The sequence below is a fragment of the Xenia sp. Carnegie-2017 genome, unplaced genomic scaffold (assembly GCF_021976095.1).
Source record: "Xenia sp. Carnegie-2017 unplaced genomic scaffold, XeniaSp_v1 HiC_scaffold_6, whole genome shotgun sequence".
Classification (NCBI taxonomy): domain Eukaryota; kingdom Metazoa; phylum Cnidaria; class Anthozoa; order Malacalcyonacea; family Xeniidae; genus Xenia; species Xenia sp. Carnegie-2017.
This window is the reverse complement of record NW_025813526.1, coordinates 15130559-15250484: the sequence shown is the minus strand read 5'-3', so window position 1 is coordinate 15250484 and position 119926 is coordinate 15130559. Positions and strand designations below refer to the sequence as shown.

General features: G+C 33.8%; 8 protein-coding genes across 32 annotated transcripts in view; 3 read left to right on the top strand and 5 right to left on the bottom strand.

Annotated features, from left to right (window-relative positions):
• Positions 1–3977: 3977 nt before the first annotated feature.
• Positions 3978–18588, bottom strand: LOC124457792 (branched-chain-amino-acid aminotransferase, cytosolic-like). Its single transcript, XM_047007981.1, is given in 14 exon segments — positions 3978–4173; positions 4349–4423; positions 5386–5457; positions 5940–6008; positions 6247–6332; positions 7052–7075; positions 7078–7105; positions 7378–7465; positions 9247–9410; positions 12606–12725; positions 13979–14092; positions 16235–16438; positions 17464–17508; positions 18425–18588. Coding segments are annotated over 14 exon segments (1260 nt in total). The 5' UTR covers positions 18509–18588; the 3' UTR covers positions 3978–4086.
• A 3793-nt stretch (positions 18589–22381) lies between these two features.
• On the top strand, positions 22382–35896 carry LOC124457162 (kinesin-like protein KIF18A). Its single transcript, XM_047007446.1, has 11 exons — positions 22382–22999; positions 24383–24487; positions 26434–26742; positions 27034–27143; positions 29106–29256; positions 31387–31487; positions 32180–32288; positions 33432–33488; positions 34139–34434; positions 35013–35218; positions 35685–35896. The coding sequence occupies exons 1-11, from the start codon at positions 22457–22459 to the stop codon at positions 35894–35896; spliced, it is 2199 nt and encodes a 732-aa protein (XP_046863402.1). The 5' UTR covers positions 22382–22456.
• A 364-nt stretch (positions 35897–36260) lies between these two features.
• Positions 36261–46923, bottom strand: LOC124457161. Its single transcript, XM_047007445.1, has 4 exons — positions 46527–46923; positions 43466–44614; positions 38735–39043; positions 36261–37248 (listed from the first exon to the last, which is right to left on the bottom strand). Exons 1-4 carry the CDS (start codon positions 46783–46785, stop codon positions 36512–36514), a joined length of 2454 nt encoding a protein of 817 aa, XP_046863401.1. The 5' UTR covers positions 46786–46923; the 3' UTR covers positions 36261–36511.
• Positions 46924–49317: 2394 nt separating this feature from the next.
• Positions 49318–65093, bottom strand: LOC124457791 (uncharacterized protein PB18E9.04c-like). 3 transcript variants are annotated; one of them, XM_047007980.1, is made up of 2 exons: positions 64981–65093; positions 49318–50866 (listed from the first exon to the last, which is right to left on the bottom strand). In XM_047007980.1, the coding sequence occupies exon 2, from the start codon at positions 50838–50840 to the stop codon at positions 49476–49478; it is 1365 nt and encodes a 454-aa protein (XP_046863936.1). In that variant the 5' UTR covers positions 50841–50866; positions 64981–65093; the 3' UTR covers positions 49318–49475. The 3 variants fall into 3 exon arrangements, with proteins under 3 accessions (XP_046863936.1, XP_046863934.1, XP_046863935.1); XM_047007978.1 differs by lacking the exon at positions 64981–65093 and adding an exon at positions 59720–60423; XM_047007979.1 differs by lacking the exon at positions 64981–65093 and adding an exon at positions 54378–54787.
• A 212-nt stretch (positions 65094–65305) lies between these two features.
• On the top strand, positions 65306–66967 carry LOC124457794 (uncharacterized protein DDB_G0290685-like). 2 transcript variants are annotated; one of them, XM_047007983.1, is made up of 5 exons: positions 65306–65472; positions 65810–66304; positions 66406–66503; positions 66571–66675; positions 66755–66967. In XM_047007983.1, the coding sequence occupies exons 1-5, from the start codon at positions 65394–65396 to the stop codon at positions 66767–66769; spliced, it is 792 nt and encodes a 263-aa protein (XP_046863939.1). In that variant the 5' UTR covers positions 65306–65393; the 3' UTR covers positions 66770–66967. The 2 variants fall into 2 exon arrangements, with proteins under 2 accessions (XP_046863939.1, XP_046863940.1); XM_047007984.1 differs by having other exon boundaries at positions 65308–65472; positions 65810–66238.
• A 1247-nt stretch (positions 66968–68214) lies between these two features.
• Positions 68215–92401, bottom strand: LOC124457788 (neurogenic locus notch homolog protein 1-like). Of its 22 annotated transcripts, XM_047007955.1 has the most exons (45): positions 92078–92401; positions 86804–86860; positions 86372–86488; positions 86185–86301; positions 85751–85867; positions 85565–85681; positions 85376–85492; positions 85114–85230; positions 84928–85044; positions 84739–84855; positions 84477–84593; positions 84291–84407; positions 84102–84218; positions 83840–83956; positions 83654–83770; positions 83465–83581; positions 83203–83319; positions 83017–83133; positions 82828–82944; positions 82566–82682; positions 82380–82496; positions 82191–82307; positions 81929–82045; positions 81742–81858; positions 81553–81669; positions 81291–81407; positions 81104–81220; positions 80915–81031; positions 80653–80769; positions 80467–80583; positions 80065–80395; positions 79768–79862; positions 78837–79073; positions 78214–78315; positions 72931–73034; positions 72623–72850; positions 71642–72058; positions 71383–71559; positions 70683–70892; positions 70212–70368; positions 70000–70136; positions 69515–69769; positions 69351–69432; positions 69147–69269; positions 68215–68707 (listed from the first exon to the last, which is right to left on the bottom strand). In XM_047007955.1, the coding sequence occupies exons 1-45, from the start codon at positions 92310–92312 to the stop codon at positions 68550–68552; spliced, it is 6381 nt and encodes a 2126-aa protein (XP_046863911.1). In that variant the 5' UTR covers positions 92313–92401; the 3' UTR covers positions 68215–68549. The 22 variants fall into 22 exon arrangements, with proteins under 22 accessions (XP_046863911.1, XP_046863912.1, XP_046863914.1 ...); XM_047007956.1 differs by lacking the exon at positions 78214–78315 and having other exon boundaries at positions 85565–85867; XM_047007958.1 differs by lacking the exon at positions 81291–81407 and having other exon boundaries at positions 85565–85867.
• A 12271-nt stretch (positions 92402–104672) lies between these two features.
• Positions 104673–114941, top strand: LOC124457835. The gene is given in 11 exon segments (XM_047008019.1): positions 104673–104873; positions 105577–105598; positions 106931–106957; positions 106959–106995; positions 108545–108654; positions 110029–110151; positions 110764–110886; positions 111183–111399; positions 112545–112626; positions 113752–113801; positions 114759–114941. Coding segments are annotated over 11 exon segments (990 nt in total). The 5' UTR covers positions 104673–104791; the 3' UTR covers positions 114876–114941.
• A 3324-nt stretch (positions 114942–118265) lies between these two features.
• LOC124457646 (methyltransferase-like protein 27) overlaps positions 118266–119926 on the bottom strand; it is a 4673-nt gene continuing 3012 nt past the window's right edge. Inside the window, exon 3 of the mRNA XM_047007865.1 lies at positions 118266–118671. Coding sequence (XP_046863821.1) covers positions 118563–118671 — 109 coding nt within the window. The 3' untranslated portion in view covers positions 118266–118562. The remainder of the gene's footprint in view (positions 118672–119926) is intronic.

The following is a 119926-nucleotide window of genomic DNA, read 5'->3' as shown; positions in this document are numbered from 1 at the left end:
TAAATAAGTAAGGTCTTTCGTAATAACGGTGTAATTGTGTTTGGTTGTCCTGAAATATGTTATTCCCAGTTAGTTTTACTAACGCAACTCAAGCAGATTTTGGATCCACTAAGAAAAAGTAAATTAAATGAAGATATGATCTGCACTTTTGCTGGACAATTTAAACAATTGTCTCATGAACCTGAAAAATTCAGGTGATCAACGGGATTCGAAACCATGACCTCTGGGGTGCCGGTGCAGTGCTCTGCAGAGGTCATGGGTTCGAATCCCGCTGAGTCACCTGAATGTTTCAGGTTCATGAGACAATTGCTTAAATTGTCCAGCAAAAGTGCGAAGATCATATCTTCGTTTAATTTCAAACACCGCACTGCATATAACATTCTTTCAAAAAAGTAAATTGTTACAACTCTCCCTTACAAAATATCCTTGGACTGCATTCTGATAATAAGCCAATTTTTTTCAAAGCCAACAAAAAATTCATCAGGACTATCTTCTATAGCGTAAGAAAACAGGGCCATTCGTTGACTCGAGTTCATTTTTATCCAAAACATCAACGTTATCTCTGACATATTAGGCATCATATTATCCATTAGAATCATGTTCTCAGCATGTGCGTTGGGAAAGAGCAAATCATAAATTTTGTTAAAAGCTAAGAATGAATTGAAATTTTTTATATTTATATAAATATGAAAAAAACCATTGAGTAGCTATAAAAAAACCATCTAAACTTACACGATTGGAGTTCGCATGTTTTGTTGTACTCCTAAACAAACGAAATTAACAATTGAAATGAAGAGAAGGGAATTTGTGTTTAAATAACAAACATCGTTTAATACTTTACAACTAAATATAAAAATACGTATTTGATATAACTAGAAAAATCAGTTTTATCAAAACAATTATTCTTGTATTAACTTAAAACTTATTTTTACCTTGAAAGGGGAATTGAGAAAAATGTAATCATAAAATCGATTATGTTTTAAATCTTTTTCATTGCTGTTGTTGAGAACACTATGTAACATTTCACAAAGACTCCAACGTCCCTGACTTAACCTTCTCCTGTGGTTTATAGATCGACAACATGGTTCCTTAACGCAGGAAACGATGCATTCTATCTCATTTTTCACATCAATTTTTTTGTATATATTGCTCCCCAGTCTCTGATCTACAAATGTACAATAATATTTCAAAGATAGTTTTGATAAAAAAAAAACAATTGATTCTAGCTAAATGCAAACTTTTAATATTTTACGACAAACCCTATTTATAGATAGTATTTTCTACATAACGTGTCTTACCTTTGTGTGAAGAATCGAAGCAAAAATTGAAGCACATGATTTGACGAAAATATTCAAAAGAAATAAAAATCGTCAAGAGCATCTTTATACAGTTTTTGAAAAACATGTTGCCTCACATAAACATTGCAGTCAAAAACACAGCTTAGCTAAGTGAATGCTCTGAAATTTGAGTGTGTAGGTGGCGGGTGGTAAGACCCAAGTACGATGCGGAGCATCATCGACACTTGAAAGAATAGCCAACATTTGATTTTAGAGTTTTGGGCACCTTGTTCTTGAACGGAAACAGGCTGAAGAGGCGTTTGGTTGATCGAAAGAAGGATCGTATTTCACAGTGTGGGAAAAGGGCACTACCAAGGGGTGGATTTTGTGAGGATTTGGGATGAGTGTAAGCCAGTAAATGGAAGGCCAAAATACTTTATTTGCTTGAGTACATTAAGAACAGGTGATTTGGGTTGAAAGACTTTGTCAAGAAACATGTTTACACAGTGATCAAATATGTGACAGAGAATTGAACGGCAAAAACATTTTATTTGTGATGTTGAATTTAGAAAATATTTTTAACCTATCAGTGGAATTTTTTTATGTTGATTCATTTGTTCCATATTTTTCGCCGTTCAAAGTTGGCAAAATTGCTTCTGATAATGGACGTTGCCTGTCGTTTCGAAAAGTCTTGATTAACTTACTTTTGTGACGTCATGCATGTCACTTGTCAATAGAAGATATAGGTACCAAATATCTTCGATGATATTATAATTCTGCTAGAATCGGAATCTAGCAGTTCCATTTAAAGGCAACTTACAACCGACATAGCAAAAAGATGATTTGAACAAATTAAAACGTTTTCTTCACGGATACATTAAACATTACACCTTGTTCTAATATTTTAGAAATAAGTTTTTGCTGATAAGTGGATTTTAACAAATGAATCAAAGGGAGGAAACAATTTTTGCATTTGCATTTAACGTTGCGAAATAAAAAACATTTCTTATCCAATGGACATCATAAACTACTAAATATAAATTGTCATAACAACACGTTGTTTATGTAAAGAAGGCGTCGAATTATATTACATATTTAAGTGAAATAACTCTCATTACTAAATTGACGCCAATATCTAATGAGATAACAAAGTTATAGTAAATTTAATAAATTATGTCTAAATCTAACACCTCTGTTTCTCTTAAGTAGCTAACTTATTGCGTATGTCACTTTTTAATACATAAATTAAGCTAGAAAGGCACTTAGGTTCATTTTATTTGAGCCACTTAAAGACAAAATAGAAGCATTCGATCTGACAAAAATTCAAACCACCAAAAATTGTTACGAAAATTTTTAAGCATTTCTTTATACACATCATCTTGCGGAACGTTGACTCGTCTTCAAAATCATTATTTATTTATTACGCTTGTTCCTTAAAGTGCTTTCTTAGAATAACTTAAGTTAAAATTATAATTTTCTTACGTTAAATACATTGTTTATTCTAGCATGATAGGTTCCACATTAAAAATTAAAAGATATGCTCTTAAAAACTTTATTTAACGCAGGACTGTTAAACTTAACTTGTGATTAACCGTTCGAAATTATACTGAACAATATTCACTGAGACATAGCCTAAGATAAGATTGCTTGTTTAAAACAAGCAATTAAGTACTTTGATAACAACTGGCTGTTTACGAATTGGCGGAGTCAAGTGATATCGATTATTAAAAGCATCAAAAAAACTTAATTGCGAAAATATCGTCAAAAGCTAATGAAACTCCGAAATTATCACAAATTTATTTAATTTTGTATAAGTCTAGCGCATGTTGCTTTTTAAAACTTTAGTCAGCTACAAAGATATTTGGCTATTCCTTGTTAAACCTGTTACAGGTAAAAAAAATTTATGAATAATTTTAGCTGCGACCTATATCAACTTTGGGAAGTAATACTGAGGTAAAATTTACTTAAAATAAATGCATAGTTCTATACAAGTTTGTATAGTTTGTAACAGTTCGTATAATTTTAAAGTTTTCATCAGAATAAGCATTGGCACAGCGAGTGTTGCTTAAAAGATGTTTTCTATATGATTCAGCGATTGGAAAACATCTTTTAAGCAACACTCGCTGTGCCAATGCTTATTCTGATGAAAACTTTAAAATTATTAAAAAATGTCGCTCGTTATTCCAGCTACTTGTCATGGAGTCGGTATTAATTAAATTGACTAATCCTGTCCTTTGCCGACAAAAGGATTACGTGTTTAATCTGTCTCTGTTTTAAGTGTCATCTCTAAAAGTAGGGATGACATTGACCTTTTGTAACATTATAAATATAGCATGATTTGGAGGTTCTCATTTAGCAAACGTTGACACCTGACGAGTAGTCTGCCGAAATGCATAGTGTCTCTTCCTAGCTGTAAATAACGGTTCCTTTGAATTTTGGGTTAGTGTTCTGGTTAAAACAGTTCTTTTAAGAACAATTATATTGTTATTATCACCATTCACCATGATATTTGCTATTTTGAAATCCATCTTTAAGTTTGTCACCACGACAAAGTCTTTGTTTCATATACAAAAATATTTGTACATGAAGAAAGCAATAGTTGCATTGTATAGGAAAATAAAACACGAGCCGACTTTGCTACAACTAGCATAATTATTTTAGGAAAAATTTATTTCAGCAAATAAAGGTAACGAGCATAAATTCTTTCTGTCAATCAAATATTTATTATTGAGGTTTTCTACAAATGGGTTATATTTAGCTTCTTAGTGTCCATATGACGAAAAAGGTTTCTATGAACTAGAAACAACAACTAATTTAGACTCATAGCTTGTAAATTTTCGTTCTCATCAGATGAATCATTTACAACATTTGCCCATGGACTGGAAACTTTTCCATACTGAAAGAAATAAAAAACAACTTATAAACAGTAAACTCATTTTAGTCTTCAAGTCATGATTGAAAAAAATGTAAAAATTGATTCATTAATGGACAGTATGGAGTATGCATTTTACAGCATAGAAATTAGGATCGAAATATGGGTTGAATGAATACATTATTCATGCAGCACCTACCTGAATATCAGTAAGTTCCTTGTAAAACCGTCTGGCGATCTTTGGACCATTTTCCATTGTTGGTATATGAAGCATCTAAGAAACACATATGTCAAAGAGATGTGTAAAAATATCAGAAAAAAATTAGGTAGAGGGTAGCGTTTAGCCCAAATGAACGTCGAATAAATTGTTTAATGTTTAATCGATTAAGTATTTGAAAATGGCGCAGTTTTGAACAACTGCTGCCTTGCTGTTTTAATTTGAATCATAAACACTGAATGGGACAGACAATATAGCCGTTTACTGTTTGTGGACTATTAGCACCACTTCTACCGTTTATATTAAAATATCATAAGTCGTATATATTCGAGAAAGTAGATTCAATGCAGATATCAGTTTATGAAATATAATATATAATGTTTACGTAAATGAAGACAAGATGGCTGTGATGATGTTGTCGTTTTATTTTTTACGTTTAGTTGTCGTTTAAGCAAAACAATGGCGAATATGGGGTACATCAAAAGAAAGAACCGCAGCACATTTTGCACATAGAGCATTTCCAGCCTATAGTACCAAAGTGCTTTGGTGCTTTCAACAAATTGACGCTCTTTTAATACTTCGAGTGACTGATTTGAAAGTGCAATTTTTCGAAATTAAACATGTTATATGGCGTGTGTGGGCATCGCGCCTGGGTACGAAGCTGTTACATTTCCAAGTACATCAGAGGCAAGCGCATTGGTTGCATTTTTCTCTTAAAAAACTTACAGCCCATAGAGTGGTTGGTACTTTGAATTAAAAATTGAACAACTTCAACTTATTTTTATTAATCCGGGATTTAAGGGCGGCGGAATATTGATAGTTTGGGTACTATTCATATATGCATGTTTTACTTTACTAGTTTCTATTGAAATCATATGTGTTTACGGATTATAACATATGAATATATGAATATAGCCCCCTCCTAATTATCAATATTCCGCCGCCACTGACAGGATTCACAACTGAAAGACACAGATTCAGTTTTGAAGGTATGTAAACAGTTCCAACAGTAACTATACCTCATCTTTATAAAGTATATCTTTGACAGGACATACGACGCAAGCCGTACCAGCGCCAAATATTTCTTTCACCTAAAAATAAAGTGTGCCATTGGATAAATTTAACAAACAAAAATTTCATTCCGTCATACAATCAACGCATCAACATATTTAAATACTTAAATTTTACATTTTTCTATGCAACATTCTAAATTCAAGGAAAGCACTTGGAGCAGAAAATATTTTTAAAAAGTCATCATACACAAATCATAAAGTGGAAAAACTAAGTTACAGCAATGCAGGAATGTTATGACCCATGGCGTAGCAGGAGAAGATGAGACCCTTATGCGTATTCAAATTGGGGCCAGTATTTGCTAGAGTTATCAAGAATCTCTGCAAAGTTATCTCGATTTGCAAGAAACATAAAAAGATGTTAAGAACTAAAGAGAGAAAATGCAAATGAAAAACAAATACATTAGTGGGAAATTAAGACCAATTTCTCAAAGAACAATTTTAAAACTTAAGTGAAAACAGTAAAAACCATAAAAAGAAAAAAATTTGCAATAATTTCCTACTCTATTCTCCTTGAGACATTTCTTCAATTCTTTCATCGTAAATAGCCTTTCCGATACTTTAAATTCACCCTAAAATTTAACATTTGCATTGCATTCCTTCACTACAAACTCACGAACACAAGAAAATGTTGTCTATCACGTGATTTAAATTTGACATTTTTTGGTAAAGCAAAAAAATCGTTCCCCTTTAGTTATAAATTTTTTCCTCCTTCAACAGAAAAGAAGGGTAATGCGAAAATGGAAACAGTGATAAAAATATTCTCGCATAACATTGCCCAAGTTTCAAAGATTTAAATCCTTGTCGTACCCACTTGTGCGCCAGTTCAATCATCGACTTTCGTGTCACTCCAGGTAATATTAGACCGTCCAAAGGAGGAGAGATCAGTTCATCTTCTAAATAGGTGTTATGGTACATCTTGCATATTTTAAAAAATGACAAAAACTGCTTTAAGATGGCCACTATCAGAGAAACAACACATTAATATGAATCCTGACACAGACTCTATACGCACATGAAAAACATGTGATTTAAACGTGATTTGATCTCCTGAAACTACTATTGTGGCATAAGTATATCGTCCACATAAACTTTAAAAGACATTTTACTCCTCTTCAATCCCTGTGGGCATGTAGCTCAACAGGAAGAGCGTTGGACTAGTACCCGAAGGTGCGAGTTCAAATCTTGTTCAAGTCACATTTTTCTATTGTGCATATAAACACCGTAAAACTTGTTCATTAAAAGATATTTCACCCCAACTTTTACTTTTTTTAATTCTGATATGAAGAAGGGATAGAATAATTAATAAAAATAAAGATGTACGTTTTTGACTCATAAAGCCTGTTTAAATTAGACTCATGATCCTTGTTCAACTTCTGCTGCCCTAATACTCAACATGCTTTTAAAAAAAAGCACTAAAAAGCAATGTTATGTTGCACCAAGGCAATTTCTACTGCTTCTTTGACTTTATTCATGGTAGTGTATGTTAGTCTTGAATAGTAATGAAATGATCGATTTTTGTTTAACAACAAAACTTACTGTGTTAAGTTTTTATCACTTTATTGCGTCTTATCATAAGTTTATAAGTTTCATTGTCAGGAGCAAGAAAGCTTACCGCCATTTTCATTTTCAATAAAAGAAATATATTCATGGTGCCAACTTCAGTTATCTATAGAAAAAAAAGTAAAAAAAAAATTCATCGTGTTTAAGGAAAATAGTATTAATCAGACAACTGCATCAATCAAAAGGCAATCACACGTCAAAACAACGAACAGTGCATAGCAATCATTACGAACGAGATAAAAGGTCGGTTAAATGAAAGATGAGATCAGTGAAAGATGAGGTAAGTGGATGACGAAAGAGAAGATAAAACGAGTTTAACGTTTCGAAACATAACACAAGTATAATTTAAGAATGTGAATTAAGGTCAAGAAAACATACTTGTTCATCTTCACCATAAAGCCAGAGAACCTGCTCACATTTTTTCTTATGTGCTTTGTCTTGGACGTATAACGACGGAGCATAATTTCTAAGACGAATAAAAAGCAAATATTTGATACCTTTTTATTTAATTGATTATGATATAGTTTCGAGCAACAACAGCCCAACAAACCAAGGAATGACAAAGCAACATTGATTAACATTCGTTCATACAAACATTGCTCCTTACTCGGCTTTTATACGCTTAAATTCATAAACTCACCAACCCACCAGACTTGTCACAAGTTCACACACTTCATGTTTGTAAATGCAGATCGTCCAGGTTTGACTCTGAAGATGACTACCGCTAAGGTTGTCGAAACGTCAGTCAGCAACAACAAACCAGTCCTTCTCAGGACTATACCAACCTGGACGATCTACATTTACAAACATGTAACGATACTCCCGGTTCAAACCATTTACTTTTCACACACTTCATCATCGAACTGACAAGACTTGCGAAACATACTTCTGCAATCTTCCTAAAACTTTCTTACGCCTTGTTTAGACACAAATTTATATGCATGTACATCCCCCAACGCCACAACATTTTGAAATGGTAACGATAAATGAGGCAAAAAACGAAAAATTTGTGAGGCAATTGAGTTAAAAAAAACGTAAATCGACGTACAACTCAAAAAAATTGTAGAGTGAACATATGTGCTTAGAATAAGTAGTTAGTGATTTTAGCTAAGTGTACAACTCCTTCATGAAAATTCGAAAACGACTTTGTTTTAAGAGGACACACAAATTACTAATCATTAGCAACTCTATTGACAAGTTTATTATGCATAAATATACTTGAAATTAATAAGATGTATACACAGTGACTGAGGTATATTTTAAGAATTTCGTCCTTTGTCCGGTTACATTGTGTCAATGTATGTCACGAAACCTTAAGAGTCAAAAAAGGCAGTCGAAAATTTTTATTTAATTTAAAAGTACAACAATTGAACGAACGCTATTATTGTAGCACTTTTCCTTATAGCATTTCATCCCGAAGCTTACATGAAATTATGCGTGAACTGGTTCTTTTGAGGACCTTAACTATCAATTACAACTTGATTCAATAACAAAATACGCAATACAACTCAAGTTTATTACAATTCATATTGAATTACAGCGTTAAAAAGCAGCGTGTTCTCCATTGTACGTCACGTCAGGTAAACAAGACCCAGTCACAGCACCTCACCGGCAAACACGAAAAAAGCCAATTTTGAGGACAAACAGTCAAGAAAGATTAAACTTTCCTCATATAAAATATATTGCAAATGTTCTCCAAATAGTCAACTCAATCTAAATACATTATTTCCCAATGGGTGATGTAGGCACTTTAAAGTGACGACATTGAAGATACATTTTTGACACGTGCCAAAAAATTGAAAAACACGTGCCAATATGTTGCAATGAAAACAGTCCATATGACTAACTAATACTAATGAACTAGATCTACTTGCACCGAATTCGAAGTAGCTAGCTGGGTTACTCAAAAAATAGCGAAATCATCAGTGCATGCGCAGTCGACTCAGCTATTTGCCCGAGCTCATAGTCATGGCAATGACAAGATCTACCAGCAGCAATTAAAGTAAATACTTCAATAAGTAACATATTATCGGCGAAACGTTTGAGCATGAGCAGTGGACTAGACCAAAAGTGGAGCGTACTTTAAAACATTGTGCTTGTGTAGCTGTGACTCTTTCATTATGATTTGAGGATTTATATCCTACTAGCAGTCATAACAACCCTTCTTTTCACCCACTCATCCAGTTGACTTAAAACACCATATTACTGTCTCTATTTCACAAACCCATCTTGTTGTCTGAATCTTACCCTCCCATCTTGCAGTCTCCACAGCCACCATGCCAAGAACGAACGTATTTCGCATCGGCCATTAAAGTGACTGGATTAAACGAGCCTGTTTTGAAATATGGACCAACAGGAGATAAAATGCAGTATAGCAACGCTTCTTTTGGTTTGTTAACACCAAGTGTTGGCTAAAATTAAAAGTATTCAAGCTTTCAAAAATAGGTAGCAAATAAAAATTTAGGAAAAAAAGTTTGATTTAAAGAAAATTGAGCATAACTATTTTATGTTAAATATATAGGGCGTATGAAAAAAAGTAGACTGTTGGAAAAAGTTATCTTTAACTTTCTCTAGTAAAGCTGGTAATGAAAATTTTAAAAATGCGAGATGTTTTACGATTGAAAAAACTGTTGTTAAAAGTCCTTCAAAACAGGCCTTCCGCTCAAAATAATCATTGACAAAACAATTTACAGTACCGCTCTCGTATTTGTTAACAAAATTTTGCGTATGATACGCGTATCGTTCTCATATCATACGCGTATCGTTCTAGTATCATACGCGTATCGTTCTCGTATCATACGCGTATCGCTCTCGTATCATACGCGTATCGTTCTCGTATCAAACGCGTATCTTCTCGTATCAAACGCGTATCATTCTCGTATCATACGCGTATCGTTCTCGTATCATACGCGTATCGTTCTCGTATCAAACGCGTATCTTCTCGTATCAAACGCGTATCATTCTCGTATCAAACGCGTATCGTTCTCGTATCATACGCGTATCGTTCTCGTATCATACGCGTATCTTCTCATATCAAACGCGTATCGTTCTCGTATCATACGCGTATCTTCTCGTATCATACGCGTATCGTTCTCGAATCATACGCGTATCTTCTCGTATCAAACGCGTATCGTTTTCGTATCATACGCGTATCGTTCTCGTATCATACGCGTATCTTCTCGTATCAAACGCGTATCGTTCTCGTATCATACGCGTATCGTTCTCGTATCATACGCGTATCGTTCTCGTATCATACGCGTATCGCTCGTATCATACGCGTATCGTTCCGTATCAAACGCGTATCTTCTCGTATCAAACGCGTATCATTCTCGTATCATACGCGTATCGTTCTCGTATCATACGCGTATCGTTCTCGTATCATACGCGTATCGTTCTCGAATCATACGCGTATCTTCTCGTATCAAACGCGTATCGTTTTCGTATCATACGCGTATCGTTCTCGTATCATACGCGTATCTTCTCGTATCAAACGCGTATCGTTCTCGTATCATACGCGTATCGTTCTCGTATCATACGCGTATCGTTCTCGTATCATACGCGTATCGCTCTCGTATCATACGCGTATCGTTCTCGTATCAAACGCGTATCTTCTCGTATCAAACGCGTATCATTCTCGTATCATACGCGTATCGTTCTCGTATCATACGCGTATCGTTCTCGTATCAAACGCGTATCTTCGTATCAAACGCGTATCATTCTCGTATCAAACGCGTATCGTTCTCGTATCATACGCGTATCGTTCTCGTATCATACGCGTATCTTCTCATATCAAACGCGTATCGTTCTCGTATCATACGCGTATCTTCTCGTATCATACGCGTATCGTTCTCGAATCATACGCGTATCTTCTCGTATCAAACGCGTATCGTTTTCGTATCATACGCGTATCGTTCTCGTATCATACGCGTATCTTCTCGTATCAAACGCGTATCGTTCTCGTATCATACGCGTATCGTTCTCGTATCATACGCGTATCGTTCTCGTATCATACGCGTATCGCTCTCGTATCATACGCGTATTGTTCTCGTATCATACGCGTATCTTCTCGTATCAAACGCGTATCGTTCTCGTATCATACGCGTATCGTTCTCGTATCATACGCGTATCGCTCTAGTATCATACGCGTATCGTTCTCGTATCAAACGCGTATCTTCTCGTATCAAACGCGTATCGTCCTCGTATCATACGCGTATCGTTCTCGTATCATACGCGTATCTTCTCATATCAAACGCGTATCGTTCTCGTATCAAACGCATATCGTTCTCGTATCATACGCGTATCTTCTCGTATCAAAGGCGTATCGTTCTCGTATCATACGCGTATCTTCTCGTATCAAACGCATATCGTTCTCGTATCATACGCGTATCTTCTCGTATCAAACGCGTATCGTTCTCGTATCATACGCGTATCGTTCTCGTATCATACGCGTATCGTTCTCGTATCATACGCGTATCGCTCTCGTATCATACGCGTATCGTTCTCGTATCATACGCGTATCGTTCTCGTATCATACGCGTATCGTTCTCGTATCATACGCGTATCGCTCTCGTATCATACGCGTATCTTCTCGTATCAAACGCGTATCGTTCTCGTATCATACGCGTATCGTTCTCGTATCATACGCGTATCTTCTCGTATCAAACGCGTATCGTTCTCGTATCATACGCGTATCGTTCTCGTATCATACGCGTATCGCTCTCGTATCATACGCGTATCGTTCTCGTATCATACGCGTATCTTCTCGTATCAAACGCGTATCGTTCTCGTATCATACGCGTATCGTTCTCGTATCGTACGCGTATCGTTCTCGTATCATACGCGTATCGTTCTCGTATCATACGCGAATGTGATCTAGTAACAATGTTGTGGAACTAGTAACAATGTTAAGTATCAGCAAACAACGATATTGCCAATCAAAGTTTAATTTTTCCACCATTTGGAAATAAATACAATCATTGAAGATCTAAGCGCACGATAAACATGACGACAAAACACAGAAGTAGAAAATCCAGAACATAGAAAAACTAGCTGCTTTTTTTCTGTTTACTTAGACAATGCAATGAGTTCTAATTTCCTGACTGCACCCAGTTCCCAATAGTGGAAACTCCGATTTTGATTTGAAATTATAATTTCAAAAGTAATTAATCGTTTCTCGTTGTTAAAAAAATAATAAGGAAGTTATTGGAAAGATACAGAGCTCCTCGTTTGCGCTAAATAAATGTGCAAAACATGCAGAGAATAAAAACACAACAGTAAAACAAAATAAAACAAATTCCGAAAACGCACATCAACACAAACACAACAGCAAGGGCAATTTTGCGGTGAGTGTTAATAAAAGTAAGCACGCGCAACCTTCCGACATTATCGAGTTACAAAGCAAGTAGACGGCGTTTTACAAAATGTCTCGAGACAAATTATATTAGCAAGAAATAGTAGTGTCTTGTGCAACAATAAATGGTGGTTTCTCGTGCAACTAGGGCAAAACAAGCGCTCGTGAGTTACTTTAAAGATTGTACATATTTTGTTAGACCATTTGTTTACTATAAATTTTGACGGCAAAATATAACAAGAAAAACATAACTTACCCCAGTTCCAATAAATGTTGGTCTTATGTACATGGAACAGTTTTCTTCTTTTGGAACCCAGTCTTTATCGAGTTTTACCAACTCGACGATGCATTTTAGAAATTCCTCGCCATCAAAGCTCTTAACATGAATTATCAATCAAACATTTATAGTACAGTAAACAGTGGAGGTTCCCTAAAATGCAAATCAATCAAACAATGACATCACGGTAGGTTGGAGCTTTCTTATGCATAACACGTGCGTGGTGTATATAAAAACTGTTAGTGTAGACAACACTTTATAGCACAAAGTTCTGAAGTCTTCACAACAACACTATGCCCATAACTTAAGGTTTAATTAATGGGAGCGCTAACTGACATTTCGAAATACATACTTGCATAAAACAGCCACCATGCAGTGCAAGGTACGTACAGCAAACATTCAGAGGCGGTTGCACAAAGCCTGGATGGCCCTTTACAAGTGGATAGCAAAAATTTTCAAACATGTAAAAAAGGTGTTTATATTTTTCTAACGACAAAGAAATTTCGCAATCTTCAAAACAATGTTTTATTCAGTGATTGTTCAGTTGGAATCTTATACTTTTTGCTTTTTAAAAGGTTTTATAAAAGTTTAAATTGCAATCCAAGAGATAACGCTATCCAGCCTTCGTGCAAAAGGCCCCAGTACTGTATATTTACTTTCAAAAACATTGAAAACTTTCTATAAGACAATAGCGATATTCAGCAAGAGTTTGACTACAAGTACGAAGTCTGACCGTGTAAGGGAATGGCACGAGAAGATTTGTTGTCGTAGTCGCTTCGTCAAAATGTTGTTTTAGTTGTAACCAACAGAACAAACTTTTTTACTGAGAAAAACATAGCATTTTGAGAAGCAGCAATAGCTCTATTTCTCAAAATATCGATTAATCTTGACTGTTTTACATTTTATGGATTATATATTTGAAGTATTTGTGCTTACAATTCACTTTGCGTACGAGATACACATAGTAGTTTTGAATGTCATATTTTCGTTTTAAATGTGCATCTGCGTTCAAAAAAGGTTCTGACCTAAAGCCTGGAAGGTCGAAAATAGTATTGTCAAATAATTTCTTACACAATGAAAAAATATATCTACTTTCTTTGCTTTAAAAAACACCGTAGTCGCGACTATAAATTTTTTACAAAACATCGACTCAAATTGATGACGAGTTGTTGCTGTCACAACAATGTTTTCGCGCCAAAATGACGTCATTCGCACACGCAGTCTTCGCGAAAGCTCCCTATTGACAACTTTACGCGGTATATTTTTCATCAGTAAGTTAAACTCAAACAATGGCATGTTTTCAAAAGTGGTGAAATTTGTATTTTACATTTCATGATACATTTCATACTTACAGGTAGACACAGTCTTTCTGCTGTTCTTTGTAACCTCTTCACATTCTCCATGGGTCGAAATAATCTTATCTGGCCATCATATGAGCCAAAATATGCTTTCATGCCCTCAAAACCCTACATAGAAAAATATAATATACTTTCACGTGTGGCTGGGGAAATGATTTAGTATAACTGAATACTTTTCATATTTATGAAGTGGGAAGCTTGTGTTATGATGAGTCATCCCTTTTCAATACAATAAAAATAGGTGCACATTGCGTACATGTATCTGCGCTTGCGTATGATGCGTAGATGTTCCTTGATGTAAAATTAATTATATAGCATTTTATAGTTAAAGAAAACTCGTTGAGTCGCGAATTTCATCTTTGAAATTACTTCAATCGTAATTTTGCGTTAAAATGTGTGTCAGATTTTTAGCTCTAATAGCAACTTACAAGATGTTTTAAGTTGTATTATGTCGGTTATTAGCTGCTAAATGAATCTTAAATAAAGAACAATTTCCTCTAACTGTCATTATAATGAATAATAACTAATATTTGTAAAACACTTAATAAACGTCTACACAATTATGATTAAAACACTGCAATAAGACTAAAATACTTTCGATATTGTTTTCTTTAATACATTTGACAACCGATAACAACATTTTAAAGATACAGAAAATTTAAGTAAGAAAAAAAGTAAGCATTGAAGTTCTTTAAAAAATGCTATTAGAGTTTGTCTATAATTTTTGCGTCCGTTCCGCTTGTAATGCTGTCAAACAAATGGCACTGGAGTTTGACAAATCATCTAACTATAAAACTTAGGCATTTGAGAAATATGTCTTTTAAACAAACACGAATATGGTACTTAAATTACTAAACTGTCAACGACGGTACCCTCGGTAAAATGAATTGATGTGGATGGATGGCTGCTGTTATCGATTCTTTTTACACGTGCAGGAAAGATCCTCGCTATTGAGCCAGTTTAAGTTTTAAATTGATTAAAAATCAAATGTACCATTGCGTTTGTAATTAATTCGTAGGCGGCGCTAGCTACAGCGTGATTTTCCAAATACTTTCCTCAGAGAAGAAACCAGCTTGTTTTGAAAATAATCAAGCCAGCGAACTGGCGGGGAAAGACGATAGCAATGTCACGCGTGACTCACGCACGGAGAAGTTTAAGCGCCTTTCTCGGAATCCAGAAAAGTTATTTAGCGCCATTTCCGGTCACTCACCGCATCTGAGTAACTTTAGAGCGGCGCTCGGAAGAAATATAAGTTATTAACCTTTACAGTTCAGGACATCCTTGTTCTGCGCGTATGTAACACTATTTTCATCAAGTTACATAATATTTTATCATGAAAACAGATTTTGTATTTTGTCAACTCGCTATTTTCTTGGAGCAATAATAATATTATATAAGTACCGCTACCACAAAAGTACCGCTTTCGCATACGCGCCGCGATGCTAAAGCGAGCGTTTACGGTAACAGACGTGATACAATACGTATATCTGCGCATGTGCAGACACAAAAAAAGGTAAATATAATTTTTATACAAAATTACAAATATTATTAAACAATAACAAATTACGCATAAATTTTACAAGCACAAACAAAAAAACTATAAGCTACATTGACATACAACATTCTTATATTTATGTCACACATGTGTGAAAAATTCATGGTAATGTCACAGAAGTATCCATATCTAGCAGATTAATTAGAGGTTGGTCATTCATATATTCAGTTGTGCCAAACTGATTTCTTTAGAAAGGAATTCTCTTGAGGATTTACATTAAAAAACACACTTTAATAAGAAATCAAGCAGGAGCAACCGAATGTATGAATATCACCACCCCACTCCAAATTAACATTCTAGGGCATGGTTAAGGATGTACCGTCAATAATACATCAACTGTTCAATGGCATGGTTAAGGATGTACTGTCAATAATACATCAACTGTTCAATGGCATGGTTAAGGATGTACTGTCAATAATACATCAACTGTTCAATGGCATGGTTAAGGATGTACTGTCAATAATACATCAACTGTTCAATGGCATGGTTAAGGATGTACTGTCAATAATACATCAACTGTTCAATGGCATGGTTAAGGATGTACCATCAATAATACATCAACTGTTCAATGGCATGGTTAAGGATGTACCGTCAATAATACATTAACTGTTCAATGCAAACTGCCAACCATGTATGACAAAGTGATAAAGGGTCATATGCATTCTGTCTAATGACATGTACAAACAAATAATTACCTCTAGAGCATAATGTAAAACTTTTGCAGCTGGATTTAATGATAAATTACCATAAGGTTTGATTTCAGGTACGCCCCAACCATAAGTTTCCGTCCACGGTATAGTCAACATATGATCAGTAAACACAGACCCAAACTCTATATTGCCAATGTTGGATGGTTTCTTACTTGGCGTTGTACATCTAGTCACTTTTAAATTGCTATGCTTTAAAAAAAATAATTACAATTTTCTTAAGTTGTAATTTCGATAAATACTTAAATATTTTGTAAAATCGCATATAAATAGTTACTTATTATTAAGAAGTTTGAAGCTTTACTTATGTACTGCATTTAGCAGTCAATTCCATTCTAATCGAAGGGTTTGTGACCTTGGTGATTAATGCTGGAACATGACGTAATAAAAAGTGATATTGATGGTTTTCACCACTTTATGTATCATTGCATACATCAATATTTGCTTTAAAAAATATCAGGGAGAACAAAAGATTGATAATTGGGAGGCTTGATAAATTAATATGTTATAATTCATAATCACAATTGATTTTTAATAGAAACTGACAAAGTCTTTGGGCTATGAATATAGCCCAAACTTAATTACTGATCTTCAACGTGCCTAACGAATTTGTTTATACAGAAAGAGGGAACATTTTATCAACATTTCCCAGAAGGGTAACACTATCTATCACAAAAAGACGCTCATTGGTACAATTTGCTGTCATTGCTATCAATGAATACAAATGTGCATTTCCTTTTTAGGGATTTGTATATTTAAACTTCTATTGCAGCCAAAGACAAAACTAGAACGTTAAGTCTGTGGGTTTCATACTGATATATTCCGCACTGCTTGACTTATTTTATTTTTGAGCAATTATAATTTGAAAAGAAATCAGCAGGGCGAAGCTGAATATATGAAATATCCCCCCCCCCCAGCACCCAGCATTCTAGTTTCGCCCCTGATTGCAGCAACTGATAATTTTTTGATATGTACATTTAATTCATACACACAGACTTCTCAACTTGACATTATAAAATCACATGTAAATTAGTGTTAAAGCCAGGCCATATTTTTAAGTAGTTCAACAATGCAACATTATAACCAAAATAATGATTTATTTCCTCGGAAACTTTGTTTCATTCATTGTTTTTTTCAGTGAACAAGTAGAAAAACATTTACCATGTACAATTAAAAACACAGGTTGCTTGACTATTGAAGTAAAAATAAGTGTTTACCTTTATGTCTTCAGTTGTGGTCAGATATCTGGAAAATCCATTTTTCTGTAAATAGGGAATGACATAAAAATTAAACTTTACAAGAGTAACTGGATATACTTTTGAAATATATATGTTATTTACAAAGTAATAAAAAATTACAATTACATGTAATACATCTTATAGTTAAAGCTGATGTCATCATTCATCATCATTGTAATTGTTTACATTTATGTACAAAGCCTTTGAAAAAAAATTTCGGTGTACGAATTCAGCTAACGAATTTTGGTGGATTTCGACGCGAGCTTGATGTGAAAAATTGACGATAGAATTTCATACGTAATAAAACCTATTTTCCATAATATAATTTAAGCATAACAAAGCGGCCAACGTAAAATTAGTATATTATGAACATGCATGAAAGCGACTTTTGTCGAATTTCTCTAAACATTGCCTTTTTCTAGACAAATATTACTGTTAAAGGTGATACTATAGTTTAGGATAGTATAAATAAACGTGAAATTAAATAACAATTGATAACTTTTCAATAATAGCGTGAAATGATTTAATTATGACATTTCATATCCATTCAGCCGTTTAGCGAATATATAACAGAAGAAAAAATTATTTATTTAATACTTCATAAAATTTTTTCACGCATATAAATACGTGAAACATTTGGTATAAGTAAATTGTTCCCAAGAAAAACAAAGCTAACCATAAATATGAGAGGCGTGAAATATTTCATATTTTGACCAAACAGTTAACTCCCTCGTGTAATTCACTCGTTCATTGTTAAATGCTGAATCAAAATCTCCAACATGAATAAAGTTTTACTAAAAGGGACACGTGCAAACAAAACTGTATGTAAGTTCAAACAAGATGAGAATATCATATTATCAATCTTTACCATTATATCAACTATTATGTTTCTCATACTACATGTCGTTACCTATACAATGTTGGACGTTTATTGACTTACCAAAACGGGATAAAAGCACGTTTTGCAATCTATAACAGATCTATATCCAAGTCGTTGAAATGATTTCGTGAGTGTAAAAGCCATATCGTCAGAAGGCAGTTTATATTTCTTTGTAACTTCGCTGATGAAATGACGTTTTCGTTCTATTTATATAAGCTAATCATTATTCCATCAACAGTCGTAAAGACATTGTCATTGGATAAAAAGAAAGGCTTGATGTAGGCATGACGTTACGTTGATCAACCGAAAGTCCAGTTCGTTTACTTCATATAATGATATTTCTCTGTTTAGATTTTTAGATTTATGCAAGTTTTGACTCTAGCTACTGAAGTCGTCTTTATTTCATTTCAGTAACGGCCACTGTATAAGAAATAAACAGCTTTGTATCAATATGAGACACGAAATTCATCTGTGGAGTTATGGCGTTTAATCAGGGACGTCGCAAAGACCTTCAGTTTGTGGGGGTGTAGCAAATATTTACCTGAAGAATTTTCCAAATTTACCTGAAATTTTACTGTTTTCCTGATATGCATTTGTGAATTTGGGAAACATGTAATGACTTCAAACATTCAATTTTAAAAAATTAATGATCAGTTTTAAAATATTTCATTCCATCATAATTTTTAGTTTACATAATCAAGGAATATGCAGCCCCATATGCCACTCGACAATTTAACAAGTGAAATTTCTGTCTTAAATTGGTAATAATGATTACGGCCTTAACAACCATGAGCCTACGGAAGCTTTACGTTTTGAGAGGGTAGTGGTTTACTTGCCCAAATTTCAAATCGATCTAAAAGCCATTGTAGGAATTTTTAATCCCATACAGATTTTAAATTATCAATTGGTCGTGTAAACTAATATCCACCGATTTGTAAGTGAAATTGAAAGACAAATTGCCATACCAACTTCGTACTTTACAAAAACATGCAGATTTATACGTCTTTACGCAATATTTAGTTTTATGAAGAAATACATGACTTTATAAACAATTTCCCAGCTTCCTTATTTCTTCGACTATTTTGCCCAAGTTTTGCAAAGTTTTTAAATTTTAGGGGACAGTTGCACACCCTTACTCCCCATCTCGTACGTTCTAACGTGCTACAGATAATCTATTACCTCATGTACACCATGTTGATAAATTTTATTGATGTAAAGTATTATTTCCCGACCAACTATGCTTTACTGATATCCTTTAATCAAGGATTGATAATTTCAAAGCAACAACTTTGCGCGTGGTCAAATGAGCCATGCAAGTCAGTTCCCTTGTGGCAGAACTTAGCTAGCCCCTACATCGGGAAATTCTTGGTGCTACCTCTGCATTCACTACAAGCATGACGTATAACAGCATACAAGCATGACGTATAACAGTTATAGATACTCCCATAGAAAACAGTCTGGAAAAGAAATATTTACTTTTAACACTGAGATGACTTAGGTGTAGTCATCGAAAGTCGAAACGTAGAAATGATTGAATGTTTTGTTTACTCTGTGTCTACATTCTACAAAGTATTAATTTTTTATGTATTTTATACTGCACGAGTAAACATAGAGCAAAGTATAACATATCACTGTCAGTGTTGTAATGTAACTCTTCTTTCTTTGCGTATTTTTTTATTAAAGGTAATTTTGCATAATGATTTTTAACTAGCATCAAAAATGTGCTTTGTCATACCTGTTACAACAAGAATAGCAACAAACGCATGCGCAGCAGTTTAAAGTTACGTAAATTTCCTATAAAGTCACCTTTGGAATCACTGATCACTCTACAAACTTGCATCTGTAAGATAAACTGATTTTGAGGAAAGCAAAAAAAAGTCGTACTCGTTATCGTACCGCACGTTTTTTATCGAATTATCTAAGTTGATGATAAATATTATGTTTATATCAGTATTGCAATAGTCAATCACTTTATTTTCACCTGATTTTTACGTGATCTTTACCTGTTTTTTGTTTCGATTTGCAATTGAGGGGTGTAGTTCCTATTGCACTATTGGAGTTTACACTCATCCTGCACAGCCATGTCTACTGACACTCGATTTAAATTACACTAATAATCACAACAGATTTAATAAAAACGAAATAAAGTCTCAAGATTTATTAAAAATCTTGTTTGATGTATAATAACAATTAAAACTCCCGCAATGATAAGTATGGGTAGAAGGTGTTACACTACGGTACATATGGTTGGAAGGTGTTACACTACTGTACAAATGGGTAGAAGGTGTTACTTTACTGTACAAATCCCACAATAATAAGAATGAGTAGCAGGCGTTACACTACGGTACATATGGTTCGAAGGTGTTACACTACTGTACAAATGGGTAGAAGGTGTTGTACTACTGTGATGATAAACTCCGCCTCTCTTACATACGTCTCACAAGTAACTTGTTTCTCTTGTAATGTTGTAGTGCGAGGTATCATCCTCTTTTTTTATTGTTGTAGTGTGAGGTACCTTCCTCTTTTCTTAATGTTGTAGTGCGAGGTAGTTTTCTCTTTTCTTAATGTTGCAGTGCGAGGTACTTTCCTCTTTTCCTAATGTTGTAGTGTGAGGTACCTTCCTATTTTCTTAATGTTGTAGTGGGAGGTACTTTTCTCTTTTCTTAATGTTGTGGTGCGAGGTACTTTCCTCTTTTCCTAATATTGTAGTGCGAGGTACCTTCCTCTTTTTTTAATGTTGTGGTGCGAGGTAGTTTTCTTTTCTTAATGTTGTAGTGAGGTACTTTTCTCTTTTCCTAATGTTGTAGTGGAGGTACTTTTTCTTTTCTTAATGTTGTAGTGTGAGGTACCTTCCTCTTTTTTTAATGTTGTAGTGCGAGGTACTTTTCTCTTTTCTTAATGTTGTAGTGCGAGGTACTTTCCTCTTTTCCTAATGTTGTAGTGCGAGGTATTTTACTCTTTTCTTGATGTTGTAGTGCGAGGTACTCTTTTCCTAATGTTGTGGTGCGAGGTACTTTCCTCTTTTCCTAATATTGAAGTGCGAGGTACTTTCCTCTTTTCTTAATGTTGTAGTGCGAGGTACTTTCCTCTTTTCTTAATGTTTTAGTAAGAGGTACCTTCCTCTTTTCTTAATGTTGTAGTGCGAGGTACCCTCCTCGTTTCTTAATGTTGTAGTGCGAATTAGCATGCAAGGACGGGGGGACATTGATAATTGGGGGGATGGGGCTGTATTCAAATATTCATATGAAATAATCCGTAAACACAATTGATTTCGATAGAAAGCAATAAATTACAACATGCATATTTAAATACTACCCCCCTCCCAATTATCGATGTTCCACCGCCCTTGCGATTTAGTTACTCTTCTCTTTTTCTAATGTTCATTTGCTAATTCTTATGTCAATATTGCAAAATGCTATCGGCAAGAAATCTATATTTCACTAATTATCTCATAAGTTTAAAAATTCTTTTGACCACCACACATTGTTTGCAGTTTATTTCAGGAAGTTTCAGGCAGAAGTGAGTGCACCGACTCGTAAAAAATAGCGCCCTAACAATTTTATTTTGATTATTTGCTCAGAGTCAGATGATGTCATCAAATTACACACATATGTACCAATTGAATTTTTATTGCTGTTTTTTAAGAAGATTTGCAATACTTTTTTTGTTATAGCTTGTGTAATAAAAGCTTTATCTTGCAAATATGATTTCCATTTACGTCATATCCATTGTGGAGTCCCTAACAGACCAAATAAAGATAAAATTTTCGTCATATGAAATACATGGCGTGAAAATGTTCTTAAACTATCTAAAGGAGTTGTGATAAAGGAATGAACTCAGGATAAAATCGCCAAGTTGTCAAGATGTCCCCTTTTTCGCCAAAAGACTAAATCCTTTTCGTTCGTACTTATATCAAGTATTCAAAAAATACATCATTTTGCGACTTTAATTTTGGCCAATCAAAGCGCTCTTCGCCAAGAGCCGTTTCTTTCAAAATTTTAATTGTGTCGTGCCATCAGTTCGATTAACGTGAAAACGAAATTCCTGAAATATTTATACAACCTGTCGCGAAAAAATAAAGAATCGATAAAGATGGTTAGTAAAGGTTCAAATATGTGTCCCAGTAGAAAGCGTAAACTGTCTAATGCTACGAATGAAATTGGTAAAAGCAGTAATGTCAAAGTTGTTGTGCGAGTGCGACCATTGAACTCGATGGAGTTAGTTGGGAATCATACAAATGTTGTTCGTCCTATGGACGACCGTGTTGTGGTTTTCGATCCTCACGAAGACTACGATGCGAGCAGTTTTATACCAAATGCGAGAACACGTCGGCGAAGTAATATTCTTGAAAAGAGGGTGAAAGACTTGCGGTTTATATTTGATCGTGTCTTCGATGAGAGATCGAACAATGAAGAAATATTCAATCATACGACAAAGACGATAATCGACGGAGTTCTTAATGGATACAATTGTACTGTGTTTGCATATGGTGCTACGGGAGCTGGCAAAACTCACACAATGCTTGGTAATGATAAAACTCCTGGAGTCATGTTTTTAACTATGATGGATTTGTACAAAAGAATTGATGAAATGAAAAATGAGAAAACATGTGAAGTAGCTGTGTCCTACCTTGAGGTAAAATTTGGTAAATAAGATTTACTAATCAATTTAATGACAGCTTGACGATTTATAAACAACCATTTGTTACTTGTGGTCAACTTACGTGAGCTATAAATACAACACCTTTAGACAACATTTCTCTTGTTATAAAAGATAAATTGATCTTGCTCGTAACCTACTTTTAACAGCACACATGATAACTCATAAACTGGGATGAAAACTGCTTCGTGTGTTGCATAAAGTCATCGTTTTTTAATAGTAAATAGTTATTATTGTAATTATATTCAGAAAAACAAAATACACAGTAAAATATTTCAGATAAGTTTTGTACAAACCCTGATGTTATTAAGAAAAGCACACCAGGCCTTAAGACTGTTTTTGCTTATAGGTACCCTAATCATCACACCAAATAGTCACTATATAATTACGGATGAACACCAGCTACATACTTAACTCAATAACAATATACTAAGTACAATAACAATACAACTACAATCAAAATTATTGCTGCTTTTATGAAAGGTTTCGCTATACTTTTGAGATAAGGGATACTACTAACTCATGTATAGTTGCCTCTCATACATTTAAAAATCTACAAAATCTAGCTATATGCAGAATATGAATGATAAACGAACAATGGTAATACATTAGCTGGTCATTAGTCTTCATAAATGGATGCCACTACTATGTATGCCTATACATATGAAATAATGAAAGTCATGTGATACGACATTAAGATTTATTTGCCTCACCACCTTTGATTCTTATCGAGTCTTTTAGTAGCTGTTTTGAACATAATAAACTCTTCTCTTGGGAAGTAATCTGATTTTACTGAGGCCAAAGTTTCATTCAGTGTATCATAAAAAGTTGATTGTTCTACTATACCAAGAAGTTCCCGACGCCATGTGGGAATTCGCTAATTAAATGTATTTGACATAAAAATGATAATAGAAAGACTGAAGACCCTGGTAGAAATCTTAACTAAGATCCTGTACAGGATCCTATTAGGATCTTTCATATGATCTTGCCATTGTATCCTACAAGATCCTATAAGATCATCTAAGTTGCTTATTTCAGGAATGTTACAATTACATGTCTTACATTTCTCATACTTTTTAAATTAAAACAATATACAATTGAACAATATAAGAAATATCTTCCAGTGCTTTAAATTGAAGGGAAATGGTGCATGAAAACTGTGGGATTATATTAATTTGCTTTCGCAGTTCTTAAGTACTGCTTTTAAATACTTCTGCAAGTTTGTCTCTGCTATGTTAATTTTAGATCATCAGCATTATTTGCTTATTAATATTTGTCGATAAAGTTTGAATTGAATAACCTAGTTATTATTCGTGTGAATGTTTGCTTTATATTCATTTTTATCTTGCCTGTTTGCAGGTCTACAATGAAACAATCAGAGATTTGTTAATGCCTGGTAAAGATCTTGCAATAAGAGAAGATCCACAAAAAGGGGTTTGCGTGAATAATCTCACACTCCATCAGGTAGTTTATATAAAAATTGTTTTAAAAAGAGCAAATATTACGGTGAATGGTCAAAATACGTAATAATGCGATAGTTCTTAACAGAACTGTTTAAAACTAGAACTATTACATTATTAATTTGACCATTCACCGTGGTATTTGCTCTTTTTAAAACGACTTTTAAATATATAATCACAAGAAAGTCTATTTCAGTTTATATTGAATAATTTATACATACATAATTTATACATACATTACAATAATTTATACATACATTATGAAACATTTCAAATATCCTCACTCTCCTTTATTTGCACAATTCAGGCTATTTAATGGCAACTGGCCCATCCAACTTACGATATATTTGTTTTTCATGCAATTAACTTCATGATTTTGTCTTTAACTGTCATGTAATCCTCCATACGTGATTTTTTTGACTCCACAAGAAACTTTTTGAGGGATGAAATGATTATTGCGAATGCATAAACATAGCTACAAAGAAATTAATTTATTGCATTCGTCAAATGCAATTATTATGAACGGCATAAATTTACAGAAAAGTACTGTGTGAAGTAGCAAATAGCGATTAAGTACTGTGTACTTCATGATTGACATCATTTCCCCGTTTAGGGATGATGTCATTCTTATTCTTTCTTGTCTACGTACGTAAATAATTATTAAAATCAGAAGCGGCTCTTGATGAGAAGTCTGCTCAAATTACGTATGCCACCAAGTCTCGTGTTTTAATATAGCAATACAGCTACAGCAATTGTGGCAGCATGATTTTAAGTTTAAAGCACATTTTAAAGCATGCTGTGGACAAGAGCCCGCGATCTGTGTGGCTTAAATTTACTCAATGCTCGCTCTAAATGAATTGCCTGCTGCTAGAAATCAAAATGCTTGCGTGTTTGTTAACATACGGTACGCGTATGAAACGCATATGATACGAAAAACATACGTGTATGATACGAGAACGATACGCATGTGATGCGAGAACGATACGCATGTGATGCGAGAACGATACGTATGTGATGCGAGAACGATACGCGTATGATACGAGAACGATACGCGTGTGATACAAAGATGAAACGCTGTGATACTTACGAGAACTTTGTTCATCATAATGAGCAGCAATTTTGCTTTCACATGGTTAACAAATTCATTTTTCTGGTATTGCCTACTAATATTGCATACAGGTATTACCTGGTATGGAATTCTATGTTATTCCACTATTATTCAACAGAAGGTCTTTTCCAGGATAAATTTTGATCAACATTTAAAGCAAATGTTTTACTTTCTAAAACCTGTTTTTATCGACTTTAATGTTAATTTTATAAACTTTTCTTCTATTTAGTATTTGTTTTGAGTCGATTACCATGAATTCAGTTTTACCAACATCGAGAGTCAAGCATGGCTACTAACTAACTCTGAATTCATGTAACTGTTTAATCACTTGCAGTTAAGTAGGTTTGTCTCGTCCCCAAACAACCATTCGAGAATGTTACGTGTATGGGAAGGGAATGATAGGCCTTTTTTCTTTTCGCGACGAAACGTGGCTTCTATTAAAATACGATTCGATTCATACGAACAGAATATACGTTTATTAACGCGAATTAGCATCGGGCAATTGTCCTGTAAGCAGACAGACTATATCAGCCGTTGTCAGAGATTCAAAAAACGATACGCGTATAAAATAGAACGATACGCGTATGGTACGAGAACGATACGCGTATCATACACAAAATTATGTTAACAAATACGCGAGCGGTACCGTATGTTATGAATTTATGAAATATACGTTTCTTTAATTTGTGACTTATGTTTTCCAAACTACTGAACGTCTTCTTAGTGGTTCCTTTATTGACAATGAACCTGTGTAGAATTTTTTTATAACAACTTTTAAATTTCGTCGCACCTCACCTCACAAATTTTCACTATCGACAAAAACCCGTTTTTTGTAACTATAGCCAAGAAGCGCCGAAGAATTATTTGGTATGTTGGAGTTTGGAAACAGAAATCGAAGTCAACATCCGACGGACGCCAACGCCACCTCCTCTAGGTCTCACGCGGTTTTTCAAGTGTTTGTGAGGCAGAAAAGGACTGGGTCTGGTTTGAAAGCCGATTTTCAGGTTGCAAAGATGTCTCTTATTGATTTGGCTGGTTCAGAAAGGGCGACTGTTACCAAGAATAAAGGACCACGCATGCGCGAAGGAGCAAACATCAATAAGTCATTGTTGGCTCTTGGAAACTGCATCAATGCTTTAGCTGAGAACAAGGTTTTGTATAAAACGCTTTTGTAAAAATAAAGTAGACCAAATGCCTTTTTATATTGCAGTGACCAGGAACTCTTGTGTTAAAACTTTAGGCCAAGTGTCTAGCACCTTCCTATTCAGATTTACAGGATCTTAAATTACGTAGTACAAATCTTAAATTTGAATTAAGATTTTATCAAAGCACTTCGTACGCATAAGATTTTGAAATCTCACGTTAAGATTTTAACAGGATCTTATAGTTTTTCTTTTAAATTCAAAATATGGCACCTTCAATTTTTCCACGTTTTATGTGAGATATACTTTTTAGAAAACGCCCACATTCCTTATCGCGATAGTAAGTTGACAAGAATTTTGAAAGATTCACTTGGAGGCAATTGTAAAACTGTGATGATTGCCGCTGTCAGGTAAGTATTGCATGCAATTATTGTCAGCAGTCTTTGACTTTTACGTTCTAGTAGAATTTATTTTTCTGTGCATACGTATACCGTATTTTGTCTAACATACGTACGCCGCAAAGTTTATTAACTTTTCAACGGGCTTGGTGCGGCGTGTATTGGAGGGAGGCGTCTATTATGGAATGAAATTCTTAAGTTCTCATGCAAGGCTTGACATGTAAAAACAAAGCAACTTCGAAACAGCTGTATCTTGTATGAAGAAGTCAATTACTATATTGTCTTATTTTCCTGTAATTTTTCATATAAAATGCCCTATTGGCATGCTCGTTTGCAAAAAGGGAGGCGTTTATTGTCAGTTCTATGTAATAGACAAGGCCCTTATTAGAGGATGGCATGTAATTGAGGCTAGGCGTGTATTAGAGGAAATACGGTATAGCTATACAAGTGCATCTTTTGTTTGCACCTGCGCATATATATTGTTCTCGTGTTTTTTGTGTGTGTGTCAAAGGCCTAGTTTAGACGTTGAACTTTACATGAACCAAATGCATTTAAAACAAAAGATAATGAGGGAGTTCATCTCATTTTTATTTTGTCTTTAATGCATTTAGTTCATATAAAGTTCGACGTCTAAACTAGGCCAAAAATTCATTTAATCATTCTTCTTGGCACCTGAGATTTACCGTATTTGCCGGTGTATAAGTCGACCTTTTTCGATCAAAAATCGACCTAAAAAAATCGACCTCCACTTATACACCGAGTCATGAAATTCAACTTCGTATTCATCGCTTCAAACGTGATGGTAATTACTTTAACTTTCTATATTGTGTCGGAAATCAGTCTGTAAATGCCCTGGTAAGGTTTGATATGCCTACCTGTACATCGAAAACTGTATCTGCCAAAGGTGAAAAAACTGTTCTCGTGAGAACAACAGGCCATGAAAAGTCTAGATTCACCGTTGTACTTTCCTGCTTAGCTAATGGTACAAAGCTGAAGCCGTTGGTCGTTTTTAAGAGAAAAACTCTATCGAAAGGACAGTTCCCTTCTGGCGTAGTATTTATACATCTTATTATTAATTATTACGTGTAATAAGTTTAAGATAATGAAACAATTGAGCTCGACTTATACAAAGGATATATCATAAAATCGTAAATTTTTGTCGAATTTTAGAGGGTCGACTTATACAACGAGTCGACTTATACACCGGCAAATTTGGTAATTTGCATTATCCTCATAAATCTTACATGAAGTCTGTTACTCTCAGAAAAAGAAATCAGAATAATGCGGAAGATGTTAGAAGCAATAAGATTATGTATGGCAGTCAGTTCATTAGCGTTGGGCATAGTTTGATCGAAATAAATTATTCAATTATTTTTTCAATAAAAGATGTTTGTACTGTTTTCACAGGCTAATGCAAGGAGACTTTTGGAAGAACTCGAGCAGTTTAGTGCAAGCCCGAGATCGAAGGTCGACAGTTTTATGCACCTGCTCGCGGGTTCTCACAAACGTCTCCGAGTTATTCAAAAGCAAGAGCAAACATTGTTAAAAAGTAAAAACAATGTGAAACAGATAAATTTAAAACAAATTTTTGAATTTTTTCTCTAATATGGATTCACAATTGATTTGCAAATTCTTTTGATTTGTTTAATTGGCTGAGGTCAGATCGGTTTGCACTGGTCAATGCAAACTCAGCTATAGACCAATCAGTGCACGCGTTTCAGTTCTGTTATTAAAGAAATGTTTTGTGATGGTGTTGTGAAAATGAGTTACGGTAAATGTAGCTACAAGGGTGGTTTTTCCAATTTTTCTTTTTGCATTTTCTCCTTGGGAGGAATAGATATCACTTAAAGGCCAACAATTTTGTCTCAGCTTACAGGGAAAGCGTGAATCGTCTTTCCTTTTACACTAGTTAATGAAGTAACAAACGATGACACTCGTCAAACAGCATCATTTTTACATTCCCGTTTTATGTAGTCCTTCGTCGTTATCGTATGAAGACACTTACAACACCTTAAAGTATGCTGATAGAGCAAAGAACATCAAATCAAGTCTTGTGAAAAATGTAGTCAGTGTTGACCTTCACTTGAGCCAGTATCCAAAACTCGTAAAAGAACTACAGGCAGAGGTATGCAATCAAAAATCTTCATTTGTACCTAGCGCTTGTACCGAGTTATTTAGATTGCGTATAACAGCTTTCGTGTAAAGCTTATTGTTATATTTCAAACTTTACATTTTGTCTATAACTCCATTATTTGTTCACGTGATACATGACGTGGTTACACTCGCACTCTCTTAAAAACCTGATTACCCCTCCCCTCCCCCTTTTTTTGCGATAAACAAAAATGATCTACTTCATTTATTCTTCTACACGCCTGGTGTATTTATTGACTTTGATGATATTTGACCTTGTAGTTTATCGGGTGGAGGCTTCTCTTGCTATTGAGTTCATGAAAACTTAGTTACGGAAAACATTACGACAAAAACATAAAAAATCAAAGAGGCAGAAAAAAAATCGATGCTCTTTGACTTTGAATGCGAAGAAAAGAATGCAACATGTAATGGAAGAGGGGCATTTTCAAGTAGAATGCGTGTATTGATGATGAAGACGTTTATCATCATTTCAATGTTTGTCAATGCGGCGCTTATTAGAGGGTGGTGCGTAAAGGGGAACACGGTCGATAGGAATAAATTAAGAAAAAAATATTTCAATTTTAAAATACCTTAGAACGAGTCCTATTTGGAGTATTTCAGCTTTAAAATGCCTATATAGTGTTTTTGCATTTCTGCCATTTAGATAGTTCAGGCTACTCTAAAAAATATATTGTATTGTTCGAAAGTAATATTTTGCTGTATAGTTTTGCACTCCAAGTTGAAAAATTGACCCTTTTCATTGTTTGACTACCAGTATAAAAAAGCTGGTAACTAATGTCATTTTTGACGTCACATCGGGAATTCGTCTGTCGTATTTTTGTTTAAAATTAAATGTTTTTGAACATCCGTAACACAAGATGCCATACAAGTAGGTAATGCAACAATATAGCTATGCTTTTGAGGAAATTATATGTAAAATACACTGTTTTCTTAAAACGAATTCCCGGTATGACGTCAGATCTAAACTCTCGCCCTAGTTTTTTTAATGTCACGGCCAGACAAATAATCCCCGACTTTAAGCTTTCAAAAATGCACGAAGATCAAATTTTCGAATTATAAATTATATTGACAATATGTTTAAAATCCTCTGAACTATCTACACTAATGATGCTAACAGCACACGATATTTTTAAACTTCCCTATATAGGATATTTCTTTAAAATCACTCAAAAGCGATTAACTGTACTGATCAAACGATACTGCTTACCCATTGAAATTAAATTAATCTTTATGCCCTACAAAATTAATTATCTTTACAGTTTTAAAGATTCGATTCCCTTTGATCTTAAATCCGGGTAGTATATCAATTTACTTGTTCGGCTTGTAATAGTCGCTATATTGGCGAAACAATACGTCATATTTCTACCAGGATGAAGGAGCACATTTCCACTGATAAAAACTCGCACATCTTCAAACACCTTCTCTCCTCACATAACTGCAAATCACAATACACAAACAACTGCTTTACAGTTATCGACACTGACAACTATTCTTCCACCCTTAGAATTAAAGAAGCCTTACACATTAACAAACTTAAACCCGATCTCAATAAGCAAGTTCACCACGTTAATACCATTTTTAGTTTATATCTAATTTTATGTTAATATTTTTTTTCTTCCATTTAATGTATCGTCCAACTTCCATATGTTAATTAATTGTTAATATTTATAATACTATCCTCATCTCAATTACTATTTATATATTTAAGTATCACATTCTGTAACACATTCACTCGCACTGATGATGGCATAAGTTTGCCGAAACATGTCTGTAATAAAGAAGTTTGTTTTATACATTCAGTTTATTATTTCAATTGTGCTTTTCCGTAAATATGGAAATATTATACATAGCCCAATTACTAAAATATACATAGCCCAATTACTAAAACATGATACAGGCACTTTATGTATTCTTTCGTAATTTCTTACAACAGCGTGTTTATAAAAGCATTTTCAATTTAGAATCAATTTGTATAATTTATTTTCACCACTTTAGACCACTAGTTGATACTGCAACTGTTACGTAGCATCTCAGATCACTGTTTCTATGTTTTATTAGCCATCTTGCAAATTGAATATTTTAATCAAAGATTATTTTATCGCAGGTTTGTCAATTAAAGGAAAGACTAAATAAATTTGAAATGGGTGAAGCTACGCCAATGAAGAAAAGACGTTTGGACGAGAGTAGGAAAGACGAATTTGAAAAGTACGTATGTTGACGAACATTTTATCTCCCGTTATAAACAACAGCGATTATTAAAGTATTCAATGTTGCTTTTAAAATTATTTGTTTGAAGTGGGTCTTTTTATGTATTTACGCTAAATTATGTACTATCTACATAGAAGAACCCAATTTTATCGGTTTTGTTAGGTAAAAGAAATTAATATTCTGATCAAGTAAATGCATAATTTTTCATGCTATCCAACGTGGTTTTCGTGCGCATGGTCAATTAGCATGCTCACTTATCATTTACTTTTATTACTGTACGAAGCACTTTTTTGAATTTCTTTGCAATGTTTTTTATTAATTTTAAAGAAAAATGGCTCGCATTTTGTCTTAGTCTCTTTGCTGCAGCATTTTCTATTTGTCAACATCGTTTATGTCTCATAAAATCGTCAAAGCATGCTCCGTGTTTTGTTTCAAATGCAATTGTTGATATTTAAAAAAACTTTTACATTTCACACAGCATTTGTTTTATAAATTGAGAGAGTCGGACCTCTTCTTACGGACATCTCTCGGAAGCGTACACTGCTTTCGTGTTCATGCCAACATTTTACTTTTTATGACCTATCATTGGCGGACATCTCTCGTGGCGGCAAACGTGTCCGCTCTTCGGAGTTTCTATTTTATAAATTTTGCTCCAGTATACAGGTTTTGACATTCTTTTTTGTTTTTAGGTTGAAGAGTGAGATTAAATCTGTGTACAATCAGAAAGGTGACATTCGTAAAAATATTCTTGATACGGAATGTCTTGAGAAAGAAATGATGGAGAAACTACATCGAAAGGTTTGTTTTTAAAACTTGCAACAAGACAGGCTACTAGAGAAAATTATTTTGTTGTACTTGCGTATTATAATAGTTTCCAAATTGCACAAAAAGATTGACGGCAGTGTAATCTCACTTGTAACAATATATTATAAGCTTGGCAAATTATAGTTCTTTGAAATCTCCTGTTTTTCGGCTTAGCCTTCTTCAGTTCTGAACTCCGACTTCGGGAATCATTCAAATATCTGCTTTTGGCTGCTTAATTTTTCGAGTCACTTTTGAGGTCGTTTCTTTCAGATAATTAAGAATGTTATTTGGCTCTTTCGGTGAACAAAAAAAAAAACAGTCACGAAGCAAAACAATGAAAAAAACATCAAAAAATAAAATTTCTATATATGAAATAAAAGCTCCACACTCCTATTTCGATCTTTTTTCAACGCTTTGTTGTGTCATGCATAAAATGTTTTATTTCATGCAAGTTTTTTAATTTTAGCCGATAGTTATCGTTCGTTAATACGAAAAGGTTTCGCTCTGATACGTTTACTAAAGTCTGACAGCACAAATAACTGCTACGGGAGGTTCCTGGACATGAACAAACTATGGCTGCGGAAGGCAAAAAACGCCTGAGCTCTGGCTTAACTCCGGTGCACAACATTAATAAATAAATCGATGATTTACTTGCATGTTTCATTACAGGTCTCATTAGTGACTCTTGCGCGTGAAACAATCCAAGAAAGATTTGATTGGTTCTAGGACTTTCGTGTCTGTCACGCGTGAATTACGTAATCTTGCGACAACACAAAAACTCCTGATTTCAAGCTCGGGCTTACCTTCGGTATCCCAAGTAATTATGGAGAGAAGAAAACAATTGAAAATGTTTTTAATTTATATTATTTGACATCCTGTTCCATCTATGACCCGTTGTAAAAAGCAAACATTGTAGCTACGACTTTCAATAAATAATACTGAATAGTTACGTAGCCTTATCTTTTCATCCTTTTGTTTGTCAACCTTTTGTTTGTCAACCTTTTGTTTTGGTTATATTTGTGGTTATAACTCGTTTTAAAGATTCTAATTTTTATGAATATTTTGTGATTGTTTTTCTGAATGTTTTTTTATTGTCGTGGATTACGTCATGATAATTACGTATGTGTTGTTGTTTAGAAAAGAAACATGGAATGGATGAATATTCTTTCTTATGACGACTTGAAAATGAACAAGGTTTGAATTTATTGTACATATTCTATAGCTACGGTTACATAATGTATTGAGAATCGCCGAGCAGCCTAGATGTCATAAAATATTCCCAAAAAAAAAAACAAATATATTTCGCGACAAGTTGCACGAAGTATGTTACAGCCGTAAATGGTCAGATCAATCTTTGGCAAAACATTTTACTTATTCTTAGTTCGTACTGTCCTTAAAGCCTATTTTTCATCTTGGGGATTTTTTGTGCGCAAAGTCAAGTTTCGGGTTGGTGGTCAAGAAATTATGACACATTGTCTACCAATCAGGCGCGTTATCTGCTTTTACGCACTAAAAATTGCACCTGGTGGAAAATAGTCATGATGATACTTGTCTCACAAGGATTTTGGCTTTCGATAAACATGTCACATACAGCAATGCCTTGTACAACTTCAGACAAGCGAGAAAACTTATACAGTGCTACAGTGCCCTTGTTTCATGTATAATGTAAATTGTAACCTTATAAAGTAATGGGTTGCTATAAGACTTATTTTTAGTAGATCGTAACTCAGTTTAATAACTTAACTAGAATAATTTTTTCACGCAACTTTACATTTCTGACAGGTATTGTGTTGAAGTGACTGAAAAGCATCAAAAACATAATCAAACCGGCTAATTTTTCATAGGTCGAAACAAAAGTACGAAAGTGTTTATCAGCTACAAAATCGCGGATAAGACACTTAAGAGAACGACGAGAAAAGTTGAATGAGCAGGCTCGTGAGAACAGTGAATGGCTTCGTCGTACTCAGAATGATTTCAAAATTATTGAATCGCTTCAATGTTCTATGGATATGCTATCATTTTTAACTGTGTACGAGACATCGTGTCGCAACAAAATACAGGCAGATGAATTGATGCAAGAAGCAAAGTACTACAAGAAATGTATAAAAAATTACGAATTGCACAGGAAAAGAGAAAAGCGGTATGGTAGCTGTCAGTTTCCTATCGATTTGATGAGTTTTAGTTAATGCGAGATCAAGTATAGCATCTTTAAAAAAATTTTCACGGGAAAATAATTTATGTCATTGACGTACATTTCTAAATAAATGTGGAGGCAAATATTCAAATAAAAATTTTTATATTAATAAGGCATAGATTTATATGTTTTCTCTCCATAACTCAATGCACTGCCTTCATAGATTATCTTTAAATAAAAAGCCCTATGTTAAACAATAACTTAGGTGATATGTCTGTGCATGCTTCTGAAGAACTGTTAAGTCATGGCTGTGATGTTTACCTTCGTTTTTAAATTATCGTTAACCTGTCATCACTGGTATTTGATTGCTCTTGCTTTAAAAAGTTTTGACTTTACAAGCAAAACAGGCATCAGCTAAACGCAAACAAAAAAGTCATTTCGCTTACGTTCATTTAACTAACATAAAGTATTCGGAATATATGTACCTATACTTCATTTTAATGTGTTGAGTTAACAATCAAGGTTTTCTCTTTGTAAGTATTATTTATTGATAATGTCAGTTGTTTTTACTTATAATTATTTAGTTTGATTGAGTCGTTACTAAAATGCGTTCGTAAGCAGCACGTCGTTTTGATGTCCTCTGAAATGAACACTGAAGAAATGGATAAAGAATATGAAAATATTGTTAATATGGTTGAGGATAACAGAGAGGTAGCATGGGCCGATCAAACGACGACCTTAGATAACAGGGAAGTATCTGACGGGATATCTTGTGCAATAAAAAACTTAAGTGAGTATGCCGCTGACACTTAGGTACATTTAGGTACATTTAAATAACATATGAATTTATCTTCCTATGAAGTTTGTTTTTTTATGCTAAAATAACAAAAAGTGGCAGCAAGTTAGATTTGTGTAGTTTGTGTCAATCGTAGTCTTTCCCTTATGTTACTAACTTTTCTGCTTTAGTCGTATTTTTTCAATTTTGGAATTTTTTCCTAAAACTACTCTTTTGCTGTCTGGTGTGTTCTGCATTTATTGCCAAAGTTAATTAACCAATCAAAAATGACTCAATAAATGTTTAATTTTTGATGTTGACTGTAAAGTTTTTTACTGTTTTTAAAACTATCGCAAGTCTTTTGCAAAAATAGATTTAGACATAGTAGTTAGTAACTTAACAATACTTCCTTCATACTGTCTGCTGTATTTATCCAAACGTTCATATAAATGAGTATTCGCTTACTTAATTATTCCATTAGTTTCAGGAACTCCCTGCCGTTCACCTCGATCGCAAAGAAGGGTTTGCAGTATTGATCTTACACCACGTAGAATGAACATTGAACGAACGCCATCGTTAACGCTTAGCTCTACTGTTCCACTACGCGTAGAAAGTGACGTCATTCCTCAAAGAAAACAAGATAGCTACCGAAAATTAAGCATCGGATCATTTTTGTTGTCATTACTGAATTAAACTACTTAAGGAAAAGAGATAACAGTTTAAAAATATCCTCATTTTTGGTAAACTTAATGTAATAAAGTCAGATAAAGTTGAAGTTAAAGGAATGAAAGAATGATGAACTAAAACGGGCTCGTTTTACTAAAGTTTTCATGTTATTCCTTTATGTAAAAAACAAATAAAGATGAGGTAAGTGTAGGTTACTCAATGTAGGGGTTTGTTCCTGTATTGTGCACATGTAGTCCATCTATGTTTTAGAACCACTTATCACCAAATTTAATGTCGAAAATAAAACTCAGAGATTTTTTGAGAAATTAACAAATATTGTCTACGCTTTATTGCAAATTGTAACAAATAAAGATGCAACATTATTTTAATATTGGCTATTTACAGCTACTGCTTGTGAATATGATAATCTGAACTGGGTGCATAAAGTTCCATTTGTCGACGTACAGTGTCCACAATAATAATATTGAGTTGTTAGCAATTGAAAAGCAATCAGCAAGGTGAAATGTTCTGTATTTTTGTTTCTTGCACAACACAAACAAGAGAATGTAGCGCGAGATCTAGAATTTTAAATTTTGAGATAACGAGTTATTTTACATTGCTAATTTATTCAAGTAAAAGTGATCATGAATCTATAGTCATAAAAATAATGGCCATTTGAAAGAAAAGTAAAAGTTTTGTGCCAATTGCATGACATGCATTACTTTCCTCTGTTGTGCTGATTCGTAGCGATACGCTGTTTTCTGTCATGTATGCGGTAGATGTTGAATGGATGGTTACATTAATTTCAGAGGGAAAAATTGACGTCGAAGTGCCAATTGTTTGATTTGGATGACTTCCCTCGGTTTTACTGCTATGTAGCAATATGCTGTTATCGGTCGTTTGTGCTGTAGATGAAAAAGTTGAAATTGATGTCGATGTTATTGGTACGTTAACCTCCGATGTCTTCACAAAGGTAAAAGTCCCAAAGCTTTTCACTGGTTGGTTGCTTTTAAGAGATCCCTCAGAATCATTTGTAAGAAGATGGATATTCTCAGGTGGATTTGTAGGAGAGTCGGGACTTGTAAAAAATTGTCCACTATCAGTGCCAGCGTCATAAGGAAACAAATCTCTTGAAATTTCATTCTTCCATTTCCCCGTGGTGGTATTACATAAGCTGTAATCGTGAACACCTATGAACCAATCAGGTGAGGGTGCTATCATGGTTATGAAGGATACAAGAGGATACTCTGAAGTAACTTCAATATTGGTAATCCTGTCTGACGCTCTTCCTCCAAATATTACTCGACCTTGATATCTTTTATGAGCATTTTTTGCTGATATCTGACCGTCCATTTCGCTGTTTATGGCAAATGTACTTCCTATAAAAACAAGTTTAAATTAGACACTCTTCACCAATATTCGTCTTTTGCAGATATACAAATGCATAAGGATTTTGACAATAAGTCAAGAACTATTGTTGTATCGCGGAGTTCAAAAGCAAAAATGCTTCTCGTGCAAAATGAATTACTCTAAGTCATTTTCCAGTATTTTGTATTATTAATCACGAGGACGAGGATTCGTAAAAACTCTCATTGAAAATATAAACGAAAAACTGGACGACTTGTGGAAACATTACACTTTATTATTAAATATGGCAAACGTCCTTCCGGCAAAATGGTGTGCTTTGATTGGCCCAGAAAAATTTTTACCGGTGCACACGTAGTGTACAAATGAATGTAAAAAATATTATAAAAACTTAGTTAAAAACTTCTGTTCAATATTCCTCCCTAAAGTGTACTTTGCATATAGTTGCGGTTGTTATAATTCTATCCTTGTGAAGGATTGACGGCATTGAAAATTCATCTTTTCTAACCCAAGCGCATAAGTATCGGTATCTTACACTACAACTACAGCATAATTTTTGATTTTATTTACTAAATTACTGTTTTCAATGTACATATCAGTAGGGCTTGGTACAACAACTACTTTACATACACCACGCGGCATTTTATTCCAACTATGTGCATTTCATCTCCCACGCCGGTATTCTATCCTAATCGGGGTCAACAGAGGTTAACAACAAAACTCTTTGTTTTCTTTGTGACCTGTTTTGACAAGGAAATGTTTGTCCACCTACGTATTAACAAAAATTGTCACCTTATCAAATTTCATTCTAGTGTGTTTGATATGTTTATCAAACATTTTTGCCTAAAACCAAGCCATTAAATGGCATAATTGGTTTTGTTCCGTTGCTTTATTTGCCTACATTATTTATAATGGCTACCATCATGTATTAGTCTATTAGATATTGTATTGCGTATGTACGAATGTAGGTCACTGTATATTTCCAGCTTTGCTTCGAATCTTTACAACTTCTCTTTGTTCAACTCTTACTTTTGCGTAGCCGATACAAGATAGAAAATTGCAGTATTGTTATGAGCAAACATGTATATAATACTTGGTTTGAAAGAATAAATATTTTAACAGTAAAATTGTCTCGGCTTTTGTATGCTTTTCATCCATGATTAGCAATAAATTCGTACTCTTGCTTTTTTATATAGTTGATGAAATCGGCGAATCACTTATATAAACCGACAACATCCCTAACATGTAAAAATATAAATTATGGCTATACGAACATGAAAGTCAACGTTCCATATCTTCTATTACTAAAAGTATAAAGTAAGTAAAATCTTGTAATTTAGGGAAAATATAAAGTAAAGCGATAAAGACAACGAACCAAAAACAAAATTCTGTAATTAGCAAAAACATCTTAATACAAAACATTGACAAAGTGTTGACGACTGACGTATCCCAACATACCTCACACTCTTACTGATTTAAAATACTTAAAATAAAACATACCGAGTTCAGCAACGTTCTTAACTCCTGTTGTGGCTTTAATCCCAGCTTTCCACATAACATATGAAGCATTATGGCTACAGCCAACGACAGCAGAGAAATGAGGATTTGGAGGAAAGTCAGGATGCCTTGCGCTTGTCCATTCTCCTTGAAACGTCAACGTGTATCTTGCCAGACCATTACAAGAGATGGCTTTTGCAAAGTATGGAGTGTTTAAAGTCAGCAACAAACTTGCTAAAATATTTTTGATGTCCACCGTCATTGTCACCTGTTGTATTTCAATTATTTCTGTCGTTGAAAATTCAGATAAACATCAATTTATTTGTTCTGTTAATATGAAAGACTCACCAAATGTGCTCCCTGTTTGTCCGAAAAGAATGATTCAATGCCTTAGATTCTCGGGTTTACATTTTTAAAAGTATAATTTCCGCAATCAAATATTCTGCTTTAATTAGTTTAATGTTATTATATACAGAAATCGAAAGCGAGCATAATATAGACTGGTTTATCACCCATAGCAACCAGAGCCCTCTATAAATAAGAGTTGGGACAAACGGTCTGGGTCGAGCGCGGAGCCGCCATTTTGGTTCCTACTTGCAAAGTGAAACTTTAATAATACCATTGGAAATAGGGTTTATATGCAAAAGAAGAAAGCAATTTAAGCTTATTCCATGGTAGTATCAAATATATTAGGAATAATAGCAAGCTCTTTGCGTTTTTTTAACGATTTTCTGCAGACCTGATTTAATTTCATTGGTTTGAGCTTCGTTTGCGGTTTACTATTTCGTGCTTCAAGTTGATCGTGACCCATTGTAAGAAGTATTTTTCGTACGTGAACGTGTTTTCTCGGCTTATGTTTTGACTCTGTAACACGTTTTCAAGATCTTTAAGCTTGGTGGCAAGCGGCAATGTTATCCTGGCATCAGTGTTATCAAATACTTGGACAAGACTTTGTTCGAAACTTCGAATAATAGTAATCATGCAGTTTTGGTCCGGAGAGATTTGTGTTCAAGATTTGTAACAATTTAATGCTAGTGAGTGGTTTATGCCCCCCAATTTGATCCAAACATGACATTTTTTATTCTGAAAGATCACAAAATTTTCTTGCTCAGCAGAAAATGACAGTCTTTTTTACTTTTTAGTTATTGAAATAAGCAATGATTTGACCATGATGCATTTGACCTTAAACGTTTTATTCCTGTATATGAAGTTATTTCGCCTTTATCACTTGATAAAGTATTAAAGTTTATTTCTAATAAAGTTTGTTAGGGATTCTGCTGAAAATTTTGGTGAAGCATTTCTTTAAAATGAATATATTATTTCTATAATATGAAACATTTCTGTTGTTGAAGAACAGTTTGTTTGCTATAAATGCTACTGTTTGTAGTCTTTTATACAGTATATGAGTCTGATCCAATCTTTTATTTAGCAAAGAGTTAAATTTATTGGTTGAGGAATGACAAAACTTCTATATGTGTTTAATGATCAAACAGGGGTGTGTTGGAGGGAGCTCAGACCCGTTTGTTCAAATTCTATGCCTTGTATTGCCAGTGAAATATATATATCAAAAAGCTAGCAGCACCTAAATATATATCAGAAAGCCGGCAATATTTTAATATATATGAGAAAGGCAGCAACAGTTGTAATATACATTAAAAAGCCCAAATAGCTGAAATTATGGAGATATGCCTCTGTGATCTTATAAACCAAAACCTACAATTAAAATATCATCAACAAGTCTAGAAGAGAAGTAATGTTATACTTTGAGCTACAGAAGTAGGGTACATTTGTACAATTCAATACCAAAAATATATTGTACTCAGCTGTTTCATTGAATATCCTAATTATAATTACTTCATTTTTAAATGATGAACTAAAAATACGAAATACAACATGGAAAATCATAAGAGTTTCTATGATTTGGTGTAGTTGTTTTAGTATGGAAGTGGCTGAGAATTGAGAGGCTTGTAGATTGACCAATTTCAGAACATAATGAGAAATCATCTTCGATTAAAAAACAAACTTTGGAGTAAGAAAACTATTGAAACTGCATCAGCTCGAACTTTTCAATGTTATTTGGCCCAAAAATGTTTCTCTACTTGAGTCTGTTAATTGAACCTTATATCAAAAGCAGTTCAGCACAACAATCACCATACGCAATCAAATTTTGTAAGTTCAACGATATTATCTCAAAATGCTGTATTACTAGCAGCAATTGCTATATAAACACTAGCTGAAATTTCAAAACTAGGAACCAAAATTGCGGAAATTAATCAGGTGATCAATATTGCCCAATCAACGTAAGCTAAACGGATAACAATAGATGTCCCAACTCTTACTAATAGAGAGCAAACATCAAACGCGTTTGATATTTGACTCATCTGTCACGAATGACAAATGTTGTTCAAAACTTCCGCGCACACTAGGAAATTCTGTCGATCGTACTTGTCACGAATAACAAGTACGCGCGGCAAGTTCACCAGTGTACGGCGGGCTTTACAAACGACTTATTCACAATACAAACAAACGATCAACTACAAACATTACACTTCACACTAATTCACAATGACAATACACAATTGACACCCACACATTGCAACTAAAAACATCACACCTAAATCACACATCACAACTAAAAATAAAATATTTCACTTCACACTAATCCACAATGACAATACACATTTCCTGTACACACAATACAATGACGTAAGAACCAGATAACAAATACGGCTAACCTGACGTTTACTCCTCATTTGACTCTGAAGATGACTGCCGCCAAGGTTGTCGAAACGTCAGTCAACAACAACAAAAACAGTCCTTCTCAGGACTTTATTAAGCTGGACGATCATCATTTACAAACATGAAACCTTACATTATACTCTCTCGTCAACTGTTCAAATTCTAAAGGGACAGGGAGCAAAGATGCCTCAGATTTTGCTGGATTTCCATCAAAACTTGAATCAGAATCCTCGGTGTCATAGGCTTGATGAGAAAGCTTTGATGTCGTCCATGTTTCTCTTCCTTTACGTTTAAGCGGAGTCCTCGATTGCTCGTAGTCTGATAGCGTAATAAAAACCAAAGGATAATCCGTTCCGCAGTTATTTGGGGTTCTTCTTCCCAAGGGAAAATAATTTGAGCAAATGAAAGTACCTTGTGCACCAGGCTTTGGGTTAAAGTCATCGGCTCTGCTGTTTGCAATTTGTTTTCGCAAAATTTCAGCAAGTCCTTGATCTTTGGGCCACTAATGAAAAACTAACTTTTCTACGTGAGACCTCATAACTTGATAATCAGTATAGCGTTTATCATTATCGCAATATCCAACTGCACAACGCGCATTTTTTACCATTTCGGCTATGACTGCTCACAGGTACTCGGCTAGTTTAGGGTTTAGCTCGTTTGACTTGGCTTATGAGTTCCGCACATTTGCGAACTCAAGAACATCGCTCAAACGACGGTCAAGTTGTTCAAAGAAAACAAATGTTTTCTTTAACTTTCCGCTTTTTGATTACAACAAAATTGGACTCACGTATTTAAACACAGATGATATTATGCCCAAATTGACTTTGCGTACATTTCGGACAAATTAAACGCGAACTTTAATCAAGAATGGTGATATTCACAAACTTTTAAAGTCATTACCCTCGCTGTAACTCTTTGTTTTTGTGGTTTTGACTTCCTTGTTTTCGGCGGTGGGTGTTCACGAAACTTGTTTAGTTTGTTGCCGCCATCGTGGTGCTAAGACATGAAGTGTCGCTGTCCTTTAGCATTACATATAAACATAAAACAAATTTCGAATTTTGACAAGTTGACAATATTCTAATATGGCACTAATCCCTTGTTTCATTAATTTTTTCAACGATTGAGCCCCATCGTTTTCGATGATTTTCCTCTGAAGCAAAGCCATGCAGGCAAAGGTTATTACAATGAAAGTCACCCGCTCTTTTCTCCCTGCGTACGTAGCCCATCCTGATTAAGAAATTATAGAATCCGGCAAAAAGAAGGATTTAGATCGTTGAAACAATACGACCTTTGACATATCCTTGAAAGCAAAACAGTTATGGGCAGTTTCACCACAGAAAACAAGATAGCTACCGAAAATTAAGCATCGGATCGTTTTTGTTGTCATTACTGAATTAAACTACTTAAGGAAAGGAGATAACAGTTTAAAAATATCCTCATTTCTCGTAAACTTAAAGTAATAAAGTCAGATAGAGTTAAAGTTAAAGGAATGAAAGAATGATGAACTAAAACGGGCTCGTTTTTCTAATGTTTTCATTTTATTCCTTTATGTGAAAAACAAATAAAGAGGTAAATGTAGGTTACTCAATGTAGGGGTTTGTGCTTGTATTGTGCACATGTAGTCCATCTATATTTTAGAACCACTTATCCCCAAATTTAATGTCGAAAATAAAACTCAGAGATTTTTTGAGAAATTAAGAAGTATTTGTCTACGCTTTATTGCAAATAGTAACAAATAAAGATGCAAGATCATTTTAATATTGGCTATTTACAGCTACTGCTTGTGAATATGATAACCTGAACTGGGTACATAAAGTTTCATTTGTCGACGTACTGTGTGGACAATAATAATATTGAGTTGTTAGCACTTTAAAAGCAATCAGCAAAGTGAAAGGTTCTATATTTTTGTTTCTTGCGCAACACAAACAAGAGAATGTATCGCGAGATCTAGAATTTTAAATATTGCGATATCGAGTTATTTTACATTGCTAATTTATTCAAGTAAAAGTGATCTTGAATCTATAGTCATAAATATAATGGCCAGTTGAAAGAAAAGTAAAAGTTTTGTGCCAATTGCATGACATGCATGACTTTCCTCTGTTGTGCTGATTCGTAGCGATACGCTGTTTTCTGTCATGTATACTTTAGATGTTGAATGGATGGTCACATTAGTTTCAGTGGTCAAAATTGATGTCAATGTGTCAATTGCTTGAACTTCACGAGCTCTTTCTGTTGTGTTGTTTCGTAAAGATATGCTGTTTTCTGTCATGTATACTTTAGATGTTGAATGGATGGTCATATGAATTTCAGAGGGAAAAATTGATGTCGATGTATCAATTGCTTGAACTTCACGAGTTCTTTCTGTTGTGTTGTTTCGTAAAGATATACTGTTTTCTGTCATGTATACTTTAGATGTTGAATGGATGGTCACATGAATTTCAGAGGGAAAAATTGATGTCGATGTATCAATTGCTTGAACTTCTCGAGTTCTTTCTGTTGTGTTGTTTCGTAGCGATACGCTGTTTTCTGTCATGTATGCGGCAGATGTAGAATGGATGGTCACACTAATTTCAGAGGGAAAAATTGATGTCGAAATGCCAATTGCTTGATTTGCATGACTTCCCTCTGTTGTGCTGCTATGTAACGATATGCTGTTCTTGGTCGTTTGTGCTGTAGATGAAGAGGTTGAAACTGATGTCGATGTTATTGGTACATTAACCTCCGATGTCTTCACAAAGGTAAACGTCCCAAAGCTTTTCACTGGTTGGTTACTTTTAAGAGATCCCTCAATATCATTTGTAAGAAGATGAATGTCCCCAGGTGGATTTGTTGGAGAGTTGGAACTTGTAAAAAATAGTCCACTATCAGTTCCAGCGTCATAAGGAAACAAATCTCTTGAAATTTCATTCTTCCATTTCCCCGTGGTGGTATTACATAAGCTGTAATCGTGAACACCTATGAACCAATCAGGTGAGGGTGCTATCATGGTTATGAAGGATACAAGAGGATACTCTGAAGTAACTTCAATATTGGTAATCCTGTCTGACGCTCTTCCTCCAAATATTACTCGACCTTGATATCTTTTATGAGCATTTTTTGCTGATATCTGACCGTCCATTTCTCTGTTTATGGCAAACGTACTTCCTAAAAAAACAAGTTTTACTTAGACACTCTTGACCAATATTTGTCTATTGCAGAAATACAATTGAGTGCAATGGGAAGAAAGTAAAAATTTTTTAGTGGTATAAAAGAGAAAGAAATGCAACAGGAAAAACGATTTTGACTGTGGGTCAAAAACTCTTATTTGTGGCGGAATTTTACTGGAAAAATACTATTCTTACAAAATCAACAATCCTAAGAAACTCTCATTGGCAAAAGCAATGAAAAACTGGACTACTTGTGTGTTATTATAGGGCAACTTCCCTTCCGGCAAAATGATGGGCTTTGACTGGCTCTGATATATTTTTGTCAGTGTACACGTAGTTCTACAAAAAAATGTAAACAACTTTCATAAAAACTATCTCGAAAAAACTATTGTCCAATTTTTTCATTTATTTGTGTTACTGACGATGATGATGATAAATGCCGTATAATATCTAGCTTTATTATTTTAAAACATTTCTATTACTCTTTGACAGTGTTTGTTTTACTGATATATATCAACTGGGCTTGGTACTAAACCACACCACGCGGCATTTTAATCACCATATCTGCATGATGTCTTAATCGGTTTAAACTGAGGTCAACGACAAAAAGCTTTGTTTTCTTTGTATGAGGAGATGATGTCGACATGAAAACGTTTGTCTACCCCACGTAGAACAAAAAAATTGTTAGCATAACTTAAATTCCATTTGAATGTGTCTAATCTGCTTATCAAGGCTTTTTTCCTCAAACGAAAAGTCACCACAAACGTGTGTGTTAAGAGTCACAGAATTACAGACTTAAGAGTCTGTCAATTGGCAAAATTGGCTTTGTTTCTGCGCATGTGTTTTATTTCCTAGGCTTAATATAATTGTTTTATAATATGGACCACGTTGCATTAGATAATGCGTGTACGTTTAGCGTTATATAAGTCTTTCGTATGAGCTCCGAGCGTGAGCTCAATGTACTAGAACGCTATTAAGTTTTTGTGATTATTTTATTCCCTAGCGAAGAAGTTATTTGCAACAGTTGAGAGTATTCTATCTTTTACAATTTATTTACAGGCTTTTTACACATTTAGCTAAAGAAGGTGCAGTTATTACAGGGCAGATATTATACTTGAAATTTGAGTAATTTTACGTAATTATAAAGTTAAGTGCGTAAGTTTAAGTAGCGCGTTTGAGTAAGTGTAAGATTGGCTATTACATCTATTGCTAATACATAAATTTAGATGAATAAATACGTACGTTATGTACGTCACTACATACGCATATGTGATTTGGTATGTATTGTATAGTTCAGTAAGTTGACTGTATATTTCCATCTAAACTTTGCTTTGAATCTATAGCACTTTTCTTCCTTACAAACTGAACACAAGATAAAAAACTGAAGTATATTGTCAAAGTTTATAGAACATACATGTAATCCATGGTTTGTAACAATAAATATATTTAAAAACAAAAATTGCCTGCTTTAAAAGGCTGTTATATACATTTTGATCCGTGATTAGCAACAGACTCGTTCTCTTGCTTTTTTATACAGTTGATGAAATCGGCAAACAGCCTAAGTATAAATATTGCCTCAAGTCTTTCGTTAAATCGTAGTCTGCATACCGACAACATCATTAACATTCTCAAATAGCAACATTGCATAAATTTAAGGAAACAAGGAAATGAAAGTCAAAATTCTCCTCATATTTATTTTTACTGAAAGTAATAATAAAAACATTTAAAGTAACTGCAATTTTTAAATTTACAAAAAATGTTGTATAGCAATAGAATTATCCAGTCATAAAACAAAATTCTGTATTAAAAAAAACATCTTAATACAACACATTGACAAAGTGTTGTCTGGTTGACGTATCCCAACATACCCTACACTTTTACTGATTTAAAATACTTAAAATAAAACATACCGAGTTCAGCAACATCCTTAACTCCTGTTGTGGCTTTAATCCCAGCTTTCCACATAACATATGAAGCTTTATGGCTACAACCAACGACAGCAGAGAAATGAGGACCTGGAGGAAAGTTAGGATGCCTTGCGCTTGTCCATTCTCCTTGAAACGTCAACGTGTATCTTGCCACACCATTACAAGAATTGGCTTTTGCAAAATTTAGAGAGTTTAAAGTCAGCAGCAAACTTGCTAGTATATTTTTGATGTACACCGTCATTGTCACCTGTTGTATTTCAATTATTTCTGTCGTAGAAAACTCAGTTAAACATCAATTTATTCACGCTACAAATATGAAAGGTTCATCAAATGACTATCTTTGGGTAATGTATGAAAACTGCAGTAGATTCGTTCAGTACTGAACTTCCTCTAAAGAATGATTAAACGTTTTACATTGTAGTGTTTATATATTTTTAAAGTATTACTTCCGCAGGAAATATCAAGAAAACATTGCCGTCAATCTTGTGTTAATTGGGGGCATTATTCATATATTCTGCTATGCCTGTCTAATTTCTTTTCAAAACAATTTCACTTTCAAAAGAAATCAGCCTGGCATCACAGAATATACGAATATGTTCCCCCGCAAATATCGCAGGATTGACGCCAATGCATAAAAACGAAAAAATAAAACCTTAGCAATTTATATAATAATATACAATATTGACACACTGCAGTATCAATTTGATACAGTCAGTGGCTTTGATACAATCTTGTACCCTTTATATTTTACAGTTCCAAGATATGAAAGGCTTATTGAATATTCTGTTTTAATAGTATTATACACAGTGAAGCGAAAGTTAGCATAATCACTGCTGGAAGGCAGGTTTAAACTTAAGTAAGCGGTCATAGTAATGTTACCATTCTCAAGAATTATGATCAAACACACATTTCAACATAATTTATATAAAATGATCTACATTTGATATTTATTGTGAAGTGAGATCATGCATAGATGATCCATAACTATTTAACACTTTCATTTAGTTTGCACGATGTTCGTATGCGGCTTGACGAGTAACAATAGCAACAAATTATACTTGTGAATAACTGATAACTCTGCCACATTTGGTATCTCGATTGCTCATTTATAATGCTTTGTGAGTAAGGGTAAGGACAATATACAGAAATGGAATGGCGAAAAGTGGAATAGAGGGTAAAACGCGTACAGAGAAGGTAAAACCGTAAAAGGCGGGAAAAAGGGATAAAATTTTGAATAGATTTAAAATAGTTCATTTACCACATCAGTTTTAGTTAATGAGCCCATAATACTTATTACCGTTAGTCACAGCTGCAAAAAAGGAAAATGGAAAGCGTTTCAATAAGCAAATTTGCAGTTGAATGTTTCTGAGTGAAAAAAATTTTGTCTGTATCCTCGTAAATAGTTGAATATATGAACAATAGTCACTCCAAGCTCGAAGATCGAACTTTAAATGCATGTTTTGCAGGCGATCACAAATATCAATTACGCCTCGTTCGTGCAGACGGTAGGAAACACTTGAACTTAGTACGATGAGCAATGTTCTTGATACGTATCCCCGTACTGTTTTCATCGATTGGTTCATTTTGCTCACAGCAAGTTTTGGTGAGTTGAATGATGAAAGGCATAAAGCAAACGAGCATATTTCGCTTCCGAGTCTTTTGCAAATTACAAATATTATTTGTGTGAATTTACATACTAACCGCATTTACTGACTAACCGCATTCACCTCACACAATATGCACATCAAATATATGAGCAGGAAATACAAATTTGAGGTTACTGCGCAAAACATTTGCGTTTAAAGTGCTTAAAGAAAAATGTAATGGTTTCAATGATCCGAAAAGTGATATCCGACAGGTGGAATGGATGTGTTTTATTTATAATAAACACTGTATCGTCAACAACTCAACTATGAACGCACTTATATTATCCTGTTGGTTTACATGCTTTATGATACTGGCGATACTTGTTTTACTCTTTTTGAGCAAGCCGGCCGAAAAAAATGAAGCAAAATTTGAAAATTATCCTGATCCTGTGAGCTCTATCAACGAGGAAGAAGGTTTATTAGTAAGAAGAACCTGACGATTGCTCCTCACTTGACTCTGAAGATGAATACAGCTAAGGTTGTCAAAATGTCGGTCTATTTCAATACAGGGACTCTACATTAGCCTCGACAATCTTCATCCAAACATGTTAATAAGAAGAACAATGACAAAAATAATAAGTTACTCATTGGCTTAAAAACCGATTTCTTATTGGGCATATTTTACAACAAGTTACATCTTGTTTTAAAAACTGAACGTTTTTAATTGAGCAGTACCGTGCCTGAGCACCGTACTGCATTGGGCACTTAGTCGTCTGAAGGCGTTGTAGAAACGAGTTGCTTCACAAAACAATGATGTTTGACTGTAAAATGACCTTAACTATTATTATCTTGAACAGTCTCATCACCAAAACGGCCTATAGGCTTAGTTGAAAATTGAAAAGAAGCTCAGTCATCCACGTCGATAAATTAATTCGAGGAATGTAGATGTAATGGAAATAACTTCAAGTGCCCAATGATTTTGTTGTATCAAAATGAGAAAAAAGTACACTAGTTTAGTTTTTCATTATCAAGTCCGTCATTGCTGATAATTTGAGCAATTTCGAAATCCATTCACTAAAAAATTTCACATTATAAACGGTTACACCTCAACTTGAGAAAAGTAAATACATTTAGAAATCAACAAACGTATTTGTCGCGTTGAATTCTTAAATGTTTGTTAACAATTGCACAGTTTTTCAGACATTTATTAAGATTTTTTTCACTATTTCTATATTGATTGTATACATGCAAATGGGGATTATCTTGAAAGTTTCAGTTATGCCTCTACCCTCGTTTTAAATTTAAACACATCTCCAATTTGTCTATTCTATTTCCTTTTGTTTTCTCATCCACTATAAACACTTCTACGTCCTTGTTTTCTGTATCCCTTATTTACCCTCCAAAACATTTTACCTCTTCTTCCTTTCCATCCCTTGTATTTAAATTTTCTAAATCTTCGCCCTCCCCAGGCCCTGTTTTTCGTTTTTATTTTCCAAAATCTGGTTTTTCCATTTGAAGCAGGCGCAAATCTGCTCGTGACCTGCAGGCTTATTGTTGGCTCAACTGATGTTGGTGATACTTCATGTATATTGACTTTGGTTGTCTTTGGAGTTGCAGACGTGATAAAAAATTGGACTTTAGATGTCTTCTTCAATGCTGAAGCGACCGTTGCATTTACTTCAGATAATTTAACTGATGTTTTTGTAATGGGAACATTGACTTTAAATGTCTCAGTTAATGCCGGCGTGATGGAGGAACTGACTTCTGATATTGATGTATTAACTGATGTTGCTGTAATGGGAACATTGACTTTAAATGTCTCAGTTAATGCCGGCGTGATGGAAGAACTGACTTCTGATATTGATGTATTAACTGATGTTGTTGTAATGGAAACATTGACTTTAAATGTCTCAGTTAATGCCGGCGTGATGGAGGAACTGACTTCTGATATTGATGTATTAACTGATGTTGTTGTAATGGGAACATTGACTTTAAATGTCTCAGTTAAAGCTGGCGTTATGGAAAAACTGACATCTGATATTATATTCGATGTGAATGTGACAGGGAATTCGATTTTAGATATCTTAGTTGACGTTAAAGTGACAGAAGCATCGACTTTAGGTGTTCTCCTTAATTTTGATGTGATAAAGACATTTGAATTAGTTGTGGTCATTGATATTAAAGTCATAGGCACGTTAATTTCCGATATGTTACTTCTTATTGATGCGATGGGCACACTGATTTCTGACATTCTATTTAATGTTGAATGGACGGGACTATCAATTGCAATATATGAGAACGGTGCATTTACTTCAAAAGTCTTTACAAATGTAAACTTTCCAAAGCTTTTTACCGGCTCATTGCTCTTAAGAGATCCATCAATATCATTTGTAAGAAGATGAATATTCTCAGGTGGATTTGTAAGAGAGTTTAGACTTCTAAAAAATTGTCCACTATCAGTGCCAGCGTCATAAGGAAGCAAATCTCTTGAAATTTCATTCTTCCATTTCCCCGTGATGGTATTACATAAGCTGTAATCGTGGACACCTATGAACCAATCAGGTGAGGGTGCTATCGTGGTTATGAAGGATACAAGAGGATACTCCGAAGTAACTTCAATATTGGTAATCCTGTCTGACGCTCTTCCTCCAAATATTACTCGACCTTCGTATCTTTTATGAGCATTTTTTGCTGATATCTGACCGTCCATTTCCCTGTTTATGGCAAATGTACTTCCTATAAAAACAAGTTTTAAATGAGACACTCTTCAACAATAATTGTCTATTGCAGTAAGAATTTGGTTTATACGATTTTTTAGATACTACAAAAGTTTCTTTTTTCATATAGAGGCGAATATTCCTCGTTGCAAAGTATTTGAATGTTTCTTGAGAAAGTAATCACTATATTTAGGAAAAATATGCCAGATATAGCATTTCCCACAATATAGTGTAACAGCTCACTATTCGTTGTACTTCGCAGTGGCGGTCCAGTGTACGTCAAATAAATTATAGCTCCTCAGTTTCAAATTCAAATTACATTCAGAAAAACACTATTTTTAATTTCTAAAGAATAAAATTACATTCAGAAAAACACTGTTTTTAATTTCTAAAGAATAAAATTTTACCAATGGATTTGCCTCTAAGGTACTTAGAAATGTAAATATACGCCTAAATGTGCTGCAGTAATTTATTTGACTTAGTCTCGATCCAACAGTGGTACTTCGAGATGCTGATTTCAAATATTTTCAAGGCTAAGCTTTATTTTTGTAAAATACAGACTATATTTGGTTGGTTTTGAATATTTTTCAAACAGAAATTAAGTTGTTACAAGTTATTTTTTGATATCACTGCATTCACTATTTTGATTTACTTTTGCTGTGATATTCATGCACTTGCTCAATCAATAAGCATTTCATTGTTTTGTATGAAATAAAACAAAATTTCGCATCTTGACATATCGTTGCTTTGACAATCAAAACAACAAGAAGAATTTAAAAATATAGTTAATTGGTGATATTAGTCTTTATTTGAAACACATTGCGGCAGAATTTGCTCAATCCAGAAAACAATCATTGAGTAGCTTATGTAGTGAATAGAGCTTCTGCATTATGTATTCGTCGTCTTTGGCAGCCTCTTACGCAAGAATATAAATCTTTGAACTTTAATAAAAAATTCATAATTAAGACAAAGACATCGGTGACATTAATTATTTTCAGTCATTTATTATGCTTTCCATTTAGCAAACCAAAACTTTCAGACAGCTACAACAAGTTTTCCTGTGTGAAGTTTTAAGTCAAGAGTGCTTTCATGAACGTAACACGATAAAATCAAAGGTGTTGTCTCTGATATGCAATGTAGTTTTGATTACAAAACGGCATAATATCACGTACATATGGATAATTATTTTAAAAATATGTGCGCAGTGCACACAGGTGGGCAGCCTGGTAAATACTTTGCCATATGGAGTGAAGTACATTGATTAGAAAAGTTGAAATAATAAATTTTTAAAATAATCTACGTCAAATATTAAAAATGCTCAAGATTTCAAAAAATGTGCTTTGTGCATACAGTTCACTTGGTAAAGTTAAACAACCCAGTAAAGATCATTAACCAACATCTTCATTTCCTAAATCTCATCGCTTAAATTGCATGTCACGTGACAGCTGACGTGTTTCTTAAATCATTGAAAGTTTAGTCCTTAAATCTTCTCGCCAATCAAAACGAAATATATCTTGTTGTCATTGTGATTAATAACCACTTTTTTCTCTAAATAGAACATCGTCAATAATTCGCCTTTCAAACTTATAGCGGGTATTTTTGTATAAGACGTCGTTCACCCTACTATGTCAACAAATCAAAAGGTACATTACTTGTTATGAGCTGTCAATGGGTTTTTTTAAACAAGATTTTGAAAATACTATGTTTCTGAACATTTTTTTTACTAATGTAACAAATCATGTAACTATCGTGGTCACGTATTATTAATGCACAATGAATCTTTGACCCACTGATACGTATATTACACTGGATAACGCATGCATGTATAAAATATAGTAAGATAATTGAAGCCGGAGGTTAGCTCATCTGATTATGACCTTCGTGGGGGTTATCGGTCCCACTTTTCTATACTTTTGTATTACAAAATCACAGTTTTTGCGTTTTTATTCGTTATACAAACTTTTGATTCGAGCAAAATTTTTGTGAAAGGGACTGAACAACCGGTAAAGATATTTAATCCTAAAAAGTTTGCCTTCTTACCTTTATAATGGCAGAAAATTGAGATGATACAAGGTCGACCCGCATTGTTTTGAAACAAACTGGAGATTATATGATGCTGCTGCTTCTTATAAAATGTAGAAATATTACAGAATCCTAATACTGCTACCAAAATTTCATCTGCAATGACGTTTATGGAAGATTGCTACAAAATTACTTATTTAACAACACTTTGTTATTCACATCGCTAATATCATAATAATTTCAAATTACGTCTTTATTATATCAGTGAAGAAACAAAACAAATCGATATAGAAAAATAATCAGAAAGACATTTTGATGAGCAATAGTAAGTTAATAACGGTATCATTAAACTCTACGAGATGTACATCATCAAAATATGCCAATTAACTTACCTCTGTTGTCATTAAGCGAAGCAAAGTGTTCAACGTGTTACTATGTGAACAACTTCAATATCAATGAATATGTTGAAGATATGAATACCTTTGTTCTTACTTTGTTGTAAATTTGTAATTTCGTATTCATCTTCTAAAAATGCCTCGCACGGCAAAAATTGTCCTTGTCACCTTCAATTTTCAAATTTCAATAGAAGTTGCCATCTTATTTTTCAGTCGTTACAAAGCCAAAAAAACAGACCTTTGGGGTTGAAACTCTCTACCGGTTTTTCTCTACACGTCATAAATATTTCGCCTTAATCAGAAGTTTGTAAAAGGAATAAAAACGCAAAAACTGTGATTTTGTAATACAAAAGTACAGTAAAGTGGGACCGATACCCCCCATGAAGCCAGAAGCAAATGATCGATCTTCCGGCTTCAATTTTCGCAAGAGATGCGTTATCCAGTCAAATATACATATCAGTGCTTATACCGTTCGCAAAAATGCTTAAAACTGCTTAAGTCACTTATGTTACTTTGGCACTGTTCCCTCATTCTCAGTCATTAGCTAGATGATAATATTATATGATACTCCCCTATCGCTACCCGATAGAAAACAAGCTAATGTTTTAATTTCTACGGAAACGTTCTAACAGTATATAAATTAGATGCATTCGAGTTAAAGTTATAAGCTATTTTGGGGTTACTTTAATGTTTTTGTTATATCATTTATACCATGATGAAATTGCAAAGTTGATAAGCCGGCTTAATAGCAAAACACCTGTAATTAAAGAAATAAAAGCAACGCGAGCTTAAGCTCTATACCAAGCCAAACGTCAGAACGAAAATTTTCTCTAAAATTAACGATGAGAGTGAGAGTTATCGGCCACTTGTCTAATCAGTGGTGCCAGTAACGACATGCGTCATTTTCCAATTGTACTAATAGCTAAGTTGTTATTGAAAAAATGACGACCAAACCGACCGAAGCTTGGCAAACGTTTTCTTCTTTTTCTTTCTCCGGCCAGATCTTTTTATGTCATGGACAATTTATTTTTACTAATACTGGGTATGCATCCTCTTACAGACATATTTTTACAGACACAAATATTTATTAATGTAAACTTATCGAAAACATACCAAGTTCAGCAACATTCTTAACTCCTCTTGTGGCTTTAATCCCAGCTTTCCACATAACATATGATGTCTTATGGCTACAGCCAACGACAGCAGAGAAATGAGGAAATGGAGGAAAGTCAGGATGCCTTGCGCTTGTCCATTCTCCTTGAAATGTCAAAGTGTATCTTGCCTCACCATTACAAGAAATGGCTTTCGCACAATTTAGGTTGATGATGGCCAAGAGTAATACAAATGGCATACTCTTCAAATTTCTCATAACTACGAGTATGTATGCATATACTTTTGTCGTTTTTACTTTGATTAATTGTAATTTGTCTTTCTCTTATCTACCAACAAATTGACTAAAACGTTTGTTTAAAGAAGCTGTTGAGAAACTCGAGTTGAGCGTCTATGACCGTCACAAGATTTACTCTACGCATCTGTTTTGTGCACAATTTTCTTATAATGTATGATGACGTGGATGTTCTGCTTTATAAATTTTAATAATGCTTTAAAAGAAAGGACACATCCGACAGAGCACTTAAATTTTTGTCGTTTCAGCAGCATTATCGATTCTTTGTTACAATGTAAGCCTCTTTCATTTCTTTCAACTATGTTGAAAATAACATTTTTGAAGTAAAAAATACAACTTCCGTCCCAATGATAGAATATAACGGCTAGTAGGAACTTGTGAACAAAAGGATAGTGTAATATTATTGAATCAAGTTTTGCAAATCCAGATAAAAGTATGCACTAATTGCAGGTATCTAACAACAAATAACCCAGATAAGAACTTACAAGTACTAAATGAGCTTAGTTTGAAAATACCTTAAAAATATTAAAATTAGTGAAGCAATTGAAGACAAGAAGCTTTCTCTTGTAATTTAGTTTGCTGAAAGTTTCATCAAGATTTTTGCATTGTCGAATCCTTATTGGACAGATGTCATTTGAAACTACTACAAATACCAAATCAGAGATATTTCCTTTTTTACGCTATTGTTTGTACTTAAAGACAAAATTGATTTATAAATCGACCCAATTTTATAATGTCTTTTGTTTTGTTAGCTATATAACAATTGTGGCTTCTATGTTACAAGAATTGTCACCAAAAGCGCTGGAACTTAGTCTTAACATTTTAATCTAATGCAATAATAATCTGATTCTAGTCGTGCCATAGACTTGGAAAGAGAATAACATTAATAAATTTCAAAGAATACACCTCTTCAGATAAAAGAGAATAAAGAAAGCCTTTCAAAAGCACCCGTCACAAAATATAAAGAGCTTAGATAAAATAGTTGCATTGCTCGCAAGAGGGTAATATTTTTATGAAAGATTTGTACAAAATTAAGCTCTAAAAGAATGACATTATAAGACAAGGAAAACAATCTTCTTGACACAATGGTTAGTTTATTATATTACCTTATGTGTAGATATAAAGTTTATAAAATCCAAGGAGGAAAATATGTGGGTGCACGATATACAATTAGATAATTTTACTCAACTAACGCTGATTTTCACTATGGCGTAAATGTATTAAAAAATTTAATACAAAGATAAAAAAACATACATATACATAAAGAGTACAATTGTATGATATAACATACTGTATATGTATATCTTTTATTATTACATGGCAAGCGTAACTTCCGGCAAAATGGCGCGCTTTGATTGGCTCAGAAACATATTTGCCGGCCATTAATTTCACGTCATCGACCATGGTTCAAAACGCGTAATTTTACTGTCAAATGTAAACAAAGTTCGTTATGTTAGAATAGGTACTTTAGCAACCAAACCACGATTTGAAACTAAAAACAAACAGAAAACTCTACAAACAATGGAAAAGAAGCATAAACTGCAATTTAAATAGCTTGTGAAAGCATGAATGATATGTTCAAAAACAAATGAAATTTCAGTGGTCCTTTATAACAAAGAATAGAAATTTCATGAAATTTGATGAATACTAAGTCAACAGAGCAGATGCGCAATTTATTTTCGGTTTCAACTCACAGCGTACGCAACATTTTTCATGCATCAATATACCCTGCATGTTAATTTGTTGGGAGCACACTTCTAAAGGTTCCACACCAAAAAAATAACAATTACATTTCATTCATATAATTGCAGAAATGTATCCTAATAGTATTAAAATTGATTTTTCAGGAAAATTTATATGGTAATTCTTCTCCAAGTCCCCTCCCCCCGTCACTTGCTACCAGACCCCACCGTTACGCCATTGTAAACGACACAATGCATTTCGGCAGACTAGTCCTCAGCAGTCGACGACTGCTAAATGAAACCCTGAAATTCAATTGCAATTTTCAAAACAATTCTTAGATTCGTCACCACGACAAGAATTGTACTTTTATTACTATTCTTTACCTTTAGTACGTCATTAAACACAAATATCTTGACCTTGGTGTACTTTGTTATTATTTTGTGTGATTATGTTTGACAAAATGATAATATAGATAGTTCAACGCTTAATAGTCGTTTGATCGACTCTTGCTATAAAAAGTACATACAAATATATTTTGAAAAATTATGATGCCAAAAAAGGGAGAGAGTGAGTATTAAAACGATTTAAACCAAGATATTTAAGCAAAGAAAAGCACTCAGTTGAAGAAGAAGAGTTAATCTAGGGGTATATCCTTTATTGCCATTCAAATCCTCCAATGTCTTCACAAAGGTAAATTTTCCAAAGCTTTTCACGGGTTGGTTGCTTTTGAGAGATCCATCAATATCATTTGTAAGAAGATGAATGTTCCCAGGTGGATTTGTAATAGAGTTTGAACTTGTAAAAAATTGTCCACTATCAGTGCCAGCGTCATATGGAAACAAATCTTTCGACGTTTCATTCATCCATTTCCCCGTGGTAGTATTGCATAAGCTGTAATCGTGAACACCTATGAACCAATCAGGTGAGGGTGCTATCATGGTTATGAAGGATACAAGGGGATATTCTGAAGTAACTTCAATATTGGTAATCCTGTCTGACGCTGTTCCTCCCCATATTACTCGACCTTGATTTCTTTTATGAGCATTTTTTGATGATATCTGACCGCCCATTTCCCTGTATATGGCAGATGTACTTCCTATAAAAACAAGTTTAAATTAGACACTCTTGACCAATATTTGTCTATTGCATAAGTGCATAAGGATTTTGATTATAAGTCAAGAACTAGTGTTGTATCGCGGAGCTCAAAAGCAAAAATGCTTCTCGTGCAAAATGAATTATCCTAAGTCATTTTCCAGTATTTTCTATTTTTAATCACGAGGAATCGTAAAAAACTCTCATTGAAAATATTAACGAAAAAGCCATTTCTTAAATTTCTTTCCAGAAGGCTCACAGTGCTATTATATTTTCTTACACTCCTGTAACGCGTTTTTACAGTCCTGTAACACTTTTTAACAGTCCAGTAAAGTTTTTTGACACAGTCCTGTAAAATTTCAACCCAGTCAAGTAAAATTTTTTTACACACATTCCAGTAAAATTTTTTAATAGCTTTTAAAACACCCGCTTCCAGATAATTCTTCTTCGATCACAGTCGTGATTACATATCTATTCTCTTGTCCTTTGTGCGGTCGCCTGCGAATGTGCAAAGACACCAATCTCCGCTTAGCGTTGACAAACTAATCGTAATGTCATGAAGTCGTAAGTATTCTATTATTCCAAGATTTGTGCATCCTTAGTTGAAATATGATTTGATGAGATCTTTTTCTTCATAACGATTCTCTATGTTCATACAGGGGGTATAGTTTTTCAGTGGTATATTTATTGTTAATTTTGAAATGTACATTCGAATTCATCAACGTCTTTCAATGCCTATTTATATTTAAAAAAGGGAGCCAGACCATATAAAAAAGATTGAAAAAAATTTTACTGGACTGTTTGAAAAATTTTTACCGGACTTTATTAAAAAACTTTACTGGACTGGGTTGAAATTTTACAGGACTGTGTCAAAAAACTTTACTGGACAGCTAAAAAGCGTTACAGGACTGTAAAAACGAGTTACTGGAGTGTAAGAAAATATAATAGCACTGTCAGCCTTCTGGGTCATCGTAATTTTGGATGCGCCACCTCTTAAACTGGGCACCCGTGCCCGCTGGCGAATTTAGAAATTGCTCGTTGACACGCAATTAATCTTGGGGAATAAATTTTAAGGCTTGTAGCCTGGCACCGTGCCCACAAGGTAGCGGTACTTGTGAAAGCTAATGTTTATTCATGTTGCCAGGGTCAAGTCATGTAAGATTATCAACGAACTGCAATTTGGTTTGACTTAGCGGTTGTATCGTTAAATGACCAGCAATGGTTTCAAAACTTTCAAATCACGAAAGTCACATTCGCATTCATTTTGTGAGAAATAGGTAGACACAAATATCAGTGGTGTAGCCAGCTCGATAATTGGCCCGGGAGGGGTGGGGGTGACAATATTCATATATTCATGTTTTCCCGTGTTTAATTTTTTTCGAAATCGATTGTCTTCTGCAAGTTATAACATGTAGATATAAATATTGGTTCCCAATACATCCAATAACGTAGCCAGCCAGGCCTTTTACTCCCGCTATGCAAATATTTTAGTGTACGAGCATTGCTTCGTAAACGTTTTCAGGTTTCCTTTGAGGTTTGCAGTTTTCTTACTGCAGCTGTAAAAGTTCATCACCAAGAATTGAATTCATTCAGTTTTTTATTCAGCTGCATTTAACGACACAAATCCTTTAGTTTTGGGCTGTTTCAACTCTTTTTCTTGTGTGTTTTGTGTTCTTTTATTATCGCTTTGCTAACGTGTTTTTATGTTTTTAAGTTTTTTTTATGTACGAATTAGGCGCAGTACACTTTGCTAAAGGTGCCAAGTTTTCTTCCGTTTAAACGACAAAACACAACGGTGTCGTCATGAAAACTTTGGTGTTATAGATAAACTTTCTTGTGTATTTTATATTGTAATAATAACTTATAACCACGTAGAATTGCGTTTGATATGAATAGCAATAATTGTGAAACGCGTGTCTGGTAAAAGTGGAAGTGAATGCACATTTCACAACTTGTTATGAAATCTTGAGTTCATATATGAATATTTCAAATAGTTGTATTTCATTATCGTCATTTATTTTTATTTTTACTTGACAGAAATTTTACTTCAGTTTTACTTGCCATGCTATTGAACAAAGTTTGAAAATTATACTAACTAACGATTTAGCCGATAATAGCCACAATTTAGTCGTAGCAACTTTTCAAACACAAACAACCTTTGGAATTCATTAATAATTTTTCCAAAAGTTGACAATTTGACATAATAGACTTGATGTCTACATTACAAAACAATTTCAAATAGATACTTATGAACTCTTACTAATTTAAAACATACCAAGTTCAGCAACATCCTTAACTCCTCTTGTGGCTTTAATCCTAGCTTTCCACATAACATATGATGGCTTATGGCTACAGCCAACGACAGCAGAGAAATGAGGACCTGGAGGAAAGTTAGGATGCCTTGCGCTTGTCCATTCTCCTTGAAATGTCAAAGTGTATCTTGCCAGGCCATTACAAGAGATGGCGTACGCCGAATTCAGAGCAATAAAAGCCAGCAGTAAAACATTTAGTATATTGTTCGAATTATACTTCATATTGATGTCGTCTTGAAATAAGTGACGAGTCCCATCTGTTTACATGCATGCATGCGTGTGAATACTTTTACTTTGGACAGGATATGGATTATAAAATAACATATGATAAACGCCATCTCTGATTGGTCAACGTTCATGAATGGATGAGGCCATCCAAACATGAGTTAATATTAGGCCCGGTTCAAACGTCGCATTTTACATGCGCCGAATCAAATGCGAGAATTATGTGCATGTAAAATGCGACGTTTGAATCAATTAAATTCGACGGATTTTAATTTAATGCGACTTTAGTCGCATATTCGACTGAGTTAGTCGAATATTCGACGGAAATTCGATGTTGATTCAAACGTCGCATTTTACATGAGCCGAATTTAATGCATAATTTATTTTAAGATATTTCTAAGCAAAAATCAATTATTTCCATGCTAAATGCCATGCGCAAAGTTGTAAAACATGGCGGCGGCGAGTGATGGTAATGGCCCTTGTATTTCGTGCACAAGTTTAACAAAATACACTTGTTTAAAGTGCAAAAAATTTATATGTACAAGGAAAGTTTCCTCGAGATACACGAAATGTTTTTTTGAATCAGAATAAATACTCCAAACTTTCTTCCACCAGCCGGAATTTCTATCTTGTCTTCGACATGATCGATAAGGAGGGCTACGTATGAAGGCTTTTTTTTTACCAATTAACGGTAGAAAAACATGGGAAATTTGCAGAAGCTGCCGTCTCGTTTCTAATAGTTTATTTGCTGTAACATGCATCAATATTCGTCTTTTCCTATTAACACGAATCATATTTGAAATGCATAAACTCAACATTTTTCTGTTCGCCATTTTAGGAAATTAGTACAAGAAAATGAATAAACTATGAAAAAGTGGAAGCATAACTATAATAAATGCGACTATTAAATTCGACGTCTGAATCAAACTACGCATAAAACTATTTTAGTCGACTAAAACTCAGATTTGATTCGGCGCATGTAAAATGCGACGTTTGAACCGGGCCTTAGTTACGACACTGCCTTTGTGTTGTTATTGTATAAAGCAATTTTCTACACATGATTTCAAGTGTATATAGATGGCTTGATCACACCTTGGGAATTTTACCCGAGGAAAACTCTTTGGCGCGTGTTTTGTTCGCTTTTCTTAACTCACGCTTGATTTTCGCATGTTTGGTTGACAATTAGGAAATTCAAATAAATGCTGATATAAACAACTATTATTTAAATATTTCAAACATTTAATATATTTCTATGTCCGTGCATGACACACCGTAAAAATTATAAAATATTAGAGCTACAAGGGTCAACATAGGGTTGATGTTCCATCATGCTTATAAACTGTTATTATTGGGCAAAAGCCAAAATATATCTTTCATAAATTAAATAGCGGAAATATTCTGATCAATGGTGAAACAATGTTGTTTGTAAGGCTTACTTTTCGCTTGAAACACAAACACAAGCGATAAAACAATGTAAAGCATATTCTCTAGAGGTCGAAAGAAATAAATGGGATTTTCCTTTCAATTCGTTTATTTTTATCTTAGGCTTATGTCTAGCTGCTGCGTTTATCCTCAAGCTTATGCTGATGCTTGCGTCTGTCGCTTCATTGCCTTCTTTTGTATTTTCTTTTGTCTTTGTCGTTATGCTTATGTCGCTAGTGAAAACTAGGCTTTAGTGTACAACTTGTTTCGATGACATTTGTTATTATGATATTGTACTCCTAAAATGGTTAATAATGCATAATGAGTATTTTTGTCGAAAGTGCTCAATTGCCATAGTGATGTTCTTACACAAATGCTTTTGAAACTTCTGCACGTATGTGAATTGCGTAAAACGCAAATGAACTTCGTTCTTATTTAAATCACATTCGAATGTTGTAAATAATAAAATCATTGCTATTAGGAGAAGGAAAGGTTATTGATTTGCTATAATTTGTGTAAAAGATGACACTGCGGGGTACAAAATGCTTCTTAGCAACACGCATCTATGCTAAACAAGAAAAATATTTCTCATTGAAATCTTTATGTAAATGTTCCCATCCATATTATCGCTACATTAAAAGTTACTCACAAATATTTCTTATTTCATATTTACTGTTGACACCTTTAACTGTCAAAGTGCTTACCTACATTTTTGTCATACGTATAAATATTTGGCATTACTCGCTTAAAAAATTATATTAGATAATTGCTCCATTAATCATTTTTATCACATTTAGGTTTAAAAATAGGCAAGAATATAGATGGGACACATTTACATAAAGATTTCAATGAGAAATATTTTTCTTGTTTAGCAGATGCGTGTTGCTAAGAAGCATTTTGTACCCCGCAGTGTCATCTTTTACACAAATTATAGCAAATCAATAACCTTTCCTTCTCCTAATAGCAATGATTTTATTATTTACAACATTCGAATTATTTACAACAGGTCATTGTTGTCTCTAAAGCCTGGTTCTCGTATAGTCGTCCATGTCGTTCCAGTCGTACCAAAATTTCACAGACGACCCGTGCGACTGTATGAGAACATTTCAAAGGCGACCAGGATCACCTCAAATGACTCACACGACTGAAACGACCAGGGTCGCTTGGTTAGAACTTTGCTCTATCCGGACGACCGAAACGACCGTTGAGAAATGCAAGCGACCTTTTTATGGCACAAAACGATTTGAAGAAGCAAATAATTAACTAAAAGACTTTGTCTTTAATAAACAGCTACTGCCATTTTTTAATTGTTTCGCGCACAAATTAATTAAAGCCTGGTCCTCATTAAGTCGCTTGAGTCATCCGAGTCGTTCCGTTGTTTTTCAAAACGGCTGGGACGACTCAAGCTATAAAATTCTCATATATTTGTACTAGCGCTGCCAAGAGACTGTTTAATCAATTTTTTCGCGAAACATTTAGAAATGGCAGCTGCTGTTTATCAAAGACAAAGTCTTTTGGCTAGTTATTTGCTTCATCAAATAGTCAAATAGTTTTCGCCAAAAAAAGGTCGCTTACATTTCTCAACGGTCTCAAAAATATTTTTTGCTATAGATACTATATTGACAATAAACTAGCCGGTAAAAATTTGTCAGGAATCTCGAAGACTTCCCTTTCCCAGATGTGATCACAGTCACGTGGTATAAAATCGCAGCAAGTGCGGGAATTTAGAAAGGTTGGATAGCTATTGGGTCATTAAGCACAAAGAACATAATTTAAGCCCATTATTTAAACTTTTCCACATAATATTAAACATAAACATAATATTTAGCACATAATATTAAGCCTTAAACAAAATATTAAGCACAAAGCACACAATTTAAACTTTTTCTAGATTTCAATGGACAATTGTGTTATTACAAAAATGCTTAAAATGTGTAGCTCTTTAAATCCAGGTTTCAATGATAAGAACTGCAATGTTTTTTCACCAAAAGTAAATTGCCCTAAAGTGCCCTTTTTATAACTGAAAAACTGCCCCCAAAATGTTAGCTCAATCCCAATTTTACTTTCTACTACTCACTTCCTGATAATGTACCTTAGCTATGTCTGTTCATTTCAATTTGTTGTTGTGCAGCTCAAATACAACAATATAATTTTGCCTTTCTGTTTGTTGCTTCATTAATTTTGATGCCTAAAGCCGAATCTTAATTTCTCCATGAAGATATTTGCTAGTATTAGTGCTTTTGTAACTCCACATTTTCTTTCTCAGCCCTCACTTGCAAATCTTGGTTATGCTTGATGTGACTAAAGATCTGGTGTTAGTACTCCACATTTTCTTTCTTAGCCCTCACTTGCAAATCTTGGTTATGCTTGATGTGACTAAAGATCTGATGTTTGTCATATATTGCATTATAAAGTTGAAAGAATAATGAAAATATCTTAATGTCTTAGTACAATAATTAATTTTAAAAATATTTCCAATACTTTTTATTAATATTTTTAGTGAAAATTTTAAATATATTTGATTAAAAAATATTATCTTTATATAGGATAATTTGTAATTGTCTCATCATTTTATGAGTTCATTTTGGATTTCTGAGAGTTTCAGAGTATGCAGATGTATCACTACAGACATTTTTGCTTTTAGATAAGTACATATTAATGCAAATTACAATCTTAAGTGTGTACAGTCAAAAAGTTCAAAGTTAAATAAGAAAAATTATTGTTTGTGAACACCATACTTGTTCATAATGTACAGTCAGAGCCACAAAATGAAATGTATAGGCAAGATCTTAAATTTAGTATATGCACAAGATATACACAATAACAATTGCTGTTTTTAATCTCGAACAAAAGTCAACTTTGTCAGTTAAAACCAATGTTTATTTGATGGTTATAGTTACTGTTATCTTAGCCAATGTAGGTAAAATTATTGATTTTCTTACCAATGTATAACTATGATTACTCACGGAAGAAAAATTTTGTTCTGAAATGTCATTTGAATGAAACAGCTTCCTTGCCCCCTCCTTATTGCATGCAAACGTATATAGCATCTTCCCTTTTTGCATAAGTACTAAATGAAAGACCCCTAGCTATGAGTTTATGTCCACTTATTTATAATAGCTCTCAGTCAATCAGCAGCAAGACCATGGCAAGCTTGGGTTTGAGAAGATTTAATACAAAATCATGTTATACATTAATACAAACACAGTTACAAGTGATGAATATTTGCAGATCCTGTCCAACTTCATATACAACTCATAAATTGTGTAAGTTTGAGAGTTAGCACTTTGGAAACTATTAAGCATCAATTTAGAATTGAGAGTTTTGTTATGTTCATATTCAGGTATGATTGAGATTAAACAAATACATGAGTAAGCTCACTTTTGTCATGCTAATCAGTAACAGATCTGGTATTTTAGGCAAAATAAATAATAAGTGCTCAATTCTAAATTCGAAACACTTTTAACACAAAAATGCTGGTTATTTCTAAAAAAACTCTCCAATTAAGTTGCCTTTAATGAATTTTTAAAAGTAAATACATCCAAAAATGAACAAACAGCTATATATTTTGACGTACCCTAGATCCCCCACTGTGAGCTGTACTTCATTATTCGGTAGCGTGATCGTGACGATATTTGATACACCAGTTTATAAACTATTTCCACAAAAAAGTAGCCATACATCTGTTGTTTGTCATACAGCACAATAGCAAACTTATTTTAAAGAAAAAAAATTCAAACCAAAAATGTAATGACATTTTACGATTTTAGAGCCTTCTGTCTTCAATTGGGTAAATTTTCATAATATTTTTATCGACGACTAAGTGAAAGTTGAAATTATTTGACGATAATCGTATGCCTTCAGACTTTTGAGTGACGTGTTCGCAACCGGATAGGGGCGAATAATTTTAAAATGCAATTAATAATGCATGGCGAGTAGCCTGCTCTGAATACAATAACAAATTGCATCGCGTAGCATATCTTTCGAAGTATGGCAAGGATTTTGATGGTGTTTTGCTTGCTGTTAGCTTTCAGTCCTTCTAATTCAGCCCCATTTTCAGATGAAGAAGGTATGTTAACATTTTCATTGTTCAATGATGCTTTTTGGTCATAATTTGATCACGTTTTGACTTGCTGACGTGGATGACATGTCAATTTAACATTTACATTTGTGAAATGTTTTTCGCGATTAAATGTTGATATATATTTTTTTAAATACTGTGTAAGTAACTTTTTGAAAGTTGTCACAAGTATGAAGCCATGCTGAATAAGAGTAGAGAAGATGTTGCCTTACAGTGCAACAACGATGTGAATTAGCATGATACTACACTTAATATAAGTATTATATAAATCTTATCAGCTCAAAAGGGGCAATACAATATGAAAGTTGTACACACTACTTTATAGGAGAAAGTGAATATAGGTCTGCTCCGGTAAATGAAGAACTTGATGAAGGTGCTCAAGGAAATGATCAGGATGAGCAAGACGATAATCAAGTTGACCCTAATTTCAATGAAAATAAAGATGATGAAGATACGGATGCCAAGGACAACAATGATGATGAAAACGAAGACTCAGACCTTAATCAAAATGATGGTAACAAAGATAAAGATGCAAATAGCCATGAGAATGATGAGAACTCAGATGCTGGTGATGAAAATGAAAATGATAATGATGATGATGACTCTGACGACAATGGCAAGAAAGAATATGACCATGTCAATGTAGATAAAGAGGATGAAACTATGGGACGAAGCAACTCAGATGAAGTAGAAGTTGAGAACAATGAAAAGCAAGATAGTAAAGATGGTGACATGTTGGATGATAAGGATAATGGTAACGCTCTAGATAAATTAATTATGGAGGATTCAAATGGCCAGATATCATTACAAAAAAATTCTGGTATTTGCACTGAATGAGCTCATTTAGAAGATGTTTTGTAAAACACATTGGCATGATGCCATGATACATCAAATTTTAATTTTGAATTTTTTACTTGAAAGATGCTGCTGATCAGAATGATGATCAAAATGATGACGATGACCATACAGAAAAGACTATTTCAAAGTTGAAGGCTATATTTAATGAAGAAATGCCACAGGTATGTCATTTTCTATGTTTTAATTTAGACCGCTTTTCTTTAACATGACTTAAATAAACTTTTTTAGAAAATCAAAGAGCTTAAAAGCAATAGCATTGTATTGAAAGAAAATCTTGGACAATTGAATGCAAAATTGGAAAAATTTTTAAGGGAGAATGATATACAAGAGCAGGTAAATAATAGTTTTGTTGTGTTAGTTTTTTCTGTGGTTTAAGTTTGATGTTTTAAGTACTTCATTCCATTTTTTGTAGAAAACCGAGGAGTAACTTTGAAAAGTAAATGATAGTTTCATAACCTGTTTAGCATTCCATATGATCATCAGGATGTATATCTTAATTTTCATAGGTGTGTTTATTGTTCAACTGTTGTATCTAAAATTTTTCAAGCAATTTGATTATCTTGTAACCAATAACATCATTTTTGTATTTAACTAGCATTCATATAAATTACATGGTTGGATTCAATTTCTGGTACTGTGTTAGTGAATATGTAATATATAAACTAGTCTTACATATAAAATTTGAAATAAAGCCATTTTTTTAAAAAATTATTTATTATTGATTGTAACGTTTCGTCTTTACACAAGACATCATCAGACTGGTAGTTAAAATGATCAAGTGTGTGTTTATATTTACATATTAGAAGTGTAAGTTATGAGTGTTCTCACTGTAATCTAACACTCATAACTACACTTCTAATATGTAAATATAAATGCACTCTTGATCATTTTAACTACCTGACTGATGATGTCTTGTGTAAAGACTAAATGTTACAATCAGTAATAAATAATTTCTTTAAGAAATTGGCTTTATTTTGAATTTTATGTTGGGCAATTGTTTTTTTAACACGAATTCGTTTCCCGCCTGGCAAGTCTCTCTATTATAAGTCTTACACAATTGAACTCGATATGCAGTATCAGCCTTTCATGAATTCAACTTTTGCTTTGTATTTGACTAACAACCCCAAAAACTAACTTACTAATATGATCTCCTATTTGCTAGGATTTGCTGTTGTTTAAGCTTCTAAGTTAATATGTGCCTTGTGTATAACTACAAGTAATAATAGGCAAATGGATCAGACAGAAAAATGTGCTCAAAAACATATTTTCGCTGCACACCTAACCCAACTAATAATTTCTTTCATGGTGTTGTAGAGAATTATGCAAAAGAGAGTAATGAATGTGGCCCCAAGCGATAAGTCTGCACAATGAACAGGAATTTACGTTTTATTCACGACGACATCGTCAATCGTTATCAAAACCATAAAACTTGCCAATTTAAAAAATTCTCAGTACCATAAGATAGATACTATGAGATGATGTTGCAGTAATGTTACAGCAAAAATTTATAAGTTGGCATCTCTGCCTGTGATATCGAACGAGACCTAAAATGCTGAGTCAGCATCATAGTGAAAAACAAGTAACTGAAAATAGATGGTGTAATATACTGTTTTATTCATGTCATGCTGGTCTATCTAGTGGTACTGAGAATATTTTATATTTGCAAATTTTTTGGTTTTGATAACTATTGATGACGTCATCGTGAATAAAACGTAAATAAATTATTATTTGTAAGAGGTGTGCAGCGAAAATTGTGTTTTTGAGCACATTGGTCCACCGCCTGAAGAGCATATGAACAAAAAATCTTTATGCTCAGCTTAGTTTTTGAATTTCTCAGGACCTCCGCAGACTAGGTATGTGATTTTTGACAACTTTTCAAAGTTGACAACTAAAGGTAGTCGACTTTTCATTCTTTATTCATTCTTCTTATGGTTTTATTGCACAAACAATTCAACAGCTAATGTCTCTAGATTTAAATTTCATTCTTTAAACAAGATATAATTACAATTAGATATGAATATACGTAGCTATACTTATTTTTATTGATGCTTAAAAGAAAATTATCGTTGTAGTTAAAACTGCATGCATTGAAACTACATAAGTAGCTTTAATTTTTTTTATTAAACTTAGTCAATATTATGTGAAATTAGTGGCAATTAGGCAAGTTTATCTTTAGTTGATCAGAGTACTGTATGTTTGATATGTTGTTACACTACTGAAGAAGCTTTCTCATCAATATTTTCCAAACATAATAAATTTGGTGATTCGTCATTTGTTACTATTTTCCCATCGAGCTTTAACATCCCATGATCGTTATTTTTAGGAATTCCACTTTGTGTAGACGATTGAAATGCATCGGTGTTGTCTGTTAAAAAATTGTAAAAAGAAAAATTGTATTTTCATACATGCTCTGTTAAACCAATATCATGCTCGTCTACAACAAACAAGCTTCAATAATGCACCGCCCATTCGCACAACGATCCCTCCTTGTCACTTTATATCACCAAATGCCAAACTGCAGTATATAAGTTTTTGAGTATGTTTTGAAACGATTGTTCAACAATGAACGTTTTGCCATGTTTGTTAATTTGCAAAGTTTTATAAAGCATGTTCTATATTAGAGCAGTTAGATACTAAAAACATATGGTATAAAGTGTTTTTATCAGGGCCATCTTGGGGGAAATTGCATATAGAGAAAAGAATTTATGTTAATTTCATACTTCGTTGAGCATCGGCACTTTCATGAACTCCCCCAACATGGCTACTTTGACGTCACATGCAAACACTCTATACATCACACCTACCGTGCAAAAGATGGGTTATCTCATTGGAATGTACTGAGCTTTCCTCCAAATGTGATCTTTCTGTACTTTTTGTCTTTTCATGCCTTGCATTCAAACTCATGGATCTTGCAGAACTAGAAGAAACTGGGAAGAAAATACACACCTTTAGTGGCCAGACTTATGATAGAAGTTTGAACTGCTAGTCTAAGACGTTTTTAAACGCACCATTTTGCGAGTGGGATGATTTTTTCATTCCAAGGCTTGAAAAGAAAGTGCTTTGAGTATTTTGTCGAACAACATCTCGCATCTGAAAGAAATTACCATTTGTTACTATCACCTCAATACTTCTTGCTTATCTTAAAATGTTCCTTTGTGTATATTAGTCTAACCTGTTTATTTAGGACACAATGAAAAAGGAATATAAATATTCCTTGAGCGGAATTGAAGATGGCAAAAAGATAGCGGAAGACTATTGTCTCTCGATTGAATGTCATCAAACCGAACAACCACGTTAAACCAAGAAGAGGTAGAACTACGATGGTAGCTTTTAAACCCGTCTTTACTTTCTGTAGATTCTCTTGTTGTCTTACTTTGTGACTGTTTAACACTTTATAGATTACCATGAAAAGCACTACTGTATTCGCCTATGTGAAAATCAAACGCTTCAAAGAATATAATTTTGTTGGGTTATTATCGATTTAAATTCTTAGGAAAGCAAAAATACTTTGTGTGCAGGAGATGAATATAGCAAGAAAATGTCGATTCTCCATAAATGATTCCAATTTTTAAAACTTACCTCGGCCTATAATTGTACTCACTTTTTGGAAAAATATCAGCGTTATAAATACATTAAATAAAACCATTGCACCCTTACCGTAATGACTAGGGATGCAGGAACAATAAATGCTAAGATTAGTTTACTCTCAACACTCAACCAACAAGAATTATCTGAACCGTATCCTTTGCCTCGAGTAGCGCCAAGTGATATGGAAACTATAATCAATGGAACACCTAAGGAAGGAACAGGCTTATTTGTTGCAGGTTACCGTTATTTGTAGCAAGTTAAACACAAAATATAGTCCATACCCCAGCCAATAAGATTGAAGATTTTCCAATGTTTTCCACGAACGCCATCAAAAATTCGTATAAGCATTATGTATAGAAGAATCCCCTCACACAACATCCAGCCAAAGACAGACAGGAGGAAGAAATGCAAAAGAGCAGCAACAGCTGAGCAAAATTCCTTTAAAAAGGTTTAAATATATATGAAATCCAGCAACTAAAAACATTACATTTTTCAAAGAATACGTATCTTCAATTATTTGTCGGGTTAAAGCCTTTCCTTTACAGGCAGCAAAATTTAAATTCTCGATGAGAATTAAATTCTAAGCCGGTTTTCGGTTTTCATGTTAAGGTTATTGCAAAAAGCAAAATTCTGCTCACGTACAAAGGCTTTATTGCCAAAATAAGGTGCTAAAATCCAATTTAACGATTTTTTTCTTCAAAAATGAAATTGAAAAAATCATTTACTGATTCTTTACCTCATCTTATACATACCGGGTTATATCTTGAAACACCTTCCAATATAGCAAAAACGTCGGTAAAACCAATAGCAATACAAAGACACAGCAAAACTTTTGATTTTGGCGATTTTACATGTTTCCAAAACAACACGTGTGTTAGCAATGTTAAAACTACACCAAAAAGCGATATAGAGCATCCAATATTTGATATATATTCCAAGATTTCTCGTTCAGTTTCAGTTAGCTATAAACATGATAATATATAAAGTAAAGTTTCATCTTTTGCCATTCTCACAAAGATAAATTCTGGCTATTTCGCCACCCCTGTTTTTTAGCATTTTCTAACTTCTATCATTTAAAAGTTGCGATTCGGCAATGGGAATTAAATAATGAAGGGAATCAAAAGTTTAACATGCTTTAATAGAAAAGCAGAATTCATTGCACGTCTTTACGTCTTTTTACAGCAGATTTATTTATAGTTGTGCTTGGATTGTTGTTGAGAGAAGAAAAACACCATTGTGCAATAAAGGTTTTTTCGTAAACATTGCTTACGTAATTGCTACTAAAGAACAATTTAAATTATCACATATGAATGATTTTTCTTTACATCGATCTTTATCTGTGTTTCATCCTCCGAAAAAATGATGTGTTTTCTTAATTTCGCCTAAAGCTACACTAACATTAAGTGGCAAGTACTTGGCGTTTACGAATACGTAACAGGTATAGACTTATACCTTAACACCAGCTGTATCCATCATTATAGCAAAAGCTGTATTGTGATCACAATCACATATGACGCTGTCTTCTGAGGATTCTGTTTCATTTAGCATACATCCTTCACCACTCCATTTGCTACCATTGACATCCGGCTCAATAAACACACATTCTCTTTTAGGGTCATCAAAACCACTCTGTAATAAAGAAAAACAAATACTACTGTAAGAGGAGCAGAGAATAGGTTTGAAACTTGAAATCGGCGGATTACGTTCGTACCTGATTATTTTTCAAGATAATTTGAATAGCTTGGGTAACATAAAGTTTTGGTGTGGTGGTGAAAGACAAGATCGTACTCTGGATGGTTAAATTTCCACTTGACTTTATAGTTTTATCTACAGATTTTTTCAGTTCTTCAGAAGATAAAATATCCTTAATTGACGAGTACTTTACAACAGTGGCTTGTTGTAGACCGTTCGCAAGACTTGTGTGAAATCGAACGCCCTGACCGCCTGTGTCTACCAGTTTAATTTCTTTGGATCGATTTTTTGGTTTTTCAGGGAGTTTTATACCAATTACCTGAATGTTAGTAGTCTTGAATGAAACCACTTTACCAATTTTTTTACTTTCGGCGACAAATTTTTTAGCATTAAGATCGGCGCCGCTGATAATTTGTCTTGCTAAAGTGTTTCTTTCCTAACAAATAATAAAACGCTATGATTTAATCTCCTCGTGCATAAAACTTACCGAAAATTAAGGTGATTGAGGTCAAATAACATTGAGCTGAAGACCATTGAGAAATGAAAAACATGATTAAGGTGTTTCACTAAAAACATTACTCACAATAAGCTTAGCCATCTTATTGTTAATATTACACGAATAAAAGCAGTTCTAGATTTTTCATACGCATTCAGAGCAAATTTAGTATTGTGAATGTCTTATTAAAAAATTTGGAAAACATCCTTTAAAATTAAGGAACTTTAACACATCCCAAACAATGTGAATTCAAGGAAGGTGAATCCAAAGAAATATAGTCGTAGTAATTCACAAACAATGTGAATCCAAAGAAAAATAACACAATTGAAAAAAGCTAACATAGCGCAAATTGCTTTTTAGCTAAAAAATTGCTATCGTCAAGAGGTATTTCCAAATGAGCTCCAATGAGCACAATTTAAAAGATCCAAAGCTACATATTGATATAATAGAAAAATGTTCTATATTTTCATCAAGCATTAAAATTGAATATTTTTTTTCTCTCACCGGTATGTTTTTCCACACATTTCTTTGTCCACGGCCAACAATATTGCTGGAAGATCGAATGAAGTTCTCGCGATCACTTTGAGTCGCTGTCTTATTTTGTGTTATTTTTAAAATCGACACGAGATCCTCGACGTCCTTTTGCAATAATTTACCAACATCTGTAACAGTTTCTGTTTTTTTTATAATTTCACTGACGTTACTTGCGAAACCTTCATCAAGCCTTGATACCTGGTATTAAATGGTGAGTCTATAACACTCACTGTGTTTAATTTTACTGAGCTAGTTGCAAGGGAAATTGAAATATTCACCTGATCCACGAGATCTACGACTACTTCTGATCTACATTTCGAAATATCAACAGGACGCCATTTTGGGTTTCCGGCGACGAGTGAGCAAGACCTGGAAGCTATTCCTACGAATTAAACAAAGAAAAACTGAAATAGAGAGAGGACATTGCCAATTATTCTAAGACAAGAAAATATTTCAGTTAAAAGCAATATTTTAGGAAAATCAAAAAAATTACCAATGTCCGAAAGCATTAACAACTACAAATATGCGTTGAATAGTTTCTAAATAGCTATAATAGGATTTTTGACATCTATATAGCTATGAAACAAATAGTCGTTTCTTCCAAGTCGTATCAGCGTAACATGCAAACTTAAACTTTATATTTCCTTTAACGGTTAAAATTATATATCTTTTTCATAAAATCGTAAATATGTCTGCATGCTTCTGTTTGTAAAGCAAATGCTTTCATGCTCGTTAACTTTTCATATAAAACAACATATGTGTTTGCTAGGTAAGCAGGGTGCATGACAAACAAAAAGTCTATATATTAATTTTGTGTACAACATGTTTTCTACAGTGTTGTTAGTTTTCATTAAAATTTTACGATATACTAAATATTAAGCATAAAGGAAAGTGCACGAGAAAGTTTCATTTTAGTGGCAAAGAATACAACACATTCCAAATGGTTGTGGTGTTGAACAAATTTTACACTACATTATGCAAATCAACATTTCATAAAGAGCAACGAACTGCTATTTTGTTCATTGTGCTGGTGTAAACAATCATATGGATTTTCTTCAAATTTTTCACCGTGTAAATATTAAGCCAAAAATACGCATAAGTTCTAAACTATATGTGCATAGGAAAATACTATGCAGCAACATGTGATATAAACACTTTGCATGTCTTGGTGTATTTGCAAAATAAATTTTTAGTCAGTAGCAAAAAATTGTAAATTAACAAATCGTTGGTAATTGTTTTTCACGATTTCAAGAACTTGAATTTTGTATCAAAATAAAAAAAAATCCGAAAAATTTTGACGCTGTTACCAGTATATATTACATCGCCAAAAAGAAGTTCAGTAATCTTTTAAAGCAGAACACCAAATTTTTTGCTTAAATACATGCAGTGCTCTTCAAACAAAAATACATAATTTCGTTTCATCTTTCATAAAGCTATATATAGCAAAATCGTTTTATAAGAGTTGCTGATTCACTTAAGTAAAGGCAAATTTAATGTTTATAGATGTTTCTGCTTTTTCATCATGCACCAACTTAAAAAATCTTTGGCATATTTAAGCATTGATACAAAGTGTACATGTTTTCGTATGTAGCTCGACAAAATACATTTTGAGTGTGTGTTCTTGAGTTGCAATCTCAGTGCTTTAGCTCTTTTTTCTCGTAAAATTCATATGCCTTCTTTGGTGGCTCAATAAAGCATGGCAATACATGCAGTGATTTTCTTTTAAAGTCGTAGTTATATATATATATATATATATATATATATATATATATATATATATATATATATATATATATAAGTTTGAAAATTTGTAATCCAGGCATTGAATACATAAAAGATAAAAGTTTCTCCGGATTTTAAATGATTTTTATTGAGCTTTCGACTCGTTGCTTCGAGCCTTTATCAGAATGAGGATATTTATTTACACGTGCTTTTAGCTTGGAGACGTTTAGAGCGTCTAACTGGATGAGAGGGTGGATTAATGTAATTGGATGGGGTGAAATGCGTTGCCATGGGTTTTGGTGTATTGTTAATATGATTGGTGGTGTTAATAATATTAGAGTGTAGTGTTTTAGTTTGTAGTTTTTGTAGTTTTAGTTTGTAGTTTGTAGTTTTTTTGTCCTTTTCTGTAGTTGTGAGTATATGATGGGTATGTCGATATGTCTATTTATTGTGTCGTTGTCTTCACTGTACCAAGCTTCTTTAAATTCGCGTGCGTGTTTAGTCTGTGCGCGTCCAAGTACTTTAGTTTCTGTCCAGTCGAATGTGTGGTTGTTTCCGTGGGTATGTTCTGCCGGTAGTGAGTTCGGATCTCGTCGTTTTATGGCGTTTTTGTGTTCTGTGAGTCTTGTTTCAATTTTCTTAGATGTTTGTCCTATGTATTGCTTTGAACAGTCTTTACATGGTATCATGTAGATCGCGTCAGTTGTATCATGAATTGTTGTTTTGTCTTTATGTTTGGTGAAACATGATTTGAGTTTTTGTGTAGGTTTGTGGGCGACGTTAATATTAAATGGTCGAAGAAGTCTGGCAGTCATTTCTGATGTTCCGTTTATGTATGGTAATGTGACGATTTTTACTGTTTCGTCCGGTTTTTTGTTGCTTTTGTCGGTTTGTGTTTTGTTTTGTATTTTGTATATAGTTTTGTTTATGAAGTTTCTAGGGTAGTTGTTTTTAATAAATGTGGAGTATAAGTAGCTGCGTTCTGTTTTTTTGGCTTCTTCCGTATTACAATGAGTGTTTATCCTGTTGAAAAGTGTTCGAATGCAGCTTATTTTGTGTGGTGTTGGATGATTGCTGTTGAAATCGAGTATTTGTCTGTGTGGGTGGTTTTGCGGTATACTTGTGTGTTTAATGTACCGTCATCTGTTCTGGTTAGTAGGATGTCGAGGAAGGTAAGTTGTTTGTCGTGCTCTTCGTTTTTAGTAAAGGTAATGTTCTTTGTGGTATTGTTTATGGTGTGTAGAATTTGTTCAGTTTTGTCTTTCTTGACTATGGCAAAGATGTCGTCGACATATCTTTTCCATAGTCTGATGTTTGTGTTGTTTGTGACTGATTGTGTTTCGAGGTGTTGCATGACAGCTTCTGCGAGGAAGGTGGATAGTGGTGATCCCATTGGTGTGCCTGAAATTTGTTTGTAGTATGTGTTTTGGAAGGTGAATTCAGTGGAGAGGCAAAGGTTGAGTAAGTCTAGGATGTCATTTTTGTCTAGTTGTGTTGTAGCTTGCCAAGTTTTGTCGTTTGTGAGTAGTTCGTTTGTAATTTGTTTGGCAATGTCTAGTGGTATGGATGTGAAGAGTGATGTCACGTCGTAGGATATCATGATTTCGTCTGCTCGTAGTTTAATGTTTTCAATACTGGCGAGGAAAGTGATGGCATTTCTGATGGTGTGAGGTGAATTTTTGACTAATGGATACAGAATGTTATAAAGATATTTTGAAAGTTCATACGTAGGTGATCCTGGAAGCGATACGATAGGTCGAAGTGGGTTATTTTCTTTGTGGATTTTTGGTAGTCCGTAGAATTTGGCGGTGGATGCGTCATTGGGTCGGATTCTTCTGTAGTCGTTTTCGTTTAGTTTCTTTTTGTCTTTTAGTTGTTTCAGTTTCTGGTTGATGCGGTTGGTGGTCGTTTTGCTGGGCTGTGCGGAGAAGTTCGTAGGTGGTGGTGTCTTGTAGGAGGGTTTTGGCTTTGTCGATGTATTCTGATCTGTCCATGATAACTGTTTTGCGTCCTTTGTCAGCTCGTAATATGATTATTTGGTCGTCGTTTTGTAGGTTTTTAATTGCTCGTAGTTCTTCGTAGTTTAGGGTGACAGGTGGTTTGTGGCAGAGGTTATTTGTGATTTTGTGACGAATGTCTTCTTTCGTTTGGTCTGTTAAGTTGGTGTACTTTAAAGCGGATTCCAGGTCGGCTACGTAGTCAAGTTTGTTCGCGTCTTTAAAGTTGTATTTTAATCCTTTGTTTAAAATTTTAGTTTGCTGCTCGGTTAGTAGTTTGTTCGAGATGTTTGTGACAAATTCGTTTGTGTTGGGATGGAGTTGTTTGTAAGATTTGGATTCTTGTAATTTTCGATGAAGTTCGTGGTGTCGTTTTGTTCTATATGCGGATGTTGCTTTTTTGATGGCTTCATTAATGGATTTGGCGTCTGATTGTGTCGTGTATGTTGTTACCGTTTCTCGATGTTCTTGTAGTTTATGACGGTAGATTCGTAAGCGGTTGTGGGCATCTGATATGAGGACGTTTAACATACGGCGGCCATTTGATTGTGCAATTTGTTGAGCGTGAGTTGTTTTTAATGGTGGTCGATAGTTGATGCTGTTCGGTAGGATTCGTTGTTGTTTGCATTTGTGTAGGAAGTGAAGCTGCTCCAATGTTGATGACTCTTTACGTGCGAATAGTTCCCATTTTCTTGTTCTTCTGAGAATATCTATCCCATATGTCGATTTTATAAGTTTGAAAATTTGTAATCCAGGCATTGAATATATAAAAGATAAAAGTTTCTCCGGATTTTGAATGATTTTTTATTGAGCTTTCGACTCGTTGCTTCGAGCCTTCATCAGAATGAATATTTTTCGAAGCAACGAGTCGAAAGCTCAATAAAACTCACTTTAAATCCGGAGAAACTTTTATCTTTAATGTATTAAATGCCTGGATTAGAAATTTTCAAACTTATATATGTATGTATATATATATATATATATATATATATATATATATAAAAGATAAACGTTTCTCCGGATTTTCAATGCCTGGATTACAAATTTTCAAACTTATATATATATATATATATATATATATATATATATATATATATATATTATTATGGATAATATTCCTGGATAAAAGAGCGCTCAATATTCTATATATTAGAAGAGCGTAAGATAAAATGAACTAAAATAAAATAAAATGGACAATTGTTTGCTGTCGCTACTGGAGTTTCACGCCGTAGGGCGATCTTCAGGCAACTGACAGATAATATTTTATTTGCTGACTATATACATCGACTAAAAGGTGTTAAGTTACATGACGGCATGCACTAAACATATCGGAACGTTTATTTAAAATGTTCTTCTTACGTTTTTGTATATATATATATATTCTATATATATATATATATATATTTTACGTTTTGAATATATATATATATATCCTATATATATATATATATATATATGAGAGTGAGCAAAGTGTTCTGTCAACCCAAGACTTTTGGGCCTATTTTGAGTAAGAAAACACTTGACTTAAAGATATCAAAATCAAAAACAATACCAATAAAAGTACGATATATTTAATATTTACTGTACTATTTTCTATAAGATTGGCAGATCTGGGCAAAAGTCAGAACATATATACTACAGTGCAACGTTTAAATGCCAAAATACATTAGTAATAATTTTATAAGTCAAAATTTGTTACGAAGATTATTTGATTTCAAAAGTGTCCCTATAGGATTACTTGCAATAGGACTGCTTACAAAGACCATTTTCGATGTTATTTGACTTACTCTAGATCTGCTACTGGCCATCTTGCAGAACAATCAACATAGAATAATAACTAACCTATCTGATTTTGGCCGCAGTCAATAACGACAGTTGATCCAACTGGAGTTTTCTTCCAAACATAACTACCAGATGATTCATTTGAGCAGAAGTCAGTGAAACCTATGTTTTCAATGTAAAATGCAAGCTTTTGCAGAAAACTGCCAGAAGTACAAAAAGATTTATCAAGAAACAATAAAGGAAAGACAACGTATAAAGTCGTAGTTTGTCATAGTTTTGATAATCTTTTGTATCCTTGCGAAAGAAAATCCTCAAACTTTTAAAATCTAACGTAAAATTCACCGTTTAGTAAAACACTTTATTTTGACGAAGCAAGGCTTTAGGAAGAACCCGTAAATGAGAACAATATGCATAATAAAAACAGACTGTACGGCTCCTTATATAGGTCTTAAATAGGTCTTCTCATATTTTAAAGCTCACACGTTTTACCTAGTCGACAGGAGCCTTTTACTATTGCACTATGCATGCAGGAATAAAATTAAACAAAGACATAAAGAATGACACTTTCTTTTAGCATATCTACCTGCAATATACATGGGCAAAATTACAGTTATACTAGGTAGTATATATTCTTCATTTTTAGAATGGTTGATTTGCAGTAAAACAGAGAAAAAAGGGCGTACCTTTTGACACTAAGACAACTTTTACGTTCTGACTTCGATTTTTACCATCTGAGTTTTTAGCAGTGCACCAATACTCTTCTGAAAAACTTTTACGATCTGTTAGCTTGACGAGGTTTGTAAGATTAAGTTGCCTTCCTCGATCCATGTGAGCTTTTGGAAATGACTTGTTGAACCATAAAATTTCTATATTTTTCTCATCGCCTTCAAGCACATGACAAGTGAGTAACACTACGTCATCTATAGAAAAACAAAAAATTGGAGACGATTTCATTAAATGACAAAAATATACATGAACAGAATTGGAGATTTTTTTATGTATAAATCATATTTTATTAAAAGAATAATGCAATTACTAAAAGAAAAATTAAAAATAAAATAACTTAAAAATAATTGAACATAGCTTACATATTATTAGCAAACGATAGTTTGATAAAACATATGAACATGCCCACAAGAGAATTCTGTGTAAAAAATTCAATATAGTAGCATCTCAACACGGTTGGTAAGCCTACCCTATAAAAACTAACCGCAAAATACCATCCATAGATTTCTATGGTTTATGGATTAAATATGCTTTCCTCAAGTATCCATGAAAAGATCATAGAAATCAGCAAAGTAATGTTCGATGGGTTTATTGCATTTTTACAGCGATGTGTCAAAACATCAGGGGCCGGTTGCAGGAATAGCGTTATCCATTGGAGAACAAGTTTTTTTAAACTTTTATAAAACCTTTTAAAAAGTAAAAATATAAGATTTGAACTGAGCAATCACTGAAATGAAATATTGCTTCTAAGATTACAAGAATTCTTTGTCGTAATGAAATTATAAGCACTTTTTTCAAGTTTGACAATTTTAACTATCCAATAGATAACGCTATCCAAGCCTCGTGCAACCGGCCCGAGAAGTTCAACTCAAGTAACCTAATACATACCTTCTTTAGTAGATATTGAGTGTGGAAAAACAGACACAACTGGAGCGACTTTTACTTTAATAGAGACATTGCTATAAATGATGTATTCAGCTTTCCTAGCAAAGTTTTTTAAAACATGAAAAGGTTTTGAAATTTGTCTACTACTCATTGTATGAATTAGATATGTGAATAATTGCTTTAATATAAACCTAGTTTGAATTACATGCTTCACTTCAATATACGCGTCATCAAGCGTCGTAAAACGATAAACGAAATCTAGTCTCAAATAACTAAAAAAGCAATAGAAAAATAACTTACCTTGCGATGCAATGGTAAAAACCGGAATCAGTTTTTAGCGTTTTGCGAACAAAAAGATTTGAGATTTTGCCATTGGTTTCAATTTTTATTCTTTCCGAAAAAGAGAGCAATTGGCTACCATTTTTCCATACAAAACTTGGTGTAGATGGACCATTAAAACGGCACGTAATTTGTAGTAAACCTCCAGCAAATCCAGTATATTTTATGCCCATTATAACGGAAAAACTGTCATCATCGGAGCATCTTTCTCTACAGTGACATTCATACGATCCCTCACTATCAGTACATTTTCCATAGATTTTACAAGGATCAGAAAGGCATTCGTTAATATCTAAATGAAAAAAAAGTGATGAAAAACTTTGTACAGATGCATGAAATTAAAAAATATCAAGGATTTCTTACTTGTACAAAAATGTCCATTGCCAGTATAACCTTCATTACATTGACATTTAAAAGATCCTTCAGTGTCAGTACAGTTAGCACTAATGTTACAAGGATCAGACAAACACTCGTCTACATCTAAATATACAAGGAAACTTCGTATAAAAAACACTAAGGCAATTTTACATAATTTCACAAATTTCCTACTTGTACAAAAGAATCCATTTCCAGAATATCCTTCTTTACAGCGACATTCATATGATCCTTTATTGTCAGTGCAGTTAGCACTTTTGTTGCAAGGATTGGTAAGACATCCGTTGATATCTTAAAAAAATAAAAAATGACGAGTAAAATTTAAAAAAAGATTCAATTGCTCTTTATGTGAAAGTCCTGACTGTTTTTCATTTATATGAAAGTTTAAGTTACGTTTTGATAAATTATTTCTACGTCAAAATTTATAAATCCTTACTTGTACAAAAGAATCCATTTCCAGAATAACCTTCACTACATTGACATTGAAACGATCCTTCAGTATCAGTACAATTAGCATTGACGTCACAGGGGTTATGCAAGCATTCATTCATATCTTAAACAATAAGTTTTAGATCGAGAAAGGTAATACAAATCCACTTCGTCGTTAAACACTATAAATCCTTACTTGTACAAAAGAATCCATTGCCTGAAAAACCTTCATTACATTGACATTTAAAAGATCCTTCAGTGTCAGTACAGTTAGCACTAATGTTACAAGGATCAGACAAACACTCGTCTACATCTAAATATACGAGGAAATTTCGTATAAAAAAACACTAAGGCAATCATACATGATTTCATATATTTCCTACTTGTACAAAAGAATCCATTTCCAGAATATCCTTCATTACAGCGACATTCATATGATCCTTTATTGTCAGTGCAGTTAGCACTTTTGTTGCAAGGATTCGTAAGACATCCGTTGATATCTTAAAAAAATGAAAAATGACGAGTAAAATTTTAAAAAAGATTCAATTGCTCTTTATGTGAAAGTCCTGACTGTTTATCATTTATATGAAAATTAGAGTTACGTTTTGATAAATTATTTCTACGTCAAAATTTATAAATCCTTACTTGTACAAAAGAATCCATTTCCAGAATAACCTTCACTACATTGACATTTAAACGATCCTTCAGTATCAGTACAATTAGCATTGACGTCACAGGGGTTATGCAAGCATTCATTCATATCTTAAACAATAAGTTTTAGATCGAGAAAGGTAATACAAGTCCACTTCGTCGCTAAACACTATAAATCCTTACTTGTACAAGAGAATCCATTGCCTGAAAAACCTTCATTACATTGACATTTAAAAGATCCTTCAGTGTCAGTACAGTTAGCACTAATGTTACAAGGATCAGACAAACACTCGTCTACATCTAAATATACGAGGAAATTTCGTATAAAAAAACACTAAGGCAATCATACATGATTTCATATATTTCCTACTTGTACAAAAGAATCCATTTCCAGAATATCCTTCATTACAGCGACATTCATATGATCCTTTATTGTCAGTGCAGTTAGCACTTTTGTTGCAAGGATTCGTAAGACATCCGTTGATATCTTAAAAAAATGAAAAATGACGAGTAAAATTTTAAAAAAGATTCAATTGCTCTTTATGTGAAAGTCCTGACTGTTTATCATTTATATGAAAATTAGAGTTACGTTTTGATAAATTATTTCTACGTCAAAATTTATAAATCCTTACTTGTACAAAAGAATCCATTTCCAGAATAACCTTCACTACATTGACATTTAAACGATCCTTCAGTATCAGTACAATTAGCATTGACGTCACAGGGGTTATGCAAGCATTCATTCATATCTTAAACAATAAGTTTTAGATCGAGAAAGGTAATACAAATCCACTTCGTCGTTAAACACTATAAATCCTTACTTGTACAAGAGAAACCATTGCCTGAAAAACCTTCATTACATTGACATTTAAAAGATCCTTCAGTGTCAGTACAGTTAGCACTAATGTTACAAGGATCAGACAAACACTCGTCTACATCTAAATATACGAGGAAACTTCGTATAAAAAACACTAAGGCAATTTTACATAATTTCACAAATTTCCTACCTGTACAAAAGAATCCATTTCCAGAATATCCTTCTTTACAGCGACATTCATATGATCCTTTATTGTCAGTGCAGTTAGCACTTTTGTTGCAAGGATTCGAAAGACATCCGTTGATATCTTAAAAAAATGAAAAATGACGAGTAAAATTTTAAAAAAGATTCAATTGCTCTTTATGTGAAAGTCCTGACTGTTTATCATTTATATGAAAATTAAAGTTACGTTTTGATAAATTATTTCTACGTCAAAATTTATAAATCCTTACTTGTACAAAAGAATCCATTTCCAGAATAACCTTCACTACATTGACATTGAAACGATCCTTCAGTATCAGTACAATTAGCTTTGACGTCACAAGGGTTATGCAAGCACTCATTCATATCTTAAAAAATACGTTTTAGATCTAGAAAGGTAATACAAGTCCTCTTCGTCGTTAAACACTATAAATCCTTACTTGTACAAGAGAATCCATTGCCTGAAAAACCTTCATTACATTGACATTTAAAAGATCCTTCAGTGTCAGTACAGTTAGCACTAATGTTACAAGGATCAGACAAACACTCGTCTACATCTAAATATACGAGGAAACTTCGTATAAAAAACACTAAGGCAATTTTACATAATTTCACAAATTTCCTACTTGTACAAAAGAATCCATTTCCAGAATATCCTTCTTTACAGCGACATTCATATGATCCTTTATTGTCAGTGCAGTTAGCACTTTTGTTGCAGGGATTCGAAAGACATTCGTTGATATCTTAAAAAAATGAGAAATGACGAGTAAAATTTTAAAAAAGATTCAATTGCTCTTTATGTGAAAGTCCTGACTGTTTTTCATTTATATGAAAGTTAAAGTTACGTTTTGATAAATTATTTCTACGTCAAAATTTATAAATCCTTACTTGTACAAAAGAATCCATTTCCAGAATAACCTTCACTACATTGACAATCAAACGATCCTTCAGTATCAGTACAATTAGCATTGACGTCACAGGGGTTATGCAAGCACTCATTCATATCTTAAAAAATGAGTTTTAGATCTAGAAAGGTAATACAAATCCACTTCGTCGTTAAACACTATAAATCCTTACTTGTACAAGAGAATCCATTGCCTGAAAAACCTTCATTACATTGACATTTAAAAGATCCTTCAGTGTCAGTACAGTTAGCACTAATGTTACAAGGATCAGACAAACACTCGTCTACATCTAAATATACGAGGAAATTTCTTATAAAAAACACTAAGGCAATAATACACGATTTCATAAATTTCCTACTTGTACAAAAGAATCCATTTCCAGAATATCCTTCTTTACAGCGACATTCATATGATCCTTTATTGTCAGTGCAGTTAGCACTTTTGTTGCAAGGATTCGAAAGACATCCGTTGATATCTTAAAAAAATGAAAAATGACGAGTAAAATTTTAAAAAAGATTCAATTGCTCTTTATGTGAAAGTCCTGACTGTTTTTCATTTATATGAAAGTTAAAGTTACGTTTTTATAAATTATTTCTACGTCAAAATTTATAAATCCTTACTTGTACAAAAGAATCCATTTCCAGAATAACCTTCACTACATTGACATTTAAACGATCCTTCAGTATCAGTACAATTAGCTTTGACGTCACAGGGGTTATGCAAGCACTCATTCATATCTTAAACAATAAGTTTTAGATCTAGAAAGGTAATACAAATCCACTTCGTCGTTAAACACTATAAATCCTTACTTGTACAAGAGAATCCATTGCCTGAAAAACCTTCATTACATTGACATTTAAAAGATCCTTCAGTGTCAGTACAGTTAGCACTAATGTTACAAGGATCAGACAAACACTCGTCTACATCTAAATATACGAGGAAATTTCTTATAAAAAACACTAAGGCAATAATACACGATTTCATAAATTTCCTACTTGTACAAAAGAATCCATTTCCAGAATATCCTTCTTTACAGCGACATTCATATGATCCTTTATTGTCAGTGCAGTTAGCACTTTTGTTGCAAGGATTCGAAAGACATTCGTTGATATCTTAAAAAAATGAAAAATGACGAGTAAAATTTTAAAAAAGATTCAATTGCTCTTTATGTGAAAGTCCTGACTGTTTTTCATTTATATGAAAGTTAAAGTTACGTTTTGATAAATTATTTCTACGTCAAAATTTATAAATCCTTACTTGTACAAAAGAATCCATTTCCAGAATAACCTTCACTACATTGACAATCAAACGATCCTTCAGTATCAGTACAATTAGCATTGACGTCACAGGGGTTATGCAAGCACTCATTCATATCTTAAAAAATGAGTATTAGATCTAGAAAGGTAATACAAATCCACTTCGTCGTTAAACACTATAAATCCTTACTTGTACAAGAGAATCCATTGCCTGAAAAACCTTCATTACATTGACATTTAAAAGATCCTTCAGTGTCAGTACAGTTAGCACTAATGTTACAAGGATCAGACAAACACTCGTCTACATCTAAATATACGAGGAAATTTCGTATAAAAAACACTAAGGCAATAATATACGATTTCATAAATTTCCTACTTGTACAAAAGAATCCATTTCCAGAATATCCTTCTTTACAGCGACATTCATATGATCCTTTATTGTCAGTGCAGTTAGCACTTTTGTTGCAAGGATTCGAAAGACATTCGTTGATATCTTAAAAAAATGAAAAATGACGAGTAAAATTTTAAAAAAAATTCAATTGCTCTTTATGTGAAAGTCCTGACTGTTTTTCATTTATATGAAAGTTAAAGTTACGTTTTGATAAATTATTTCTACGTCAAAATTTATAAATCCTTACTTGTACAAAAGAATCCATTTCCAGAATAACCTTCACTACATTGACATTTAAACGATCCTTCAGTATCAGTACAATTAGCATTGACGTCACAGGGGTTATGCAAGCACTCATTCATATCTTAAACAATAAGTTTTAGATCTAGAAAGGTAATACAAATCCACTTCGTCGTTAAACACTATAAATCCTTACTTGTACAAGAGAATCCATTGCCTGAAAAACCTTCATTACATTGACATTTAAAAGATCCTTCAGTGTCAGTACAGTTAGCACTAATGTTACAAGGATCAGACAAACACTCGTCTATATCTAAATATACGAGGAAACTTCGTAAAAAAAACACTAAGGCAGTTTTAAATAATTTTACAAATTTCCTACTTGTACAAAAGAATCCATTTCCAGAATATCCTTCTTTACAGCGACATTCATATGATCCTTTATTGTCAGTGCAGTTAGCACTTTTGTTGCAAGGATTCGAAAGACATTCGTTGATATCTTAAATAAATGAAAACTGACGAGTAAATTTCAAAAAAGATGCGATTACTCTTTAAATGAAAAACCAGACTATTTTCATTTATATGCAGGTGACAACTATTTTTTGATTAATGAATTTCTACGCTAAAATGTATAAATTCTTTCTTGTACAAGTGAATCCATTTCCAGAATAACCTTCACTATATCGACACTCATACGATCCTTCAGTATCAGTACAATTACCATTGATATCACAAGGGTTATTTAAGTATTTATTGATAACTTAAGCAATAATATTTTTAATGAATAATGCACAATCAAACGTTATAGAGCCTTACTTGTACAAGAAAATCCATTGCCAGAGAAACCTTGACGACATCTACATTCAAAAGCTCCTTTAGTGTCAATGCAGATGGCGCTGATGTTACAAGGGCTGGACAAGCATTCATTGATGTCTTAAAAAAGAGTGACACTCGACTAAGGAAAATGAATTAATCTGAGCATCAATACTTAAAAAGTACTCACTTATACAGGAGAACCCATTTCCAGAATATCCATTGTTACAGCGACACTCGTATGACCCTTCGTTATCAATGCATGTAGCACTTTGGCTGCAGGGATTTGAAAGACATTCGTTAACATCTTAAAGAAATGATGAATTATGAGTAAAATTAATACACTCAGCATATGTAAGGTTCATGGGACAGAATGTTAAGTCATGGTAGGCTATAAAAGAATGAATAGGCAAAAATATTTGTGGATATTTAAAAAAATGTCCAAAAAATTTAAATTTCATCAAAAAGTACATTATGATTCTCTGCTAGACATGCTGAAATAATTTTTTGAACTATACATGCAATCTAGTGAATGTTACAAAAAATATCAATGATCAATGTTGCTTTGCGACAGCTAGATTTTGCAACACAGTGCTTCAATGGACATGAATACATATCGTACCTGAACAAATTGTCCCATTTGTTGTTATTCTACAATTTGCAGGAAGATCTTTAGTACCTAAATGCAAAACATGTCACTTGTTGTCACCTTCAATTTTAGCAATAAAAAATAAATACATGTAAATCACAAAAATGTTTTATTCACAATGTATGACAAAGATGTGAAACACGGAAAATTTGTTACAAGCACAAAATTGTGCTTGTGCAAAATCGATGCTAGTAAATTTTTGTTATGTCGTTTCAGCTTATAACTATTACAAAGTAATTTATGGCCTTAAATTAGGATAATAAAAAGCACATGGACGAAAGGGACGAAATTCTTGTTTACAATGACTAAGAGACACACTTGATTATGATACCATGTTTATGAAGGTATCACTTATTTTCAGCAGTTTGGATAATTTTGAATGTAGCATGTGCATTAAACAAAGTATGTGATATAAATTAGACTGCAAGAGTGAGCTCTGCCATCCATTCATTTTTATCTGAATGGAGCTTTCAATAATCCCTTTTTCAACTGAAATGTTTAGAAGAAAACTTTCTTCAAAGAAAAATAAAAAAGCATAAGTAAAAATTATGCAAGTATTGATGGGTTTTGACAGTGACCGAAATATTTTCTTATGCTATACTTTTATTTTTATTAATTATTGCAATTCTTTAAAACTAACAAACTTGTTTTCCACAGATTTCTGTCTTCATAATTTTAAAAGATACATTACATGGTTATTAATGGCAGGAAATTATATGTTACACACTCCATCGTACATTACTAGCATTTTGAATTCTGCAAAATAAACTTAATTTTTGTCTCTTTGATCCTGGGTTGTTGTTACATGTGTGTATTGCCATGGTACTTGTCTTTAAATTGATCTAATCTAAAGTAATTCCTGAAGTCATCTCTAATTTCTATTACTTTTTTGCACTAGTTATTCGAAACCAATCAAGTTATATAAACCAATGCATGAATATAGTCCACGTCTTTTGAATGTATATCTCGTCTCAAAGTCTGCAAAACCAGGAGAACAGTAATTATGGGTCCCGAATTCTTTACCATGAATAAAATAGTCATAAAGTGAAACTACTGCTTTAGTAGTTGAATTTCCAACTAAATCAATGATAATTGGATGCCACAATATTCGAAACCGAAAAGCAGCAATGCCAAATGTATTCCCATCAATGAGCCTTCATGTTCATGAGAAAAGTGATTATGAATTCACTCTTTCAATGTTAGTACCTCCACTGGATGTGGCTTCATCATCTGTTCAGAAAATTTGAATGCCTCGTCTCCCATGGTCAAACATTGCCATAGCCTGGTATCTTGTCTGGTTGTTGTAAACATAAAAGAGTTTTTATTCTAAGGCTTGTATCATAAATTGCTGCTTTAAAACATCCCTCCATCAATGTTTTGTCCAGAATCTCTAATGTCTACCAACGTAAATACAGATCAAGCATATGGCAAACAGCCATGTGAGCACAATAATGTGAGTTTTCTTAAAAAGAAGCTAGATCCTGGCCTAGAGAGTGCTTGCATAACGATACATTTTCCGTCAATGGCCCCAAAACAATGAGGAAAATTGCACTTCTTGCTGAAACTATTCGCTATTTTATTCCAGCCTGATTTATCTACAGAATGTACTTTGAATAATCAGCTCACAATGCATCCCAAAGAGCAACAGATCTCTCTCTGATATTACGGTTAACCATTTTGGATATATACGAAAGCTGTTAGGTCGTGAAAAATGCGAATTCCCAGTTACCAAGTATCTCGAAGTTACAAAATGTGGCTCACTAGGAGATATTGGCTTTCTTCATTCATTTGATGTTACAATTAGTGGGGCAACACGCTGCAAAAGATCCTCATTTTATGTTGTCACGAACAAGAAGATGAAACTCGCCTTTTTCTTTTCTCTCTTCAAAAATTTTCTTAACCCACATGCACTTTTTGTATTTTTATAATGTTATGCTTTGTAATCTTCTTCTAAACAAGAGAAGGATCATTGGAGTTTTCAACTTGAGTTTTGCCAATCGGTCACGGAAACCAAACGTCTGGCTCCACATTAAGAGAGAATATCGATTTATTGACTTTTTCTGTGACACTTACCCTTACCATTTACCTTTTTTCCGCCATACTGGGTAGAGGAAATCCACCTTTACTACGCGTCTCTGTCAGTGGTCTCTTTTTTGTGTCGTTTCGTTTCCGGTTAAGTTTCTTTAACACGTCCGTTTCTCTTCGATATACAATTTTTAAATTTTAAACAGTCGAATTTTGTGAAATGTTCAATGATCAATTAAAATGCATTCAACCATCAATTTGTAAATTTTCATTAGGAGTTAATATTGCAAGAAATTCAACATGCAAATTATCTTGTTTTCGACACACAACTCATATGTTTTCAAGATATAGTTTTGGCATTTCAATAATCATATTTTTGTCCGCAACGGAACGCCATAAGCATTTTAATTGAAAGAGAAACAGAACATGCAAGGTTTGCAAAAAACATTGGACAAGTTGCTAAGAAAATAATAATAGTTGTTCAAAATTGCACCGTCTTACATGTGAACAATAGACATTTCAGAAAGCTGGACGCTAGTTTGACAGCATGCCACAATCGAGTTGTATTTTCTTATGTGGCGCGAAGTGTTTCTTTATTATTTACGAAATTTATAATGTTTAATTTCATTATTTATTAAATAACCAAACGTACTAGGTTGGTTATGTCAAATAACCAATTTGCCAAAACATGGTTATTTAACAAATAACCATTTTTTGGACTAGCATAAGTTTGGTTACATCAAATAATCAATTGACAAAATTTAGTTATTTAATAAATAACCATTTTGATTTGGGTACCGATTTGGTTATATCAAATAACCAATTGTACGCTACTTGGTTATTTAATAAATAACCATATTTAGCTCGGTAATCAAATTGGTTATATCAAATGATCAATTGACAAAATTTGGTTATTTAATAAATAACCATTTTGATTTCGGTACCGATTTGGTTATAATCAAGTAACCAAAGAATTTTGTTACAGTTTGCACACTTAAGATGACGTAACGTTTGTGATCAACTTACCCTCTCCCCCTGTAGAAAGTTTGAAGCATGGTTTCCGGTTCAATATTATAGTTCCCTGATTTAAGCATGGCGGATAATACAAATAATATTTCAAGCCAAAACAGTTTTAATTCTAGTTCTATTACAGTCCAACCTGTCCAGGTACGTTGACTTTTTACAGCTGACCCGTGGGTTACTAACTTACTATGTGCCTGGTCACTAGAGATGCTTTCCAGAGACACTCGTTTGTTAACATTTTTTTATTTCTCAAAGTTTTATTTCACATGATTAAAAGGAGCAAAACATAATTGTGATATACACAATGTGTTCTCTGTAGCAAAGAATTCCAGCTCAAACATATTTGGAGACATCAAATTCAAGTTGTCACCTCAGTGTGGTAAGATTTTTTATGATAAATTATCAATGTGAATCAGATATTCATTGATGAACATTGACAATGTTAATAACCACATTACATTTATCATATCTATGCTATCAGGAGTTTATATTATGTTGTCACCAAATGAGAAATTTGCAGTGCCAAAATATGAGTTCCCAGAGTTGAATTGTTGTCAATGCCAGTAGGCATAAGCAATTTCTTATTTACTTTGTACATTATGGTTTGGGATTAGAAGTCAAACATGATTAAGCAATCTATTAAAAGTTTAAATTACTTCTTAGACAACCCTTCACTTTTTGGTGGAGTAACTGGCTGAAAGAAAAGAAAACTATCTTCTGCATGCCTTCCTAAAAGAGGAAAAGTTTACACTAAGGATGTTGTTTGTTTACCACCAACAGATCAAGCCTTCAACATTCCTATGTGGAGATATCCAACATTGAAAATGCACAAATTTATGTGCATAAAGAAGAAAGTATATCTCAAAGTAAACATGATTTAGAGGAATACAATGATACCTTTCATGTAAATCTTGTATATTTTCAGTCATTACAAGCTAAACAATCAAATGAAACATTGACAATCATAGCATCAACCCTAACCTTGATGCCAAAACAAATTATAAATAGGTAGCTTGAACTGGAATTCTTTGCTACAGAGAACACATTGTGTATATCACAATTATGTTTTTGTTCCTTTTAATCATGTGAAATAAAACTTTGAGAAATAAAAAAATGTTAACAAAAGAGTGTCTCTGGAAAGCATCTCTAGTGACCAGGCACATAGTAAGTTTGTAACCCAGGGGTCAGCTGTAAAAAGGCAACGTACCTGGACAGGCTGGACTGTAATAGAACTAGAATTAGAACTGTTTTGGCTTGGGATGTCATCAGCCGTTGATGCCTGCTGATTTAGAAAAATACTTAAAATCTGAATCGACGAAATATCTTTGATTTTATGTAGCAAGCCACAGGTTTGAATGACCAGTGGATCATTTGTCTCGTGCTCAATGCTCATCTGTTAAATTTGTTTCAAATCAACAAAGACAGACTACTGTTGGATTGATATAAACTAAATGCGAAATAACTCGCTCATTTACATCTCTTGTACCCAAATTTTGCGTGATTACCCTTCCTATCGCTTCTGTCAGCCTTCTCGAAATATCATTTGTATTATCCGCCATGCTTAAATCAGGGAACTATAATATTGAACCGGAAACCATGCTTCAAACTTTCTACAGCGGGAGAGGGTAAGTAGATCACAAACGTTACGTCATCTTAAGTGTGCAAACTGTAACAAAATTCTTTGGTTATTTGATTATAACCAAATCGGTACCGAAATCAAAATGGTTATTTATTAAATAACCAAATTTTGTCAATTGATTATTTGATATAACCAAACTTATGCTAGTCCAAAAAATGGTTATTTGTTAAATAACCATGTTTCGGCAAATTGGTTATTTCACATAACCAACCTATTACGTTTGGTTATTTAATAAATAATGAAATTAAACCTTAAAAATTCCGTAAATAATAAAGAAACACTTCGCGCCCCATATTGTCTCTGTAAACATTCATTAAACATCAAATTTACTCTCAGTATAAACAAATAACGCTGAGAGCCAATGTTTTATTTATCACGAAAAAACAAGCAACAATTAAAAATTCAAGCACAAATTTCACGAACAAGAAAGTTTCACGAATAAAATCTTGTCTTCTTTCGTTAATAATTACTAGTGTCGTTCAATTTAAAATAAAATACGGATGCGTATTAGTCTTGATTAACATAACTAAACATGAATTACCAGTCGTTAATTAATATACCTGCACAATACGCCACATTACATCGACGAGGCTTTTTCAATCGATACAAATAAAATGGTCCACATTTTATTACTTTTATTTTGTATGATATACCACATTCAGTAGGCAGAGTAAACGGCCAGCGTGCACAAGCAGTAGCGTCGACAATCACGTTATCAGTTGTCGGGTGTATTCCCCTGAACCAGAGCGCTCCATATGTGCCACAAGAGCGGAGTCCCGGATCTTTAGTTGGCATTGTTGTTCCAGTTATACTGTCGAAACGATACCATTTATCATCCTCGATAAAATCCTGATCACATATTTCATTTTCAGACCTGTACTTGGTACTGCGTCTGGCATCATTAATAGTCGTGTATTTTATGTTATCGCAAGTCTGAGATATCGCACAAAGTACGATGTTTATTAACAACAATATGGTTGAAGTAATCACACAAGATTTCATTTTAAAAGATGTTGGTATAAACTTGTGATGCTACTTCCGCTCCCACTTTAGTCATTGTGACAATGCTTTTTTGTGAACATTGCTCTTATGCTCATGTTCTGTTGATTTCAATTCCACGTGGAAGTCAGATGAATTCAAATTAGAGCACCAGTGCGGAAATACGGCTTTGTGACGCTTGCACGGCATCACAATTGCATGTTAAGTCTCACTATCATTTTGTCACGTAAAAACAAAAAACTCTCTTTTTCGATTTACGTAAAGGAAGTTCATAAAATGCTAATTGTTGCTAGCCCATTTTGATTGTTTTTTTCTTTCTTTTAATACATCCCTGTGTGACATTAGTTATATTTGAGAGTAAAAACGTTTCTGCTATGAAAAATTTATTCATAAATTTAAAAAAGTATATGACAATGTTTTAAATAATTGATTAAGAACTTGCTTGTTTTAATGCTATAGTCAAGCATTCCACATATAACTGTCGCCAGTAATAAATGAAAATCAGGAAATTCATGAAAAGTATGACTTCACAAGAAATATATGTATAAGAGTTTTTAAAGTTCTTATCTTTATTTTCTATTCTTTATTGTATTTGTAAAGCAACATGCTGGTTTGTTTGACCTCTTAAAGTCTTTACATAAAATGATATCACAAAAACGAAAGTTCTACAAACGTGACGAGGTTTCCAAAGGATGTTTTTTCATATCTAATGCAATTGAGGAAAATTGGTTGATATGTAAAGGAATTTAGCAGTAGCAGATCAAGCGTTCGTTAAAATAAATTATACTTGCTCAATTTCAAATTCAAAGTACTTTGAGAAAAACACACTATTTGTTTTGAATATCTAAAGAGTATAATTTTATAAATGGTTTGCCTCTCTACTTTTGGATACATGTGCATATATCATGTAGATACTTTTAGAGAAAGTGTCGTCTTCCTGCCTCCTCGTATGCACAGAATTAGGAAGAAACTGCCCTTAAAATTTCTTTTATTAAACAGCTAAATTTTTAATATGGTACAGCTGTAGATTCTAGAGATATTACAGTTGCTATGCTTTTATCTTCGTTTGTCTTTTTCTTATCGCTTCATGAGACATAATGTGTATCAGAATATTCATCGCCGAAGCCGTCATAGCTTCCCATCCAATGCATTCATTTATTTCCATCATATAATTGTGATAACTGAAATAAAGGTCGGAATTAAGATTAATATCCTACTTTGGGTATACTGCATCCTCTAGCTATACCTTTTTGACAATAGTTATATTTGAGAGTCAAAAGTTTATGCTATAACAAATTCATTTATACTTTAAAAAGTATGTTTAAATGTTTGACAAGGTTTAACATAAATGCCTAAAAACTTGTTTGTTTGTATGCTATCTAAGCAATCCACACATAAGTATCACCAGTCATAAATGAAAATAAGGATGAGCATGGAAAGTAAAACTTCTCAAAAATTCTTAATCTTGAACTAAATAGTTGCTATTGTTTATAGTTTATGAGAGGTAGATAGAAGTATCAAATACGCAGTTTGCTAGAAAAGTTTAAAGACTTTTTAAAGCGCGTATCTTTATTTTATTTTCTTAACTATAATGCCAAAGCTGCAACATGTTACTTTTTTTAACTTCTTGAAGTTTTTCACAAATATGATTTTCGCAAAAACGAAAGTTTTTCAAATATGACGATATTTGCACAGGATGCATTTTTTACATTAATACAATTGAGGAAATTTGATTTATGTATAAAGACATTTAGTGTTTCAGTTTCCATTATGTATTTTTAGAGAAAGCGCTGTCTTCGAACTTCCTCGTATGCACAATATTAGAACGGTACGGCATTAAAAAAAATTTAATGAACAGCTCAATTTTTAATAAGGTAAAGCTGCGGATTCAGGAGATAAATCAGCTGCTACACTTTTTTCTTTGCTTATCTTGTCTTATCGCTTTATGAGACATAATGTGGGTCAGATAATCTATCTCCAAAACTTGCACAGACGTCATAGCTTCAAATACAATGAATTATTTCGTGCGTGCATTTATCACTTCAGAGCATTCAAATAATGACCAGAGTATGCAACAGGCTGCAGACTACCCTTATATGAGCTAAAAAGATGGCTATCAGCTATATAAGACAGTTTTCATGCAACTATAGGGACATTTGTAAGCAATAAATCATCTTATTTCTGGAGCAATCACTTAATCCAAGACAAAAAATTGTTTATTTTGTCTCTCAGATGAATTGCACGTGCACATTTGAAGTAATCGATTTCTCTCTAATTCATCTCAACAAACTAAACTGCAGACATGGTTAGAATAAATTTTCCCGAAGGTGCTTTATTATGCAAGTGGTTTTATCATGCTTTAATCACTCTGGGTGTTAATCTTCTTGCAAGAAATGCTGAGGAAATGCTTCAGGTGAAATTGTTGTGATAACATAATGTTAATTAACCTCCATTGATGTTATGCCCATGTTTTTGAGCCTGGCATTTTACTCCAAAAAACAGCCTTTTTGTCTAAAGAAGATGGTTATGTTGGTAGCGTTTACTTATTAAAGGAGGAGAGATAAATATGCAACAAATAACTGCTTAACTTTCAAAGCCAAGTATGATAAATTAGTGAACGCTGCAAGATATTGGTGGTTTTAATAAGCGTAGTATGGCACGCGTTTTTAGTACTGGAGAAACATGTAATATAAACTCAAAATTAGTGTTATGCATGTATTTGGTTTCAATAATAAAATAGTTCTAAAGATAGCTAATACTATTGTGAATGGTAAAAGTAATATAACAAGTTGATAGCTCTTAAAAGAACTGTTAAAGAGCACTAAACCAATAGTTCTAAATTAGAAAGCACGATACATTTCCGCAGACTACTCCTCAGGTGTCAACGTCTGCTAAATGAAAATATACAATCTACCGATATTTATAATGCCAAGAAACAGCGAACGAAAGGGTCGTTCGAATGATGGAATGATGTAACTACTAGGATAGCAAGAAGCAGGGCTAGACATACATTGTCTATGGAAAGGCATTTTTGACAGATGACATTAATAAGGAACAATCTAAGCTTCAGTATTTGAGAAGTTATCTTCTTAGACAGATGGTAGTTGTCAAAGGTTTTCTCTCAAAGCATGATCACATACGATTTTGTGCTTACTTGGGAGACACAAGATATAAAAAATGGGTTGTTGAACGGAAGAATAATGACGATAGGTTGAAATGTTTCATACAAAAAAGTAGTCACATTGATTCTGCAGCATCACATGTAACAAATCTTTCATCATATCAACTTCCTGCGTTTGAAATGGATGTTTTGTCCAGAGGTCCAAAGTTTGGAATTCCACCTAGTAATTTGAAAAAAGAGGACATGTTTTCAGAGTTTGAAATATTATAGTCACAGTTAGGAAAGTTTGAAGCACGCGATATCGAAGAAGTTCCTGGCTTTAAGAGCAAACTGTCAAGCCTTGCGCACACTTATTTGGAGTGTAAGGTCGATTCCAAAGAACATTCTCTAACGAAAAAACATATGATTGCCCTTTCTAATTTGAATAAAAATAAGAATATTGTAATTTGCAAACCAGACAAAGGTTCTGTAGTGATTTTAGATAGGGAGGACTACAATAGCAAAATGCTAAGCATTTTAAACTAAGAGAAAAAATTTTGCAAGCTTGGTAAATGGCCAGATTGTGACAAAACCTCTTTAATAGAAAGGAGATTACAATTACTTCTCTCAGAATTAAGAAAGTCAAATCAAACCAGTGAGGATTTTTATAATTTAGTTCGTCCAACCGGTGCAGAGAGACCACGTATGTATGGATTGCCTAAAATCCTCAAAGAGGGCGCACCACTCCGACCCAGGGGCCGCGGAAGTATCTCAAAAGTGGGGGGGGGGCACTGACCGAAAAGGGCAAGTGAGTTTTCAGCTTACTGTTTTAGTATATTACAGTTATGCATTGTTTCATGAATCATGATTAAGTTTCAAAGTCTGCAAAATATTGGTAGACATTCTTAGAATGCTATGCGTATTCTCTACTGCTCGGCGTGCGTGGTAACAAATTAAACTAAGATGACTACATGAACAATTTTATTAAGTAATGCGATCTCATTAAAATTTCCCAAAAAATCTAACCCTACGTTCGTTTTTGAGAACAAAGTCCTTAGCTATTAAACGTCCTTAGCTATTAAACGTCACTGAATTGTCCTAGGAGAAAAGCCTTTTCACCATTATGTGACTGTAAGTAACAAGGTCTTGACGCATCGCTCTTTTACAGAAGTAACAGGCAATGGTGCCTTTTGTCATGCAGTATGTGACCCATGTATATTTCAAAAATATAGAAGACGGACAAGTTCGTACATTCGACGATCCTCCTGTACTGGTTTGCTTTCTAGACGCGTGCTTTATTTCTTCTAGGGTAGGATGGTAAGGCTGTCGGCCTGTACAGCACAAACGCTTACAATCGAGTCCTAGCAAACATTCCGTTGACTCAATTTGCATAGGTCCTACCATTAGGGCAGTAGTCGTGGAACTTGGCAAAGACGCATACGTTAGGTTTTGAGAAGGTGTGAGAACTGGTTCGGTCGGCGGCGCGACTAGTATCTGTGAAGACGATGTAGAGTCAGATTCGTGAGAATGAGGAGATAAACACGTTGATGGAGTTTCTGTAGCTGACGGCAGTGTCAAATTAGACCTATAGTCGATGTTTTGGTCAACAACGTTCTCTGCTGGAGCACTACTAAAAAAACTCGTCAGTTTTCGCATCGTTTTAGCTGTTTCTACAAGCTCTTTTTCCTTTTCTCGTTTTCGCCTAGCAGTTCTAGGCATGATGATTTTGATTAGAAGTGATTTAAACCGCAAAATTTTCAATTATCATGATTATGAATTGTCAACAGTTTTGTAGGACCAATGGCCTGAAAGACAATACGACGGGAGCAATGCGTTGCCATAGAATTTATAGTCTCATATGGATCATAAATTGCGACTTCTCATTGGTTAAGTTACTGGGCGGAGGCCTGCGAAGACAACCCTAATCGACAAACGCAATTTTTGATCCATCTGGGTAATCAAGATCAAAAACTAAGCTATAGCTGATTTCGCATGATGCCGATAGACTTTGTTCTACTCTCGGGGCTACTTGTATCTAAGAAAAACTTTATCAGTCCAATTTTACCTAAAACAAGGGCATTTCTATACCATGAAAAAGGGCACTTTCAGTCCAGAAAAAGGGCACATTTTTCCCTGTTGCAAAAGTGGGGGCACTTGCCCCATGCCCCGGCTGCACGGCCTAACTTCAATCAGAAATGCAACGGTCCCCTCAAGACAACAACCAAAACGTGATTGTAATAAAGGTAATTAAAATTCATGTGATTCCGCGATTGGTAAACATCTCTTGAATACGTGTGATAAAAATTAATGCCCAACATAAAGTTCTGATTAGAGCCATAGAAATAACTCCCATTGTGGTGATTGTTATTCAGACGACAGTTTTAGAACTATTAAGAAATGCTGTTCATTCTTTCAGTTACGCGTCATGGAGGCTGTTTTAATTAAGTTAACCAATCCCGTCCTCTGCCGACAAAAGGATTATGTTTTTAATTTATCCCTGTTTTGAGCGTTATCTCCCCTTTTGGAGATGAAGTACACTTTTTCTTGGCTTTATAAATATCGGTAGATTGTATATTTTCATTTAGCAGACGTTGACACCTGAGGAGTAGTCTGCCGAAATGCATCGTGTCGTTTAATTTAGAATTATTAGGTTAGTGCTCTTTACTTAAAATAGTTCTTTTAAGAACTATCAACTCAATCTGCTTCAGCAAAATGTTCAAAAGAAATATTTGCTGCAGGACACCCTACAAATAAAGGTTTTAATTTCTAAAGAATATAATTTTATCAATAGATTTGCCTCTAAGGTGTTTAGAAATGTAAATACACACCAAAATGTGCTGCAGTAATTTATTTTGACGTACTCTGGATCCGCCACTGGCATATCTACTTTTCTCAAGATATTTATAAGTCTTTTATGAAAATTATACCTACTGCAGTGTAGCTAAGTGTATGCTGCGATTGTCATTACTTAATAACAAAATACCTAAAGTTGCCTCATAACACCAATAACTATCAAAAGCTCGCAATTTGAACAACATAGATTGCTATCTTGCACAATTACATTGAACTTTGCAGGGCGTAAGTTTACGGAAAAAATTTTTTATTAAAAGTCTTGCTTTTAGAAAATTGTGTGAAGGAGCATGAAGTGCTATGTAATACGAATGAATGTTTGATAATCACTTCTTGAAAAATTCATCAAATTTACTAGTTATTGTTTAATAATTTTCTAAGTAACCTGCAATGATGTGATAACTGTACATCAATGACAATGTATGGATAAGCTGCTCGATATGGAGAAATTTAGACAGCCTATTTATATAAAATATATAAAATATATAACTCCCAAAAAAACGTTCCATTGATCTTATACAGTTGTATAACCACCAGATTACTAAAATGTGTTGTAGTAACAAAGAATTATGTCATTACACACCAGCATTCACGAGCTGTCCTTTGTGGTTAATGTTATTAACATTAATTTTTAAAAGCTTTTACGCAGTGATCATAACTACAAGGCGCTCAAACTTTCAACAAGAGATAAGAATACATGCATAAAACAACTCAAAGATAACAATAGGTCTAGTTAAATTTCTTTAATTTAGACAATGAGGAAGAAAGGTAATTCTTAAAATATTACTTAGCATAAAAAATGAACAACTTATTGAAATTTCGGAGCGGGGAGATTCTGCATTATTTACACATGCAGGGAGAGAAGAAAGGAGCGTTGTTTTGCAAGAAAGCCAGTCACTATCACAAGATTGATTGACTTATTGTTTCGTGCTGCAGCACAGAGATCTGGGTTAGGTGAAAATTTTTCTTATCAGAGCTTTTGTATAACAGCAGTAGCTGGTGTCCCTGACCTGTTGTCAGCTAGTTGAGCAAGAACTTGGGGCGATGGTCAATGAATGCATACTAATAATATATTAGAACTCTAATAACATAGTTACTTCATCACCAAACACCTGATATGCGGGTAACAAAGTAGTAAAAGTGTTACGTTGTATTAAAATCAGATTTGTATTCAAAAGCTTGTGTGTAAGATTAAGATCAGATAAAATAACGGGTACTTGGTCCGTGTATCATGACGATCAGAAAGCATTACAAGCTTTACAACCGGTTCAATGATTCGGCTGATTACACGAGCCCGGGTAGCAGGATTCATGGAAGTGATAAATGATTTTGGCAAATGGAAAATACTAAATGCTTATCATCAGATTAATTTTCTTGGGCATTTTGTACAATATTCTGACTTTGTAAATATCCGAAACATTTAAAATGAAAACAACTATTGAGGCATAGTTTTAGAATTACAGTAGGAAGGGCTTCTGGCGCTTAACAAACAGTTTTATTTTTTAGCTTTGAAGTTTTGACTCTTTTTAATGCCTTCAAATCCTTTCACGCCTCCCTGAATGTCGGTTAGCCGGGATCCTGTAAACAGCCTCTAAATGACGATGATATATACAGTTATTAAACAAAAAGACTGATACCACAGCGCTATAACCAACAACTACAAACAATAACTACAAACAGTTATATAACCATCAGAAAAGCTAAAGTAACTCCTCAACATCATCATTTTCATGATTGCTCCTACATAGTGGCCATATGGATAAAGCCATAACTTTTTAGGGAAACCGGAAGAGAATGTAAAGTAGTGCTTCATATGCAAGATAAAATCGCACGAAAACAGGTTGAAAAATATTTGCGTTCCTTGGAGTGATAGTGTAATATCTTTGGAGGTAAAGTACAGAATGCAAGACGTGGATCTTAAGCAACCAAAAACTTGGGCTATATTGCCCATGCCTGCTTCCAATCAGCCACCATGTAGTTAGTATGGTAACGATATATAATGAACATGCAAAGTTAATATCCGAGGAACCAGTCGTGGCCTGGAACCAACTGACGAGAGAAGGTATATAAGTCACTAAGTGTGAACGAGGTGATCATTATTCAGCGTATTCGTCAGCACAGTGTCAGTGAATATTTTTTTGCTCTGATTCGTATGTCTTCCGACAGGTTCATCGAAACGTATTTGATGTTACACAGAATGTTTTTTATTCTATTCGAGACCCAGACTCCAAGCAACTCAATACTTGGGCTAGGACGTTATGCTTGTATCCAACCAACCATGCGGTTAGTATGGTAAAAATAGACATTAATTACTCCTAAATTATATCAACATCCGTCATAATACGAAAACATTAATCTAACTTTCAAACCCGAGCAAAATAACCAAAATTCCTTAGGGTTAGGGTTAAAAAAAAAACACACCGTTTGCACACATATAATTTCATATTTAAGTACAGTGAGATGATTTCTATTGTGTCAGATGAAACCAGGTGTTAGCTCCAGAGCCCTCTATTGGTAAGAGTCGGGACCCCGGAAGTAAAATTGCCTAGCGTCCGCCATTTTTGTTCCAAACGCCAGCATATACAATATGGCGTTATATGTAGAGAAGACAAATTTTTGGCTTTTTTGCTTGTTTAGGGACAAAGAGAGATTGCTACATATGGAATTTAGTTGCTTATACTATTATGAATAATAGAATGATGCAAAAAGATTCATTTAGTGGATTACCGTAATGTACAAAGAGATAAATCTTATCGTCCACTGTCTCCTATGCGTGGCTTTGCTATAGTAAATATTACATTTAATCTTATCTACCATTCTACTAATGTCTTATGGCAACTTATACGTTACCCGGACCCTTTTGTACACCTGACGAATTTTTTGATCGAATAATCACTTGACAGCATTATTTTTATTTTGTGAACGAAATGATTGACCAGTTGAATGAAACCAATAAATGTAGATATCAAGTCATACCAAAAACTAGTTTAATTACAAAACCAAACTGTTGCTGATGCTTCTGCACTGATGATTTTCTCTTGAATCACATATTGGATTGCTGCTGGTGTATATATTTATATATTCAGCTCTGCCCCGCTGATTTCTTTTGAAATTTTGATAATCTTTTATCGGTCGTATTCTATCTGGAGCAAAGCAATGAGTAAAGACATTCAACAACAAAACATTATCTTACAGCTAAAAAGATCAGTTCTTTAAAATGTGACATAAAATACCCTGGTATCATATTTCATCTTGATCTCGAGCAGTACTGAATAGTTCACTAAAAGGCCATGCCATAAAATAATGAATATTTCTTAAAAGGAAACAAATATCTATTGTAAGAAACTTGTTTATTACGAGTCATCTTGATTTTTGATAAGGCATAAATTACTAAATCAACGTACAGATAAACAGAACAAAGTGATTGATTACAAAATAATTATTGTAAGCAATGTGTAGTTATTATAGCAATGTGTAGTTATTATAGCAATGTGTAATTTTAGCGAGAGACTTGCCGAGCGGAAATCCAATTCGTGTAATAAAAATTAATGCCCAACATAAAGTTTTGATTAGAGCCATAGAAATAGACCAGAAAAATTGTAAAATTGAATTTTCGTCTTTACTCAAGACCTCTTCAGACAAATAATAAATAGGATGTTAAGACAAGATATTATATTTACAAAAAAGTGTTAAATTACTACTAAAGGAGGCGGTGTCAAATGGATTATATGATAAGGAAGTAAGGAAGTAGAATAAAGAGAAATTAAAAGAGGTTAAGTGAAATGGAATTTCCTTGCACATTAAGTGAAGGCTTGTATTTATTGATTAGAAGGCTCTCGTGAATGGAGAGTTCATAAGAATCGTTAGAAGAGGAGATTATTTTAAAGTCGTCTAAGTTGGGGGCGTGTCCAGTTGCGTTAATGTGATCAAAAATGCTTGATAACGCAGGGTGGGAAACTTGGTTGCCTGTAAGGGGGATATTCCCAAGTGCTCCGAAAATCTGGTGTGTACATGGCGTGTGGTTTGACCCACATACGAGGCGTTGCAGCTTCGACACTTGAATAAATAGACAACATCAGATCTCAGAGGTTTGGGAATTTTGTCCTTAAAGGGGAAGAAAGAAGAGATACGTTGGGAAGGGCGGAAAATGAATTGAATAGATACATGTGGGTCGGATGCAGCACAAAGGCTATTGATTTGTGTGCGAATTTGAAGGGAGTGTATGCCGGTGAAAGGAAGACAAAAATAGATGAGCATTTTGTGAGCTGTCAAGATTGGTGGTTTGGGGGCAAAGGTCTTGTTGAGGAAGCGACGTGTGATTTTGTCAATTATACGTGAGGGAAAACCGTTTTTGGTGAGTGACTTTCTGGTAAATTCGAGTTGTGTATAAAAATTTTCGTAAGTAGAACAAAGGTTGAAGATGCGGTGAAGTAAGCAGGAGACTAGTGAAAGTTTGTAAGTAAATGGGATGAAGCTCTGGAAGTTAGTGAAGAGGCCAGTGAAGGTAGGTTTGCGGCAGACGGAAGTGGTGAATTTTCCATTAGTGCGAGAGAAGTCAATGTCAAGAAATGATAGTTTTCTGTTTTTTTCGACTTCAGCTGTGAATGTGATGTTTGGGTGTTGTCGGTTCAGATAGTCAAGAAAGAGAGGGACGTGATCGGAGGAATGAAAAAGTAAAAAACAGTCGTCAACGTAGCGTCGGTAAAGTAGTGGTTTGAATGAAGAAGGACATTTATTAAGCCAGGATTGTTCGTGAAAGGACATGAATATATCAGCAAAGAGAGGGCTCAATGGACTGCCCATAGCCAACCCATCAATTTGTTGGTACATTTTCCCGTTAAAGATAAAGTGACAATTCTTAACAGCTAGTGAAAGTAGTTTTTCAAATTCTGTTGCAGTGAGTCCGTTGAAGTACTGGTGGTTGTTAAAAATGCTATTTGATATTATGCGGATGGTTTCGTCAACAGGTATGTTAGTAAAAAGGGATACGACATTAAAACTAGCAAGGACAACATTACTGGAGTTGATATCGCAATTTAGGATTTCTTCAACAAACGAGAAAGAGTGTTTGATGAAGAGGTTGCTTATAGTGAATGGTTTTAGGAGTGGGATGAAAAACTTTGCTAGTTTATATGAATAATTATTAATGAAGGAAAGAATGGGTCTGAGAGGGATGTTACATTTATGTATTTTAGGAAGATCATACAATATACCTATTCGTGAACAAGTAGGGTAAAGTTCTTTGTAAGTTTCTTGGCCGATAGATTTAGCATCTTTCAACTTTTTTAATGAAGACTTCACTTGATTTTCTCGTTGTAAAGTGACGTTTACTGGATCTCCATCAAGAGGTTGAAACTTTGTAGTGTCAGATAAGAGTGTGTCCATTTTCTTTATGTGGTCGTCTTTGTTAAGTATTACGATGCCAATTCCTTTGTCAGGTTTAGTGATGAGGATAGTTATCTCGTTTTTTAAACTATTTAAAATGTTCAAGTCTTCTTGTGAGTATAGGAAAGGTGGTGGGCTTTAACTTCGGAAACCTGAGTGGGCAATGTCTTTTAATTTGCATTTGATCGAGTCTGGAAAATTCCCAAACCTCTGAGATCTGGTGTAGTCTATTTATTCATGTGTCGAAGCTGCAACACCTCGTATGAGGGTCAAACCACACGCCATCTACACACCAGATTTTCGGAGCACTTGGGAATATCCCCCCTTAGAGGCAACCAAGTTTCCCACCCTGCGTTGTCAAGCATTTTGATCACATTAACGCAACTGGACACACCCTCAACTTAGACGACTTTAAAATAATCTCCTCTTCCAACGATTCTTATGAATTTTCCATTCATGAGAGCCTTCTAATCAATAAATACAAGCCTTCACTTAATGTGCAAGGAAATTCCATTTCACTTAACCTCTTTTAATTTCTCTTTATTTTACTTCCTAACTTCCTTATCATATATTAATTTGACACCGCCTCCTTTAGTAGCAATTTAACACTTTTTTGTAAATATAATATCTTGTCTTAACATCCTATTTATTATTTGTCTGAAGATTTCTTGAGTAAAGACAAAACGTTACAATAAATTCAATTTTACAACTTTTCTGGTCTATTTCTATGGCTCTAATCAAAACTTTATATTGGGCATTAATTTTTATTACACGAATGTGTAATTTTGATGTATGGATTTTAATAATACGAAAATAAATTAACCGCAAGCACATCAACACATCATTATGAATCGACAAAAAATTATATTACTTTCTTTTAGCAATATTGACTTTATATTTTGCTTTTGACTCTGCCGGGGTCTATTGTTGCCCAGTAATCATGTCTTCTGCGTGTAATGTAAAGCTCTATATTTATGATGTTACCCGTGGTCTTGCACGACAAATGTCACCGTTTGTTTTAGGTTTGTATATTATTAATATCATTAACTTAACTACTTGTATCAACTTGAAAGTTACTTGCACTTTTATAATGAATATCGAGGCCGAATCTTGAATCATTGAGATTAGATCCTCAAAAAATGAGAAAATAATGACAAATTGAAGCTGACGAAAACTTACCTAACTTTAGTGTTTAGTGATTTGTACAGTGGTAATAGAAAAATCAGAGGTCCTCATATTATTTAAGGATAGAGTGGATTATTTAACAATAAGAACTCAATAGCTCAGTTTTGTTCGCTTATGTACGCATGTAGATAAAGCTGTTGTAATTTAAAAGTTAATCTTAAAACGATGCTTTATAAAGCCGATCTTGTCTGTTGTCATATGGGTACATTATGGTAATTAATAGGAGGAATATATCGCTGAAAAGACTGGTAAGAACAAGCTAAGAACATACCAAGTCCTTACTCAGGGAAAATAAAACATTGAGCATGGGCAAGTTGTTGCTGGTTCTTAAAAGTAAATTTGTGAAATACATACTTTCTCCATGCATTTTGTGCATGAAAGCATCTACATCTCAAGACTGCTATTAGGTATTCTGTCGATAGTTATTAGTGCTGCATACAACTTGATAATTGGAAAGGATTTGGCCATTACTCATTCCTAAATTATTTTTAATTTTCTTTATCAAAGACAATTTACTAATTGGCTTAATTTATTTTATAGGAAAGCAAATCAATGGAATATGGTACGTACGTTACAAATTTCTTTTTAAAGTAAATGGTTTGAACCCGGGAGTATTGTTACATGTTTGTAAATGTAGATCGTCCAGGTTGGTATAGTCCTGAGAAGGACTGTTTTTGTTGTTGTTGACTGACTCTGAAGATGACTACCACTAAGGTTGTCGAAACGTCAGTCAACAACAACAAACAGTCCTTCTCAGGACTATACCAACGACGATTACATTACAAATTTCTTTTTCTTTATTATTTACTTCACTTCACTTTGTTACTTAGGAGTTAATGAATCAAGTCATGTGAAAAATCTTTTGCCCATTATAATAAAACTGTTTTTGAAAAAGCTTAACATATACTTTAAGTCAGTAGCGGATCAAGGGTTAGTCAAAATAAATTACTGCTGCACATTTTGGAATATATTTGCCTTTCTAAGCCTTTAGAGACAAGACCATTGGTGAAATTGTATTGTCTAGAAATTCAAAACCAATAGTGCTTTTCCGAAAGTACTTTGCATTCCTGAAAGTAAATTGAATTTAAGCTACTTTAAAGCAGCTTTAATTTATTTTACTCGCTGCTGCTCGCAATGACTACCCCTAGATCCGCTACTGCTTTAAGTTTAACATGTATACCAAAACTTTTTACAGTACACTTTTTTACTATGTTTTATTACCTTTACTACATATTTTTCTCATAGACAATAACAAAATTTGCTATCCTCTTCTAAATTTTGTTGTATTGGTACATTTATATGAACTATTCTCCGATACATACTAACATGTAAGGTGATTGCCGAGAGGTAGACAGGACCACTACCTATGGCAGATCAATTTTGTGTCTGAATCTTTACTATAATTGTTCTGTTAAATCTGTATAATGCTTCCAAGTATTAAAGAGGTCATGTGGTGCTTCCTTGAAAATTTAATTGTATAATAGTCACAAATTAAATAGACCTAAATTAAATCAGTAGTGACAAATTTGTGACAAGTTTGTACCATGTGCACAATGCTATCTCAGCTTTACAGATTAGACTTACAAACAATTCAAGGTTTTATATTGTTTGCTTTTGGTTGTTAATATATTGGTGATTTTCTCTTGGGAAATCTTGAAGTCTGATCACTTAATGTAGGTTTGCCAGGGGCATGGGAAGATTGACAATTGGGGGGCTCATATTCATACATGTATTGCAAAATAGGTTGAGAACAATAAATTTGAAAGGAGCTTACCACTGTATCTTATATGTTGATGAATATGTGCCCCTACTTATTGACCTTCCCTCGTCCATGGTCTCTAGGTTAAGTTTAAAATGCTTTACAGGCAAACCACTCAACCACTATTTCTTCTAGGCATACAGGTATTGTGGTTTTGAAAGGAATTTTTTGGATCTAATGGAATTGGATATTCCAGACCAGTAAGTAAGTTTACTCATTGAATGAAATGGAAGTCTCAAGTGACCATGTCTTAGTTTAGTGCCTGTTTCACCCTGCTGATTTTGTGACCATACGGTGTTGTTGATATTTTCAACACGTTATCTTGCTTTTGGGTTATAATATAATTACCTATTGATAGACTAACTATGCAGGACTGTTTCTAACATCAATATACCACATTATTCTTTTAAATGTGCATTAGTGGCTGATTGCATAGTGGTTGTCATGATGTTAATCCTGCCACGGTTTTTATACGCGCATGAAAAACATATTTGGACGAGATTTGGACTAGCACCTTCGGAATACTACTCAGTTGCTCTACCTGTTGAGCTCTTAAGCCCACAGAGATTGGACACGTGCTTATATTTATTTGTTTAACTTTTCTTTATAGCTGGAAAATCGCAACAGCTTGCGCCTACTATAGCGATCCCTAAAAATATTATGCACAGTTACTTAAACACAACAATAGATTTTTGCCCTCGAGAGTCAACGACACTTGTTACAACAAAAACAGATAGATTTCAAAGTTCTAGGATCGACTGCATTATAAGTATTTTTTAAGGTTTGCTTATAGTATTTTAGAAGTTCAGGTTGAGATTGATAAAGGGTTAGTTTGTTACTGGAGATGTTGTATGGCAGGATATTCGACACTCTAGTTGACCTGTTTATAAATGAATTTTGAAAGGTAGATGTTTTACAAAATTTAATTTTATATTTCCTACGAAATGGGTTTGAGGATGTCGATCTTGTCTTTCAATATGTATTCTCAATTTCTACCATTTGGTTTTCTGTTATTAGAATTCCTCTAGTTATCTTGAAAAATAGTCCAGGTACTCGTGCCAATATGACCCTGTAATGACTTATATTGTCGGCAGTAGATTATGATGATTTATTGCACAAGTTTTGCAGACGAAATAGCTACGTACTTTTCTAAGAAACTACTCAAGTATACGGAACGACTATTGCTACGTGTTTTGACCGTGTGGGATCTGGGTTCTATAAACAAGATGACGTGCACGTAGTGAAGCAAATTTTAATTAAGATGATGACTACGAGTACAAGTACAACTTTATTAACATTCCTTTATTTGATGTTAAAATGTGCTGTAATAAATATATTTTTGAAGCATACATTATACATGAATGTATAAGAGTACAACACAGTGTTGTTAAGAACTTAATTGGTTACCCTTCATGCATGGGAAGTCTCCTTTCCGACTTCCGTATTGGCGTTACGATAGTACAATATGCAACTGAACAAATGATTGGCGAAACATTTCATATTCTTTGTGGGTGTCGTTATGTCGTTCACATGTCAGATTTTTGTGGGTTTGACTTGAGATCCTGAGAAATATGTAGTTTGACAACTTTTTAGTTTTATTGGTTGGTATATTAATATTTGTTGTGAAATTTGCTCCCCCTTACCCCTTCTAGTTAAGGCTAGACGGGATGTGAACTCCGCAGTCCTTACCTAAATCCATCCCTGTTTTATATAATGGTTTTAAGTTTTTTAAAATTGTTTTATCTTTAGTGTAGTACAGTGCTGGGTGAACCCGATGAAATTCATGACCTAGGCGCCACCCAGCTCTCGGAAGAAGAGTTTCAATTATTCCTAATTCAAGTTGGAGAGCAACAGTTCAGGTACATTATAAGTTCATGGTCAATTTTTCTCGTAGTTTTAGAATATCTTGTATGAATTTTTTTGTCAAAGGTTGATCAAACGTATATAGAAAGTACAAAGATAAAAATGTTACCGGAAACTGTTCACCCAATTCTTTATTATCAGTGTAAGCTTATTGCTTCGTTCCTTGTTATTATTGTATGAAATAAACGTGACATTTATCTCAGTAGAGTAGCAGAGAAAATTATAAAATATGTATTCTTTCCTTATCTCTCAACTACAGGGGAAGTGTATGTGGAGTGTAAAATGCATATAACAAACACTATTTTCACGATTACTGCATATTTTAATGTAATAATAATGTACTTTGAGGTATTCGTTGACTGTGGTTTGTTGATTACAGTGCAGTTTATTATTATTGCACTGCATGTGTAATTGCATTGTTGAAAAGCTGTAATGGCACTCTACAAAAGTGTAATTGCCCTGTAAATAATGTAACCTGATTGGCCGAAACGCAGTGAAAGCCAAACAAACTTGTTTTCAAATTAAAAAACATGGCGGCATTTTCCTCAATTGTAATCGTTTGAAATTCAAGAATTACGTACAAAATGCAACGAATAAAACAAAACAGCAAGTACTTTTTCTTGGTGTATGTTTTTAACAGTTAGACCGCGTAATGAGGCTTTTCTGAAGCAATAGATGTAGCGAAGCGAGTTTTTAACAGTTAGACCGCGTAACGAGGCTTTTCTGAAGCGATAGATGTAACGAAGCGAGTTTTTAACAGTTAGACCGCGTAACGAGGCTTTTATGAAGCGATAGATAGTAACGAAGCGAGTTTTTAACAGTTAGACCGCATGACGAGGCTTTTATGTAGCGATGGATAGTAACGAAGCGAGTTTTTAACTGTTAGACCGCGTTACGAGGCTTTTCTGAATCCATAGAGAGTAACGATGCGAGACAGAGCTAGATGATACAGTCAAGAAATATCTCAAAGTATGTTGTTATTAAGTAATAGTATAGTTTCAAGTGTAATTACGCCTATCGCCGCAGTCTTTAAAAACTCACGAGTGCCTCTACTAATACAATTAAAAAGCTTACACTGACACTTACCAGACAAAATGCAAATAACGACATCGTTTACCTCGGAAAAAGAGGTATATTTAGCGAGAATATTAATAATATTGACCGAAGTGTAAACTACTAACATGAAGAATTGTGTTTCTGGCTTCCGGTTTTTTTACAAACGATTACGTAATTGTACGTTAGTCCGATATTATCTAACGCCGACTCTATTGGCCTATTTCACATGAGTTTGTGGATAGCATGGGTTAATCATGTCATTGTGTAGCTTTATTTGTTTCGTATTTTTATAATAACTATTGACGTATTTTTAGACCCGAATGCTATCATTTGTTTGATCACAACTGTAACACGTTCTCCAACGAGGTTTCTCAGTTTCTCACTGGTCAAACCATCCCGAAACATGTTCTTGAAGTACCCAAAGAAATTTTCAACACGTGAGTCTCAAGTCATGAATTTAGGAGATGAAATGAAGTTTTTCGCTGTTTTGTTGTTGAACTGTTGTGGAACTGAATTTTGTGGAGTATTTTCAATTTTGATGTTCATTTAAAAAAAAATTATTTTTAAATTCATCGAAGTGTGTTTTCAAAGTAGTTAGTGTGTAGCTTTGCATTGGAATGATTTGTTTGTGGGGGTCTTGTTGAAGTTCTTCTGTTATACTGGCCATTGAAATTATGGTATTATTTTTTGGTGCGGATTTTTATAATAAACCATACTAAGAAATGTTTATCAACGAAAATAGATAGCGCAGTTCTAAGTCCCACGATAATTTTCTCCATATTTTTTTTTAATTTCTCATCATACGTGTGAAATCTAGGCTGTAGCTACGTAACTCGATAATTGCTGGGGGAGGGTATTCATATATTCATTTTCTGCTGTATTCAGTTCCTTTGAAATCAATTGTTTTCTGCGAATTATAACATGCAATGCCCCCCTTGCAATCATCGAGACAGTCAACGACATTGTACGATGTCCTGATCCAAATACCGGAATTGATCAATCAGAGCACGCGTATTGCTTGCATTATTTTATAAATTTCTTCTTTTTAGGCAATTAGGTGCGATGATCAAACCAATTTACGAATCCCTGGCGGCTCATCCTATTGGTGGAAATTCATCAATGACCTCAGCTTTTACTCGTTCTTCAGATTCAAATTCCATTGATCAACCGAGGTCAGTAATTTTGGGGAATATTTCCAAAGTTAAATTGTTAATACAATACCACAATACGTTATGCATTGATATTTCTAAGGTTTGTAACTCGTAATTGTTGCATTTTTAGTCGAATTAAATGCATTACTGTTATTGAGTCTCTACGGTTGCGGATCTCCTGCTAGGAATACACACATGACATTTTCTAAATCTTCATAATTTATATTTTTAAATTAAGCTGATGTGTTTTATAGTTAATTACACCCAAAAAATTTTCGTCATGTGGCCCTAACGAAAACTCCGTTATCCGTTTGTAGACCTACGATTTCTAATATTAATCAGCCGCACTCCAGAAATTCCGAGATCAGTGAAAATAGTAAAGACTCGACAAGTGGTGTGAACGTTGGTTTAGACAACGAAAATATGGTGGACAACAAAAACGACGTTGAAGCGATTGTTAAGTCGCTTCTGGAAGGTGACACGGACGAAATTGTTAAAGCTGTGATTTTAGTTCGTGATGTCTCTTTGTCAAAGGTTCGTAGAAATTAGTGTCTGCGTATAGGATCATGTGAAGCAAATTTTGGGTTCTATAAATTTTGGATGGAATACAATTATCACTAAGAAGTATCGATAACAGTATTGCATGACAACATAGAAATCGTTTACATGATACCATAAGATAATTCTATTACAGACATACGTTGCATTGAAATTTCTACTTATAGACATTTTTATTTTCCTTTTTGATGTTCACGCAGAGTGATGCAGGGCTCAAAATAACTACTGGTCAGCGGACAATGACTTTTGACCGGACAAATTTTCAAGACTTCTACAACAGTTATTAATCTGTTTTCCTTCCTTCAATGTTCTTCTGAAATATTTAAGGTCAATTTTTGTACAGAAAAACCGTGTTTGCTCTCTTGTACTTATGTTCAGAGTGAGTTCTGATCGAAGGCTTTGATTCTGTTGTCATATGGTGCTCGGATTAAATCGTTTGAATAATCCATTAACTCCTAAAATGTTATTTGTGTGATGATCAATTTTCCCTTATGATTGAAATCCCTATAAACGCACCATAAAGAGCAGCAAGGAACGTCAAACATGAGTATCATTAGTTTAAAAAAATTTTTCTCGTAATTGTTGTATTAATGACCGGTTAAAAACTCTCTTTCATATGGAGCTAAAGCGAAAGTGAACGGTCATCTTCACCAAACACATTGGCAACGTTCTTTTGAGCATTGGTGATGTTGAGAGTTTTACTTTATACGCACGCAGTAAGCCTTAAAATAATGATTTAAAATAACTCTTTATTACTAAATAACTTTTTATTAGAATATGCATAGTTTTGATGTTTTTTTCTAGGTATAAATTTTTTCGGCGCAAATCTTACCATTCGAATTGCTTTTAAGATATTTTAAATGTAAATATTTTCACGAAGGCTTTTTGACACGCTAAAGAAAATTTTATTTGGAAATGAAGTTCTATTCTAAATACTGCAGTTTTGCTAAACATTTTTTGGAATCGCATAAAATTTCAATATTTGTCCTTTCATAAATTATCCAGTATTTATTTTAATAGCTACTACAAAACTCTCTCTATAATCTCTCGGTAATTCTACTTTATGATTTAATACAATCTGTAAACTTGCCAGTTGCTAACAAACAATTTTTATTTCATAGGTCAGTAATGAATCGGCCATTGAGTATTCTTCTGCAATTCTTGAATGCATCCAGAAAAATGAACATTTGCCTAAAGAGACAGGTAAAATAGCTGTATAACGTTTTTGATCACTGGTATTTACCTGTTTTGCGTTTCTTTAATGAAATATACGGGCGAATCTCACGAATTAGAATATTTTTATATAAGTGATAATAATTTTAATTTATTCGTCGATATTGTCGTTTTTCGTACATATATTTAAGAACTATTCGAGGATTCATCCAAAGCAAAGCAATTGTTTTATTATACAATAAATAAATGTAGACGATTTCAAACTATTTTCTACGGACGCCATAAAGTTTTCCGTGTTTCGACATTTATTAATAATTCTTGCGGCTCGCTTTCGTCTTTTGCTGTAAATACTGGATGAAAACTCTCAACTGACAGTGCAACCCTTTCCGTTTACGCTGCAATAATTCGAGCTTAGTGTGATGCGATTTTGTTTATTCGTCCAACGTATTTAAATATAGGCCTAAAGTCGGTTTTCAACTCGCGAATAATTTAATAAACCTGCGAAATAATAACAAACATATACAAGATAGATGACTGCATCTGCATGCCTCGAAATAACGTACCTCTTTCATAGGTGAAACTTGCACTGAAAAGGAGAATTTGTTTGCTCGTGAGAGAGCTTATGTCGTCTTTACGACCAGGAATATGTTTCCATACGCAATGTTTGTTTTCAGTAGCGGATACAGCATTAGTCAAAATACATGAAAGCTGCTTCAAAGTACTTTTAGAAAAACACTATTGGTTTTGAATTTCTAAAGAATATAATTTTACCAATGGATTTGCCTCTAAGTTACTTAGAAATGTAAATATATGCCAAAATGTGCTGCAGTAAGCGAACAAATAACTCCTCAACGTCCGCCATTTTGAAAACGGACATTTGATTGACGAACGTGCACAAATGAAAACAATGAAATTTGATTTGCTAGCGAATTTTTTCGCAGCGAAAAAGTAGAAATCGATGGAACTCAAATTTTTATCGTCGCAAACAGACGCGAAAAAATTGCAAGTTTGAAACGGGCTAAAAATTATACGTTTTCAAGCTTATTATCAACAAAGTTGTCAAAAGAATTTAGTTGACAGTTTACATCCTTTTAACAGTGACACGAGAATGATAAAAGCTGATAGTTAAAATTCATTAATTCGCCTTTTTTACAGTTTACCATAGTTTAATGGCTCTGCGAAACTTCATGAAAATAAGTCCAGAGGTAGTATTACTATTTATTTTTGACATGGGTTTAATTTGGGCAAAAACTTTGACATTTTGTAATAATTGCCGTGTTTGGATGGCTCGATCTAAACGCTTGGGAGTGAATGAAGCGAGAGTTAAGGCTCTTTTCCATTCGTCGCAAAACGTACTCGCAAGCTTGCGAGTGCCTGCGAGTTACTGAGCGAGCTTAATGACTTGCAGCATAGTTAAATTATTTGAACAAATTTTTGATCGCGCGAACAAACTAGCAGCATTTGCGATCCTTAGCTAAGAAAGCGCGCGAAACCGAAGGCGAATAATTTGCTCTTTTAACTCCCAAGTGTTTGGATCAGGCCATCTAAACACTTGAAACCATGCATTAAGTGATTGTTTTATAAAATAACATCAAGAAAGTGGTGCTGTAAGCTTTATTTCAATGAGAGGTAATATGACAGCTAAGTTCTTCCAAGCGTGCGAAATTTAGTAAAAGAACGAAGTCAAAAACACTAAAACGTAGAAATACAGAAAGGCTATTGACTTTAAATGTGTAGATAAATCACCAATATTGATTTAAGTTCACATTTACACACTTTCAGACATATTCAAAATTCTTACGCCATTCAGCAATTTCAAATTTCTGAGGGCCTGATCCAAACACGGGCATCGACCAATCTGAGCACGCGTTTCCCCCTTGTCATTTTATAATGGGGGTATCGTACATAATTAAATTATTTGAAAGAATTTTTATACCATCTTTTTACTTTCATAATTATATATCAAATTGCGTCATCCACCTTTCCAGTTCCTACATCCTTCCATCTCTCAGCCTCTTACCCTTATTATGAACAAAGACTTTTTAGCTTAAACTGGACTATTTAGCAAAAAACGGCATGATATATTGATAATAAAAACAGGTTAGTCTTTCTTAGTCCAAGATACATAGTGATCAACACTTGCGCTGTTATTCTTGTTTTAGGTTGTAAATCTGACTTGTCTTATTGGAAGAGATTTGTCAAAGTTTCGAGAGCTTTCACCAGCCATGGATAAACTGTGTAATGAGTTAGACGAGTATATTAATACAACTGGAGTTTAAATTATCATTGTAATTATTATATACTGGAAAATTTCTACTCACTGAATCATGAGCTTTAAAATGATATTTGTTGTAGAAGCTGCATTTGTGTTTTGATGACATTCCTCATCTTTTGGCACTGAAACAACTCACTCTTAGGTCATAGCTAATGCAACTGATAGAGGCGATAGAGCTATATGATGAGAATATTGACATTTTTAAATTATTTCTACTTGTAAAATAACCTTTTAAAAACAAAGGCGCTTGTTGGTTGAATGCTAAAAAAACGGCGTTTGTTTCATAGAGGTTATAAATAATACTAGAGGTGACATCGTAATATAATCTATAGACGAAAAAATGACACGCGTTTTTTGGAGGGCAAAGTCCATTCCCGGATGTTAAGCTACTGAGGCCAGACTGAGGACGATTGTGATTTCTTGACATTTTGTTTAGATTATGCGTAAATATTATAGTTAATATTATCACAATCAATATATTGAACTATGTTTTGTTTTATCGTCATTTTAGATGGTTTAGAGCACTCATAATTTGCAAAACATTTTGTGTTGATGTAAATTGTAAGTCGTAAGCTTTGCTTGATAAAAAGCCTTTTTCGTCTTATTCAACTGCTGTGAAACTTAAAGAAACATCTGCTTGCTATCTATACCGGAAAAATATTAAAATGGAAAGAAAATGTGAATATATGGTTGAAAAACAAAACTAAAAAGAACAACATAGGTTTGCATCACTTATAGTTCAATTAAAACATGCAAAGCATACGGTGATTGTAAAACATGTAATCGTTTTAACAGCTCGGTAAAACAGTTACAAACGCTTTAGATATGTAAAATTTTGTTATATTTGGACAAAGAACAGAAACACTTATACAACAGTATATTAAAAACGAATCCAAACTCAAAAGAAAACGGCAAAAGCTTATTTGGCTCCTTTGTGTTGGCCTAGCGATACATCCGGGATATGAATTTGGCCCCAACTCTGGCGTTCTCCAGATTCGTCATCAATGCCACTTCTACATAGAAATGAATATAATTGGAACGCTTCCTTCAGATGGCTTTGATAAAGCCAAAATTTGCGTGACGTTACCTCAAGACACGAGTGTGTGGAGCTCAAAGTTATGAAAGATGATTGCTTCCAACACAATTTGAAAGCGGTGATAAGGTCTTATTAAGTTATACAAGTGCAAAGGATAATATTTTAAAGTCGTCAATTTCATCCACTTTAAAGCTTATGTAGGAAATTTAATTTGCAGTCATTTTAATGATTTCTTTACAAGTGGCAAAAAACTGTCGCTAAAGACCAATGACTTAGAACCCAATATACTAGATATCTGACTCCGCCGATATTGAATAGTAATGATGATGCAAGCCGCCATCTTGAAAGGTGGCAAAACTGACGACATTTACGACTAATATCTGCTTTTTCTTATCTGATATAGAGTTGCAAAGGTGATAGTTAAGGTTTAATTATTAAAATGTTTGATAGGATGGTTTTTCAAACTTTGTTTTAACTTTTCATTTTGCGTTTTGCTTTTTGCCACCTTTCAAGATGGCGTCCTTGCCTCAGCTTGACGGTTAGCACTATTTTCCACCCAGCAAACCGCCCTTTACTTTACACAATCGGAAATAAATTTAAGATGGCGGCTAATGGGAAGAACCAAAGCTAAGAGGAAACCATGCATGCACTGGTGCTAGGTCGTTTTGAGATGGCGAGTAATTTTATATTTTATAATACAGTTTTAATATCAACATATGAAAATATTTACAGATAAATGTTACAGTTTAAATTTTCATGCAACCACCTTAAGTTATAAACTTATAATCCAGGCTGGAAAATATGTCGTTTTCGACGATTGTGTAAAATATTATATAAAATATTATATTGTGAAAATATTAGATTGTGTAAAATATTATATTGTGTAAAATATTATATTTCAAAGTAAAGGCGGTTTGCTGGGTGGAAAATAGTGCTAACCAGCTTGACACGGTAGCTAGACATCTAGAAGACTGGGTTCCAAATCATTGCTAAAGAACGACTTCATCAACTTTCGAATTTTTGTCATTTTCCTTATATTCAATGGCTTTTGCCCGTGTCATTCAGTCATTGAAACTTGAAAGGTAAACAGTTGCTTTATTTATCGCAACAAGAATTAAAGAATTTGTGTGAACCAAGATGCACTTTCCGCTTTTGTTTATGTTAATATCTTTTTTATCAATTCAATTATCACAAATTAATCCAATAGAATTTGGCCTTCCACGCTTAGGAAAAGAAGCATTTCAAATCACAAGTGCATGTTAATAAATACTTACATCATAAATACTTCGAGAATTACAAAAGCCGTCATTTTCTCGGCCAACAAATGGCCTTCACGCTGTGACTTGCACGCAATGCATTTTGCTTGACCTATAATCAGAGTCTATAACTGTGTTGATTTGGATTCGAAATTTAGCAGGCTTTCTGATGAAAATAAAGATAAGTACAAACAATTCATAACAGCGTTTGAACTGTGGTTTCTAGTTGATCGTTTCCCACGGGGGAAATTTTTAACTATCTACTTACGAAATGACTATTTCTTGGCCACGTATATGAATGCAGAAGTGCGACGTTTTATTAAAAGTTTAATCAAATAAACATGTTTTTTTGCAGAGTTCAACGATGACTTTTGTGTATGCGTTATCAACATGCTGTCAATAAATGAAGCCAAATAGCCATTATGAGGTAAATTTCTTAGCAATATAAAAATACGCAACAAAGTATATGTTATTTTTTAATATGTTTCTGCATGTATATATGCGTATGCAAAGAAGCTGTGCATTTTATATAGATTTGACTAAATCGAAAGAATCTTTTTGAAATTTCAACCCTGGGCTTAGGCCTGTGAAGAAAAATGAAATGAAAAATAGTTTAAGATAATAAATAGTTTGTGTTGGGAGAAAATTTTTTCAAAAGAAGTTTTTGGTTTCATTTTAATTGTTTATTTATGTGGCCAATTTTTATGATATATATGTCTCACATATCTTGTACACATTCTCTTTATTGACTCTTCGGCTTATATCAAAACTGGTGATTTTCTCGAACTTTTAAAGTCCATGCAGGAGAAATTTAACACGGCACGACATGCATTTATGAATACTAGCAGCCACCTGTATCACCAAAAGTTATGCAGTCTGTGTTACCATGCTCCTGGAAAACATTACACCTGTATGTATTCTAATTTTTAACTATTACAGAGGTTGTTCGGGCTACGTTAAATAATATAGATCTGCCATATTTCTCAACAGGATTTGCTCAAAAGTTAAGATATTGTTTAATGGTCTGCGATGATGTCAGACCATACACGAAGAACGTATGCACTCAAAACGCTCAAATTAACGTTAGAATTACTTTCTACCATTTAGGTAATACATTGATCTTGTATTTGAATTAACAAATGAGCATCAATAATCAACTTTACAAGAACATAAAAATATTTTCATTGTTTTTTAAAAATATAGTAAAATGCACCTACGTCGCTCGCATATCTTCGCTCAAAATATTTCAAAATGGGCTTCCACTTTCTTTGTTTTGTTAATTCCTCTAATTTTTCATGAAATTCATAGCCAGGATCATCCAAAATCTTTTCATTAATAGTAAAGAGTATCATGCCTCCTTGCTTGACTACATGAATAAAATCATCCATTCCTTTTCCTTTTACATGACCAGGACCAAAACACCAACACATATCACTGCATCGTACTGGCCAGCGGTTACTCCTAACAAAGCTGATCCATCTGATCCCATGATCCCTTTTTTAAGTGATCTGTTTCAGTTTGAAATATGAGGTTGGAGTATAATAAGAAATACGTAGTGAAAACTATCGGAAGATTGATGATTTGGGGGAGTGGGGAGAGGAGGCTCATATTTATATGTGCTTATATGCTGAATTATGCTTCTTATGAAAATTTGTTGTCGTCTGCAGATTACGACATTCACTACAGTTTTCATTCTTTTGACAAACTTGAGAACAAAAAACTGGCTTAGAATTTCATTTAACTTAGAATTTTAAATGAAAAGTACCTGAAATACATTGAGCATAAAATATAGCCAACTGGACTATGCAGTGCAAATATAAAAGGCAATTTAATTTCAAAACAATATTGTACGTGAACTACATGTAGTTTTTCTTATGCTGAAACATATATATGTTAATTATCGCCTGGGAGGTCCGGATAGAAAAATATTTTAACTTTTACATAAAGGACAATATGGCGGCGGTAGACGTTCAAATGGAATCGCTCGAAATAAGCCGGATCATACGAGATATAACAGATATACATGCCATTAAGTTAATAAAAGCCCTTTTGATGTTCGATGGTCAACGATTAAAGTGGACAGGTGACCTGACATCTTTGCGAAATTTTGTCGAAAACACCGTCGGATTGGTGGGCATTTGGAAATCGCCCGGAGGTAAATCAAAAAAGTTTGTTAGCAGCGATCTAGATCTGATTATAACTTGGTAACCGGGCAAGCTAAGTACAATGTCTTTTAACGGAAAGGACGGAGAATCATTTAGGAATTTGTTTTATTTTTATCATGAAGAAATTAACGTTGCAAAATGGCCGATGGCCCGATGCTTCAACTTGATGTTGAGACTAAAATTAGATTGTTTCTACAAACTTCGCTTCGTCTTGATAGTAAAATTTATTCTTGCTATGATAACTTTCATCTGAATACACTTTGCTTTATATGTTTGTAAATGATGATCGTCCAGGTTAATAAAGTCCTGAGAAGGACTGTTTTTGTTGTTGTTGACTGACGTTTCGACAACACTTTGCTTTCTTGTAGAACAATTTGCATCGATCTTAAATCATATTTGAAAATTTACATTTCACTTTGCAAACAAATACATTGCGAATAAAATATTTTAAGCATAAATTTGGATTGTTTTCTTCAAACTTCGCTTCGTCTTGATAGTAAAATTCACTCTTGCTATGATAACTTCGTAAACAAATACATTGCGAAAAAAATATCGCTTGTGCTCACGGGCAGATATCGTAAAAAGCTACCCGCTCAGG

Bases quoted from the DNA above. Each gene is read 5' to 3' on its own strand.
- LOC124457794 (XM_047007983.1), top strand. From the start codon at position 65,394: ATGGCAAGGATTTTGATGGTGTTTTGCTTGCTGTTAGCTTTCAGTCCT. The intron at 65,473-65,809 runs GTATGTTAACAT...ACTACTTTATAG, and splicing joins CCCATTTTCAGATGAAGAAG to GAGAAAGTGAATATAGGTCT. The intron at 66,305-66,405 runs GTATTTGCACTG...TTTACTTGAAAG, and splicing joins ATCATTACAAAAAAATTCTG to ATGCTGCTGATCAGAATGAT.
- LOC124457161 (XM_047007445.1), bottom strand. From the start codon at position 46,785: ATGACGGTGTACATCAAAAATATACTAGCAAGTTTGCTGCTGACTTTA. The intron at 44,615-46,526 runs GTATGTTTTATT...TTGTTTTTTTAG, and splicing joins TAAGGATGTTGCTGAACTCG to GAAGTACGTTTGCCATAAAC. The intron at 39,044-43,465 runs AAATTAGCAATG...AAATAAATTGAT, and splicing joins AAGATCACTTTTACTTGAAT to GTTTATCTGAATTTTCAACG.
- LOC124457162 (XM_047007446.1), top strand. From the start codon at position 22,457: ATGGTTAGTAAAGGTTCAAATATGTGTCCCAGTAGAAAGCGTAAACTG. The intron at 24,488-26,433 runs GTAGTTTATATA...TTGTAACTATAG, and splicing joins ATAATCTCACACTCCATCAG to CCAAGAAGCGCCGAAGAATT. The intron at 34,435-35,012 runs GTATGGTAGCTG...ATAATTATTTAG, and splicing joins CACAGGAAAAGAGAAAAGCG to TTTGATTGAGTCGTTACTAA.
- LOC124457791 (XM_047007978.1), bottom strand. From the start codon at position 59,978: ATGAAGTATAATTCGAACAATATACTAAATGTTTTACTGCTGGCTTTT. The intron at 50,867-59,719 runs GTATGTTTTAAA...TTGTTTTTATAG, and splicing joins TAAGGATGTTGCTGAACTTG to GAAGTACATTTGCCATAAAC.
- LOC124457788 (XM_047007955.1), bottom strand. From the start codon at position 92,312: ATGCCAACTAAAGATCCGGGACTCCGCTCTTGTGGCACATATGGAGCG. The intron at 80,770-80,914 runs GTAAGGATTTAT...TATTTTTTTAAG, and splicing joins AAATGGATTCTTTTGTACAA to ATATCAACGGATGTCTTACC. The intron at 72,851-72,930 runs GTGAATATTTCA...ATTTAATACCAG, and splicing joins TCGTAGATCTCGTGGATCAG to GTATCAAGGCTTGATGAAGG.